This window comes from Pungitius pungitius, chromosome 4 (genome assembly GCF_949316345.1).
Source record: "Pungitius pungitius chromosome 4, fPunPun2.1, whole genome shotgun sequence".
NCBI lineage: Eukaryota > Metazoa > Chordata > Actinopteri > Perciformes > Gasterosteidae > Pungitius > Pungitius pungitius.
Genome location: NC_084903.1, coordinates 6,075,218 through 6,188,301, shown reverse-complemented (window position 1 = coordinate 6,188,301; position 113,084 = coordinate 6,075,218). Strand labels below are relative to the sequence as shown.

The 113,084-nt window shown below is 43.0% G+C and overlaps 7 protein-coding genes across 11 annotated transcripts; 3 read left to right on the top strand and 4 right to left on the bottom strand.

Annotated features, from left to right (window-relative positions):
- Nucleotides 1–2,325: 2,325 nt before the first annotated feature.
- LOC134127293 (uncharacterized) lies at nt 2,326–3,410 on the top strand (the record flags this gene model as incomplete). The annotated part of the gene is made up of 2 exons (XM_062561671.1): nt 2,326–2,439; nt 2,634–3,410. Coding segments are annotated over 2 exons (891 nt in total), but the record flags the coding sequence as incomplete, so codon positions are not given.
- A 3,235-nt stretch (nt 3,411–6,645) lies between these two features.
- On the bottom strand, nt 6,646–23,132 carry ano9b (anoctamin 9b). 2 transcript variants are annotated; one of them, XM_037456088.2, is made up of 24 exons: nt 22,772–23,132; nt 20,688–20,753; nt 19,367–19,489; nt 19,149–19,288; nt 16,926–16,975; nt 15,098–15,156; nt 14,577–14,656; nt 13,488–13,622; nt 13,283–13,376; nt 11,462–11,522; nt 11,306–11,388; nt 10,629–10,733; nt 10,286–10,450; nt 9,585–9,621; nt 9,289–9,400; nt 9,093–9,147; nt 8,906–9,003; nt 8,626–8,819; nt 8,378–8,530; nt 8,049–8,193; nt 7,840–7,962; nt 7,652–7,745; nt 7,454–7,566; nt 6,646–6,924 (listed from the first exon to the last, which is right to left on the bottom strand). In XM_037456088.2, the coding sequence occupies exons 1-24, from the start codon at nt 22,781–22,783 to the stop codon at nt 6,891–6,893; spliced, it is 2,331 nt and encodes a 776-aa protein (XP_037311985.2). In that variant the 5' UTR covers nt 22,784–23,132; the 3' UTR covers nt 6,646–6,890. The 2 variants fall into 2 exon arrangements, with proteins under 2 accessions (XP_037311985.2, XP_037311994.2); XM_037456097.2 differs by lacking the exons at nt 20,688–20,753; nt 22,772–23,132 and adding an exon at nt 20,098–20,656 and having other exon boundaries at nt 6,647–6,924.
- A 9,176-nt stretch (nt 23,133–32,308) lies between these two features.
- On the bottom strand, nt 32,309–36,550 carry tssc4 (tumor suppressing subtransferable candidate 4). The gene is made up of 3 exons (XM_037450633.2): nt 36,532–36,550; nt 36,339–36,448; nt 32,309–34,590 (listed from the first exon to the last, which is right to left on the bottom strand). The coding sequence occupies exons 1-3, from the start codon at nt 36,548–36,550 to the stop codon at nt 33,628–33,630; spliced, it is 1,092 nt and encodes a 363-aa protein (XP_037306530.2). The 3' UTR covers nt 32,309–33,627.
- A 1,590-nt stretch (nt 36,551–38,140) lies between these two features.
- Nucleotides 38,141–47,499, top strand: shcbp1 (SHC SH2-domain binding protein 1). The gene is made up of 13 exons (XM_037485733.2): nt 38,141–38,443; nt 39,605–39,805; nt 39,907–40,022; nt 40,537–40,745; nt 40,849–40,944; nt 41,020–41,250; nt 41,337–41,514; nt 41,809–41,929; nt 42,537–42,668; nt 42,755–42,873; nt 46,068–46,154; nt 46,334–46,472; nt 46,543–47,499. The coding sequence occupies exons 1-13, from the start codon at nt 38,314–38,316 to the stop codon at nt 46,815–46,817; spliced, it is 2,034 nt and encodes a 677-aa protein (XP_037341630.1). The 5' UTR covers nt 38,141–38,313; the 3' UTR covers nt 46,818–47,499.
- Nucleotides 47,500–47,641: 142 nt separating this feature from the next.
- Nucleotides 47,642–58,508, bottom strand: spg21 (SPG21 abhydrolase domain containing, maspardin). 4 transcript variants are annotated; one of them, XM_037485747.2, is made up of 9 exons: nt 58,316–58,507; nt 56,811–56,873; nt 53,360–53,521; nt 51,640–51,720; nt 50,980–51,125; nt 50,793–50,901; nt 49,948–50,055; nt 49,713–49,853; nt 47,642–49,308 (listed from the first exon to the last, which is right to left on the bottom strand). In XM_037485747.2, exons 1-9 carry the CDS (start codon nt 58,367–58,369, stop codon nt 49,183–49,185), a joined length of 990 nt encoding a protein of 329 aa, XP_037341644.1. In that variant the 5' UTR covers nt 58,370–58,507; the 3' UTR covers nt 47,642–49,182. The 4 variants fall into 4 exon arrangements, with proteins under 4 accessions (XP_037341644.1, XP_037341652.1, XP_037341663.1 ...); XM_037485755.2 differs by lacking the exon at nt 58,316–58,507 and adding an exon at nt 57,102–57,555; XM_037485766.2 differs by lacking the exon at nt 58,316–58,507 and adding an exon at nt 56,964–57,095.
- Nucleotides 58,509–60,957: 2,449 nt separating this feature from the next.
- Nucleotides 60,958–74,463, top strand: ubap1lb (ubiquitin associated protein 1-like b). Its single transcript, XM_062561678.1, has 6 exons — nt 60,958–61,745; nt 64,149–64,251; nt 66,458–67,033; nt 68,266–68,415; nt 73,235–73,336; nt 74,000–74,463. The coding sequence occupies exons 2-6, from the start codon at nt 64,150–64,152 to the stop codon at nt 74,132–74,134; spliced, it is 1,065 nt and encodes a 354-aa protein (XP_062417662.1). The 5' UTR covers nt 60,958–61,745; nt 64,149; the 3' UTR covers nt 74,135–74,463.
- A 112-nt stretch (nt 74,464–74,575) lies between these two features.
- kbtbd13a (kelch repeat and BTB domain containing 13a) lies at nt 74,576–76,176 on the bottom strand. The gene has a single exon (XM_037450620.2). The coding sequence runs from the start codon at nt 76,174–76,176 to the stop codon at nt 74,749–74,751; it is 1,428 nt and encodes a 475-aa protein (XP_037306517.1). The 3' UTR covers nt 74,576–74,748.
- Nucleotides 76,177–113,084: the final 36,908 nt, after the last annotated feature.

The following is a 113,084-nucleotide window of genomic DNA, read 5'->3' as shown; positions in this document are numbered from 1 at the left end:
ATTTATACATAAGGTTTCTTAGTACACCTTTAAAAGTGTTAACTCCCGCAGTGACAAACATATCACTGGCACTACACCTTCTAGGCCTCTTAAGCAATATTCACATGGCATCATTATAAGCTACTGGGAGTCTCTGTAGACTTGCCTTTTTATAATTGGACCACAAGTGTGCAGTATAGAGTGGTGTGCAATAAGCTCTATACAGAGACATCTTAACTCCATCTGTACACATACCGAATTTGCGCAAAAGAATGTTCGCTTGTGCTTACATGTTACGACATTGCCTATAAATATCATCATCATCAGTCATCCGTTCTGTAATAAAATGTCCAAGATATTTCAGCTTATCACAGGCAACTAGGTAATTATCAGACAATTTAAAATTAGGAAATTTTAAAACTCTGTCGTCTTTTGTTCTACAAATTAAAATAGCACTCTTACTGGCATTGTAATTTATATCACGTTCCACACCATAGACTGCACTGCTTGGGCTAAAAATCACAGGATCATCTGCATACGTAATATGATTCATTAAGGCATTACCAATCATGCACCCAGTATTACAGGCTTTCAACTGCTTGGAAAGATCATCAATATATAAATAAAAAAGGACTGGGAACAAAATCCCTCCTTGTCAGACACCATTGGTGACCCCAAATGGGGCTGAGACACTTTAGCCCCATTTCACTTGCATTGTCTGGTGGGCATACCAGTAGGCCAGAATTCTCACAAAGTGTTTGGGGGCACCTCTTTGACTCCATTTATAAAACAATTTTCCATGATTAACACGATCAAAAGCTTTTGAGGCATCAATAAAACACAACGAGAACGGATGAGTTTTGAGCTCTATATTTGTTTACAATTTCCTTTAAGGCATATACACACAGGTCAGTGCCATGTTTGGCTTTAAAGCCGAACTGGTTATCTGAGGAGTGAACAAACTCATTTAATCTGTCCATGAGGACACTAACAGAACAGACAGCATTGAGTCTGGTAACAAGCGATGGGATGCGATGTGAACAAGTGATGAGTCCAGTAAAACAGATGGCAAGAAGAGGAGCATTTTTAAGATGTTCAGCGGTAATTGCTTCAATAATTTGCTTCATTTGCACTGACACTCAATCCCTCCCCTCCGACTCACAAAGCTGGCAATCACCTTGACTACATCTTCACTAGGAACTGCACTACAACTAACCTCACTGTCACTCCGCTACATGTCTCTGATCACTACTTCGTCTCATACTCCCTTCCGCTCTCACCAACTAACGACCCTGCCCCATCAATCGACTCTATACCTGTCCGCCGTAACATTCGCTCATTCTCCCCCCCCCGGCCTCCTCCGTTATATCAGCTCTCCCCGCAACCGACTCTTTCGCACTTTTGCATCCGAACGTTGCCGCAGAGACTCTACTAACAACTCTGTCGTCCTCTCTCGACTCGCTGTGTCCGCTTAAGACTCGACGGGCTGGCAGATCCCCTCCAGCTCCGTGGCTGACTGAACCGGTGCGTGCTACGAGAGCCACTCTGCGAGCATCTGAAAGGAAATGGCAAAAATACAAACAACCTGATGACCTGCATGCGTTTCAGTCGCTTCTGTCATCTTTTTCTGCCTCCATCTCCGCTGCAAAAAGTGCTTTCTACCAATACAGAATTGAGTCCTCATTTTCCAACCTCAAAAAACTATTTTTCATCTTCACTAACCTCCCCGAACCCCCCAGTCCTCCTCCCCCCTCCACCCTTCTCCCAGGAGACTTTGTCACCTACTTTACCAGAAAAATAGATGACATACGCTCCTCCTTCTCCAACCCACCTCCTTCCAGTTATATCGCACAGACCTCGCCCCAATCACCCTCACTTCCCTGTTTCACACCCCTGTCCCCTAACAAAGTTCTTACCTTAATAACCTCTGCCAGTCCCACCACCTGCCCCCTTGACCCCATCCCATCCCATATCCTACAGTCGATCGCCCCCGATCTTCTTCCCTTCCTCACATGTCTCATTAACAATGCTCTGTTATCTGGCTGTTTCCCCAACACCTTGAAGGAAGCAAGAGTTAACCCACTCCTGAAGAAACCCACCCTCAACCCTTCGGAAGTAAACAACTACAGAACGGTATCCCTCCTTCCCTTCCTGTCCAAAACAATTGAACAAGCCATCTTCAACCAACTCTCCTCCTACCTCCATAGTAACAACCTCCTAGACCCCCACCAGTCAGGCTTCAAGGCGGGCCATTCCACAGAGACTGCTCTCCTTGCTGTCGCGGAACAACTCCACGCTGCTAGAGGCGCCTAACTCTCCTCCGTGCTCATCCTACTGGACCTTTCTGCAGCATTCGAAACAGTAAACCACCAGATCCTTATCGCCGCCCTTCAGGAACTTGGTGTCACAGGATCCGCGCTGTCTCTTCTCTCATCCTACCTTGACGGTCGCACCTACCGGGTAACTTGGGGAGGATCAGTGTCGAACCTTGTCCCCTTACAACTGGAGTTCCTTAGGGCTCCGTCCTGGGTCCCCTCCTCTTCACAATTTACACCAACTCCCTTGGCTCCGTCATTCGCTCGCACGTTTTTTCCTATCACAGCTATGCCAACGACACCCAACTAATTCTCTCCTTCCCCGACTCGGACACTCAGGTGGCGGCACGGATCTCTGCATGTCTGACTGACATTTCCCAGTGGATGTCCGCTCATCACCTGAAGATCAACCCCGACAAGACTGAACTACTTTTCTTCCCTGGAAAAACCTCGCCCACTCAGGACCTGATCGTTAACTTCGGCGACTCCGTGTTAACGCCCACTCAGAGTGTCAGGAACCTCAGCGTGACACTTGACTCCCAACTCTCCCTGACTGCCAACATCGCAGCGACGACACGATACTGTAGATACACGCTCTACAACATCAGGAGAATACGACCCCTTCTCACTCAGAAGGCGGCACAGGTACTGATTCAGGCGCTTGTCATCTCCCGCCTTGACTACTGTAACTCTCTGCTGGCAGGTCTCCCTGCTACCGCCATACGACCACTGCAGCTCATCCAGAATGCAGCAGCTCGACTGGTCTTCAACCTTCCAAAATACTCCCACACCACACCGCTTCTCCGTTCACTTCATTGGTTACCAGTGGCTGCCCGCATCCAGTTCAAAACATTGATACTGACGTACCATGCTGTGAATGGATCGGGACCAGTCTACATCCGGGACATGGTGAAACCCTACATCCCAACCCGCACACTTCGATCTGCATCTGCCAAGCGGCTTATTCCTCCCTCACTGAGAGAAAAGCACTCGACGAGATTGCGACTCTTTGCTGTCCTGGCTCCCAGATGGTGGAATGAGCTCTCCGATGACATCAGGACTGCAGAGAGCCTCTACATCTTCCGTCGAAAACTCAAGACACACCTTTTTAGACTCTACCTTAACTAAAACACTAGCAAACCGTAGCACTAACAAATGATAGCACTTAAATTGTACTTATAATGGCACTTTTCTATAACATGTTTTGTAACTGCTTATTTGATGAAAATGTACTTTCTTGTTACTTGTTTTCTGAGTTTGTATCTATGTGGAAATGCACTTATTGTACGTCGCTTTGGATAAAAGCGACAGCTAAAGGATATGTAATGTAATGTAATATGGTCTAGTCCACTTGCTTTTTCATCAGTCAGCTTGTTTATAGCTTGGTACACCTTTCGTGACATAATCGTCATTGACACGTTTGTCTCAATATTTTCCACCTGGTATAAGTCCCCACCAACCCAGTTAAATAAGGTTCCATAGTGCTGCTTCCATAGCTCAGCAATATTGTCTGCTCCTGAAATTCCGTCAACAGTGCACGGAGATGTTTTGCAGAACTCTCACTTCCTTCCAGAAATTAACAACATTATTGTTTCTTAACTTCTTGGCCAAGGAGTCAACCCTCATGGCTTGCTCATTTTTACAAATGAATCGAATGGCATACTTGTATCTTGCATTAGTGAGGGTCTTGTATTCTAGTACAGGCCCTTGTCTGGGTCGCCCTGTGGCAGACCAGGATTTAAAAGCTTCGCGGGCTTCAGCGCGGTACTCAGCTACATACGCGTTCCAGCCAGGTTTGATGTTATGAATCTTATTTTTATGCCTGTAGTGGGGCTTACTGCCTTCATACAAAGCACTGACTATATCATTATACATGGAGCAGAGATCTCTTCTATGCTCCACATCCTTACAGTTAACATCAGTACACATAGTTGCATCTCTAGGTAGATGAATATTACTTACAGATTTGTCTGAACATAATAGGCCAATAGGTCCTCCTTAGTGAGAGTTGACCAGTTTAGTTTTTCTTCATTGACACTTATCCCATTGCTAGTTAATTCCGGGAGATCTTCAACATTTATTGACATAGAAAAGGGTATATGATCAGTTGTTGCTGCCCCATAAAGAATGCCCATACATCCTAATGAGGAATGCACATCAGCTGTACTTATACAATGGTCCAGCCATGACGTTGTGTGCCAGGCCTCACTGCTGTATGTATAGCTGTCTGTAGGCAGAAGCACCGTCCTAGGACCTGGCCATCGTGCTAGAAGGTCTCTCCGGTGCTCCGTTCGAGCCCATCGCAGAGGTCGCAGTGAAGTACGTGGCTCTTAAGACCCTCTTCCTGCTTGCTATTTCCTCCCTCAAGAGAATTGGAGATATGCAAGCCCCCTCGGTGGCCCCCTCGTGCTTGGAGTTTGCACCCGGCATGGTGAAGGCGTTTTTACTTCCTTCCCCCGGCTATATTCCTAAAGCTCCGTCCACCACGGTCGGGCCTATTCTGCTGAAGGCGTTCTGTCCTTCTCCTTTCCTGGCGTCGGACCAAGCGAAGCTCAACCTCCTCTGCCCAGTTAGGGCCTTAGACTCCTACGTCCACAGGACTGCCCTGTGTAGACTTTCCGAACAGTTGTTTGTGTGTTTCGGACCACCCAATACTGGGGGCCCGGTGTCTAAGCAGAGGATGAGCAAGTGGGTGGTTGAGGCCATCACACTTGCGTATGAATCGGCCGGCCAGCCCACACCTTTGGCTCTCCGGGCCCATTCTACTAGGGGTATGGCGGCTTCTAAAGCCCTGAGGTCGGGAAGAGTATCGCTTCACGACGTTTGCATGGCGGCAGGCTGGTCCTCTCCCCACACGTTCGTGAGGTTTTACCACCTTGACCTTAACGCTACAGCTGAAGCGCAGGTTCTCTCGTCTGAATGTGCGTCTTAAACTTCACACCACGGTCACTTGCTCATATGGTGAGTGGGTATTGGGTTCTCACAGCGTCTTTACGCAGCTCGAGTTCCCTGAGAGGGAACGTCTCTCGGTTACGTATGTAACCTTCGTTCTTTGAAGGGAACGAGACGCTGCGTAAACATTCTGCCAAACTCCCGGCATGCCCGTGGCACTTGATTCGGCCCTTCAGAGATGAATGGTCCTGCCCTTCGGGTCCCTTTATAGCGCCCTGGTCCCGGCGTCGCCCGCCTATGATGTACCAGCTCGCCATTGGTTGAATTTCACAACCAATGCTTCATGACGCGGTCACGCAGAGGCGTTCCCACAGCGTCTTTACTCAGCATCTCATCCCCTTCAGGGAACGAAGGTTTCATACGTAACCGAGAGACGTTCTTGTTGGACATCAGACATCATATCATGTTGGTGCAGAGACTAGAACATTTTTGTTGGTTTTAAAGGAACCACACTCAGTTTAAGTTGTATTTATCGGATTGATTGAAATTTGTGTCTGAATGCCGAATCCTCGATGACTACCAATTTTGATCACAGAGCCACAAGGTTCTGTGCTTGGACCAATTTTATTTAACCTGTATATGCTCCCTTTTAGCGATGTTATCCTGAGGTTTCTTCCTTTTCCCCCCCCATCAAACTGTTTATTTTTAGTTACGTTTTTCCTGTGCCAATGTGAGGGTTTTACGACCAAGAATGTGTATAGACTGTAAAGCCCAAGTCAAATATTAAATATTATGTATAGGCTATACAACATAAAATTATTTAATTACATTTCTCCATAAAGAGAAAAGTGGTGAGGGACACCAGAGCCTTTAACCAAGGATTGAGAGACCAATATGTGCATGTTTACAGACTGTGACTATTCTTAAAAGAGGTCATGTGAAGCTCCCAAAAAAGATCTCTTCAAAGCAAAATGTATGAACTCCCATCTAAAAAAAAGACAAAGAATAAACCTGTAAGCTAATTATGATCCGAATCCTAATGCATGAATTCACTGAGCAACAATGATGTGAACAAAACTGAAACAAGTGGTTTAATAACCACTGATTATTAGAAGGTGACAACAATATAGTATCTGTCCTTTCCCTTAACACTTCAATTCAGTTAGTGCCTGCCATTCAGGTATGAAAACAGTGAATGTTAACAGGTGTGATTATACAAGTGTTTTACATGGATTTTAACAGTGTTCTATTGGTTCTTATAAATGTCCATTCATTTCATGTTCACTTCAGAGTTTTGAACACAAGTATCATGTTGTATTGATATCACCTGAAGGCAACATGACACGAACTAACAGGCGGCCTGTAGCCCCCCACCTCCAACAACTGGTCGGATTTGCAGCAGTAGACTGTGGTGCATTGTGAGATACACTGAGCTGAGTTGACATGTGACAGGAGACAACTCTGTGATCCATATCGTAGGAACAAAAATAACCTCTACAGAACATTAACAGACAACAATATTTTTTTTCTCAAATTTAATATATAAAAACATTACGTGATGTTTGTATAACAAGGAGCAAGTAATAAAGAAACATCAAATGACACATAAACCTCACACAACATTACAGTTTAGTAAAGTCCATTCCGTGTTCCAACAACAGCCTACAAGTCAGGACTCATAGATCTGAGGTCAGATGCATGTGGTCAGACTTCCGTTGATTTGCTCCGTTTAATTTTCCTGAAACAAGAACAGAAACAAGGTCATTTGAGTCATAATAACGAGTGTGGGGCCACACTGGTGTCCCTGTGAGGTTGTTATGAAAAGGACTGTGTGGGTTGTTAAGACGATGTACATAATTAAGGGAGTCTGTGTTCTCCAAACACATCAGGAACAAGCATTGCCTCTTTACAGTAAAGTGGGCTCACACTTTTATCATGCTAACGATTAACAGGTGACTTAAGATTCTTAGGTGGAAAACATTTTCCTATTACCACTAAAGACAAAGATGCAATACTACAAATGTTGACCTGGCAATGGTACAGGCTAAACGGTTAGCACATCACCAAACCGTCAATCCTGGAGGGAACACCAACGCCTGAACCACATTTTATCAATCAAATCAATAATTGCTGAGATACGTCTGTGTGGCCAAAATTGAAGAAGGATGAAGATTGAGATACTTTCTGATAGAAAGACATTAGCGGCCAAAGAGCTGCTTACCTGACTGGAAATCACAGAACGCATTGCCTTTGGGCTGCTTACTTACTCTAGCTCATGCTTCAGCCGGGCCATTTTGTCGAGCAGCCGGTCATTCTTCACCTGAAGTGGATTGTCGGGGACAAACCAGGCTGCTACAAACTTGCACACCACCACAACATGCTGCGGAACAACAAACAGACGCTAGTTCAATGCCATCTTCAGTTCATGTTGACATCATTGCCTAAGCAAAATGTGGAGGACCAACCTCAAACAAGATAACGAAGGCAAAGCGTACAGCCAAAACCAACCAGAACTGAGCAGTCAGAGTGTAGTCCTCATCACTCCTGTAGTCTCTGTAGCTATATGCACACAGAGTTTGTATTGGTAGTCAGATCTGTGACCTATTCTTGCATTGTGTTTGTACATAGCAGAGTATGACTGCGGTTTTCTCACCTGCACTGTGTGACGTTGAAGCCCTTGTCTGTGATCATCTGATTGGGTAGAAAGTCGTTTCTAACAGCCATGTGTGACACAACAGCCGTAGACAAAGTGTCGTTGATGTAGCCCTGCATGCAGCTGCAATAAGAACACATGGCACTGATGATGAGCCACAACACTGTGAGCTGATATCAGGAGATTCATCCAGCTGTAAGAGGACTGACTGTGTGAGACTGCTTCCATTAGCACAGGGGCCATAACGGTAACGGTAGACAAGGCGGGGAATGAAGTCTGATGAGACCCCGATGACCAGACCGTTAGCAATCACTGCTAACACGCCGATCACCTCCAGCACCTTCGTCCACACACCTATACGCAGGAGAGAATGCGGTTACACAGGAGGCCGTAGTGTCACAGACACAAGACGAGACAATAGTGTTACATGCGTACACAGGAGACATAAGTGTATTATGGAAATGATCCACAAGTCAAAGGTGGGCTGAAACTCTCCACAGGAACCTTTGACTCGTATGTCGACAGACACACAACTCACCGATGTCATTGGTCTTCCTTGGAACAATCCGCCGCTCCAAGTGGACCATCTTGATAGCGTCCAGGCGGATTTCAAAGATATTGTTGATGAGAGCCAGCAGGGGGGCGAGGGGGAACGCTGCCACAAATATGGTGGTGAAACTGAACTGGACCACTGGGTGGAGAAGCACAGGGATTTACTAGAAACAGTGTTAGAATTATCAATAAACAGTCAAAAGCTCCACTTTTGGGTGGAGGCTGTAAACCTACCCATCTCCAAGAACTCATTGAACAGACTGAAGAAGTCTGTGTTGTCCAGATGGTAATTTTCCACCCAGTCCTTAAGGTTGCAGATGTCACATGGTTCGGCACGTTGACCATCACGACAGGCCTTCCTGTAACATTGACCACACTTCCTATGCAGCTTCTTTGCAACGCTTTTGCCCAGACGGTTCTTAACCCACCTGGAACACAACATTCTCACGTGAATGCACAGTATGACATTACTTGGCCTTACAGGACATGTTGGGAAAAAAAGATTGACACTCACGGCACAGAGAACTCAAAGATGTTGTTGAGAGTCTGTTTGAGCAGCATGATAATGGCCATCTGGATGAAGAGGTCTGTCAAACAACCACTAGGATGGCACTATAACACACACAGAACATATCTAAGGCTCAGTGATGTGGTGGAGACATGATGTATGAATGACAATAAACTGAAGTCCACCTCCTCACCTCTTCCAGTCTCCATCCAGCAATACGTGCATAGTCCCCGGGACGGCCGTTTATCCTGAACAACACATGAGCTTCATCAGCAATATGCATGTCTACCTCGTGTTAGTCCACCCCTTCTAAAAAAGTGGAGCTATTTTATTTTCAGCTATTTCCTAAAACAACGCAGGCTACGTTTTGACAGTTATAGACAGCGTACCTGCCCAGGAAAAAGGCCACATAGAAGAGTGAGGAGAAGAGAGTGAAGAACTGGAAGGTGAACATCTTGACTGTGAAGCTCTTCTCTGTGGCTGCAGATGAGTTGGTCTTCTCTAAAAACACAGAAAGAGATATGAGACTAAATCGCTTAATTTAGTCTCAAATTCAATATTAAGAATGTATTTAGATATTTTAACCAGACTAAATTGCTTTACATTCATGGTGAAATGTATGCATTCCTACATATTTTATTGCCTTTGTACTGTGCATACTGAAGTTTCCACTTTGTTTCCTCACCTATAGCACACAGCTTTAGGGACACCCATCTGTTGACCTACAGGGAGCAGAGATGTGATGGTTATTACAATGTCAGCAGGTTGCCCTTTCTAGGCAGGATGTTCCTTTAACACTAATTCTGTCCAATAATTTCAAACATCCCACATGTTAGTTATTTACGTTACACAAAAATACCCAGATCTTTTAAGCCAATAGGAGACAACTTAAAACTTTGTGTAAAACTTATGTTGTAGTTCCACTAGGTGTACAACTTCGGGGGAAGGTCTTCCAGTAGTACTTTTCCGAGGTCCGGGGACCTTGTAAAGTAATATTATCAGATCAATAAAACATGTTTATAGTTGTCAAAAATAGTGTGGTGGCATTACTGGACTCACAGTTTATTTCATACCACACTGAGTATCATGGTACCTAGATAGAAGGTTGCATGTGTTGAGAAATCATTTTGGAAACATCAGTGATGGAAATGAATTCAAACACAAAAAAATCCATTTGGCTCCTTTCTAGTGAGTTGATTTATTTCTACATAGGGAGTATGTTCATATTTGAGTTTTGCTAGCTCCTGCTGTGCTCACATGCTCAGCAGTTTGGAAACACAAACCTGGTCTCTTGTATGTGGACTGAACGTAAAACACTGATTTCAGTCACCACAGACGTGGTCTTTGTTGAATACAGCGTGAGGATGAGGATACAGGTAAACATACTCTGGTCATGATCTGAATGGTGAGATAGTGCAGTACAGCTCCAAACATGACAGCCACAGTGTTGGCATGATCCCTCATAAACTCCCAGCTGCCTTCAGACATCAGGGGGGCAGCCACAACTCGAAACACCACCAGGGCTTGAGCGAGGAGAATGATCAGCATCAGCTAGAACACAAAAATAAAATTGGTCGATATTTACCAATTCGTTCAATTATTTAAATTTGGCATGAGCTATTTCAATAAGAAACCGTAAAACATCATTTCAAATGACCTCACATCCTGTGAGAAAAGAGAAACCATAATTGAAAATCTGAATTTTTGACATTGTTATGGTGTGTCCTACCATGAGGGTTACCAGAATGAGGACCACGGTGCTGCGCAGGTAGGAGTGTCTGAACTTTTTCGGCGTGCAGTTTGGATCATTGACTATTTCCATAATCAGTTCCTCCTGTCGACACATTGAAGGGATGTTACAATGACTTTGTGTCCTGGAAGCGTACTTCAGAAGGAGCTTTACAAGGAAAATGACTTTTGGGGAAAGCTCACATATAGATAAGAAATTGTAACAATCATGAATAGAAGAAAAATAAATCCTCAAGTATCATCCAGCTGACATGTCCCTCAACTGTTTACTGCCTGCAGTCAGTAAGCATCAGGTAAATATCAGAGACGTTCTTGTATTTTAGATTCTTCTTGAGAATCCCACCTGTGTAGACTCCTTTACCGTATTAAGTGGATATTGTATACAATCATTCAGTGTATACTCATTTGATATGGTGTATTCGATCATAATAATACGCAACTAGAATAATAATTTGAAGAAGTCTAACATGTGTTGCACATGTTGCATGTGTACAGACTGTAAAGCCCTCTGAGGCAAATTTGTAATTTGCGATTTTGGGCTATACAAAATCAAATGAATTGAATTAACAGTTTGGGATATTTGGAAACTGCATTGTAGGGATGCTCCTGGTTAGGTTCAACACTACAGAGGATCTCGACAAGATGGGTCAGAAGTACCTCGTGCTCACTCCAGTCATAGACCTTCCACTGAGAAACATGTCTGGATCTGGTTCTCTTCCACAGCTCCAAGAACAAAGTGGCTGTAGGACACAAATACAACCAGGTAAACATTATAATAAACCTATTAGTCATCACCATTCATCCGACACTCACCCCAGATTGCCATGAACATAGCAAAAGCCACAGTGCCCTCATTGTCAAACAGGTGGCTGACCTGCATGGATACAAACAAATATTATACATATGACAAACACAGATTAACATCTGGACCATCTTTGCATGCCTTAGATGGGGTGTGAACACCATAAACCATCATGGTTCATTTACAGTAAGGACATTCAGGATGACAAAGCACTACTTCATTGTGTGGATAAACATTGGCATAACCGTCCTCAATGGTCTAGTTACAAAAAAATGACTTACAGCTAATAAGAACCCCTGATTTAGTATCTCAGAAAATCACATTACATACCCTAATAAAAAAAAACAATATTTGAAACAGAAATGTTGTCTCTGATCTTCCTCTTGACAATACCCCATAGATCTCTATGATGCTAAAGTCAGGCCAGTTTGTGGGCCAATCTGGCACAGAGATATCGTGGTCCTTAAACCAGCTATTGGTAATTTTGGCCGTGTGGGCTGGTGCCAAGTCTTGCTGCCACGAAGCTTGTCAGTAGAGGGTAGATCGCCGCGCTGACTTTGGATAAAAACACTGTGGTCCAACATGGCTGACTGATCACTGACTGTTGAAACTTCAGAGTGGACCTCAAGCACCTTTCACTCTTCCTCCAGACTCTGGGATCTTGATTTCCAAATTAAATTTCCAAATTAAATGCAAAATGGACTTTCATGGGAAAAGAGGAGTTTGGATCACAACAGTCCAGTCCTTTTTGTACTTAGGCCGCACGGACTCCAGCCGCATTCCACTCCTTGGGAGTTTACCCCATATTCTTGAATGGGCTTTGCATTGTAATCCGCTCAAGGCTGCGGTTTTTCCTGTTGCTTGTGCACTTTTTTCTACCCCAATTTTTCCCATTTAATGCTTGGGTACAACAGTCTTCCCCATGATGGTGTAGCATACTGAACCATACCGAGAGACCAATTGAAGGCTCAGGAAACCTCACTTCTCAGCTGATTAGAGTGACACCATGAGTCTACACAACTTCATTCGAATTTCATGAAATACAGAATATCGGTTATTAGCTATAAGCCATAATCAGCAACATTTTAAGGAATAAACACTTCAAATCACCCTGTTTTTTTGTAAACAATTTTTTTTTTGCTATTCAGATACAGAAATGATTTTTTTGTTGTTGATGATATTATATTTCATTCAGATGCACCTGTATACAGATTGGTCTGAAACCCTTAGTTATTTACATAAATCTATCTTATTCCTGCACTGCGTTGTCTGTCGTCCATTGTCGTACTGTCTGCCGTCATGCACCAACCGCCAAGTCAAATTCCATCTATGTCTTAGATATTATGGCAATAAACGATTCTTGAAGCCTGTGTACAATACAAAGTTTACCAGGCAAGAAGAGAAAGAAAGTTTAATTTCTTTGCGTGTTATGTCAGAATGCAGTCATTTTGAGGGTTTACTGGTGCATCAAAGAACATTTTGGATATGAAATTAGCAGCTCTTTAATCTTTAAATCTGCTTTTCACAAACATGCCAACCCTATACATGCCAAACATGTGCAGTTGCTAAAAATCATGCAAATCAACAATGCAATGATTATCATTGTCATACCTAGTAGCTGCTAGGTAACATATGACAGTCCATGGAAGTCATGCAAAAGAACTAGAATACAAGGGATGAGAATCAGGCTAATGCAAAAGCAGGAAATCAGAGAGGGTTGTGCACACGTCTTTACCAGCAGTCACATGACATACATTTAGCTGGTAAGCCCTACCTGGCCCCATAGGGAAGAAATCAAATCAACAAAAGGAAGTGACATAGCATTAGTTCACCTTAGCGTAGGTGCAGGTGTCTGACAGCTGCCACACTGTACACCTCTTATCACAGCGAGGACACATAATGATGCTGGACTGACACACTTCCTTACTGGGGACACACAGATAGACAGAGAAAAATAAAGGCCAATTCCTAGCAGAAAGTCTCTCCAGTTCATCAATAAATTATGCTCATGAATATAATTACAAGTATCCAACTCACATGAGAGGGTTGGTGTTAAAGAAGGCGAGTCCATACAAAAACACAACAACACCCACAGCAGCAGCTGGAATCAGCAGCTTGGTGTACCAGCCCAGCCACAGGTAGTACAAGGCCACCTTCTCCCCAAAGTAGCCCCTACAGGGGACAAACACACAGGCAGGTAAAGACAGGGACGGGGGCCGACGAGGGTGGAGACAGGGACACAGACAGAGGTGGACACAGGTATGCGGGCAGACAGACAGTGGTGGAGACAGGGACACGGGCCGACGGGGGTGGAGACAGGGACACAGACAGACAGGTGGAGACAGGGATGCGGGCCGACAGGGGTGGAGACAGGGACGCGGACAGACAGGTGGAGACAGGGACGCGGAAAGACAGAGGTGGAGACAGGGACACAGACAGACAAGAGGTGGACACGGGTATACGGGCGGACTGACAGAGGTGGAGACAGGAATGCGGGCCGACGGGAGGGGAGACAGGGACACAGACAGACAGAGGTGGACACAGGTATGCGGGTGGACAGACAGAGGTGGAGACAGGGACGCGAGCCGACGGGGGTGGAGACAGGGGCACAGACAGACAGAGGTGGACACAGGTATACGGGCGGACTGACAGAGGTGGAGACAGGAATGCGGGCTGACGGGAGGGGAGACAGGGGCACAGACAGACAGAGGTGGACACAGGTATGCGGGCGGACAGACAGAGGTGGAGACAGGGACGCGAGCCGACGGGGGTGGAGACAGGGGCACAGACAGACAGAGGTGGACACAGGTATACGGGCGGACTGACAGAGGTGGAGACAGGAATGCGGGCTGACGGGAGGGGAGACAGGGACACAGACAGACAGAGGTGGACACAGGTATGCGGGCGGACAGACAGAGGTGGAGACAGGGACGCGAGCCGACGGGGGTGGAGACAGGGGCACAGACAGACAGAGGTGGACACAGGTATACGGGCGGACTGACAGAGATGGAGACAGGGACCCGGACAGACGGAGGTGGAGACAGGGACGCGGACAAACAGAGGTGTAGACAGGTATGCGGACAGACAGAGGTGGAAACAGGGACACAGACAGACAGCGGGACTGACTGGATGTCGGTGACTGGTTGTCCTTTACAGAGAGCCGACCAGCGCGCCCACTTTTTCTTTAGCTTCTTCCGGGTTTCTTTCTGATCAACATGGGAAAGATCAACAGACAGACTTATCAGGTTTATCTAATATACTAATACAATGTTTCACGTTAACATTCAACAATCTGGGTCTGTGTGGCAATATGATGCGATTGTCTAAATGGTCCTTTTCCTTAAAAGTTGACAATTGTCCCCAGCAGTGTTATGTCAGCTGTCTAATGAGATGATAATGGGTCCCTTGCTCATTCGAGACACATTCTCTTGTGACACTTATTAATCAAAGATCAATTATTAAAAGGGATCAACATAATGGCTCAATAAATAAATCAAGACCTTCTTTCAATTAAGGTGTAAAAAAAAAGGTTGATGTCAGATTTTGTTCAATCCTCTGTTGCTGCTGAATGTTTAGCATAACCATTTATTTCAAGAAGGTTTAGTTCAATATATGATCTCCTGTTGAACGGAGCACGGCTGACTCACCTCATGGAGGCAGAACATGGTTTCAAACACATCCTTCTTTAACAGTTCCTTTAGGTTCTCTGAAAAAAGCACAACATATCTGCATCACAACTAAATAACACATTCACACACCAAATTCACAGCTACAAAACCCCACTACATATATGATCCCGCAAAGTGACAAAAAACAGTCTCCAGAATATATGAGAGTAGAAAACTATTTACAGATGACGCCGACCGAGGTCTCGAGGCGCTGCTCAGGAAAAATATGGGAAGCTTCATTAGGAGGCGTGGCCTCTCTTACCACAGTTATGCTAATAACACCCAAAGTGATGTATTTCAATTTAATCAAATGTATTTCAGATAAAATGGATGTCATCTTGTTTGCAGAGCTCAAACAGAAAAACACAGAAATACTGATAATTGGCTGATAACTGTCCTAACTAAACACACTCAGAAAACATACGCCATCTCCAAGGTAAGGCCCTTCCTCTGAACAACACAGATGCAGGCTTCCATATCTTCCATGGTGTCTTGATGAATCTCTCCTTTCACTCTCCTTTCTGATCCTCAGAAAGACTACAACAAATCTACTGCAATTAATACAAATTTCTACTGGACGATTAATTACCTACCAAAAGGATGGCATCTGTTAAACCTGTTTAAAGTATTTACACTGGTTATCGTTTTTGTAAGTCTTTAAAGCAGTACGTGGCCCTTCACCAGGCTACCTCTCAGAAATGCTTAGAGTTATTTGCCAGGGAGAACCTTAAGACCAAACACTATAGTGCAGTGTTGTGCCTGAACGCGTTCATTGAACGATAGTTCATGAACTCGTTCATATTTTGGGCGAACGTGAACTAAACGTACTGTATTAATGCCCGATGAACGTTACTGTGAACTCGTTCATTCTGGTGTCTATGAACGGTGCCGTCTTTCAAGTTAACGTTGTTCAATGGGGTGCCAGATTTCTATAGAAAACACACCGTAAACGTGCCTTAATAAGTAGTATAATAATTTAAATGAGTTTTATGAAGTTACTGACAAGGTCGGTGAGGATGGGAGGAATCTGACATTTCTTTGGAAACATTTGCACCGTAATGATAACTCGTGTTTTTATTCCTTATTTAAAAAAGACCATTCAAGTAGCATGTGTTTGAGAATGTACTGTAGGGGTGAACGCTGCAGCTGCTGCTAGTGTGGAGTGAATGGACAGCAACAATTGGGAAATGCTGTCCCCTCAATGCTAATGTAAACCCTGGTTGGATAAGGATTCAAAATTGGATATGAAGATTAAATCTGATGCATAGCTTCAGTGTTAAAACTGATAAAATAATTGCTGTCTGTGGTTCTATATGGGCTGTGGAAATAATTTTGCAGCAACATATGGAAAAAAAGAACTGAACTAGTTGGAACTGTGAACTTAGTTCAAATATTTTGAAGTTTGAACTATGAACTGAACTAGTTCATTTTAAAATTTGTGAACTGAACTTTGAACTAGTTCATGTAGAAAGTGAACTTTCCCAAAACTGCTATAGTGTAAAAACCTTTTTACTTAGCTTCTCTGGGCATTTGATATTATTGATTGATATAAGACTCCTCTTCATAGACTTCACTTCAGCTTTTAATAAGAATGTTATTGCTCAGAGGAACTTTTTTTAATCAAACATTTGTATAGCGCATTGAATTACATTTTATTTGTACCAAATGTGCGACACAAATGAAGTGGGATTGATTTAAGCTAGAATAACAATACTTGGCTACATGGCTCATGTATGGCTGCATGGATGATATATTTCCATGTTTTCTGGAGAAGTTGTAACTGAATAGTATTAAGCTATTCTCTCACCTCCATTGTTTATGTAGGTATGATTAAGGATGAAATGGATGATTCGTATCCTAGAGAAGAAGAAAAGGGATTGAGTTAAACAAAAGTGAAGAAAAGGTATTAACAGAATAAGAATGCATAGATTTGTATAACATGATGTACTTTGATGCCAAGGAAGCTAGTATACACCTTACACATACTGTATAGTGGAGCCTGATTTGATTTGACCCCTTGCCAGTTTTGCCCACGGACAAAAAGATGAACGATCTACAAGTGTAATGCTAGTTTATTTTAACTGAGATACAGAATATAAAACAAAAATGCAAATCACATCATATAAAATGTATACATTGATTTGATCTCCTAACAAAACATGACTCAGTTCTTGGTGGAGAAAGCGTTATTGGAGCACAGCGGTCAGACCTTTCTTGTAGTTGGTCAGCAGGCTTGCACATCTCAGGAGGGAATTTGGTCCACCCCTCTTTGCAAATTTGTTTCAAATCGTTATGGTTTTGAGGCTTTTGCTGGGCAACTCAAAGCTTCAGCTCTATGGAAGTAAATCTGTGCCATCGGGGGTTGAAATAAAAAGGTGATTGAATTTCTAGCACTGAATATTTATGCATTGAAATTATGTACCTGAATGTTTTTTAACATTAAAACACCGCAAAAAAAATCAACCTAAAAAAAATAAAAATGTTGAAATATTCAGCCGCAACAGAAATGGAGGTTACAATATTCAACCCAAAAAATTTCAACCTTGAGCCGCAACAGAAATGGAAGTTACAATATTCAACCCAAAAAATGTCAAGCTTGACACACCAACATCTGGGACACTAAGGAAGAGCAATCGATTCTAGATTCAAGATCAGGAGCGTGCGTCAAGCTAAAGGAGCGAGCACTCAAAACACCATCAGTGTGGTTTGTGTCTGTAAGATTCCGTAATAGACAGCTGACATTTGTACATTAACAGACTGTATTGGACATGAACTAAGCGGAAGTTAAACGAGAGCGTACAGCCGCTCAGAATAAGCCTCTTTTATTTTTGAATTCATTTAATGATGCTGAGATCCTTCGACAAGCTGTTAGGAGTGATTGGCGGAGTTTTGAATCCAGGAACGCGCTTGAAGAGACCGCTGTATCGTAGTGGGGGGGTGGGAGGGGGGGCAGCGGCTTTAACGGAGCGTGCAGACGCATAAACCCCACAGGACATGCAGGAATAACCGCAGTAGCGCCGATTGCGGAAAGTGGTCGGTGCATTATGCCACAAAGCGGCTGCGTTACACACTCGGCCAATCAAGCTTATAGGATTTTAGCTGATTTGTATAGTTCTAATAAAGTTGAATATTTCAACATTTTTTTTTTTTAGGTTGAATTTTTTTGCGGTGTTTTAATGTTGAAAAACATTCAGGTACATCATTTCAATGCATAAATATTCAGTGCTAGAAATTCAATCACCTTTTTATTTCAACCCCCGATGGCACAGATTTACTTCCATAGAGCTCCCTCTGCAGATTTTCTATGGGATTAAGGTCTGCAGTCTGGCTAGGATAATCTATGGCCTTAATGTGCTTCTTGAGCCAGTACTTTCTTGCCTTAGCCGTATGTTTTGGGTCATTGTTGAGCTGGAAGACCCATCCAAATCCCATTTACAGTGTCTTGAGGGAGGAGGATCGTCCGCCAACGGTACATGGCCCTGTAAATCCTGCCCTCCATGCGGTCTAGAGATCATTAAGAAGATCCACCCGTATAGTTCTGCGCTGATTCATCCAACCGGGTGAGATCTTGCGTGGAGCCCCAGACCAAGGGTGATAGATGGTCATTTTCCATTTCTGAATAATAACCAACAGTTGTCTTCTTCTCACCCAGCTGCTACCCGCTTTTTAAGATCATTGATCAAATCTGAGCACTGACTTTCAATAGTTTGTCCAAAAACAATTACATCTAAAACACAACTGAAAAAAAAAACTTTAATCTTGTATTCCCTTCCTCTACCTTTAAAGATCATAACTATGCGGGCATGTGGATGAGAGAAAAAAACATGTAAAGGGGAGGAATAAATCAGTGGAGGAGTGGAACAAACAAGTAATGAACTCTGTCTAAGTAAGTCATACAACCCCACCCCAAAACACCAGAACGATCTATTTTAAGGCTATTGTTGCTTCTGACAATTTTCTTGGAACTCGCTGTAGAGGTTTCACCATCCTACATTTGATATATCGGCCCACATACACACGCACACGTTACCTGGTTGTTTGGGGGGGCTGGCCTCCTAAATCTCCACACCAGTTGCAGGAGTCTGAGACTTTCAGAAGGTACTGGTAGTCTTGCAACAGGTCATTGGAAGCCCGGAGGCCAAAAAACATTTTGTCATCATAAACGATCCTCTAAGAAACAAAAATTAAAAAGGTCATGTCAGGTCAGGGTGTTTTGTGGAAATGAAGGCCAGTAAAGGAAGCACTCACAGTGACGCTGATTTTTTTCTTCTCAAGCTGCTCGATGAAGGCTTTTTGTTTCAGAGCCTTCTGGTCTGTGCCTTCACTCACTATGTGGCCCACGAGTACGTAATCAAACGTCCTGCAGATTGGCTGGTAAACAACAACAGAACCAGAGATAGATTCACCTTAATGACATTTATGATATAGCCATCAGTTATCAAGCTCCTCTTTTGTAGAACCAGCTTCTACTTTTAGTCTGGGATGCAGACACAGTGAGCTCATTTAAGAAAAAGCTTAGGACTTTCTTCTTTGATAACTCTTATGGTTAGGGCTGACTTAGTCCAGATGAGTTGCTATAGGCATAGACTGCCGGGGGATTACAAACATAATGTATGGCATTCAAACTAAAAGGTTGATACGCTTCATCACAGGCTTTATCACAAGCATTACAGTTCAAATTCTCTCCACTGGGCTTTTAAATTATAAGATTGGTCGGGGACAGAAGACACAGGAGACACAATCGAATGCATGGCATACACAAAGACGTTGTGGCAGCTGGAAGTTGAGAGAGGCAAGACATTTGTATTTGTGTGAAGAAGCAGAAAGTTTTGAAAGTTATGGAATGTGGAAAACGTCATGGGGTCAAGAAAGAATGGTTTAGAGAATTTATGAGGAGTTAGGAAAATAAATCTGCGCGGTGAGGGAATCAGATTACAATTTCTCCAAAGATGGACAACAAAGAAGTGCATCTTAGATACCTTTGTCCGTGTTGTTCCAGTCCAAAGTCATGCAGACGACATGAAATAACCAGGTCCAAAGTATATATTAACAAGGTTACAATATAAATTAGCTATGCTAACGGCTACTTACACGATGCGTTTCTCGGTCATGATTGTTATTTCTCGTGAGTGGCCGAATGCAGGGCCACTATTTAACAGACGTCACCTGCTAAGTGGTTGAGTGCGAGATTTGTAAGGGCTTGAAATAGTATAAATGTGAATGGGAAGCACTTTGAACTGATGAGCACAACTCACCTAATTGTCTCTTGTATACTTGTCTTTCCCTGTTCTGCAGACAGACCTCGCATTTCTTTTGTTTACATTGCCTGACCCTAGCACGGAATGTAACCGTCCCTTAAACAAAAATACGAGATGCAAATGAGACCGCTGACACAAACAGGTTCACTGTTTTATCTTGGCTGGTGGCAGAGTGACCTTTTAGATAAACCGGTCTGTTCATGGCTGACTGTTTGATCCGTCCTTTGACATGAGCAGACATGGTCTCCGTTTGCATGTCTACAGTTATCTTGTTCATGTAGGCAAAGTGAGGAAAGCGACTGGATTCTTACCATTGAAGTAAGTAAAGGCTCAGTGCTGTGACAGTCCTCACGTACGTCACCCAGCTCCATTTTTTCCTGTGACACACAAGGAGATAACTAACATTAAAACCACACACACAGTACCATTTTACCGTTAGCAGTTACATTGAGACAGTGTTATTCCTGACGGAAGAAATGAGCCACTCACTACAGGTATTGCATTCATAACTGCTCAGGTGGGACTCGTTGGCTTATGATGGCCGTTAATGGCAGCAGACCGTAGCCTGCATTGGGCTGCAGGGATAAGATATTTCTCTACTCCACTTGGGCTTTTCTCATAGTAGCTTAACATTATAGCATTGATTACGTTTACGCATGCTTTACATAACATGTGGGTGATTTACTTCTGTAACAGTTCGAGCTATTTTAATGAGGTTCCGGTCCATCACTGCAAATGCAGGATTACCTGGGATCAGCCACTTGGAACAACAGCACTTGTGTTGGTTGGGGACGGTAATAGAAATAATGAAAACGTACAAAATTAAAAGGTAGGATTAGTTATGGGCTTTCGTTGCATTGTAGCTTCAAACAATTTTTCAGACCCCTTCAGTTGTTTTACATCAATGAGGTTAAATAACGTGAAAACAGCACAGGACAATTCAACAAACCAGTCTCCAAAATGATCTAGAACAAACTGAATATTAAGTTCTTGATCGACTGTTGTATCACACTGCATTAGTCTTAGCAGGTGGACTGGACATGCGAGCTGCGAATGGGAAGATATTTACAGTTTCTATCAGTAAGGGTGATACGTGGAATAACATCTTCAATTAATGTCCAATCAGTCCAAATGTAAAATGCTAAATCAGCTTGTTCATTTAGTGTCGACAGTCTAAAGGGATTCATCTACATACATTTATCCTTGGCTCAGATCAAGAGCAGCTGTGAGTCTATGTCTTCAGGACTAAGAGACAGGTCCCGACCTGCCCAACAGGCTCAGCTTATCACGTTGGGTTTCTCCTATTGTCTCCCACATTTCACCCTCTGCTTTGCTTTGTTAAACATCGCCCACCGGCCCCCCAATGATTTACAGTTCAGATAAGTTGAATGATGAATTCCATTCTGGGAGTGATACTGAATCCAGATACATGTAGTGAACTTTCAGCATGGGTGTGACCTTTACTGCTCCAAGAAAAAAACAGGTTTCACTTCTGGCCCAGTGAAGGAGGGAGGGAGGGAGGGAGAGGGGACACACACACACACACAGACTAAAATGAAACTGATAAATTAGATACTAAAACTTTGTCACAAGCTTTGTGAAGTTATGACCATTTTCGCATTATTCATTTTAGAATCAGATTAATTCATAATGAAGTAACCACGAGCTGCAGCTTTAATCTACTTTAATCAAATGCAGAAATATGTAACATTGCTTGTGTTCTCAGTGGAAATAGATTAAGTTTAAACTTGTTAGTTTCAGGAGATTATACTTCAGATGAAACTATGGTAATAAATGTAATAGCAGAGTACACTGCACTCGCTGTATACGCTCCTGGTGTGCTGTTAGAGGTCATGTTCAAACCTGATAGACTGAAGAAAATAACATTTTCAAAATGTTCTGAATGAAATACAACTAAATTAAATCAGCTTGATAGGAATAACTTAAAAAAACTTAAAAGTCAAGTGAATATAAAAAAGAAAACGAATAAATGTTTTGTGGACTTTGTTTGATATTGATTTTTACTTTTAGATATGTGTTATATACATTCTGTATATTGTAAATATTCAAAGGTCTCAATTTTCTTTTTGCGGTGATTTTGTTTTGTTAAGATTATTTTCTCCCCGGATACATAGCTACATGTAAACGACAGTTCTTGTGACACGGCCCCAGTCATCTGAATAAACACATTAGAACCCCAGCCTGCCCGCTGTCACCGCTCACCCGGCCTCGGAGTCCTTCTCTGTGTAAAGCTGCCGATGAAGCGCTCTTCTTGTGCGGAATAAACATTTCTCAGTGTGAATGTCATAACGCAGCAGCCAGTGGGCATCCCATCTCCAGGCTCACCTGGAATCAGTAACTACTACAGGGGGTCCTACAGAGAGTGCAAGCTCACCTTGAAGAACATGTCGCAGGCCGTTCCAGTGTTTACGTGAAGATCTCTCAAAGAAAAGTGACGCTACATCCATGCAGTAGACCGCCCTGCTCCTCCCGCTGCCCACTACCACCCAGTAGCTCCATCACCGGCCGCTCATGATCAAGAAGATGTATGTCGTCGAAAGTTCCGCTTCTCGCTTCACTTCCGCATATCTCCAGGTGCCTGCTTCACGTGTCAGTGTGCGCGTGGACAGGTAAAGGTAAAGGCGTGCCGTGTCACCTGCAGCCGCTCACTTCATCTTGTAATGCTGCGTTCACTTCCACGGGAAACATGGAAAATGGCACTTTGTTTTGTACTTCTGTAACACTTGTTTTAATTAGAGATTTGGATCTGCGTGTTTTTAATTACATTTGCATTAGTCATTTTAATTATTTGCATGTTCCAATCATCTATTTGTGTGGGTTGTGGATTGTATCGAGGTGTTCATTTTTCAAAGCGGGGTTTTACTTGTTTACTGTTTACCTGCCTCATTTGAATGGATGGCTGCGGTGCGTCTCATTGTCGGGATGGAGCGGGAGCCTCGCAGGAGGAATTCAAATCCCAATCTTTGAACGGTCTTTAAACCAGATCTAAGATGGCTAACACTCTGCTTTCAATTGATCCTATTTCACGTCGACCTCCTATTACTATCTCAAGTTACATAAAATATTACTGTGTACTTTCTGAGAAAATTAGGTAAAGCTAGCAATATTGCCATTATACTGTATTAGTCTTTAAATCAGATAGAAGCTGGGTAACACTCTTTTGACACTTAATCCTATTTCAAGTTGACCTCCTCTATTAACATGTAAAGATACATAAAATATTACTGTGTACTTTTTGGGATACTTGAAGGTAAAGTCAGTAATATTGCCATTATTTCGCCTTTTTTCGATCTTTGAACTGCCTTTAAATCAGATAAAAGCCGGGTAACACTTGATCCTATTTCAAGTTGACCTCCTCTATTAACATGTAAAGATACATAAAATATTACTGTGTACTTTTTGGGATACTTGAAGGTAAAGTCAGTAATATTGCCATTATTTGGCCTTTTTTCGATCTTTGAACTGCCTTTAAATCAGATAAAATCCGGGTAACACTTGATCCTATTTCACGTCGACCTCCTCTATCACCATGTACATTTACATAATATATTACTGTGTACTTTTTGAGAAAATTGAAGGCAAAGTCAGTAATATTGCCATTATAATCGTCTTTTTTCGATCTTTGAACTGCCTTTAAATCAGATAAAATCCGGGTAACACTTGATCCTATTTCACGTCGACCTCCTCTATCACCATGTACATTTACATAATATATTACTGTGTACTTTTTGAGAAAATTGAAGGCAAAGTCAGTAATATTGCCATTATAATCGTCTTTTTTCATATATTTTCTTCCCAATCTTAACCAATCAGAATGCAGGATTTCATTTAGCCGTACAATTAAAGTCCTACAATTTGTTTTGTGTCTTTTAGTCAAGGTATAGTCTGAAGAAGTGTGTCTTTAGTGGCGGAACATGTAAAGACTTGCTCAGGTGTCATCTGAAAGCTCATTTCACCATTTACAAGCCAGGAAAGCAAAGAGTCGTGATCTTGTCAATTGTGTTGCTCTCAATGAGGAAATAGGGAGTGTTGCTCACTCTTTAGCGGATTCCAACTTCGGATTCGACTCACAACTTTTTGGGGGTTTGATGAGTGCTCATCAAAAGTGGACCACAGGTGGTTCGCATTCTACAACCGGCTCCAATCCAGTTAACCCATAATCATTGACTTAACCAGATAAAACTGCGAGATGCTGAGGGCCAGCGTTCCTGTCGGAAACTTTGGAGGGTACCACATTAGTCTATCACCACTATACTTAGATCTGACGACCATTTGGCACATCAGGACTTCGGTCATGGCTTCGGCCTGCCCCGGCATAGTTCACCATCTTCTGGGGTCCTGTAGCACGAGCCAATGGTGGGCCCGATCCCAAAGGGCTGGGATCGCACCTCAGACGGTACGCGTCAGCCTTCACTTTTATTGAGCTACAGGGTTTGGTTGCACCCTCTGACTCGTGCGCTAAACTCCTTTGACTGGAGTTGGTTAATCAACGCCCTGGCGATGCAAAGAGGTTGGGTGGTGGTGCAGGGCCGCAGCGCCTTTTGACCTCTCAACGGTTTTACGCCCTGTTGAACTCTCTCTTCATGGTTCTTTTTAATTTTTCTTCATTGGCATGACGTTATTTTGGGGGTAAAACATATTTCATCCCATATTTGGGGAGCTTTTATCAACCATAAAATGTATGCGCCCACCCCCTAACTTGATTTTGGTTTGTTGCCTCAGGGCAACTTGTATATATAAAGTGAAAGATCAATGTGAAAAGCGAAGAGTTGCGATCTTGCCGAGTGCTTTTCTCTCAGTGAGGAAGGAACAAGCAGCTTGGCAGATGCAGATCAGAGTGTGCGAGTTGGGATGTAGGGTTTCACCATGTCCTGGATGTAAACTGGTCCCGATCCATTTACAGCATGGTACGTCAGTACCAATGTTTTGAACTGGATGCGGGCAGCCACTGGTAACCAATGAAGAGAACGAAGAAGTGGTGTGGTGTGGGAGTACCTCAGAAGGTTGAAGACCAGTCGAGCTGCTGCATTCTGGATGAGCTGCAGGGGTTGAATGGCGGTAGCAGGGAGACCTGCCTGGAGAGAGTTACAGTAGTCAAGGCGGGAGATGACAAGCGCCTGAATCAGTACCTGTGCCGCCTTCTGAGTGAGAAGGGGTCGTATTCTCCTGATGTTGTAGAGCGTGTATCTACAGGATCGTGTTGTTGCTGTGATGTTGGCAGTCAGGGAGAGTTGGGAGTCAAGTGTCACGCCGAGGTTCCTGGCATTCTGAGTGGGCGTTAACACAGAGTCGCCGAAGTTAACAGTCAGGTCCTGAGTGGGAGAGTTTTTTCCAGGGAAGAAAAGTAGTTTGGTCTTGTCGGGGTTGATCTTCAGGTGATGAGCGGACATCCACTGGGAGATGTCAGTCAGACATGCAGAGATCCGTGCCGCCCGCCGTGTCCGAGTCGGGGAAGGAGAGAATTAGTTGTGTGTCGTCGACATAGCTGTGATAGGAAAAACCGTGCGAGCGAATGACGGAGCCAAGCGAGTTGGTGTAAATTGAGAAGAGGGGACCCAGGACGGAGCCCTGAGGAACTCCAGTAGTAAGAGGACAAGGTTCCGACACCGATCCTCTCCAAGTTACCTGGTAGGTGCGACCATCAAGGTAGGATGAGAGAAGAGAGAGCGCGGAACCTGTGACACCAAGTTCCTGAAGGGCGGAGATAAGTATCTGGTGGTTTACTGTGTCGAATGCTGCAGAACGGTCCAGAAAGATGAGGACGAAGGAGAGAGAGGCGGCTCTAGCAGCATGGAGTTGCTCCGAGACAGCGAAGAGAGCAGTCTCTGTGGAATGGCTCGCCTTGAAGCCTAACTGGTGGGGGTGGACAGAGTTGAGGGAGGACAGAGTTGTTAGGAGAGTCTCTGTGGCAACGTTCGGATGCAAAAGTGCTAAAGAGTCGGTTGAGGGGAGAGCCGATAGAACGGAAGAGGCCAGGGAAGGGGGGAGAGTGAGCGAATGTTACGGCGGACGGGTATAGAGTCGATTGATTGGGTGGGGTCGTTAGTTGGGGAGAGCGGAAGAGAGTATGAGACAAAGTAGTGATCAGAGACATGCAGTGGAGTTACAATGAGGTTAGTTGTAGCACAGTTCCTAGTGAAGATGTAGTCAAGGTGATGTAATGGTAAAATATGTTATAACATAATCTTATGCCAAAAGATTGATTATTGTCTGTAATGAAGCAATGTGAGAAGAAAAGGGAGACCCAAAAGTTGCCTTTTGCAGCTATGTGAAGGAGGATAGTCAAACTGGCCTTCACCCGAATGCTCGAACAAAGGAACCCTGTTACTCCCATCTTTGCCTTGATTCTTTTCCTGCTTGATTTGTAACTTTTCATTTGTGTTATCTCACAGGTGGTTTAGAGTTTCAGGCTTCAGTAGCTCTCGTGTCTGCATACCACTAGAAATGACCTTCATGTGTGTGTATAAGAACTCAGCATTTTCACTGCTCGGAGACGCCATCTCCACAGAGCACCGTGATACGTGCCTGTGTAGTTGACCTCCTGCTTGCAAGCAATAAATGGACTTTCTGCAACTTTGATCATTCATCAAGACTCCGTTTTATTAGACAAATCATTCTCTTCTACCGAGCTTATTGAAATATTCCACAACAATTATTGCCAGCTTTGTGAGTAGGAGGGGAGGGATTGAGTGACAGTGCAAATGAAGAAAGTAGGAGTATGAGGTCAGATGACTTCTCTGTCGGGATGTTGAAGTCTCCTAGCAGGATGAGTTGAGGGCCATTTTCAGGGAAGTTTGACAGGACGATATCCAGTTCTTCCAGAAAGTGACCCAAAGAGCCTGACGGACGGTAGAGGACAACAATGTTTAATTGAACCGGGTGAGTAATGGTCACAGCATGGAGTTCAAAAGACAGTGGGGGGGACGAAGATATAGGGTATGGGGAAAAGATCCATTTGGGTGAAATGAGTAAACCTGTCCCACCACCCCTGCCAGTGTGTCTGGGTGTGTGGCTGAAGGAGAAGGCAGATGAGAGAGCAGCTGGGGTGGATGTGTTCTCCGGTGTGATCCATGTCTCAGTGAGGGCGAGGGACAGGACTGCTGGATAGCAAAGCCGGAGATGAAGTCTGCCTTGCGAGTAGCTGACTGGCAGTTCCAGAGTTCTCCTGTGAAAAGGTGTTGGACACGTGTGGAGCGGGTGGGGTAGGTAAGAGAGGAGAGATTATGACAAAGAATTGATCTAGTCCGGGGGCGGTAGTATCAGCGGGTAGAAATTCGAACAGGTACAGTGATAAAACACATAGTTACGAATGAATATGTAACTATGTTGCGGCTGTATTGGATGTCTGTGTTACAGGTCTCCATGTATGGACATACCCTGTGAAGGTGGGCGTGGCTTCCAGTTGAATCCCACGGACAAAAGGGACCAATGGGGCGTCGCGGGCCGGAACAAGCACCACCAAACAGCCTTTGATGTGGCAGCCGTTTTGAATTATGCACACATGTGAAACAACAGTCAATAAACTATAAGTTAAAACTCCACGAAAGACTCCTTAGTTGTTTTTGTTCTGCTTGTCTTGACTCCACGAAAGACTCCTTAGTTGTTTTTGTTCTGCTTGTCTTGACTCCACGAAAGACTCCTTAGTTGTCTTTGTTCTGCTTGTCTTGACTCCACGAAAGACTCCTTAGTTGTCTTTGTTCTGCTTGTCTTTGTGCGGAGGGTCTTCGCTAACGCTTCACCTAGTCTCCAGTTAATACTCCCTCGTTAGTGGAAGTCGGCTACGGCTGCGCTGACCACTCCCCCGTCGTTAGGAAACAACAGGTTGATTGCCCTCAGCCGAAACTCGTCCAAATGCAAAGCGACGAGCACTTTGCAGTAGCAGTCAAGTTTCACTTAAAAACAGCAGAAGCAACAACAAGTTTAGCAGACTAGCTTGGTTAAAGAAAATATACTCAATCCGATTTCAAGTCTCCTGGAAGTCTGAAGATCTGGTAGAAGAGATGCAAAAAGTATTGTGTTGCCTGAAGGTTACAGTCTGCCATAGAGGTTTACGGTACTTGTTCACTATCAGTCTCATGCTAGTATTTAGCCTATGATGGAGTTTACCACCCACTTAGGGTTTGTTGTCCAAACAACCCGACTTCAAGAAAGGTTGTTACGGCCTCCTGCCATCTATGGGCTCTGCCTCGATCTGATGTGCAGGCTGAGTGGTCCCACGTCGAACCGCATTTTGGCACTCGGCTCTTTCCTCTTCGCTTGTCCACTGGCAGCTACATCCAACCGAGGAGGAATAATGGCCTGATAGGGGCCCCTGGATCGTACATCCTGTGGTCTGCACTGAAGGGGACTAACTGCACTGACTTTCTCTTATTTCAAACTGTACAGTAAAGGTTTATAGAAATATACATGGGCATAGACGGAAGGGAAAGGACGAATAACATGTCATTCTTACTGATTTCACCTTTACTTTTCTCAAAAACTACACAGTATTTTATGTGAATGTACATGCTGATAGAGGAGGTCAACATGAAATAGGATCAAGTGTCAGAAGAGTGCTACCCGGCTTCTATCTGATTTAAAGAGAGTTCAAAGATTGAGAAAAGACGAATATAATTGCAATATTACTGACTTTGCCTTCAATCCTCTCAAAAAGTACACAGTAGTATTTTATGTATCTTTACATGTTAATAGAGGAGGTCAACTTGAAATAGGATCAAGTGTCAGAAGAGTGTTACCCGGCTTGTATCTGATTTAAAGACAGTTCAAAGATTGAGAAAAGACACTTCAAATGATGATCAGTGCCTTTTTGGCTGAACAGACCCATTTACCGTAATACCTAAAATAGAGGCGCATTTCATTTTGAAATGGACCGCAGTTTTATATTCAGGTAGACTGTTTTAACTTTTTTTGATCCAGATCGTAATGAATTGTCTTTTGCTTTCAAATGCATTGGTTTCTTTTGAAATTGTGGCATGGACACACTTCACATTGACACTTTGGTTACACTTCGGAAGTCCGTTTTATCATTAATGCCGCAGCTAATAACTAATGTGAAAGACAGTGTACAGCCCAAACCGTCACATCTAACCTACCACACAATAAACGTAAGAAAACAGTGATGAAATCTACCAGTGGACATTACTACAAAACTCTGAAGTATTTGTTTTCTTTGAATTGCTTTTATATTCTCTGCTGTCTAGTTCATAATGCAAAGGATAAAATATAATAACTGAAACATTGTGAACTCATAATACAATCACATGTTTTGAACCTGCTATAGAAATAGGTTAACTATGCACATCTATACATCTAGTTATCTAGTTAATATTTCAGGTCATGTCTTACACACATGCTGGATATTCCCTACATGTTTTATATAATTAACACAAACTAACAAATGGCATTGTTTCTGCGGAGGATTGTTTCCACAACTACGGCCACCCCCACCCCGTCCCTTCCACACTGCCACCGGTCACTTCACTTCACTGCTTACTATATATCTGTTCTGTTTATTCTGAATATGTTGTCACACGTCTTCTAGTATTACCTTTTGATCTGGTATTTATCAAGCACAGTGCCCTGCATACTTCCTTTGCACTTGTTGTTAGATTTTAAAACAGTACTGTGCAATGACAATGAAATTGAATCTGAAACTAAAGCTGAAGAAATACTGATCTTGATCTCTGAAGTTTTTCTCCTTTTTTCGAGAATATTGTACAGCCATAGCCATAGCCAAGCCAAGACCTTTCAGACCAGGAGGACAAGTAAAGGTATTATTATCTACAGCATTTTCATGCCCAAAGTATAATCTTCAATATTTGCATGTCAGTTTGACTCTCTTCTTTGCTATCTAGGACTTTATGACCACATGCACAGACAGCAAACTAAACTCCCTGTGTCCACCAGGGTCTGGGGACTTTGTCTAACTGGGAGTTATATGGCGGTGGCCAAACACATCTCCATCACTTCTTAATGTACTTCAAATTAGTCTCTAAGTCTTTGCTGTCAAAGTATTCATTTCATAAATTCAGGGAAAAGTTGGCAACTTTAGGGATTCCTGATGGTGACATTAGGAATTTAATAGATGCCTTGAAATTAGTTGATCTATTTGCGGCTTGCAACCCACTGGCACTCTAAAGATGGATAAAATCTAAAAATTAGTTCAGACATGTTGAACCGGTGCCTTAGGGCAAATGAATCTAGAAAGGATTGCTCTGTTTCAGTATATACCTGTAAAGAAACATGTCAGTGTGACTCAAGTCAGACATCAAGTTCATGCACACAAGCAGCAGCACTTGGACCAAGTGGGGTCAACTGAACAAAGTCTCAGCTACTTTTGTCCTTTGCTCCGGTCAGAGGTGAAAAGTAAAAAGAATCAACTGCCTTGAGTGTAGGAATGGAAAATAATTTCAAATAACAGAAGCCATATAATCAAAGAGAAAATGCAGTGTGAATAATACAATATTTTGTAAAATAGATAATCTCCCTTGACCAGTCTAATATGACCATCAATAATGGCTCTCATCTGCCTGCCTCTTCTCCAGGGGAGCTTTTCAAATCTCGTGTGATGTGTCCTTCATTTTACAGCCGTATGTGATTGGCTCCTATGTTGCCTCTAGGCATTTTATGACCTTCCCACCTGGATCCATCTGATGGATGGATCTGAAATCCCTCACTGACCTGACCAATCCCTATTCACTTAATATTACAGTACAGTCAATGATTACACCTTTGACCTATAGCTTCTCGATGTAAACAAGACATAGCATGCATAATATCACCATCTAATACACCAATCATAACACATCATAACATCTTAACAATTATGTTTAACTCATATGGTCCAAAATCAAACAATTGCAGGGCTTTCCTACATCCTTTGCTCATAATCAGCCTGACAGGAGAAGAAATTCCCCAAAAAACTTTATTGTGGAGAAAATATGGAAGGTATCCATCAAGGAAGGTTTAAGCGTCCTTCCCCAGGCTTTAACTACATTGTGGCTAGATTTAGTTTGTATAGTAATTAAACTACCTATATAAAATGTTTATTATAATATAACATACTAATATTATAACTTATATCTAATAAATTCTAAGACTAGTCATGATCACACATATCATTTCTACCTGTGCATGCTCTTCTGCTTTAATCCCTAGCAACTAAAAGACATTTTGGAGGATGTATGGGATGGTAGTAATATGGCAAGTAATCCGTTGTTCCAATCAGAAGATGCTTATGGTTTGATACTGTATCAGGAAGCATTTGAAGTTTCCAACCCACTTGGCTCAAGCAAAAAGAAGCATTAAGTTCTTGCAATGTACGTTAGTCTTGCCAATAAACCATCTCATAACAAGTCGAGTGTTGAACAAATTAAACTGGCTCTACCCCGGCCGACTCAGGGGAGCACTAATGCCTTGAGTCACGTCCTCTGAACACATTCTCCCCCCTCAGCTATGACTCTGCAGCTCCTCTAATCTGGGATTTTATGGAGCTCCGTGAAATATTCAAAGCTTGGGATATATTTGATTAACTAGCCTAAACCCACTTGATACTTACCTACAACTTGGTCTCCATGATTCTCTTTTTCTAACAAACTCTGAAGCCTTCACAGAACAGGTGTATTTATAGAGAATAAATTGCAAACAGGTGGACCCTATTCACTAACTATGTGACTTGTGAAGGCTCCAGATCTTTCTTATGTCTTTTATAGTAAAGGGGGTCAATAGATATGTCCTCAACACTTTTCAGATATTTCTTTGTAAATCATTTTGAAATCCATGTAAACTTCCATCTGACTTCCAGATAATGGATTTTTAGTCGGTCCATACATAAAATCGAAATAAATTTAGAGTGACAAAAATGTAGTCCAAAGGGATCTGTATATGCTAATACATATACTCTAACACTGTCTAATGTTAATAATTGGGTATTTATTTTTCAGGGAGGAAATGCATTCAATGTTAGCCCTGAACAACACACTTCCGAACAGGACTTCCAATGAAACTTTGGGATTTTAGGTGGAGATAGATACTTGTTTGTATCATCTTTGCAGAGAACGATGAGTTTTTTTTCTGGTGAGAAAAGCTGCATAATGTCTCATTAAATTAACATATTTTAAATATTACAAGCCTTACCGAAAGCCTAACTGCATTCTGGTCGCATGTACCATGATCATTTGAACATTCACTTGCAGCCTGAGTTTTGTTTTTTCCATTTACCAGAATGCAGGATCCCCCCTCCCTGCTTCATATATGTCTAAAATAGTCTTGCTGCTGCACTTTGCTCCAGTGCTGGATCTGTGCTGTAGCTAAAAACCTGACTCTGGTTATATGTTTAATATCAGCTATCCCTTTGGGATGATGGGGTGATGATACAAGCCAGGTTTCATTCAATTGTTGTAAGTTGTTATTTCAATACACTTTCTATGTGATACCTCCAAATGTGGACACAATGCGGGAATGGAATCCTGACTGCAGTTATGAAGGTTTAGCACAAAAAGGTAATCCAAAACAAAGGAATGTTCATCTTATACTTAATCGCTTGGCTTTCAGTAAATTATGTACATCTTAAAGCTGTTCTTTTGTCAGGTCCTTAGAAACATTTGGGATTTTCTTAACACAAAAAACAGCCTAAATTTATTTTGAAAGGATGCCAAATAAAAATCAAAATTTAATTGAGACAATTTGAAAATACACAACTGGCAACAAGGGAATATAAATCAAATTGAATGTGAAGTTTACTTCACTAATGTTTTTTTTCTGCTGACCTTTTTAATGTTTCCTGTATATTTCTTTCAATAAGGAGAATCACACAAGGGTATTTTTAACATTAAAAAAACCCCACAACAAGTGGACAGCTAACAAAACACTCCACCAGTGTGGAGGTAAAACCTCACTGGGTGGTAAGCTATTTATCCAGCATGCTGACATCAGAACAGATGAACAGTTTAATCTACATCCCAGTTGGATGTGGTAATGGGTGCAGCAGCACACATTTCCAACTACACTCTTGGGAGGAGTTGGGTGGGGCTCAGAGGTAAAGGACGCTTTTAACGTTCAACCACAGAGGTCAGGAAGTGTTGAGTTTTTTTCACAAGGTTCAGGTTCACTGAATGTGGACTGGATTAAAACAGTTAAATCAGCACATTTGAATAGACAACAGTCTTCCATTATATTGAAATCTGTCATTACTATTGTGAAACTGTGAAGCATCACAGAGATGTGGTGCACTCAGTTGTCGTCTCGCCCAGCGCTCTGTCTGTAGTTCACACGCTTCGTCTTCCTGAAGGGAACAAAGGCTGGTTTGGCCTCTTCCATCTTCTCCTCCTCGAATGTTTCTGTCTGCACCCGTTTATTCTCCACTGGTGGAGCAACAGCTCCCCTCAGGTCGTTTTCTTCCTCGACACTCTGGTCTGTAGGTCTTCTTCCAGCCATCTCTTTCTCTGTGCCCTCCTCATCCTCGACCTCCTCGACTAGATGACTGAGCCGTGTCTCCTTCTCTTTGCCGCTGACAGCCAAACGCTGATCAGAAGGTTGTTCCTTTGGCAGCTTGCCGGGTCTGGAGAAGAGCATCTTCTGCTGAACGTTAAAAGGAGGGTCACTCTGGCTCTCCTGCTGCTGCTTCCTCTGCTGCAGACTGGACAGAAATTGGTGAGCCGCCTTTCTGTTGTCCTGGTCGCTAGTCTCTTCCACATCTTCCAGATTGTAGTGGGTCCATCGGTCAGGGTGCACCAAGTAGTCCGGGACCCCTCTCTTCTTTGCTGGTGTGGGGCAGATGGACTGAGGCTGGCTTGTTTTCCTCAGGGACTTTGGAGGCAGAGGACGAGCAAACACTCCATCTGTGCTGTTATCTTGGCTCATAGAGGAGGAGGCCAGCCGGGCAACACTGTCCAGGCATTCAAAGATACTGTGGCTGCGGTTGGAGAAAGCTGAGCTCCCTCCTTTCAGATTGAAAGGAGTCTGAGCTATGTGTCCAGAAGTTGGAGCGAAAATCTCAACCTCCCCGCCATCATCATCATCATCGTCGTCGTCGTCCAGCTCTGGGTCGAAGGGAGCACTGCTGGGTATTTCTTCAGGGTCAGAGTCATCACTGGCTGACAGCTCATCCTCATCCTCCCTGTTTAGTGTCTCTCCGCTATTTTTCTGATCACACATTTTAACAACAGGGCTGAGCAGCTTGCTTAAATCAATGACCTGGTGAGAGAGAGGATCAAAACTGGATTTAGCATTCATCACACATAGGGTTGGGTATCGAGAATCGATTGGAATCGGAACTAGCTTTGCGATTTACCCGGTATCGTTCAAAAGTTTAAAATTCGATTCTTAGTTTCGATTCTCAGTCCGCCGGCGCCGACCGGAAATAGAAACCGCTGAACACCAACGAAGAAGCGTCCACCGGAAGTGTTGGCATAACAGGGCGATCGAACATGTATAGCGTGCGTCGGCGGTCCAAAGTGTGGTTACACTTCTCGAAACAAACCGAAAACTCTGCAAAAAACTCCCGGTTGTTGTGAATTTGTGACGCATCAGACCAGTGCGCGCGCGGGTGCCGGGTGGCCCGAGCGGAGCGGTCCTATCTGTTAAAATGAGCAGTGAGGCTGGCGCTGCAAAGAAAGAAAAAAAGATTGTGCTAGCACTCCCCGCGTCGACCGTCAGCAGCCCCCCGTCAGCGAAAGTGTCCCTGATTTGAGGTTGGGAGAGTTGCGCGCCCCCCCTCCCCCCCCCCTCCGTGTGCCCCGCGTTTGACGCGCTGTCTCTTCCTCTGATTCCAAGGGTTCGTCCATCAGTGGGAGCAAGGTAACGTTTAAGTACCTGCAGGATCATACACTCACGTGTAAATGTGTTTTTGTGAGGTTTCAAAAATAAAGCTCTCTGGAGGAAAGTGTACCCCTGTTAAAATATATTCTAATTTATAATGTTTATACAATATTCAAGTTCATAGTTTGATATTTATATTGTAGTTGAAAACAGCCCTTATAGAAATTCATAGTAAAGTTAATAAAAAGTTCATAGAATTAACATTGATGGAGAAGGTCAGACTTTTTCCTTCAGAAAGACCCTTGGTTAGCTAGCTCATTTAAAATATCTTAAACTTAAACTTTTTTGACCCTGCCTCTTAAAAGAATCGGAATCGAGAATCGCTGGGAACCGGAATCGAAACAAGGAATCGGAATCAGAATCGCTCAAATTCAAACGATACCCAACCCTAATCACACAGCAAAGGGGTTAGACCGAGTCGGAGTGTGCATGCACTGCCTAGGAAGTAGTTATTACAATACCCAGTTTGGAATCAAACCTGGAGCAACTCATACCTGTAAACATGGGAGCTTCTTATAGGCTACATTATTATTATTATTATTATGCAGTTGATACTGAAACAGGAAGCTATTGCCATCAGTGTTTCCCCTCCCCTACCCTATTAAACAAGGGGGCTGAAAAAGGTGTGTAGTAAAAAAAGCTTTTTTGTTTGTCACACACAGCTGTTCCACACTGTCACGTTTGTGAATATGTCCATGTGGCACTCGCAGCGGACTGACTACCCCCGGCCCCCCGCTCGGCCAAACCGTTTGCCCGAAAATCCCCCCCGCCCCCAAAGTTGTAACCCTATGGGACACACTGCCTATTAGATCTAGACACATTTAATGCTACGCTTCTAGTTTATTAAAGCACAAGCTGGCGCTATGTATGTTATTTAAATATAATTAAAAAGAAAATCTCTTATGAAATGAAAATTCTAAAATGTAAAGAAGTCTTCTCTCAAATGGCAGGCAATCCAAACGTGTGCAGTGTTGAGGACAAATTGACCGATATCCGAAGTCACCATTAACAACAATTTGATAAATATATATTTATGAACATGTATGTAATGATAATGGCCATTTAAGGGTGGGCGTCTCTCAAGTGGATCCATGCCAAACTCTGTAAGGAGAATGTGTGCATACCAGGTGTTGGCTTCTGTTGTTGTTGTTGTTGTTGTTGTGGGTCCGTTGGTCTGCAGACTCACACTGAGGAGGCCAAGTCCCAGCACACTGCTCCTCTGTTTGAGATAAATCTGAGATCAAATATATTCAACAAATGGTGAAGAGATCTGATAACATGTTTCAGCTGAAATAAACATCAGATACTTGTACTAACCTTGATGTAGATTATACATGAAACTGAATTCAACTCAATATGAAAATAAATCCCCACTGAGTGTACATGGATATCAGTGGGATGATTTTATTACTTAATCAAAGGTCAATCACGTAATACATGAATTGTGTTTTGCCGAATCGAGTGTCAGAAGAGTCACTTTTTTTCACATTGACATATTCTAATAGTGAGTCCTATGCAGTGAACTGCCGCAGACAGGAAGTGTGATGTTATGGACATGAGGATGAACAACGTTACTCTTATACATAATGTTACGGATCCTCAGACTTGATATTTTGAATATGGAATTCACCTTGATTGATCCTCACCATTTACTGGGACAATTTAATTTTATTCACGTACGCACGCACGCACGCACACCGTGGTATGGAACGTAACAATTATACGTGCAATGTCGCACTCAATATGTCTGTGTCAAATGAATGAAGCGTACAGCGCTGTGTGGTATTAGCATTAGCTGAACATCGACTCGTTAGCATGCTAATGCTAAGTGGTGCGCTTCTTTTGAAGAAGCTGCACGTCGTCTCAAGTTGATCCACATCTCGCTCCACGTTCCACTGACCTAAACTTCATACTAACACACAGCAGGGTTATCTGACCATCTTTACCTCATTATTGTTGTCACAAACAAGCCAGATTTTCGACAAGAGGCTTCGCGGGCGGAACCAGTTCTTCTTCTCGCGCTTCTGCAGAAGGTTTCAGCCACGCTTCTTACTGCCCCCAGCGGCGACACGCTGTGGCTGCAGCAGGAATTCTACAAAGTAAAGTGACTTTGGAATTAGCTTAACATATTCACAATTGCACATCGAAAGTATTTGGATAGTTATTCTCCCTTAATTGTATTCCTAAAGCTGGGAACAGAAACAAGCTAACTCGAGATAGTCAATTAGTTTGATGAGATCCAGTTATGTGTGAAATGGAATGCATTGTGATCTAATTAAACTATCACAGAGTTATGTAAATGTATTACTTCTGTTACTTGAAAAAATATAGACAAGAGGAAATAAAATGCTAACATGTCTACCAATGTACATTAAAGCTAGCAATATTTTAATTAAAGGACATGTTAGGGGACTTTAAATAATTATTAATATATTTCCCAAATATGTGTATGTGGAATGTAGCCCTATCCCTTCAAATATGAACTGACTAATTATTGTTGCTGTGTCAAGCCTCCTCTTACTTTATGACACCTTCACCTTTACCTCAGTAACATTATATGTGTTTCTTCCATCCAATATTGATACAAATTAGATATGTCTGTCAGTATAATCCAATACAATTTAGCAACACCACAAACTGCCGCTGCTCTTCTTCATTTTAGAGAATATCTAGACAAAAAATTAGCGACTGGACAGAAATTCTCATCTGATCCATTGAGATATTTTGGCAATTTTTTGAATGTCTGATGTTTCATTTGTATTGCGAGTGCACTGTACCAAGATGGCCGCCATGTGCGGAAGTTCGACTCCGTTGGCCGGCAACGAGGACGAGACATCTATGGTATTAAGAAACGCCCTGAGACAACACTGCGCATGTGGACTATAAAATGTCTCGTGAGCTCACAGGGCTTCCGGCAGGAGGCGGTCCCTCCGGTACTTGTACTGTTCTCGATTGGCTGCGGCCCATCAGACCGGGAATATTTTGAAAGTTTGGGCGTGTGCATCCCATGATTCACTTCTGTTTCATTGTGTTTATCTGTTGTTTGCTCATTCAAATCTACAAATTTACTTGGCAAAGACAGGTAGTTATTTTCTAATTATGGAGCGAGAAGCTGAGGTCGCAGTGTCGGACGTCGTGTTGGTTGGTTTTGAGTCGTACGTCAACGTTGAACTCGACATGGAACAGAACAACCCGAACGCTGAAGTGGGGCCCGATGCCTCCGATCAAGGTCGGTGTTGTGTTCTCCGTGTCTTTTCTTTGCTACTTCGGCGGTAACTCATGCCAGCGTCTTCCCTACGCCAACGTGGTTAGCTTGATCCGTCGTCCGGTTAGTGTATCGTATGAGAAGTGCAGGAATAAAGCCGTTTTAGCATGATGCTGTGTTCTGTCGCTGTGCAGTCAAACGGTCCCATCATTATTGTTCTACTGCTTATTGCTATATTATAATTAAATGAACAGACTTGCATTAATATAATAGTTTCATGACCCCCCCAGACAGGAGCCTCCCTGAGGTGCTCCTGCCATACAGGTGCTCCATGTAGACTTCTGTCTGCTCCTGGATTAAAAGTCACTGCAGCAGAAAAAACAAATGTTTATGTCCACCAAGATATCAGGCTAGGTATTTTACGTTTTGGATACTGTGATGTCACACTGTGGCGTAAGAGTTGTCCTTTTCTGGTGTTAAAGGGTGTCCGTATTGTAATCTTCTTAACATCTAAAGACTACTTTAGTTTTTCTATTACCGATTACACACTATGTCAACTGTAATTTGAATTTGAATTTTTGGTCATAAATATTGTGGTCCTTCATTTTCTCGATATTCCCAGACCTATTGTCTATTTTGCAAAGTTCTATAGACATTTTTTGCCCTTGTAAAAATAGACTTTTGTTGGTGGTTTTGTGTTTATGGGTCAATATCTACCTATTGCTGACCCGCTGCGCTAGAGGGTGCCAAAGCATAGGCCACACAGACCATCATCAAATAAAACTAGGGAGACATTCATGGCACTTTAACCCAACAGCACTGCTCTCTGTACTCATTTCTTCCTAATAGCTTTTTGTCCCGCCTAAACCCGGTAGCATGCTCATGTAGTTGGATAATCTTAAATTACAGTGGAATCTTGTTCTGATTCCACATTTTGTAATGTCCTGTATTCTACAACCCCCGCTCTCAGGCAGAGAGAGTGTGAGCTGAGCCTCTTTAGTACATCAACAGAATATTACTTACCATAACCTGAAGCCTTGTAACTTATCTGTATGTAAGAAGTGAGTGCAACCAATCCCACTTTATTGATATGCAAGGACATTTGGGGTCTATATGACGAGCTGCTGTTTAGATCCCTAAAGGCAGAGCAAAGAGCTCTCTTGTTGTTCTCATTTATCCCAACAGCTCAACTGGATGAAGACGAGAGTGCTGATGACGAGGAAGACGATGACAGTGGCACGGACCACTTTAACATTGAAAAGTCAGGGACTCGGCTGCAGAGATGTGAGCGCCAGGGAGGAGGGACTTCAAGTCTCCCCGACACCTTTCAGACCAGCCACCTGCTGTTCTATGAGAGATTTAAAGCGTACCAGGACTACATGCTTGGTAACTATGGACACACTCGCACATCTAGACTCCAAAATGCTAATGAACATTCTGAGCCATCCTATTCCTGATCTCTGTCCCCGGTGCACGTTTGTGTGTAGGAGACTGTAAGCCGTCCGAGGTAAAGGCCTTCACAGCAGACTACCTGGAGAAGGTGGTAGAACCATGCGATTGGTTGGCGCTGTGGTCTACGGATGTCTTTGATGTGTTGGTGGAGGTGAGACCAACTTTCAGACATAGTTCTGTTAGTATTGTAAATTTGCCTGTCTTTTTTTCTTACTATTTTCACCACTTGACGATGTCAACCTTGAGCGCTTTAACACTTCATGTCATCATTCACCCATTCACAAACTGATGACAGCTGCTCCCATACACGGTGCCACCTGCCCATCAGTAAATAACATTCACACACATAGCTACAGTTACAGGAGCAATGTTGGGTCTAAGTGTCCTCTGATTGGAGGACAACTGTGCTCTCCACTCACCCGTAGATGCCGACTTTGAGTCACAGCATACAATCAGGAATTGTATTGGCCTGGTTCTCACAGTGTAACAATACACTGATTATTATGTACACATTAGTGCTGGAAAACAATTACAATTTTTAGTTTCATTTGATGGCACCATTTGTTTTCTGTGTAATGAAAGGAAGGGTTCGGGGGAACTTGTTTGGAGGGGGAAGCTGGTCATGATTTCAAATGTTAGGTTTGAAAGGCTTCTTGTGATTTCAGGTATGTGATCTGGACCTGAAGGATCTGAAGGCGTGTGTGAAGCTGGTGCTGCCTTTGCAGTGTGAAACCAGAGGCTGTGAACTCACTGAGGAGGCCATGAAGTCTCTGCTGGAGGCCACTCAGCACAGACTCCCCCTGCAGGAGCTGCTCGTGGTCTACGAGCAGTCTGGGGACTTTGATCTGACCGCTCTCGCTCTCGAGCACCTCAGGTGGGACTCCCGAGCTGGTCCGGTTTCTGGACTTCTTCTGTTTGCGTGTGTACACATCTGTAACAGTCTGAAGTCCATTTCCTTCCTCTCCTTTTATCTGCAGGTTTTTCTACACGCATATCTGGAGGCACTGGGACGAGGAAGATGAAGACGACGACTTTGACTACTTTGTTCGCTGTGTGGAGCCTCGTCTCAGGCTGTGAGTTTACCTTGTGTTGGTGTAATGTGTTGTTTCATTCCCATGGATCTCGTTTGACATCCTTTCATCTTTCAGCTACTACGACATCTTGGAAGACAGAGTCCCATTAGGCCTGGTGGCAGAGTACCGGTCCTTACTGGAAAGCTGTTCCCACTGCTTCCAGAAGTTCTCTACTCTGCGCAGAGGCCTCAGCAGCGACTCTGACACAGAGCTGGACAACGTGTCCATGGTGGAGGGCCTAAAGCTCTACGATCAGCTGGAGACGTTCAGACGCAAGCTGCACATCATCGAGAACCCACTGCTGAGGTGAGAGATGTGTTAAAACTCTGCCACAGGCCCTACTCCATCGCACCTCAACAGCCTGGTCCTTACCTCCATCCCATCCTCTCCAGGTACGTGCTGGGATACAAAGGTAATGCCAGTCAGCAGTGTGTGCAGAGCCGTGGGCCTCGAGCGTCGGGGATGAAGGTGGTCCATGTGGTCACGGCGTCCTGCAGCAGCACCCAGCTCCAGTCTCTCCTCAGTGACCGCCTGCTTCCTCTGTGTCCTTCTGAGGACACTGACATTCAGGTCAGTACCCCCTCAACCACACACACAGTTATCTAAGTCTGCATGAATAAGCTGAAATGCATCATCTCAATGATAGTTTTGTTTAAATCTCATCGCACCAACCGGAACATGTCTTGGCCTAGAAGTACGTGTCTTTGGTAGCTGTTAGCTAGCTAGCGGTGCTCGGACATAACTTGGATTGTGACGGACACCCTGCTGTAAGTGGGGCCGTTGAAGTAGTCTGAGTCAGTGAGGGAGCTCGAGGGAAGCTCTAAACTCTACTGCATGTATAAGAGTATGTGTTGTTGTGTTTAGTTCTATAGAGATCCAGTGTCAGCGGTGGAAGCGTGCTATCAGGGTGACGTGGTCGTTGTGCTCCCAGGTATCTACAGCGTCAGCAGCTCCATCTTCCTACCAGATTCCATCAGTGTAGAAGGTAAGCAGCTCTAAATCATTCGGTATCTGCAGTGTAATGTTGGGTTATGATGATAGTAATGTGATTCATACTGATCATGATAATGATGTGATGGTGACATGTAATGTAATCACGATAGCACCAGTTGTCAACAGGGCCATGGCAGGAGGTAGGAATAGGGTCCAGACACAACCGACATGCACGGAAACCTGTGTGGCGAGAATGCACTAAAACTCTGGGGAAGAAGCTGAATTAGTGATGTGCATTAATAAGATGTGAATTCTTAGAGCTGGAGAGAGAGGAGCCCAATGTGTCCTAGGAAACCATCCAGCAGTCTAGGCTATAGCAGCTTATCTAAGGGCTGGTCCCAGCTAACCTGAGCCAGCCCTACCTATAAGCCCATCAAAGAGGACAGTCTTAAATGTGAGGCGGATAAAGCAAAATGGTTTCTAACTAAGGATTGATATAGTCAACCCTTGTGATGGGCAACATGCATCCAGCAATGTGTGCAGATGCTCAGTAAGGTGCACATTGCAGAGATGGCTTTTGGAACCTCTTGATTCTGTAAGGGAGCCATAAAACAAACACTTCATTTTGTTCATGTGTTCCTGTGTCGTCGGTGTGTAAGGCTTCGGGCTGCCTGATGAGGTGGTTATTGAGAAGAAGGACAAAGGCGACTCATTTGTGGAGTCCACAGGAGCCGATGTCAGACTGTCCAACATAAAGTTCATACAACACGATGCTATCGAGGGCATAATGTGTGAGTATCCATAAAGTCTCCCATTATTCCCATGTATCCAGACGGGGCCGTGTGACCCAGTCTCTCTCCTATTGGCTGTCTGTCAGGTGTCCGTCAAGGGACTCTCACCATGGAGAACTGTGTGCTGCAGTGTGAGACCACGGGAGTTATCGTCCGGACATCAGCGCGTCTCACCATGAACAGATGTGACTTGTACGGCTCCAAGGTGAGAGCGTATGGGTGCTAACCGCCTTTTAAGTGGGTTCAAATCTTTGCGGACAGACCTTCAGCTGATGCCCAGTGCATAGCTCCGCCTTCTCTACTCTCTCAAATCATGTCCCGATGTTGTTTTTAAAGAAAAGGGTTTATATGGTCATGAAAAACCTGGAAAAGTCATGGAATTTTAAAATGCTCATTTCCAGGCCTGGAAAAGTCATGAAAATTTGTTATATTTATATTTTCATGTGATTCATTTAAGATACATTTAAAATAAATGTGGTTTTAAAGAGAGAAGCTTAAAATATGAGCAGGCCGTTCTCGTACTCGCAGCAAATAGTTCACACCAGGGCCGGGTCTAGGCAGGGGCAAGAGGGGGCCTGGCCCCCTCAAATAAATGTTGTGCCCCCTCAAACTAGGTGCTGGAGCACAATGCTCCCTAGGGCTGGGCGATATAGACCAAAAGTCATATCCCGGTATATTTTTGCTGGATATCGATATACGGTATATATCCCGATATTTTCTCCACATTAAAAGGGAAGAAAACCTGAACACAAATGTTAAAGCCAAATATGACATGTCATCAGTCGTTTAATTGAAACCAGCTATTTCAGTAAGGAGTTGAAAAATCAAATAAATAAAAATGAATAAATAATAAATTAAAAAACAATAAACAAATGTTCAGCCGTTCAAATAATAATATTTAAACATAAATAGTGTATAACAGGAGTATTTTTTGAAAACAAAGCTCCATAAGGTGCACATATGAATAAAAAAATCCTGTTTTCATCTCCCAGTAATGATTGAAGTTAACTGTCACGCTCATGTAGGACGCTGGTCAATGCAAAATGGGTCACATTAGCGAGCCGGTCAGCAAGGCTCTGCCTGACTTCAGGATACATTTTTTGCAGTGCTTCTCTTGCAAAGTAGTTGCGACTGGGAAGCTCATATCTCGGGTCAATCGTTTTCAGCAGCATTTTGAATCCGACTTGTTCAGTTGCAACAGGGACCATATCTTTAGCAATGTGATAGGACACCGCTTTCGTTATAGTACACCACGTGTCACTTTTGTTTTCATAAGGCACACTGCGGGAAAATGAGGTTTGCAGTGAGTTTTGTTTCTGGGCTGGAGCTTGTTCGGGTTGCTTCTGGCGCGCGGCTTCTGCAGCGCGCAGTTTCACACACTCTTCGTATAGCGGTTTGAGCCGTTGTTTTAGGAGGGGGGGGGGGGGGGGCAGCGCACAATGAGCAGCGCCAGCCTCACTGCTCATTTTAACAGATACGTCACAACTTCACAACAACCAGGAGTTTTTCGCGCGTCATTGACTTAGCAGGCTGTGATTGGTAATCGGGACTGGAGCTGTCCCGGCCGGGACAAATCAAAGTTGCCCATAATTCGGGATGTCCCGGGTAATGCGGGACGATTGGCAACCCTACTGTAACCTGTTTATGGCACTCCCTACATATAACGTTGTTTTGTTGCTCATCGGATACTTTAAATCCGAACCATCTTCAAATTACTGAGCCACTGCTTTTTTTAACGAACCAATTCCTCCTCCGCACGCTTGCGCAGACGTTGTTTCTTCCTCCATGTTTGTTGAAGTGTGTGTCCCTGCCCCTCCCCCCTCTGCGCGTGATGCCCCTCCCCCTTCTGCGCGTCAAAGAGGATGGGCGGGGCGAGGGCGAGAAGCAGTGCAGAGCGCTCCGGGTCGGCAGCTTGCTTTCAGAGCGCAAATTGAAATATATCGATGTATGCGAAATTGTCTAATTCCATATCCCATTAAAAAATATATCGATATATTCGTTTATACCGATATATCGCCCAGCCCTAATGCTCCCTCAAGATTTGTGGCTGCCCCCTCATACATGCCTGTCTAGACCCGGCCCTGGTTCACACCGTGGTTTTGTGAACGCAACCTAAGTGAAAAGTTTGATGTTCATAAAAACAGGAGTCATCCACTGTGCAGGGACGTGTAGATTTAACCGTGGTTAGCTAACGGTACATATGGAAACCTGCATGTCAAGAGTTGGGACAGAGACCCGGGACGAGCAGGATGCAAGCAATGTGGAGGCAGGACGGTTAGATATGGGAGAGCGCCATAAACGAGCCGTGCTAAAGGAAGCAGACATCAGTGCGCTGCAGCTAGCGAAGCTACTACAGGAACCCCATCAGAGAGCGACTGCTAGCAAAGCTACTACAAGAACCCCATCAGAGAGCGACTGCTAGCAAAGCTACTACAAGAACCCCATCAGAGGGCGAGTGCTAGGCTACACGTCGAGCAGCACGTCTCTCTTCGGCCACCGCCTCCGTACGAGACATCGGCATTTTCCGACGTGCTGCCCGTCTGCTGGCGAGAGTTCGAAGTTGTAAACCTGGGGTGTGACGTTGTTCCTTCGGTGTTGTCATTGAGCTGCAGACACGTGACTTTATTTTCTTACGCGAATGACAGGAGACAGTTTGATTCTTTTCGCTTGGTCTTTATTTTACGCAGCAAAGCATCAACTTAATATACTATTAATACATTCTGTCACACGGTAGATTAACAATATGCTCTCGTGCCTCATGCAGCTCTTCCATGTGTCACCTGCTGCAATCATGACGTCATACATATTTTCTCACTTTTTTATGTATACAGAGATTTCACAAACATTTTGGTCATGGAAATTTAGTTTGAAGTCATGGAAATTAGTTGGTCAAAATGTGTATGAACCCTGAAAGAAGCTAAATCTATGACACACCTACTGCTCATGTAAACAATTGGACACATGTAGTTTTGATGTCACAGCAAGATTTAAATGGTTCTCTAAACAGAGCTTATTTAATGATACGGGGTCTCTGTATCAAGATGTCCAGACGAAAGCCTGGCCATGTGTTGTCCCACTAGTGGTCCAGTCACTGTCCTCAGCGGGTCTCACAGGAGCAGTAGCAGTTGCGGTCAGAGGAGAGAGACACACACACACACACACACACACACGTCTCTGCATCCAGACTGAGATTACATCAGAGCGCTCTAACAGGTCCACATCCCCTTCAGAAGAGATCTATCCCCAACTTATTGATGGACCAAAGAAAGATGGTAGTGCAGCTTTAAAGAACTGTGACTGCTTTCTGAACGGCCTCAAAGACTTTTATGCAGTGATCCATGATGTATACTTCTTTAGTGTGACCACATGTGCTCAGTCCTGTTGCTGTGCCGTGTGCAGGGGGCTGGTTTGGAGATTTACCCTGGCAGTGTCTGCAGTCTGGTTGGTAACGGCATCCATCACTGCAAGGACGGGATCCTCATCAAGGTGACAACATTCCGCCGGTCCTCCGTGTTCTTACCAAAATCCTGCAGATTTCAGTTTATCCCTACAGAGATTTTGGTACAACTAGTGGTGTTACATTTGTGTTAACATTTAGTCCCATCTAAGTGGCGCTGTCTGCGATTTTGGATTGAATGTGAAAATGTTTGCCCGTGTGCGTGCAGGACTTTGCTGATGAGCTCGATGTTATGCCTTCAATCACCATGGAGAACAATGTGATTCACAACAATGAAGGCTATGGGGTGATTCTGGTGAAATCCAACAACGGGGAACCACATGGAGTCCATCAGGACCAAGGGGAAGGTAGGTGGAGCTCTCAGCCAGAATAGAACCGCAGATGACCCTTATTGATCGGACCTTTTGCTCCCATAAGGCCCTTCTGGACCGAAGGGAGGTGTTGCGGACTCGACCGGCTCCAGTTCAGCAGACGTCCAGCCCGAGTCAGCGGAGAGCAGCGCCGGTGCAGACTGTGACATAGCCGCCACCTCCGGCAGGAGGTGGAGCTTTATTCGTCAGCTGAGCAGAAACAAGGAGACGTCCTGCAGCCGAGCCGTCCAGGACCTGATGGATCACCAGATCTTTGTCTCCATTCAGGGAAACCAGTTCAGACGCAACGGCATGGGTGACCTCGGCACCTTTTTCTACTGAAAGAGTTCCCTGTTGCGCTGGCATGTCTTTTTTTTTAAATGCGCTTCCACCCTTTATTGGATGGTTTTTAGATTTCGTTTGTCATGAAATAAATATTTCCATTTCACAGCAGAGATGGTAACGATACAGGACTCCAGCTTCTACCAGTTTCAGCTTGTAGAAATGCTTTTATTTTATGTATTTTGGGCTCCTGATGCTAAATGTCTTCATTTTAATTTTTGTTTTCACTTGTCACTTTGCATAACATTTTGATGTTTCCACTTCAGATGTAATAAATGTATCCTTTTAGGTAGTTTGTTTAATAACAGCTCACAGTTGATGTTTCCTTTGTTCATGAGATTTTCACGTGGTGCCTCGGTGCAATATTTTGGTCCAGGGAAGTCATTAGGTTGAAGCTGAGTTGAGAAAATAAGGTCTCTTGTAGCTTGACTGATGATGCAAGTCTTTACTTGAGGGATCATTTGTTTCAAGCTGGTGTGGTCTGCACTCATGTATTTATGGTTTTGGATTTTACTTTTAGTTTTTTTTAATGTCCTCCAGGAGCCCAAATATTCCAAAGTGAGGATGAAACCGCAGCAAAACCACGTTATTTTCCTGATTTGATGAATAATGCCGACTACACACAACTTTGTTTGAAAGGCATAGAACTTAAGGATGGAGTTAAGAGCATTCACATTTCCAGTCTTAACTCCTTATTCTATGATCATGGAATAATTTCTCTGCTGAGGGGTACTTTGGATACTTCTTACAAGATGTATGTCATTTTAAAAGAGGGTTTCACGATGAAATGCAAGTTCTAATCCTTTTTCATACAAAAAAAGAAAAAACTATATAGGTTATGTAGATCTCTGGAGAGGCTTTAGTTTCTTTACTGTGAATCAGGGTGCAAAAGTGAGTGCATGATAACAGTACACAGGGGGAAGGAAAGTGCAATCAAACTGAAGAATTGAAGTAGTAATGACATGTGTGAGCTGTTGCCATGCCTTTGCTAATTGACCTACAATAAATATCTGAACTGCTTTGTATTAAAGCCTGCTGCTCTGTAGTCTTGTGGTTCCACAGCTGATACTTTTGTATTTCTTTCCAGACGGCAGCAGGCTAAACTGACAGCTTGTGATGGGTTTTATCTTTTAAGGCGCCTCTTATCACAAACACCACTGATACTTGGACACCAATACCGTATGGCTTTAACAGCTGTAGAGCCTTCCTATCCTATTAAACAGCCCATTCCAGTTAACGAGAACTTTGATTGGAGAATATTGACATCTTAAGTTTCCTTAAGAAATTCTTTCTTTACCGGGATACGGATATGTGAAGACATGTTCTCTGTGACGCGGATTCCCAGGAAACTAAAACCTCAAGTCCTCTGATAAACCAGCAGTCATTGGTTTGGCAGACAATCCTCTCTGAGCATTGCTTTGTACGATTGAGGGTCAGCTTTGCGTTCTGGACTATGAGGTCATCATAGAACTTCACAACTGAGCGCTGCATGTCTATGAAGTCGAGTGCAGGTATCAGATTGCTGGGATGGATTGAAGCGGAGAGTGGAGACGCCATCTGCGGAGGATCTGTTGGTTCTGTATGTTGAGATGGACTCATGCGTCCACTTGCTGTTGAGATCTAGAGACTTACACACTGGATTCTTCTAATGTGTCGCTGGGATAAAAGAAATGAAAGGGACATTTGTTTCCACATGACATCTGCAGATTTTAACATTCATCTGCAAGAAACAAACTAAAAAATGTAGAGGAAATATTTTATAAAGAATGTACATTATCTTTTATAGAAAGGCACAGCATATCATTGTCTTTTATTCTTCATCTGTTCAGAAGCAAGTTTATCTACAGGATTATTTGGAGGTATGGATGAGCCCATGTGAATAGTTCATATGTGTAGACACTTGGACAGATCTGATTTCAGGCTTTGTCAGTGTGACAGATGGCCAGATCCATGACACAGTCATCATGTAAACCTAGCGCAGAGCCCCATTTCATAAGCTCACGCTGAGACGCTAGTGGAAATAATTAACTGGATTCAAAAACAAGTTCATCAGGTTGAATGAAACCAGTGTTCACCTTCAATCAACAGGAAACCAGTTCACTGCTGGCTGTGTCACAACATATATTACACATATAGACAGCTCAGACTATGAGTGCAACAATTACCATATACATTTCACATAAGGCAAAGTGTCGCGAGTTCCTAAAGCAAGGCGGCCGATTGCCATTCATCTCCAGGTTGTTATCAAAAAATATTGCTTCATCTGTCAAATAAAAATATTCTCGCTGATTGACTGTTGAGCTCCATTGAAAATCTGGAGGTCCTGTGAAATGAAAGGTAAGAGACAGTGGGAAAGGTAGAGGTCTCATTGGTCGTTGTCAGAATCCTGTGCACCACTCAGCTGGCTCTCCTTCACCTCCAGCTCCTCAGCGCTCACCATGGCAGGACTGATGGCGGCGTATCGGGTCCCGTGAAACTGACGCAAATGGATCTGTGTGTGAAAATAAAACAATTGCTAGACTGGACACATGCCATCCCACACCAGAGCATTTGCTGGAGAACGAGAGGAAAACATAGCAACATAGTGCTGGCCAATATATCAACATTATATTGATATTGTGATATGGAGTAGAAGTAGAAGTTTTAAATGCTGCGCTAAAGTGACTTCATTTATGAACTTTGCCAACTAAGTAATATTTTGTGAAAGCACCGATGAGCAACCTTAAAATACTGTCTCAATATCAATATAGCTATATTCGTACAAAATATTGTGATATTTGATTTTCTCCATAATGGCTTGCCCTACAGCAAGATGCGCTACTTTTGACCGTGAAGTGGCAGAAAGAGCACGTGAGCCATCGGGTTGCTATCAGCAGTACGGGGGACATAGCTTACCTGGATGTACAGGTTGACCTCAGCACTCCTGCACAGGTAGGGGAAGTTTCCTCCCGTCTTCAGGTGAGCTCGCCTGGCGTTGGGATACAGTTTATACATCTCCTCTTTGGCCTCCAGCGACAGAGCGCTCTGATCAAACACCTTTGCAGTCACAGAGGAAATACCCGTGTCAGATCACTGCAGTAGGAACACACGTGAGAGGAGTCCTGACGCATGGAGACGCTTCTACACTTACATCTATAATGGTTACAGCAACATCTTTTATTTTGTGCGGCTCCACGTAGGAGTTCTGACAGTTGAGTGTTAGCCTCGATGCTAACTCTCTTTGGTTCAGACTCTCCAACTACAAGACACACAACACATGATGAGCAGAGGTTTACATTTAAACACAAAGACATCACTTTTCTGCACTTCAGGGAAGTCAAACACTCATTTTTTTATTTCCAAGGAGAGGATGGATATCCTTCTCATGTCTGCAGTTTATGACTGCTTCTCCATTGTTGGAAATATGTATTTTTTTCCACTTGGGTGAGTCCCAAGAACATTAAGGGAGGCTGGAGGACAGATCCACAGCAGCTCCTGCTCAGCCTCACGCTGCACACTGAGCCACAGTCATCCATATCCATTCTGGCATTTCATGCTCCAGGATAAAGAGTTTGGATTATCATTGGACAGAGAGGATATGCAGTAGATTCTAAAGAAGATGCTTCATGACACTGACATGCAAAAACCGTAAATGCACATCTGATAGCATAGCATTTAGCATAACGGATGCTAATATTTAGCTTCACGTCCAAATCAATAGAGCCGTGACCACACTCGGTAACACACTCACAGGTATATGAACTGCAGTGGGTGTATTGCTTTCTTTTATAACAGAAAATGAGACACGGCAATACGGTTTATATCAACACACCATAACCACTAGCTTCCTTGGCTGGACTGCAGCACTAGACCTTTATTGTTGATGCTTTGGGGTTGAAAACTGTATTATTATGTCCTTAAAAATGTCAATATTTATTTATTCATATTTCGCCTAGCCCTACCATCTATCCCGTCAGCACACACATGTCCACCTACCCTGTCCACCATGAAGTCGATTGCATCTGCCATTTTAGGATCCACAGGCCCTTTAGCAAAGTTCCCCAGAACAATCTTCTTCAACATGAAAGCTGGCATCAACCAGAAACTGAGGAGGAAAGGAAACATTGATGATGAATAAGAACTTGGGTAGGAAAGTGTGTGTGATGCAAGCGTTTAAAAGCACCTGTTGGCCGTCCACGTCTGGTTAAAGATGGAGGTATCACTGAACGAATTACACAGTATCAGGGAGTGCACCCGGGGAGACTTGTGTGTGCACTCTGCAAACTTCTGAGCCAAGAATCCACCCAACGATGCTCCAAACAGATGGACCTGAGGGTTGTGACAGAGAATTAATGAACGGAGTGATCTGTATAACCATCACAATGGATACAGTCCATGGGAACGCTGCTCAGTGCAGAGATGTGGCTGACCATTTTCTAATAGTTGTGCTGGAACAACAGATGTTTCAACCAGACAGTTCATTCTTTAATATTATGGTTGAAAATCATAACCCACAACATGAACCATAATACTAGGGACTTTAAGGTTGCAGAAGGCCATTCTATGATTTACAATGAGAACAGCTTTGTTTGATGTATTCTGTGCTCTGACTCCAAGTCGCTGTTGCAGGAGGGGGGGGGGGGGGGGGGGCTGAGTATTGCAGCCTTGATCTCATGTGGACACTTTATTCATATTTGAAGTAATTTGTGACATTTCAAACCTTGGCTCAAAGTCCCTTGATAAAACAATTATGCTGCTTCCTCCAATTAGGTGCTTGTTGGATGAATTGTGATTCACTATTAGGAAACTATAAGGGAAATACACATTAAAAACACTGACTTACTTTATCCAACTGCAGGTGATCAAGAAGCTTTCTGAAGCCGTCACAGAACTCCATGAGATCCCAGTACACCGGGTACTGCAGCTGGAACCCACACACAAACACATTTACATCAGGACCAGGCGCCGGACAGGGCTTTCTCAGCTGGTGCAGCCCCCCCACCTCCCCCCTGGAACGCCCGCCCCATCCAAATCCGCCAGGCCCCCACTCTATCATCATTCAAACCAGCCCTCAAAACCCAGCTCTTCAAACTTACTTTCAAATGCTAACCCCCACATGACTAATTTTTCACTTTTTTTATTTTTGAGTGTTTCTATCTTTCTTATTTGTATGTTTCTTTTATTAAGATTTACATTGTAAAGTGTAAATGGGTACCCAGAAAAGCACTATAAAAACTATATTATTTATTAACTATATTACTATTACATAACTGCGCACTCATCTGGGATCCGTCTGAGGCTGGTCATTAAGAGTCAATGTATCCATTAGTCTAATGACCATCTGTTAGAACTCAGCTAAATATTCTCTGGTAATATTATAAAATAAAATGAATTCATAATAATAATAATAAAAAACAATAATACATCTTATGTAATTTTTCATTCAAAACATCTTAAAATGCCACAAGGCTGTTTAAAGTATTAAATAATGTTTAGTAAAAACAAACTATATTAAAAAAATAGCTGACAGTGATGACGAAAGTCTTAAAAGAGCCAGGATAGTGAGTGTAGGAGGGGTTTTATATGCTTATGTTTCCAGACTCTTATCAGGATCTTAGCAGCAAGGCATTGAATGTTTTGCAGTTTCTGCACAGCGAATAGTGAATTATAGTAGTCCTGTCTTTAGGAGACAACAGCGTGGACAAGCTTCTCTGTATCTGAACTGATAAAAGGGGGTTTCTCCCGCATTAGTGACTGTAGAGGAGAGGGGTGTGACTTGACTGTCAAAGGTGAGATGGGTTATGGAGGATGACTGAACCTTGTGTGGAGTGCCAACAACGTTTGGTTTTGCAACTGTGTAACTGGCAAAAGTTGTTGCTCATCCATGCCTTTATCTCCCCGAGACAGGCGGTGAGACAGGACATGGCTGCAGAGGGGGTTTTGATGTGGAACAGTGGAAGGACATTCCATGTTTGCTGATGACACGCCCGAGTGGGAGCATTTAAATGATGAAGAGGATGGGGCCGAGGACAGACACTTGCGGAACACCACGGGAGACAGGAAGCAGTCTGGGTTGGAGAGCTGGACATCAGAGAGTGAATGTTGTTGACCTTGGATCTGAAAAAGTCAATGAAGCTGTTGCATTGCTCCTCTGCAGGCTCAGTTGAAGAGGAAGGTGGTGGCTTCAGTAGATGGATTATGGTGGAAAAAAGCTGTCTACATTTGCCCGGATTTATATTGATTAGGTTGGATAATAACTGTGAGTGAGCATCTTGAAGAGAGTTGGAGTAGGCCCTCTGATGCTCAGTTTATGGACAGTGAGAAACCCAGTTTATGGACAGTGAGCCCAGAGTGTCTGCAGCGTCTTCCAGGACATGCCCAGCTATAGGTGTTTACTTATACAGGGAATTAAACAGTGCTTTTGAAGAAACACTACAGAAATGTGTCATTGTTTCAAACATTGTATAAACAGAACGATGCAGTATTAAAAAATAGTGAGATGAGAAGAGAAAACAATGAGCAGTTCATCAATAACAGATTGAACTATTGGTTGCCAAGCTCACCGAGATCACCCTGTAGCCCCATCCCGTCAGAGCCAGCACCTGCTGGAAGAACACCTCTGCTGTCCCGCTGACTGGTGGGAACAGGACGATGGGACACCTGATGCTCTTTGGGCCGGCATCATACAGGGACCACACTTTGCTGTCATCATCATCCACTATGATCTGGTGGAACAAATACATCCATGGGCCTTAGGTCCTCCTTCAAACAGGCTCAAGACAAGACGTATTAGTAATGCAAGGTTTTGCCTTGGAAACTAAAAGACGGACACAATGGACTGAATAGAAGGAGTTCTTTATTCTATGGCATAGACAGGGATGTCATAATATCACATTTTTATGATTATTGAGATAGAAGTATTAAAACCATGATATTTTAATAGACTTAATTAATTATATTTATCATCAACATTGTAATCATTAACTAAGCATTTTCTTTACCTGGTAATGAATAATTTGAACAATTACCATTTGTATTGAAGGGTAGCTAAGTGGGAGTTGAGTCTTGTGGCCTGCTCCGCACTTGATCACAGGTTCATGTTGGATATCTATACTGATATGGACAGTTTCATGTCTTAGGAACTAAAGGACGACACATCTTTTGATGGAAAATCAGAGATGCATTATTTTACACCTCAAAAATCAAAGGGAAAAATGATCTGGCAGGCCAATCTATTTTGCCAAAATCAAATTTCTGCAACTCAAGATGTTTGTCAATATCTGGTGTGGCCCCCACTTGCTTTTATGCATCCTTGACGTCGTCGCGGCATCTGATGGACCAAAACATTATGTCCCAGAGGTGTTTTATCGAGTTTAGGTCATGTGATCGTGAGGGCGATTCAATTGTATCAATCCCTCCATCCTCCAGATACTGCCTGCATACTCATGCCACACGAAGCCGGCATTGTCGTGCATCAGGAGGAACACAGGACCTACTGCACCAGGGTCTGACCATGGGGTCAAGGATTTCATACTGATATGTAATGGCAGGCAGACTGACGTTCTCCTGCCTGAAGAGGTCTGTGCGTCCCTCCATGGATATGCTGCCACAGACCGTCACTGACCCACCACCAAACCGGTCACGATGTTACAGGCTGCATGGCGTTTCCCTTGCCTTCTCCAGACCCTTTCACGTCTATCACAGATGTTCTGGGTGAATATGCTCTCATCTGTGAACAGAAGCACAGCGTGCCAGTGGCAGAAATGCCAATCCTGGTGCCAGTGGAGCTCCACGGTGCTGGGCAGTGAGCACAGGGCACACTACAGGACGCCCTGAGGCCACCCTCATGAAGTTTGCTTCTGATTATTTGGGCAGAGACATTCACACTAGTGGCCTGCTGGATGTCATTCTGTAGGGCTTGGTTAGTCCTCAACCGGTTCCTCCTTGCACAAAGCAGCAGATCTTGGTCCTGCTGATGGGTTGAGGACCTTCTACGGCCCTGTCCAGCTCCCCTAGAGTAACTGGCCGTCTCCTGGAATCTCCCCCATGCAACAGCGTGGATGTTCCACTCGGAAGGAGTTGGACAATCTGTGAATCTTTTTTTTCTTCTTTTGGGGTTATCTCATTGTTGCCCCTCTAGAGCACCTGTTAATTCCATCAACAAAAATCAGCTGAAAGTGATTAACAGCCCTCTCTGCTACTTACCTGACCAGGTCATTATCAGAGAAGTGCAATTGAATTCATGCCATACACTGATGAAAGATTGCTCCTTTAATGTTTTCGAGCAGTGTTTTAAACTCTCCAGATTATAAATAATCCTTCATTCTGTGCTTTCTTTAGGAAAGAGAAGTAGTCGTGTTACTGTAGACTGAGCCGTAATGTTACACTTCTGATGTCCTTGTTTTCCCCTTTCGACCAATAAATACCAGACCATATCTATCAGATTTACTAAATCCCAGCTTTATTGACAAGCCTTTCAGTTTATCTCATCTCTTACTATTGCTTTGTTCACAGTTTTGTCCGTCTGTCCTTATCTCTGCTTTATATTGTATATTAGTTTTGGTCTGTGTTTGATATTGCAACCCCCTTTCCCCTTAACTATTTTAAAGGGCTTTACATCTGTAAATATGTTTTCAAAGAGCTCTACATAAATAAAGCTTCATGAAATTATACCAGAAACACTCTTGCTACTGCAGAGGAGCAGCTTAGCCATCAGCTGACCCATTGTGTTTAAACCTGGTTCATTTCTTATTTACACTCGAGCGGAGCAGCTCTGTATGGAGGATTTTCACATTGCTTAGAAGGCTAAGCGGAATTCTACAGATTAAGAAAAGACATACATCAACTCTAACAGCTGCATCCTGAGATTGAGCGTGTGTGCTAGCATCCAAACATATGCTTCTTTTTGAAACAGAGGCCTTCTACAAACCTCCCTACGCTGGGAGAGCCTGCACTTTATTGTGGGGATCAACAGGAATCACCATCATTCCTCCCACTACGACACTAAATCCCATCAAGCATCAGTCACAAACTTTATATCAATGCTCGACACAAACCGATTTTATGAACGCCAATTTTAAAAACAATTCCGATTGGGAAGGTTTGAAGGTCTATTAATATCAATGTTATTATCAGCCTGATAATGTAGTCATGCACAGCCTTGTTACCAAAAAGGAATTGAAGTGAACATAAGTCCTACCTGGTCCTCATGTTAAATGCATCCTCTTCTGTTTCTCTTGGTAACCATAGTAACCCCTCATGTCAGCTGTCACAGTAAACCTTATGCTGCCCTGAGTTAAGCAGTGGTCTAACAGGCTACCCTGTTAACTAATAACTCATTTAATATAAATTGACTAATTATAAAGTGCTTTTGCCAATTTGTACATTCCAACTCATTTTGATCATCTGTTCTAAAGAATTGAATGCTTAATTACATGGCTTTGCTTTTATTTGCGTTATTGTCCCGGGGACCTATACACAAGGTATAGCAAAAGTTGTAAGCATTTCCCAGTGGCGTAGTGGTAGTGCTTTACCATCTTTTCCATCTCTGTGTGTTTATTGTTACACCTCCCAGGGCAGACTATGCTGACTGTGGTGTAGAGCTACTACTATTCTCCTTTGACAGTTTCCAACACGATATGAGTTTGATTCCTGATTATCCATCTATTTTCTTATATTATTACAGAGCTATTCTGTGTGACACATGTTTACTCAAAACAGGCCATAAAAGACGTTTGTGTTTTGTTACAAACTTTATTTCAAAGGAAGAGCAACTTGCTCACTTCCTGTTTCAACACATCATCAAGCAACGTTTGGAAAGCGATGGTTTTGAAAATGAATTTGAAAAGTTTAAACACGGCGGCGTTCACGAGGACAGCTACGTGTTCTCCATCTGTTTTCCACAGCTGTCGTAACTACGACAACAGACGCTTTCGGCTGAAAGTCGCCAGCTAACACGGTCGCCATATAAATCGTAACACCAAGCAGCTGGATTAGAAATCCGGAGGTACTTACTTTTTTCAGGGGCACTGTGCTTCTGAACCAGTTGTAGTCAGGAGACACTTTAATCTCCTCCATCTGAGGACACATTCAAAGAAACACGTTAATGACATACTTGTCTAACGTGAATCCAATGCAGAATAGAGACAATGTGTAACATTAGCCTACCAGCTAACGCTCAGTGTGAGCATCTGATCAACATAGAATCAATATGAGCGCGCGGCCGTTTACACGCTTTCCGGTGGGCATTCAATGACCGAATATAATGTAATTTGCTGTGTCCTTAAGACTTCTAGGCACTGTTACCGTGTTCGCTGTGGATGTTGTCACCGTCTCCGAGGAAATTTATCCATATCTAGATACCATTTCGAGCCTGGTCATATGACTTCAGCTCAGTACACTTCCGCAAAGCGTGTGTCACCGCCCATCGGTAACGCACTGTGAGAGCTCAATGGCCTACGACGTAATCATTCCGAGTTACGTGTTTAACATAGTAAATGCCGCATCAAGGCTCGCTAAATTCAAATTTACATGTACGTATTTCTATTGGAGGTCCTACAGTTAAAGCCTACATAGAATCCCAGTGAGAGATGGCAGTAACAGAGTCAATGAAAGTAGCCTTGTCTCAATCCAGCAGCTGTAGCCCTAGCAGAGTACATTTGTACGCGTCATGGCAGTTGTGTCCTCCGAATGATACGTCTGGAGTCCCAAAAAGACCAAGCTATGGGAGTCCGATGGAGGTCTCCGAAGGCAAAAATAGCAATGACGAATCTGCACCAGTAGAAGGCCCCAACGAGGCAAACCGGGCCAAGTCTTCCGGAAGTGATACAAAGAAGGAGAAGAAGAAACAGAGATGGGACTGGGTGGGATAGTTTAACGTCAGCGTTTTAACCGCTCCCGAGCTACTACTGTACAGAACATGGATAACATTTACCAGCACACGTCTTCGGAAACACACCAGCCTCTCGGCTTTAATGGCGGCTACCCGGAGACGTCGTACGCCGCCAGCAGACCGAGCAGCGCGGCTCACGAATCGGCACAGCCGGACCACGCTGCTCCACATTGGACATCTCCTCAGGGATATGTCGGTCACCCCTACGGATTCAGATGCGATTTTCCCACTCCGTCTCACGGAGGAGGGGGTTTCGGAGGACCGCTTCCGTATGGATTCGATCCCTCCGTCCCCCCGCCGCCTTTCGGCTGTCCTCCACCTGCACACTTTCCTAACGCGGTGACCGGAGGGGCGATCCACCCATTCAACAGCATAGGAGCCTCCACCTTTGACACATTTAGTCAGCAGTACCGACCCTGTCCCCAGACTACACGGTATGACTTGGACCCCAGTCTCAACCAACAACACGAATACACGGACTTCCCTGAGCGGGGCGCGCTTCTCGGCAATGCGCGGTTCCCTTCGCAGGCTAAGAATCGAGACAGGAGCCTGGGAACAACCACGCAACCCGAGGATGAAACCGCTGTACAAAGGAGGCAAGACCTGCAGTGGATCGGACGCTTCTTACAAGGCAGAGACAAGGCTCGCCGGGCCCCTCGGACCCAGCCCAGCGGAGCTCCATGGCCGGGAGCGGCTCTGTACCGGGCCGCCCAGCTCGTCTCCCGGCTGGCGGAGGCCTGCGAAGCGCTGAAGAACACCGTGGAGGATGAGTGCGTGTGGGCGGACTCCTATTCAACGGCGCTGGCAGTGAAGAAGGAGCTGCAGGATGAACTCGAGCTCCTCCGTGTTGGGGACCGTCTCCATGGCTGGAAAGCGAAGCTGTCCCGCGTCGCTAAGAGGAGGGCTCGGTTGCTGAGAGCCCGGAAGCTGCTCCAGCTGGAGGAGAGCCTCCGTGAGGAGCAAATCGCCGACAAAGAGGCGGCCATAGACAAGTGGAGGATGCAGCGCGTGCAACAAGTGGAGGAGAGGAAGAAGGTAACTCCACTATATTAATAGTTCAAATATATGACAGTAGAAGCATTTAGCTAAGCCCATTTCTCAAGGTATTGTTGGTTGCACATCAATGAATCCCTTAAAACTCTGTTAATATTACATCTGTTTGTGTGCCAGGAGCGGGAGCTGAAACTTGCTGCAGATTCTGTCCTCTGCGAGGTGAGGAAGAAGCAAGCAGACGTGAAGAGGATGCAGGACATCCTGAGGTCTCTGGAGAAACTGCGCAGACTGAGGAAAGAGGCCGCATTGAGGAAAGGTTAGTCATTCCGACAGGCTCTTTATTGCTAGTTATTTTACAAACCCTGTGAGGTTTGATGGGCGCAGCTACAGGCTGTAGGGAAACACACATTCAAAGCTATAATGTTACTACTGCCTTAATACCCATCATGATCACTCTCTCATTCTGAAGACTTACTCGGAAAGTATTTTCCTGCGATCATGCACGTAACACAGTGGCTTCTTACTCTCCGGCACAGGGGAAGTGGCTACTTGGTTGCCTGTTTTTTTGCGTGCACTGCAACTGGTCCATTGTCGCTAACAGGACCATGAAGCCTTCAGTTTGTATTTTTGTGTGCTGCAGGTATCGTCACTGAGCAGGAATGTGACGAGGGGTTCAGCAGCAGACTGGAGCACCTGAGGTGTGTGATGAAGAAGAGGACAGTGGTTTATTCAGCGGAGGAGAAAGCTCTGATGGTGATGCTGGAAGGAGAGCAGGAGGAGGAGAGGAGGAGAGAGCAAGAGAAACGACTGAAAAAGGAGAGGGAGAGATTCCTGCAGAGGAAACGCAGAGTGAGCGCCATGTTGTTTGGAGGTAACCAGTCCCAGTGCTCTACACCAGCCCTCCAACATCAGCACGATTGGATCACACACATGAGTAGTAATACCAATGTTTGTTTCTCAGAGGATCTGCCTGCTGATTCCATTCTGCAGCCCTTCACAGAATATTACACCCAGTCTGAGCGCTCACTGCACGCTTTACTCCAAATCAGGTTTGTTGATCACATTCACATAATCGGGACCATAAAACACAGTAATAGAAGCCTGAAGGGCCACAGGAAATAAGGACATGTTTTTGAGAAGTGTAGGATGAATTATGAAAAGAAAAATCAAAGGAACAATCTTTTCTCAGATATGGCATGAATTTATTGCACTTCTCTGTTACTAATCAATCAGGTAAATACCTGAATATTTTTTAATTCAGCTTTATTGGTGTTGATGGAATAAAAACAACCCCCAAAACAGGACTGGTTTTGCATGTGCAGGCCATTTCAAGTTTCTCTCTCTTGATCTCTTTGACTGGTTTTCTACCCGTGTTGGAATGTTTCGGTACATCAGACACTGCAAGGTTGCTCCTCAGACTTTACAGGAACTCACTGATGCCCTTAGACAGATCTGGGACGACATTTCACAAGACACCATCTGCTCTCATTAGGAGCATGCATACAAGCACGTGGGGGCCAAACAAGATGATAAGAAACATTTAGAGTTGAAGAAATTACATTTTGGCAAAATGACAGCTTGTTAGCTCAATGGTTTTGACTTTCAAACATGTTTTTGGCCTCAAGACTTCATATGCTCACTATGACAATTTCACACACATGCCTACTGGGATAAAGTGATGACATGTTGGACAGACCGTGAACTGCAACAGTCATGCAGCTGTGGAGACGACGGTTACTGAATCACAGTAATATAGATGAGGATATCTATCAGCTTCTGTGAATGTTCACCAAGAGCACTTCAAAGCTAAAGTGAGAAACTCAGAAGGGTTTGGATTATATTCTTTCTGCCTCATATTGATGGCTCTTTTCTGATAATAACCAGCTGCAAAGACAGTTGATGAGTCATCAACACTCCCTTCAGGCCTCCCTCGAAAACATGTTATTATAACTAACAAGTCTTCCAGAAACCTTTATTGAGACCCCTTGGGGGAATTATTCTCTGCATTTAACACACACTGCAGTAATGGATGCAAACAAGACGTTAAGTTTAGCAGCTTGAATAGAACTCTGTCCCACATGTTGTCATTGGCACACTTCAGGACGACTTGGTAACTTGTGAAGACTGTGGTGTGCTTTCTTTCAGGAGAGAATGGGATGTGTTTGTGGTTCCAGCGGATAATCCTGATGGTTCTCCAGTTCCTCAGAGCTGGATCCTACCAGACGAACCGTCAGACCAGGCCTGGGCCTCCGCTGTGCACTCCGCTGACACAGAGTGAGACGAGTGTTCTGTCAACCAGTGGCATCCACTGCAGGGCTCTGTGCAAGGACACAATGTTTAGAAGTAGAAAATCACCGGGCACAGGTGGACAATAGAGTGAACGCAAGTAATATAAGACATAAGAGAAAAGCATCAAATGAAAGGCATGAATGTCAGTCATGTGAAGACAGGTTTCTAAACAGTGATATATGTTCTCCACCAGTTTATTACCTTTCTGTTCTGCTTCATATATTGTTACAAAAACAGACAAATGAAAGGCGTTGGTTCTTTTTTATATGTAGTTTTACCGTCCTGACCTTGATAATGACTGCCAAATGTAATACCCATTAATTAATATTGTCTTAATCTTAGTCTTGTATTTCAGTGTTTTCTTTCTATTGTTGATCAGTGTGAGCAAAGCAACATTATGTTAACCCTCTCCGTCCCATGGGAAGGACCTATGGCCAAGAATCATCACTGGTCATTAATGTTCACAACATATGGACAGGAAAACGTGTATTTTTCACTAAGGTGGTGTTTATTATGCAATAAAACCTTAAATTGGTTCTGACATCTGCCAATGCTAAAAAGAAAGCTGTGGAAGTGATTGCCTCCTGCAGCCTGTTTACTGGATCCTTCTTTAATCGGCTTTGTGTACTGACGTCAGGCTTTTACTCTTTGTTGACGTCTTCTGTGCTCCCTCTGTGGGGACATCAGCTGGTTGATTACTGTAAGTCACTAGATTACACTTCTGTTCACGCACCTCTGAGAGGAGACTGACTTACAGCGGCGCCAAGACTACAAAGGTAAAATAACATTTGTTTTACTAGAACACTCAAATTTTGGTTTAAAATCTAAAATAAGGTTAATGTAGAGCAAAGATAACAAAATACCTATTTGTACCATCAATGTTTTTCATTGGTGGGGAATCTTTTTGATTAATTGGCAGACAACAGTTGATACACCCATAATATAGATTTTGTATATAAAATGTTTCACAATGAACAAATAGGTTGGTATCATGTTTTTTATAATCTGAGGAAATAAAAGTGCAGTGAATAATATGAGGTAAAAGATAAATGCATTAAACATCAAATGTTGGGCTTTTTAAGATGTCATTTAAAATATCTTATTGATCCTGCAGCCTTTAAAATTCACTCTTGTTATAGTACTAAATCATTCGACTTCTCATTTTACTGCATGTTTGAAGTATTAAAATAAGGAATTCCATTTAACATGAGCATGTTGGGGACAACGCAACAAGCTCACTGTCTCTTAACTTGTCCCGTGGGGTCTTGGTTTTACCGGAGCAAATATCTGCTTAGGCTTCACAGTACAGCGGGGGAGAGAGGGATACAGGTGAGGGTTAACTCACGGGCATGACGGATGCTGTCTGATCCTTTCCCTGCACATGATGCACACTCCGATGTGTAACACAATCAGCCAATTTAGAAAGAAGTGTACGTGTGAACAGACAGGTGTCCTGTGGAGGCATCTGACCGTGTGAGCCGCTGAGTGAGAAGAATTATTTCTTCATCATCTGGAACCTTTGACCTCTTGGGCCTAATCATTCAATTTAGGCTGGAAGTGTGATAAACAAACCAGAATTAATGAACCAGACCTCTCTAGTCTAACCCTGACCATAACTGTCATTATTTATTGCTTAATAAACAACACGTGTTCCCTCTTTTATGATATGAATATAACAAGAGAGAGGGACTCAATGGTTTGCTGACGGCGGGTCGCACCGGACGGGCAGCTGGACACCGGCGGCAGGCCGCGAGTTTTTACATATGTTACCTAGATAAATGACATGAATAGTTAAATATAATTAAATCAATGTTTTAAATACACGTATTTTGCTACACACTGGTGGAGATGCAAACATGTTTACTCTGCATCTCCTTAAACTGTCTGCTCTTCGATTAAACTATATGAGCACTATTATTACTTATAACACAATGCGTGGACAATAAATGTCAGAGCCAAGAGCAGCGAGTGTGCGTGTAGTTATATACTGCGGCTAACAGATCCCGTAGGACCAGGATTGTTTATTTTTATCCATTTATTCACTTTTCTCAAAATGTTTCTCAAAACGGCCGTGTGTTGACGAGTGTTTTTGTTTTATGGTTTTTACGGTAAAAGGGAGGATCAAAAGGTACATGGACCACCAAGGCATATCTGTCCTATGGTTTTACAAGCACTAAGGTAGGCCAAGAAGAGAGATTCAAGTGTGTTATTTGCTTAAAATACTGGTGGCAGACAGCAGGAGGCCACTAAACTTAAAATGTAACCAAAAAGGTGGATATCTCAGTGAGGTGATGTGTGTGCGCCATACCAAGTAACCACTCGAATAAATTAACAAAACATTTTATTATAATCTGAATCACAAACTATTTAAAAACAGTCAAGCTCAAGATAAAAACAAGGTCTAAAATGACTGAATCTAAAAGTGGTCTCAGAGATCCTGCTTCACCATAAAAAGACAGTAAAAGAGATGCATCTCGATTTAAAAGGACAAATAAAAAGGACACCAGATTGGGCCAGCACAGAAAGGGCTCAATTGGGTAATTAAGACCCGAGGACAGTTTCCTTACCAAGAGAATTAAAAGCCCAATAGATGACGGGTTTCTAAAAGAATCTCACTAGTCGGCACTTAGTCAAGGTCCTCCTGTGTCCTTCTACACAGTGCTGCTCAAAAATACACTTAAAATCCACCACCCTGTTCATGTAAACATCAAATTAAAAAAATGATAATGCTGTTAAAGGTGAGGAAATATGTTGTTCTATGTGAGCACTGTAACTGACTGGCGACCAGTCCAAGGGGTCCTGGCCGCGATCCTCTAAGTGTAAGCAGTATAGACAATGACTGACTGAATGTCAGCCTCCTTCGGAAATCCTGCACCATTGTGAAGGGAAGACGAGCTACGGGAAGTTAAGAAGTGCAAAATGGGAAGACGTAATTTCCGCAGGGAGCGGTAAAAGAAATAACGCTAAAAAAAAGTAACTCCATAAAACCAAATTCACATTAACAGGATTGTTAAACAATTATTTCTGTTGAAATGTTTGATGAACCAACAACCTTACTCTGCAATTTTGAGCACCGAAGCAGATTCATGACGCAGAAAGAAGTGTGATTGTGATAATATGTATATTAAATGTCCAAGAGACACCTCAGTTAATGTGTGTGTGTGTGCATGTGTGTGTAGGATGGACGGCGTCCCTCTGAAGATGCCAGATGGTGCCTTACATGAAGTCAAAAAAGTGGAAGTTATTTTGCCTGATTATCTCACCAGACTGCAGGACACAGAGGTGAGTGTGTCTTATTGTGGTCTGAATGTGTTATGTGACATACTGTGTCCTTCGGCTCTCTTTTACGAACACACACCGCTTGTGTGTGTTTTCCCTCTATTTCCAAAAAAGGGATAATATCAAAATCATTTATTTGTTCACTGATAATCCAAATAAATAAGTTGTATCTAACATGCTACAGCTCTTTTATATTTGAGGCCCAATCCTAAATCCCCCTAAACCCTAAACCTTAACCCCTCAGGGACTTAACTCAGGTCACCGCAAAGTGGTTGAGTGTGAGAGTCTGTGAGGGCTTGAAATGATGAAAATATGAAAGGAACAGCCCTTTGCTGCCACATGTAATATCACCATGACGACAAAAAATGACAAAGTATTTAACAGGGTATTTATTTTGTACTTTTAACTCTCTGATTTCACAAAAAGTGTAAAGCTGTCGAGGTCTTTAAAGTTGACTTTTGTCGTGCTGTTCCTGTATCTCACAAGCTATTTGCCTGCATCTTCCTCTTAGCTTCTAAGGCAGTTTGGTTACAATAGCTTTCATATTGGCCGAACAGTTTATTTCTTCCATGTGGCTAATGTCCATCATGGCATTGTAGCATCCAGTAAGAAAAAGTGATTAGGGGTTTAAGGATTTCCCGTCCTCGGGCCCCAATTTAAGGCATTGTCTATGTAGGCCACTGAAAGTTTATGTTCATTTCCAAACTGTTCTTTGAGAAGCTGCTTGGCCTTATTATATCCTGAGATCCATCTGGAGACAGCCTCCAATTTGCTTTCAGGACTGACCACTAGTAAACAGCTCTATATTTTAGAGGCGATCCTTGTTGTTCTCCATGTTTGAAAACCGTTATGAACAGATGTTGATCAAGCAGATCTCCTTAAAAGGTGAGAATGTCCAATGGTGGTGATCCTTTATGCTGCTTCATCATTAGCTCTGAGATGTTAGCTTCCTGCTCCATATCTGTAATGTCTCCACAACATTGCTACTGATGTTGGTGTTCCTGTGCTGCTGCTGCCCTGTAGTTGCTGTACCATAATTGCTTGGCTGTGGGTTATGGAGATGGACTGGACCAATCTTCACATGACTGTGACACTCATGCCTTTCTTTTGATGCTTTTCTCTTATGTATTTTATTCCTTGCGTTGACTCTATTGTCCAACTGTGTCCGCTGTCACAATCTTCCAACACTAGCTTAGCCTTTCCAAGTCTTGTCTTGTTTTATCGAATAGCTTCGCTTGCTCATCACTATCATCAAACACATCCGTCTATCTTTCGGTTATATCAATGGCCTCGTGTTCTTTAGGTACGAACCAACACTGCTGGTCTTCCATAAATTACTCCTCAGTAAGGAACTGTTTCAGAGCATTGTTTATCTCTAAAATCTACCAAAGAACACTCAGCTCTCAGTTTTTGTGCAATTTTGCTAACATCTACGGTGGCCGGGAAGTGCAAAGCAACATTACAAAGAATGAAACACTTTTACAAAGCTCGAGACAAATTAACATTTTGGAAAACAAATTAACATTTTATAAAACAAATTAACATTTTATAAAACAAATTAACATTTTAGAAAACACATTTACATTTTAGAAAACACATTTACATTTTAGAAAACAAATTAACATTACGCTAAACACTTTTACCAATCCCGAAACAAATTTACAAATGATGTAAATTCTTTTTCTTCACGGAAAGGGAATGTACCACATATCGCAAGTGACATGGAAGAGTTGAGCGTGGTGTTTTTGAATTGTCGTTGGTTGTGGAGTTTATGGCGTCAAAGACATTCATGGTGACCGTCCGAACATGGACTGCGGCCGAGGGATGATTTTCCCTTGTTGTGGCAAACACATGAACAGCTTAACGCGGTTTTGCTTTACGTGTGGTCGGTGTTTGGAGTTTTTAAAGTACGCGGACCAGACGAAAACACCAGACATACAGCATCATTGCATTCAATATTTTAACGAGGGCCACTCGTATGCTGTAATCGTGAACATGATGTCAAGTCTACACGGTGTAAACATCAGCTTGACTCTTAAAGTAAACTGAACGAAGGCGGATTGTACCGCAGAAAGGATTATTCCTCGCCAAATGCCGTTGTTACGTGCCTACTGGTTTTTTAACCTACTGGTTTGGCTACGTGTGCGTGTTTGTTTTTCCCCGACAGTGGCAGTTTCTGTCACTAACGTTTAGTTTATCCTTTTGACAGTATGAGTTCAGTCTGGAAAACTGGGTGCTGACCGGACTGCAGAGTGGCTTCACCGGCCAGCACCAGCCTCCACCCCCCTCCTCCTCGTCCGGACTGCCGCCATCTTGTCCTCCGTACTGGATGATGTTCAGCAGCCCACAGCAGAGCCGCTTAGCCAGCCGCCACTGCTCCGACTTCTGGGAGCCCAATCCTCGACAGCGCTCCCACAGCCTCAACCCTGCGGTCCTGCGCACTGAAGCGCCCATCTCTGAGGATGATGCCTCAGAGAAAGACAAGATATATTTTTCAGTGAAAGTCTGCTCTGGTGGGGAAACTGGTGCTTCATGTCAAAGGAAAGCACAGAGAGCCTTTGTCCCAGACCTCCTGAACCCTCCTGCCTGCCTCAGCAGCCTGCCTCACCAGCGCAGGAAGAACCTGCGACAGTGCTCCCTGTCAGTGCTGGAAACATCCCAACACCACGTTCTCAACACAGACAGCCCAACTCCAAACTGGACCCCCACCAGCCGAGCCCTCAACACCAGAGCCAATACAGTCGATAGGCTCCCCATCATCAACAACCACAACGCAACACACAGGGTAAGAATTACACATTGTAATGTTGAGGGAACCAAAGGAACTCCAGTTTTATTCATAGTAATATTTTTAAATAGCCAGGATGCCAGAGTTCCAGGATGTGTTGCTGTGTTGGGCGGGTTGAATGATCTTTCAGCAGTGATATGCAGATCATTGATTTTGTTTGACTTCTTGGCTTCGCTAGTGGTTTCACAAAGTGTATATATTTCAAATCACCTTACTAAGAGTTGATCAGCAGGGAAAAGCTAAGGACTTAAAGACAGTATGACTGTCTCATTCAGGTCAGTCAGGTCCCACTGCTCTCACACAGATTGTGTTTCATTGCATGACGTGAAATGAAAAGGTATTACATTATGATCATAAGAGATTTAACCAGATGACAAAGCACTGTACGTTTTAAGTGTTTGTACTTTGAGTATTTTTATTTCACAGCATTCTCAACTTCAACTACATTGCATGTATCTGACAGCTGGAGTTATTGGTTATTAAATGTAAATTGGGCGTTTTTATAGCTTTTTATGGTTCCAACTTCTTATTTCCTGCTTTTCTTTTAAGTTTTTAGTAACAAAGAGAGCTTATAGTGAGGGTTAGAAAAAGCTAATGGAATCCGCAGAATAGTCAGCGCTTCACTCTGGTCTGTATCCTGGCTCAGGTGTTACTTTCCCCTGATCCCTACTATAAATCTTCACACATAATCCAGGGACAGCACTCACTGTGGCATCACACACACCCTGTCTGGTCAACACAGCAGCATCTGTGTAGGCGACGTAACTTGTTTGTGTCGCCGAGGGGCTGAGTAGAGGAGAAAATCCGCGGACGCGCTGTGATTGAGTGACACCCGGATGCCGTAACTGTTCTGTGTAGTTTTTTATTTTACTGTTCATATGATCAGGTGTTTACAATGCTATCTTGCGGTCAACAAAATATAGATCTCCTTCTCTCACCCCCTCTCTTTCCCTTTCCAAACCAAATATTGAATACGCCCCTTTATCCCCGTTGAACACCAAAAAACACCACGTGACTCAATCAAACAAAGAAAAAAGTGACGCCAAATACCTGGCCCCTACAATCTGTTTCAAGTTGGCTGTAAATCAGTCTTTGTCAACCTACAGGAGAAATCAATCTCAACCATTTTATCAGTTCACACTTCCAAAATACATTCAGGGATCTGCTCTTTAAAGTCTACACTCTAAAAATAGAATCACACACTCGCTCACTGGACTCTTGTTTCCTAGAAGTCCTCTGCTTTGGACTCGTCAGCAGAGCTCCTGTCAGCTCTGAGCCCAGAAGAGAGAGAGTTGCTGGGGGCAATCACTGACCAGGGTTACCCCTTCCGCACCGCCATCATCGCTCTGCAGAAGACTGGGCGGCAGACCCCAGATCAGGTCAGTCAGTATCTTACACTTTAGGACCACTGACTTTCTTTACTGTTGGCACCCCAGTCACGCAGAGTAGGGCGGCCCATGCCTGAGCCATAGTAGGATTCTCAATGAAGCATTCTGGCCACACTTCCGTCCAATACATCAGAATCATACACACTGGATCTTAGACAACAATAACATTTTCAAACACAAATGTAATATTAAAGCTGCGAGCAGCGTTGGACGGGTCCTCGCTACTCCTTGCATGTCAGGGCACTGGCCGGACGGTTACAAATGCAGCCGAGGAACCCTGCGGCCGTCGGACGAAGCGTTCGCAAGTCAGTGGTCGTTAACTGTGTGGAGCAACGCCGTGAATGCCACTTTGCAAACTTCTTTGACATTATCATGGTCTTAGGCCATTTATGTCAACATATAACCAGGAGCTTCTGATGTACCATTAAAAATTAACGCTTCTCAGAATATCATAGATGAGTCAATTTCCTCTCAAAATACCATACATGACCCAACATCCGTCGAAATCTTTTAAAAGGTGTTTATTTTTAATTGCGTCCTACACACAGAGTTTAATATTTCTTCCGGCAAAATGCAACTTTTAAAGGCCAAGGTCTCAAGAGCACACTGCGTGGATTTGAAAAGAATCGGGTTTAATCCCTGGGAGGACTTCGGTCTTAAGACTGTAAGACATGTTGACATGTAAGAAATTATGAAAATTAGGGTAGGTTCAGGGGTTCAATGTTTACACATCCTGTAATTTTGGTTAGAAATGATCATATGGATGTTTAAAGGGTGAGAAGTTCATGCTATATGAGAAATATGGAGCAGATTAGATAAAGTATGGTTGAGTTAAAACAACTTCAACGTTCGTGGCGAATGGTGGTTTTTTGAAAATGCTCCCTACACACATACTGTAGTTTGGTAATTCTTCTGGCAAAAATGCAGTTTTTAGAGTCTAAGGTCTCTGGATCACACTGGGCGATTTTGAAAATAATTGGGTTTAATCCCTGGGAGGAGTTTGGTCTTTTACAACTGTAAGAAATCATGAAAATAGGCCAAAAAGGCAGATTTTCAACCATTAATTAAAGCTGCGAGCAGCGTTGGACGGGTCCTCGCCACTCCTTGCACATCGGGGCACTGGCCAGACGGTTACAAATACGGCCGAGGACGAAGCGTTCGCAAGTCAGTGGTCGTTAATTGCGTGGAGCAACGCCAGGAATGCTGCTTTGCAAACTTTATCTTTGACATTATCATGGTCTTAAGCCTTTTATGTCAACATATAACCAGGAGCTTCTGATGTACCATTACAAATTAAAGCCTCTCAGAATACCATGGATGAGTCAATTTCCTTCAATGTCTCAATTACCAGACTACATTTAGTCATTTTCAGGGTAGATTTAGAAGGAAACAATCAATACTTTGATGACCATTCCACTTCAGACAGGCTTGGTGATTACCAGGACACTCTGATGTACCAGTCCAAAATAAAAGCCTCTCAAAATATCATACATGAGCCAATTTCCTTGAAAATCTATCACCAGACTACATTTTGTCATTGTCAAATTAAATTTGAAAGGAAACAATCAATACTTTCATGACCATTCCACTTCAGGTTGATAGTTCACATCCCCAAGATGACACTTATGGATAACCAGGACATTCTGATGTTCCATCCCAAAATAAAACCCTCTCAAAATACCATACATGACCCAACTTCCTTTGAAATCTTTTAAAATATGTTGTTTTTTAAATTGCGCCCTACGCACATAGTTTAATATTTCTTTCAGCAAAATCCAACTTCTATTGTTCAAAAGTTATGAAAAAATGAGGGTATGTTCAGGGCTTCAATGTTTACACATGCTATAATTTTGGTGAGGGCAGGCCAAGTCATTTGGAAGTAAAAAATCTGCCAGTTTAAGCCACCCCCCTTGCGAAGCTAATTAGCCCATATCTCATCAAAACAATGAGCTATCAGCACTGATATATCAACGGCACATTGACCCAATAATGATCCACTGAAGGTTTCGTGACAATCAAACTCAGCGTTTAGGAGAAATTGTCAAAAATGTGTTGTTCACTAAATTCAAAATGGCGGAAAATCTAGTTAGGTGCATTTGCATACCATTATTGACTTTTTTGTAAAGCATGTCGAAGAGCACTTGTGTGCCAAATTTCAAGATGATCGGACATCGGGGGTGGAAACTGGCCTAGTGTGGTCTTTTTTAAATTTCTAGAGGCCGCTATAGAGACATTTCTTTATACCCAAACAAATTTTTTAACAGTCCGGATATCCATGCCAAATTTAACAACTTATAAAGGCCCCAAAAAGGCCTGCGGTTTGTGAGAAGAAGAAGAATTCCTTGAAATACAATAGGTTCCTCTACGACTAGTTGTAGCAAGGACCCTAATTATAACATATACTGCCTGATTTAGTAGTCCTTCATAAATTAGAAAATGACTGTAAAATTACACGATATTCAGTACAGTAATATACTGTACTGTTATTCTTCTATACAGTTGAATACTGTAAAATATAGCAACGGTTGTCGTTTTGGAAGGACATTTTTTGTATTTATTCCTTTTTTGTTAACTCTAACTTCGCCCAATACTTGCATCATATAATCACATTGCATCAAGTGTCTACTTCTTATTTAGCACATTGAATGTAAAGACTTTATCTTATTTTATTCTCACATCATTCTGCACCGATTCACCACATCAAATTCCTGTATGTGTAACATATATGGCAATAAATGGCTTCTGATTCTGATCTCATCAAGACAGGTAAAGAAATCTGTAGACATCATCAATCCGTGATTACATTCAGGGTGGAAAAGTTTGCCGATTTCCATGACTCTGAACGAAGCACCAAAGTGGACCAAGCAAGATAGCATTCGACTCTGCAGCGGATCTGCTCTCATTCAGACTCGGTTTTGGTGCTCAAGCACCATCTGCTCCTCCACCTCACACCACGTGCTGCTCCACCTCGTTGTCAAATAGCACAGCGGACCCTCTAATCCATCCTGCCCTTGTGGCTCACTGAACAAGGTAACGTAGATATTATCACTGTCAGCATTACCGATTTCAGTCATTTTGTTGTGTTGATTTTGGGGAGATGGTGGCGCATGGAGTAGTGTGATGCGCTGGGAGCTGCAAGATTAAGTTGGCGGTTCGAATCCCGGCTACCCATGTGCCATGTCGAAGCGTCCCTGAGCAAGACACCTAACCCCTAATTGCTCCCCAGGCCAAATCTAATGCATGGGCATGGTAACGTGACTTTTTGTTAAACTGGATGTGGCCAGAATGCATGCAATTTTCAGCTAACTTAAGCTAATGTTTCTCTCTCGAGTGACAACTTTAATATCTGTAATGTTATCTTTGTGTTGAACCGCGTTGTATCCATTTGACGTTGCTGCTACGTTAGCTTCGGCTACAGCATTTGCTAATGTTATTTTCATTAAATTTTGTGAATTCTATGGTCCCACATTAGATATGATCATTTATTCATGTTGTGAAATGTAAGTAGTCTTATGTAAAAGTACTGGACTCTTTAACAGAGGGTCAAATGTTATTTTACATAAATAAAATATTTACACGTTAGATGAGAAGAATAATCTCTCATGAGTAGACACATGGGTCATTATAATGAAAAGTGAAAACAAGTATTTCTTTTAATTTTATTTCATACGTTTTTTTTTACTAGGTTACAACGTCTAATGGGCCTTCTCTTTTATTACATTTTAGTGCTTCCTTGGACTGAACCGGTTTGTGAGAAGAATAATAATTCCTTGTGGTCTTTTGGCAACAGTGATACAAGGACCATGAAGCTGGTCCAGAAGAAGTCAGCAACTGTGAATCCCCATGTGGCCACACTGATAAAAAGACTGAGTGGAACTTTATGTCTCTTTATGACTTTAAAGAGAACACCAGGATGCAGTGTGCTACCTGTCGTTCCTCCCTACGTAACACTTATAAAAATTGTGTTCAGTTATTTAAGTATTTCAATGTTTTTTGTTGTTTAATATGTTTGCATTTGTTAAATCCAATTTTATGTTTTGTTATTTGTATTTTTCAAAAATGTGATTGCTGTTAAGTGTATTTGACACTGCTTTAACTTTAATAAAAGTATATTATTGAAAGACTATCTCTTGTTTGAGTCCTTTTCATGACAGTAGGAATGGTAAAATAACGGTATAATGATGTTTCTATACCACACTGTAATGTTGTTTTTTACCAACTGGAAGTGGGAATGAAACCAAAACACTGAGTAATAAGCCACTTTAAGCCTCTGTAAAAATAGACCATAGCCTGCTCATGTGTTTCCACAGACTACGTCACAATCCACAGTACAGGGGGATCTGAGAAGTGACGCACCAGCGAATGATTAACATAAGCTAGTAGCTTAAAAATTACAAAACCAAACAAAGTGGGTTGGATAATCCTTAAATTACAAAAGGTTATTAAATTATGATCATAAGAGATTTAACCAGATAACCGACTAGATAACTTTTTTTCAAAGAACTGTACGTTGGAAGTGTTTGTACTTTGAGTATTTTCATCTTTCATCTTTCAGCATTTTCAACTATGCTGCACATATCTGCTTTTTATAGTTCCTCCTTTCCTGCTTTTATTTTAAGAAATGTTTAAAAAATTTGTAGCTATGGACTATTCGTGAGAAAAAAGAGATTTCACATCGGAATATTTCTTCACTAAACGTAGATGGTGGTCAAACATTAGTCGATGCTATCACTGCATTATTAGCCTAAATACGTTTAAAGTTTATTGGGTTTTACCGACAAGATGTTGAAATATTTATGTGTCTTCTCAGATCTTGAGTTATCTGGTGGCATGTGACCGTCTATGCCAGCTGGGTTATGATGTGGCTTTGGTAGAAGAAGCTCTGGAGATGTTTCAGAACTGTGAAACAAAGGTAAGAGGTGCAGAACGCTACACTGTTACATGAACATTTCATTAGAGACAACACGACTTTCAACTTTCCCTTTGAAACTGTTGGGGATTAATTTATTCATAGTTTTAACTATTTTCCAATTATTTTCTAACTCACTGACTTTATCTGACTCGAGATGAGGACACACACAGACCACACACACTGGAGATCTAGGTTCTTTGATTCACAGAGATTTATTGGAGCAACAACATTGTGACAATAAACCAAGCTCTGTACGGAAGGACACCCTGGTGTGTTGATGCAGGACTAACAGGCTCATTCTGGTCGGCTGACCCTATCTCTCTGGCCTTCCCGTTCTGTCTCCTAGCGTCTACATACACACACTGAGACCGTTGTCCTATAGCTGTGTCTATACAGTGTCTCTACACTATCTTGTCCTAAACCTTTTGCCATCCCCAGTGTCACAATGACTCTCCTGTCTCTATATCTATGCAACCTTGCCTATATATCTGTCTATGCGCCTTCTGTTAGCGTCTCCCTTCTCTCTGTTAAATTGTAACTCATCTACTTACTACCTACTACAACTTACCCAATTTCTCTAAAACTGATTATAACATAAAATACATTGAACAATAAGATAACATTTTCCCCTCTATAAACCTTTCTTCATTCTTTCTCTTATAGGCCGAGGAGTTCCTCCATCTGCTGGGTCAGTTCAATGAGATGGGCTTCCAGCAGAGCGCCATCAAAGAGGTGCTGCTGGTCCATGAAAACCACCGAGAGCGAGCCCTAGAGGAGCTGATGATGCGTGTGGCCTGATGGAAGATCAAACTCACGCGCGCACACACCCTTACCTTTTAATTCATGTTTTTCTGGTTGCTATTATTTTCTTAGGCAGAGAGAGAAGAACTATTACTGTTCTCTTTCAATCATTTTAGCTGAAGATGGATGTGGCCTTCACCCAGGAAAAGTCAATTGTTGATTTATAGTATGTAAATAGTATATTACTAATAGTACTATATATGTAGTATATAGTTTTTATAATATGTATGATGATGAAGGTGGTGATGATAAAAAACATGATTATGAAGATGTTTATTGAACTCTTCTGCCGTCTTCTCTCTTCCTAAAATGATTCCATCTGGGGAACTGCTCTTGAACTTTTTTCGATGAAAACACGATCAGTGTCCATCACGGACTGTTCGCAAAAACAGAAACTCAATGTCATCAATTCATTGTTGTGTGATCTCCAAATACTGTAATATTCCCACCAAGATGTCAAGCAGATGTATAGTTTAGCAGGATGTATAAAGATTTACAAAGGAAAAGTTACTTATCCCTTTTTTCCCCTCTTCCATATACACCAGGTGGTTAGTTTCAAACATGTGGGATGTGTTTCTTTTGAACCAAGTTCAAAGTAGTCCTACAGGCTCTCAGAGGCTATTTTGGTCCTGATCAGAGTTCCCCATGGGGGAGATGCAGACTTTATTGAGTCTCATCAGAAATGTATATATAGATCCAATCCTGCCAAAACCCTTCATCTCCCGCTTCACTCTCCATTTGTAATCCTCTACAGTATACTCTGTGGTCACCTCCCGGCTGAGTGTGAACACAGAATCTCCTCTGGCTACAGCAGTCAACAGAGAGCCTTTGCTATTCCCATACTGGCCAGACATGGCCGTCCACTGGCCGGAGCTCAGGTTGTAGCAGTCCATCACACACAGTAAGAAGTCATCACACGGTCCATTGCGCATCACATACAGATTATCTTTATGTGGCACCATATAGAGACCATAACTGTGCTCACGGATGAGCGTGGTGATCAGCAGCCACTGATCCCGTTCAGAGGCGTACTCAAGTATATCTGTGGCCCCCTTTCCTTTCCAGAGGCAGATAAATATTCTGTTCACGGCTATAGCAGACGCCACCAAGGCTGCAGGGCAGGGGAGGGGGGCGACAAACCGCCAGCTTCCATTCGACACCCTGTACCTCTCCACAGACGACATGGCCTTCATTTTGAACTCACCACCTATAGCGTAGAGACAGCCCTCATGACCTATCAGAGTGAAGTTGTAGCGTGGTTGCTGGCAACCACAGATGGTGGACCATGTGTTTGCTGCAGGATTGTAACAGAAACCATTCTCCAATACCGTCTTGGTTATATCATGCACTCCTCCGATGATATAGAGTTTGTTGTCCAGGACTGCCACACCGGCCATTGTGGTGCTCGTGCTCACAGGTAGATGAGTCAGGACCTTCCACTCGCTGTTGTCTTCGTCCAGGTAACAGACAGTCCTCTGGAGATCCTTTAGCTGCTCAGTGGACGGAGAGTGGCTGCACACTGCCACGTAGCTACTTGGGAGAAAGGACTCTATGTACTCTACCATCTTCTTGGGTAAGGTCTGAACTTCTTCCTTCAGTTCAGTGTACATATCTCTGATGAATAAGGCTGAACTGTAGGAGAGCTCTCCCACACCGTAGGTGGCAGCCGTGTGGTAAATGAGCAGACAGTTTTCAGAATTTACGATATTGATCAAGTGCTCGGTAAGAGCGGGCACCTGCAGGAAAGCTGTACACTCAATGGCTTCCACAATCTGATCGCTGCTCAGCATGGGATGCTTCCCGCCCAGGACCTGCAGCATGACCTGAAAGCCCAGTACCCCCACACACTGCAGCTGAATCTCTTCCTGTTGGCACTCTCTCATTCCTGACTGGAATAATGCTCTGAAGTACTCACATTTCTCAGACAGAATGGTTTTATCCACAGTAAAAGAGCAGCCGTTAATGCTGACCCTCAGGCTTTCCAGGGGCTGACACAGTCCTGGCTGCTGGCTGAAGCTCGGGCAGCTGTTAGACTCCATCGCTTCCCCGATTTTGGAGCTTCATGACATTTCAGTTAAAACGCAAACTGACAATAAGATAGCTTTGATCCAGGTCATATTACAACATCAGTGGTGTTTCACTACCTACTAGTGCCAGTGTGAATGAGCACCTCCTACCCAGAGCTGATGCTAGCTGATTTTCTCACAGCTCTAAGAACAGACTATACATAGCAGGAGGACGTGTGACAAAGTTCAAATACATTATGATGACATGCAGCCAGAGGAGAAAGAGGAGCCGGATAATGATAGGGTGACTCTCAATGTGCTGAAGATTCATATTGCTCTTTGTCTGTGGCTGACAGTTCTGCAACAGCTGAGAATTTGTCCTTGAGCAGCAGGATCAGTCCAAATGTAACAATAGGTCCTTCCCCTTTGGTTTCAGAGTAGGAAATGAAGGGCTACAAGGAGACAGCCACACATAGTCCTGCTCCCTTAAAATAATTCATAATAAATAAATAATAAAACATAAATGATGTTAGTATATTTCAATTTTAAAGTCACAAGTGAAATACAAATGTATTATTCTCTTAATAATAAGCCACTACTAATGGCGCGTTTCCACCGAGCAGTACGGTAGGGTACGGGTCGGGTCTGTTAACCATGATTTGGCGAGCGTTTCCATCGCCAACAGCACCCTTACCTGATAGGCGTGGTGTATTCCAGAAAGTAGTGGTAACGTCACTTGATGGGCGTGGTATTGGACGGAAAGTAGATTGACGTCATTCGATCACGCGAAAACTGAAAGCTAACCGCAAACAACAATGAAGGACATACAGCCGATCCTGTTCTTGCTTCTCGATATGTGGCTGTTAAAGTAAATGCTGCGCGGCGACATTGTTGCGACGGTGTTGTAGTTTAAAAACGGCGCTTCGTGTGTTGTCTTTCCTCTTGCTGCACGCGCAAATGACGACACTCTTTCAACGTTCTGCAGTGAGTCTAGCTCCACCCTTTAGTACCAAACAACTGTGCCAGGTACCCCAACGGAAGGGTACCCAAAAAGTGGTACGGTACTGTGCGGATTTTTGGTACTTTTCTCAGTGGAGACACAAATAAAAGGGTACAGACCCGACCCGTACCGTACCGCTCGGTGGAAACGCACCATAATATAACAACAATAGGAGCAATTATTATTATCATCATTATTATTAAAACAACTGTAATCACAATATACAATGTGTATATTGTCTTTGAAAATAGATTCACAAATTACAGTGAGTTTGAGACTCGGACTCGAGTGCGATTTGAGTCGCACACACGGTGACTTCAGACCCGACTTGAGACTCGTCCTCGAAAGACTTCAGACTCGACTCGGACTCGACCTTTGGGACTCGTGAGCATCTCTGATATCAAGCAATCCCAACTATTATCTTCTGATATTGAGGGACTTGAGGGATGAAGAAAGTGGAGCAATGAAGCCCAGATGATGCCATCAGGGTAAGTAAATACTACAAACACTCCTCCAGATGAATGTGTTGCTATGTTAAGACAAATAACCATCACATTGTTAGTCTACATCACATGGTTGTAGGGCTGGTCAAGACAATGTCATGCATTATGACAGGCGTTTGGGAGGGAGTGTCACTGAACAGGCATGGAAAATCACCAATAAGTGTCATAATATCATTCCTCTGGTCTAGGGAGATGAGACAAGTAGTGGGGCAATTGGGACAATACCTCAGTATTAGTTAGTCTGGCCCCCATTGATGCAGCATCGCGCATCACCAACCCGTCTTCATTACCATCGACAGGAGAGCTCACCATGGAAACAGCTGCAACAGGTGACACCGTCGTTGACCCCTGGGCCTTGGATGACCCTTGGTGAACTTCGTGGAGTTGGTAGCGTTTCATCATGTTCACATTGTACACTCTATTTCTTCGCCTGTGGTCCGGGGTTTGAATCACATACACTCACCTAAAGGATTATTAGGTACACCTGTTCAATTTCTCATTAATGCAATTATCTAATCAACCAATCACATGGCAGATGCTTCAATGCATTTAGGGGTGTGGTCCTGGTCAAGACAATCTCTTGAACTCCAAACTTAATGTCAGAATGGGAAAGAAAGGTGATTTAAGCAATTTTCAGCGTGGCATGGTCGTTGGTGCCAGACGGGCCAGTCTGAGTATTTCACAATCTGCTCAGTTACTGGGATTTTCACACACAACCATTTCTAGGGTTTACAAAGAATGGTGTTAAAAGGGAAAAACATCCAGTGTGCGGCAGTCCTGTGGGCGAAAATGCCTTGTTGATGCTAGAGGTCAGAGGAGCATGGGCCGACTGATTCAAGCTGATAGAAGAGCAACTGAAATAACTGACTGAAATAACCACTCGCTACAACCGAGGTAAAGCATTTATGAAGCCACAACATGCAAAACCTTGAGGCGGATGGGCTACAACAGCAGAAGACCCCACCGGGTACCACTCATCTCCACTACAAATAGGAAAAAGAGGCTACAATTTGCAAGAGCTCACCAAAGTTGGACAGTTGAAGACTGGAAAAATGTTGCCTGGTCTGATGAATCTTGATTTCTGTTGAGACATTCAGATGGTAGAGTCAGAATTTGGCGTAAACAGAATAAGAACATGGATCCATCACGCCTTGTTACCACTGTGCAGGCTGCTGCTGGTGGTGTAATGCTGGGATGTTTTCTTGGCACACTTTAATTCAATTCATTTTATTTTGTGTAGCCCAAAATCGCAAATTACAAATTTGCCTCAGAGGGCTTTACAGTCTGTACACATGCAACATCCTCTGTCCCGAAACCCTCACATCGGCACAGGAAAAACTCCCCAAAATATGAAAAAACCCTTCAATGGGGAAAAAAGGGAAGAAACCTTAGGGAGAACGTCAGAGGAGGGATCCCTCTCCCGGGATGGACAGACTGCAATGGATGTCATGTGTACAGAATCAACAATGTAAAAGATGTACAATACACTCAATTCCTCTAACTGAAATGATACAAGTAATTGCAAGTAGCAGAACAGGTGTACGGCAGGACCACTGCAGGGACAACCTCCATCAGATAGAACCACCATCCACAGAGGCTTCTGTGGGGAGGGAGAGCAGAAAGATGTTGTTTTTTGATGACAGTAATATGAATCATATTTAAAGTAATGATGATAGCAGCAGCAGGTGTCAGCAGAGCCATGAGCCAGGAGTCAGAACCGGGGTCCGCACGAAACTATGATCCACGGAGACCTGCTAGGCGAGAAAGCACAAAAAACTTCCGGAAAGAAGCTTAATTAGTGATGTACATTAATAAAACATGGATGATTGTGGGAGGAGAGAGTGAGAGTGTGAGAGTGAAAGAGGGGCTCGGTGTGTCCTAAGAAGTCCCCCGGCAGTCTAAGCCTAGAGCAGCTTAACTAAGGGCTGGTCCAGGCTAACCTGAGCCAGCCCTAACTATAAGCAATATCAAAGAGGAACGTTTTAAGTTTTATCTTAAATGAACTGACCGAGTCTGCCCCTCGGACTGAAAGTGGAAGCTGGTTCCACAAAATAGGAGCTTGATAACTGAAGGCTCTGGCCCCCATCCTACTTTTAAAAACTCTAGAAACCACAAGTAGCCCAGCATCTACGGAGCGTAGATGCCTTGTAGGGCAATACGGTGTAACAAGCTCTTTAAGATAAGACGGTGCCTCACCAGCAAGTGCCTTGTAGGTGAGGAGAAGTACCTTAAATTCTATTCTTGATTTAACAGGAAGCCAGTGCAGAGAAGTTAATACAGGAGTTATATGATCCCATTTCTTAGTTCTTGTTAATACACGTGCTGCAGCATTCTGAATCAGTTGGAGAGGTTTAAGCGATTTACAAGAGCAGCCTGATAACAAAGAATTACAGTAATCCAGTCTAGAAGTAACAAATGCATGAACTAGTTTTTCTGAATCACTTTGAGACAGGAAGTTCCTGATTTTCGATATATTCCGTAGATGAAAAAAGGCAGTCCTTGAAGTCTTCTTTATATGAGAGTTGAAGGACATATCCTGGTCGAAGAGAACTCCAAGATTTCTGACGGTGCTGTTGGATACCAGAGCAATTCCATCCATAGAGACTGTATCACGTGACAGCTGACTTTGAAGGCGCTCTGGGCCTATCATGATAACTTCCGTTTTTTCCGAGTTTAACATCAGGAAGTTGCAGGTCATCCAAGATTTTCTGTTTGAAGGAAAATTCAAGCATGAATTGGGTCAGACATATCAAATCAATACATAGTGGATAATGGTACGCCTCAAGGAAGTGTGTGTAGTGGCTAAACCATTTCCTTTTGGCCTTTCCTATGGCCCCTATTTCTTCGTCCAGTTTTTTTCGCCACACCGGGAGATCGGGTCCAGGTGTCCAACTCGCAGCCTTGCCCCCTGAACAGAAACCAGGAGTATGTTGTTGTTGTTAGCTTGCTTGTCATTTATTGGAAACACAAAAAACAAAAGAAAGGAAAGACAAGGATGCTTTGGTGCCAGTCACCATCAGTCCGCTGCACCCGTTTCTCCCCCTACTACGTGCCATTTACAGAAATTTATAGGCGTGCCCGCCTCACCTGTAGGGGCACACTTTTCCAGGGAGTGTTGTCTGGGATCCACAACAGCCTGGTTTGGCCCAGGGCTTTGGTGGAGCAATTGTGGGGGGAAATTATAAAAGATATATAGATATAAAAGATTCTGACTGACCAGGGGACTTAATTTCTGCCAGAATGAGGGAACTTTTTGGTTTACTGGGCATTAAATATTTTTGCTGCACTGGATTTTCTTTGACGTAGGGCTGCAACTATTTTAATCGATTTAAAAAAAAAAAAACAGCATTAAAAAGATTTAATTTCCAACCCTTTATTCTAAAAAAGAACTGCAAATTCATATTGAAAATTACTTCAAAAAGTACAAGTTGCTCCTTAAACATAATAATTTATACAAAACGAAAAATCCAAATCAGAAACTGTAACAAGATTGTTTTAACTCGTTTTCTATGCTACACTCACAGACGAAACACACCCCCATGTTCACTTGACCAACATTAGTTCATCTAAATACAGCTAAAAAATAACCCAAGTGCTATGAGATGAATTTAAAATGGTATTTAGACTGGCACTAGACTACCTTATATGACAGCATTAAAAAGTACAACACATAAATATATTGTCAACAATAACCGAAATGGGACGAAGCGTGTCTCTATTCTTGATAACTGCTTTACTGTTGTTGTTATTAGCAAGCTAAAGCTAGCTTGATCAGCTGGATATTGAGTCAACAACACGAGGATCCTTACATTCCTCACATCAAAACGGGACAATGTGTTGCTCCCGTCCCGTTACATTGACTTTACATATCTTGCCATTGACACCCTTTTTTGTTTATTGTTGGAATGCATTGATGCCCAAGCCCCATATACAATGTCTGAGCAGAATACAAATCTGCCGCCATACTTCTAAAAAAATAAATACAAGGTACATGTTTTGTAAACTGCTAGTTGAGCAGTTTTAAAACACATAGAGGCATGATACACTCATGCGTTCGGTAGAGTCTTGTGTCTCTCTCACAATCACATTATTTTTTGGATCACCTGACTAGTTTTGCTCCAGGGGGCATTTGTTTGAGATGTGGATTCTGAGTAACTCACTGTCTGTGACCCACAGCTGATCCATATTAGCTGATTAGTGCAGCCTGACATGACCTCCTTCTCTCCACCTTCTCTCATCATTTCAAAACAACCCTCCATGGAGGGAATTCTTACTGTTATGTTTGATGAGGCCTATCAATAATAGCTTCTTAGTTTGAACAACAAATATTCTGTCTCTCAACCCCCCCCCTCACCCAATACCATCATTTCAAAATAAAAGCTGCTATGGTTATCTGTAATTTAACCATGAAGCTTAGGATAAAGCTGTTTTGTTGAAAACTTATTGCTCTTTCAAATATTACTACAACCCAGGGCTGGACTGGTAATCGGGCATACCGGGCAAATGCCCGGTGGGCCGACGCACTTGGGGGCCGGTCGATAGGCCTATAAAAACATTATTTAAAAAAAAAAAATGTTTTTGCTTTCGACCGGCCCATAAAGCAGGGACAGCGGCCCATTGGTTCATTTTCCATGCTGACACTGGGCTGGCCCAATCATCTCTTAGCAGGCTCCACCCCTCCCTCTCTGTGTGTCAGTCAGATGCATTCAGTGACTCCGAGCTAGAAAGAAATGTGTGGATTAAGATGGAGAAACAAAAACGTAAGAGCAAGGGGGGTGCGGAGAAAATGCGGGCAAAAAAAAAATCTAGATGTTGATGCCTCAACATGTTCAAAAATAACCGACGTGTTTAGTGCTGTAGCTTCAGTTTCCAAAACTACTACAGAACCTGACGACATGTTGCAGAAACAGCAGGTGAACATAGCACATGGAGGAGGAGAGGTGACTAGCCATAGCGATAGCGGTGCTTGCGGCTCGCAGTAGGGTTGCCAACTCTCCCAACCCCAAATCAGGGACACTTTCGCGGGCTGGGGGGGACGTTAGCGGTCGGCGGCCGGGCTTGCACATTCTCACATGCTCCGCTCTGGCCACCCGGCACCCGCGCGCACACTGCTCTGATGCGCCACAACTTCACAACAACCGGGAGTTTTTCGCGCGTCATTGACTTAGCAGGCTGTGATTGGCAAATCCAAATTGCCCATAATTCGGGATGTCCCGGGTAATACGGGACGGTTGGCAAACCTAGCTCGCAGGCAGCAGAGGAGAAGGTGCAGCAGGTGTCAGTCTGACAGTGAATTCCAGGAGGGGCAGAGTGAGCAGGAGAGTGTCATTGAAACGGTAAGCAAGCAGGTAGCTCCATGAACAGGGAGGGGGTGTTAATCAGGGCGGGTGCGTGAGGATAGTGTGTGTGGACCTGGCTGGGCCACAACGAAGGTGATGACGATTTAACAGTTACCTCAATTAATGAATATTATAATAAGGCAACAAACATTATCGTTGTCGGTTGTTGCTATTACAAAGTCTGAGTGTCAGGTTGTCATTTGTCAAATTGTCACTTTAAAAGTGACTGCAATGGCCACTCAGCTAAAGTAAAATAACACAGCATAAGCTATTTTACACTGTTTTTGTAGCTAGCAGAGTTGAGAGTTCACTTAGTCAATTGCAACTTGGGATATTCTAATGTAAACATTTAAAACTCATAATGTCGACGGCCCTTCTTCTCTAGAAAAAAAATGAAATTATGCCATTTGATTATTAGGGCCTGAGCCGACTGAAAGTCGGGCGAAAGCCCTATTGAAATTGCAAGAATTATTATTATTATTAGGGCCTGAGCCGACTGAAAGTCGGGCGAAAGCCCTATTGAAATTGCAAGAATTATTAGGGCCTGAGCCGACTGAAAGTCGGGCGAAAGCCCTATTGAAATTGCAAGAATTATTATTATTATTATTATTATTATTATTTCGCCACTTCGAACGCACTTTCGGGGACTTCATCATGTTCAAAAACTCTTGAATTTTTGCACGCGCATCAGAAGTGCGCAAAATTGACGTATGATTCGGGTCCCGCAATTAGAGGAGAGAAAAAAGAACTCTCTAGCGCCCCCCAAAGTGGCCGCAATGTTAATTTTTTTTTTTACTTTTACCGATCGACTTGGAACCTTTTCACACAGGTTCTCTTGGATGTGCTGTACACAAAAAAAATTATGGTATGCAAATGCGCCTACCGTTTTATGGCCGCCATTTTGAATTTTGTGAAAAACACGTTTTTGCGAACTCCTCCCAGACGCTTGGTCCGATTCTTACGAAATCTTCGGCAAAATGATCGTTGGCTCGATGCGATCAAAAGTTATTGAAAGAATGTTGATATCTCATTTTTCAATAAAGTTATGGACCAATGAAGTTTGTAGGTTTGTGTCCTGAAAGTTCAAAGGCCTATAACTTTTTTTTTTTCTAACCGTCATTTTCACCAAATTTTGAGGACATGTTCACAATGAGTCCTAGAACATCCCCAAATTTTCCCAGAATATTTGAACATTAGGGGGCGCTGTGGTGATTCTGTGTATTTTTGGCCATTTCCTTCAATTTTTGCATTTACAAACGAACGAACTCCTCCGAGAGTTTAAATCCGATCCATTTCAAAATTTGGCAACTGGTTCCTGACAGCCTTGGGGTCAAAAGTTATTAAAATCAAGAGTTTTCATAAAACCACCTGGGCGTGAGCTTGCGTGCAGTTTGGACAATTTTGGACGATTTTTTTCCAAAATGTAAAATGGTATAACTCCAAGGAACATTGATATTTCTGGCTATAAATGTATATTCATGATGCTTGTGTAGGCCTTTAAGTAATGCCATGCAGTGATTTTCGAAAAAGTATAGCGCCACCTATTGGCTTAGGTCAATGCAAAGTTTGTACATTTACATGTCCATTTCCCAGCCCTTTAATCTGATCAACTTCAAATCTGGGAATATAAGACGTAAGACTGTGACGATGGCTCACAGTGAGAATTGGGAGTTTTGGACCAACTTTGTGGCTGTGACGTCGCCATATTCGCATGAAAGTTCAAGCACATCTTCTGAGCCTCGGCACACTCCAAAACTCTTGAAAACCTCTGTGAGTATCCTACGTGATGACCTTTACAGACCTGATGTGCAGTTTTGGATCAAAAGTGAAAAATTGCCTCCATTGCGCCCCCTGGAAGATTTTGACGAAGCCCCGCCCGCACCCTGTTTGACCGACAAGTCCGCTGATTTTTTACCAAATGTATTAAAGGGAGACTTAAAAAAGTCTCTGAGGAATTTTCTCTAAAACAAACAGGAAGGCAGTTATAATTTTTTTAGTGTGAATATTACCTGAATTTTTGGCGGAGAGTGACCAATCCTATTTGAGTGAGTTTTCGAATTCTCAAAGCCATCAGAGGGTTTAGCTCTCCTGGTAAGAGACCGCCCCCCGATCCTATGGTCGTGAGATCGAGTCCCGACGAAATCATACTTTTTTTTTTGTTACTTCTTTTTTTAAACGCGTGTCCGGCTGATCTAACGGACAAAATGATTCAGGTAACTCTCCTTGCTGAGGTTTTTAAATAACTGTACACTTAGAGCAGCTGTGTCACACTCGTTTCAGCCACATACGGCTGCTGGGCACAGCTGCCGTATGTGTGGAGCTGGAGGGGGAGACGTGAGTGACCTGGCGTTTGCCAGCTCTAACGTAATGTATTTCTGTTCAAAGTAACCGCTATTCATGTTTTGCACTTTGTACATCGCCCTTTCTTAATTAATTAGACTCCTGATGTGACTTCAATTGTGTTTATTGAACAATGCTGCAAAATATAGTCCCCAAAGATCGCACTCTCCGCCATTTTGTATTGCGTAATCACAGTGAGCTGGTGGCTCCGTTGGGAAGCAACATACGGGTGGAGATGCAAACACGTTTTGTGATATTACGGGTTACTGTTAAGCAGTGGCGGCTGGTGATGGAAAAAGTAGGGGGGGCTGAGGGAGATTTCTGCCGTTTATTTATTACATTAACACCAAAGTAACGACTTAAAAACAAATAGCATCTAATGTAATTATTATGAATTTAGAATGTCCTTGTAGATTTCAAATATTGTTCTTTCAAAGACAAGGTCATACCAAGTCATACACATCATATTAGGAAACCAAGTCATACAAGGTGAACTTATAATTGCTGTAATTTGCGTCAATATTCAATATACACAAAGAGGCAAATAGTCGCTGTTATTACATGGAGTAACCACTAGATGAAGAAGACTGTGCATTACCAATTGTAATGGTGAGCAAGTCAATAAAAATTATTTACATTGTCTCCAGTGTTCACATAAATCGTACAGCAAACCACCTCTAAGACAGACACACAAAAAAAACATAAAACTCCTCCAGAGACACAACAGCATCTCCTCTGCTCCTCCAGGGACACAACAGCATCTCCTCTGCACCTCCAGGGACACAACAGCATCTCCTCTGCTCCTCCAGAGACACAACAGCATCTCCTCTGCTCCTCCAGGGACACAACAGCATCTCTGGAGGAGCAGAGGAGATGCTGAGTGCCTGGAGGAGCAGAGGAGATGCTGAGTGCTTGGAGGAGCAGATAAGATGCTGAGTGCTTGGAGGAGCAGATGAGATGGTGAGTGCTTGGAGTAGCAGATGAGATGAAATGTTTCATGTCCTGAACACCGTTTTCACACCAGACTCGATCGGTCGCTGCGGTTTTAAAAAGCAAACAAGGGAAGCAAAACAGCGAGTTAGTTACTCCACAGCCGGTTAGCCACGGCTTCCTAGTGTACCATGTCCGCGAAAAGCCTCTAGTGTACGACGCTTCCTTGTCTTTCACCTGCTGTCTGATGTTAATTTGTGGCTGGTCCGGTCCCATTTCTTTTATTTTTTGTTTTTCAGCCAGTGGTCTTCTTTCAAACGGAGTTTGAAGAAGAGATTGCACGGTCAATATGGTGTGGAAATGTCTCATGTAGTTGGTCAATTGGAACTATATTAGGCAGTAATAACAGCTATGGTTTTTATCTTAAAACAAAAAAGGATAACTCTGTTGGACAACTACTCAATTGTCTTGACGACATATAGGCCTGGATGGCTTGGAACTTTTTTAATTTTAATGACTTGGGTCAATGCAAAGTTTCTACACGGCTTAACTGATTCAAACTGAACTTACCGATATATTAAGCCCTGGAGGAAGAGTGTATCTTAGTCAATGTATTATTAATTATTTCATTCAGCAAAGCTCTCTTCAGGAAGACAGCCACTTCGTCATCCAGCGGGTTTGGTTAAAAAGTTAACATATCTTGATGGAGCAAAAGAGGTGGGGTTAGCTGTCGTCCTTCTACCTCGACTAAACCAAGGTGTGAATTAACCTTGATTGAGACTGCGTCTATAAGATATACAGGACAAGAAAAATGCACTGGATGTAAACTGTACGTGTGTTGAATCAATTATACGGACGCAAACTGGAGAACGAGACGAGCGTTTGCTGTGATTCTTGCGCTTCAGACTCTACCTTTATTTTACAGGAATGCATCTTTTTGTTATCGTGGTCATCGTGCCCGAGACCCGTAATGATTACTCTGCAGGTCTTTTGCAGCGGGGCAACAGCCCGGCGTCGGTGGATTCCGTTCGCGAGGCCGCAGATTCGGGTTTGAATGGCAGCCCCGAGAATGATTTGTTTAGTCTCTTTAGTCTTTTTTGACCCGCGAGCCCGGCCGACCGCCGCCCCACCCCGACGTGCGAGAATAGGCGAAGGCCCGTTCATCGCTGCTTGCAGCTTTAATTAGGGCCTGAGCCGACTGAAAGTCGGGCGAAAGCCCTATTGAAATTGCAAGAATTCTTCTTATTAGGGCCTGAGCCGACTGAAAGTCGGGCGAAAGCCCTATTGAAATTGCAAGAATTCTTCTTATTAGGGCCTGAGCCGACTGAAAGTCGGGCGAAAGCCCTATTGAAATTGCAAGAATTCTTCTTATTAGGGCCTGAGCCGACTGAAAGTCGGGCGAAAGCCCTATTGAAATTGCAAGAATTCTTCTTATTATTATTATTATTATTTCACCACTTCAATCGCACTTTTGGGGCCTTTGCCATGTTCAAAAACTCTTGAATTTTTGCGTGCGCTTCAGAAGTGCGAAAAATTTATATATTCTTGGGGTCGCGCAATTTGGCCATGAAAAAAAGTGCTCTCTAGCGCCCCCTAAAGTGCTGCCTCTGGTGACATTTTTGTCCACTTTTACGGATTGACTTGAAATTTTGCACACAGGTGCTCTTGGATGGGCTCTACAAAAAAGTCAATCATGGTATGCAAATGCGCCTACCGTTTTATGGCCGCCATTTTGAATTTTGTGAAAAACACGTTTTTGCAAACTCCTCCCAGACGCTTGGTCCGATTTTGACGAAATCTTCACCAAAATGATCATTGGCTCAATGCCATCAAAAGTTATCAAAAGCTTGTTGATATCTCATTTAGTTTTTAATTGATGGACCAATCAAGTTGTCGGGGGTGTGGCCTAAAAAGGAAAGACCAATAACTTTAAAGGTAAAAGGCCTGTCGCCACCAAATCTTTAGGACATGTTCACATTGGGTCCTAGAACTTCCCCTGAGAATTTAAAAAAAATCGAACATTAGGGGGCGCTATGGTGATTTACTGTATTTTGGCCTTTTTTTCGCAATTTCCACCGTATTTTGGTTTTACAAACGAACGAACTCCTCCGAGAGTTTAACTCCGATCGATTTCAAAATCGGGCAAGTTGATCCTGACCCCCTTGGGGTCAAAAGTTATTAAAATCAAGAGTTTTCATAAAACTACCTGGCCGTGAGCTTGCGTGCAGTTTGGACGATTTTTGACGATTTTTCTCAAAAATGTAAAATGGTATAACTCCAAGGAACATTGATATTTCTGGCTAGAAATTTTAATTCATGATGCTTGTGTAGGCCTATAAGTATTGCCATGAAAAGATTTTCGAAAAAGTATAGCGCCACCTATTGGCCTAGGTCAATGCAAAATTTCTACAGTCAGATGTCCATTTCCTAGCCCTTTAATCTGATCCACTTCAAAACTGGGAATATAAGCCTTAAGACTGTGATGATAAGCCACCGTGAATATTGTGAGTTTTGGACAAACTTTGTTGCTGTGACGACACCATCCTCGCATGAAAGTTCGAGCACATCTTCTGAGCCTTGGCAAACTCCAAAACTCTTGGAAAGCTCACTGAGTGTCCTAGGTGATGACCTTTACAGACCTGATGTAGAGTTTTGGATCAAAAGTTAAAAATTCCCTTCATTGCGCCCCCTGGAAGTTTTCGACAAAGCGGCGCCGGCACCATGTTTGACCTAGAATTGTGGTGATTTTTTTAACAATTGTATTAAAGGGAGACTTCAAATAAAGTCTCTGGGGACCATGTTTTAAAACAAACAGGAAGTCAGTTATCATTTCTTTAGTGTGAACTTTCCCTGTAATTTTGCAAGAGAGTCACCAATCCTATTTGAGGGACGTTTCGAATTACTACATTGTATCAGAGCAGATAGCTCATCTGCAGAGCACTCGGCCCCTGGCGCTGGAGATCTGGGTTCGATTCCCAGCACGGCAGATATTTTTTTTTCACCTCTATTTCGGTTTTGCACTTTGTAAGTCGCCACAACTTATTTAATAAGACTCCTGATGTTACGTAAAATGTGTTTAATGAATCCAGGATGTAATATTTGTTCAGTTTGCAGGGGCAGTGATTTCATTTGTCATATTTAGTTTTTTTACATGAGAATATGGTTGGGTACATGCTGAGTTAATGTGAACAGCTGACGGGGGGCGCTTGTGGTAGCGGGGCAGCTAACAGACACTTTAATATAATTACATATATGGTTTAAATACTCGTTTTCTGCCACATACTGGTGGAGATGCCAACACGTTTACTCTGCGATCTCCATAAACTGTCTCTGCTCTTCTCACTGAAGCAAAAGTCTCTGACGACTATGCTGTAAAACAAAAAGGAAGTCAGCTATAATTTTTTTAGTGTGAACATTCCCTGTAATTTTGCAAGAGAGTCACCAATCCTATTTGAGGGACGTTTCAAATTAAAAAATTGTATCAGAGACGATAGCTCATCTGCATAGCACTTGGCCCCCAGTGCTGGAGATGTGGGTTCGATTCCCAGCACAGCAGATCTTTTTTTTTCACCTCTATTTCGGTTTTGCACTTTGTAAGTCGCCACAACTTATTTAATAAGACTCCTGATGTGACTTGTCAACTTTTTGCAGCTCGGCAATAGCCTTGTCTTGCTGGATTCCGTTCATGAGACCACAGACTGAGGTTTGAATACTAGCCCCGAGAGTGATTTGTTTAGTCTCTTTAGTCTTTTTTGACCCGCGAGTCCGGCCGACCGCCGCCCCACCCCAACGTGCGAGAATAGGCGAAGGCCCGTTCCTCGCTGCTTGCAGCTTTAATTAGGGCCTGAGCCGACTGAAAGTCGGGCGAAAGCCCTATTGAAATTGCAAGAATTCTTCTTATTATTCTTATTATTTCACCACTTCAATCGCACTTTTGGGGCCTTTGCCATGTTCAAAAACTCTTGAATTTTTGCATGCGCTTCAGAAGTGCGAAAAATTTATATATTCTTGGGGTCGCGCAATTTGGGGATGAAAAAAAGTGCTCTCTAGCGCCCCCTAAAGTGCTGCCTCTGGGGACATTTTTGTCCACTTTTACGGATTGACTTGAAATTTTGCACACAGGTGCTCTTGGATGGGCTCTTCAAAAAAGTCAATCATGGTATGCAAATGCGCCTACCGTTTTATGTCCGCCATTTTGAATTTTGTGAAAAACACGTTTTTGCGAACTCCTCCCAGACGCTTGGTCCGATTTTCACGAAATCTTCAGCAAAATGATCATTGGCTCAATGCCATCAAAAGTTATTAAAAGCTTGTTGATATCTCATTGCGTTTTTAATTGATGGACCAATCAAGTTGTAGGGGGTGTGGCCTGAAAAGGAAAGACCAATAACTTTAAAAGTAAAAGGCCTGTTGCCACCAAATCTTTAGGACATGTTCACATTGGGTCCTAGAACTTCCCCTGAGAATTTTAAAAAAATCGAACATTAGGGGGCGCTATGGTGATTTACTGTATTTTGGCCTTTTTTTCGCAATTTCCACCGTATTTTGGTTTTACAAACGAACGAACTCCTCCGAGAGTTTAAATCCGATCGATTTCAAAATCGGGCAAGTTGATCCTGACCCCCTTGGGGTCAAAAGTTATTAAAATCAAGAGTTTTCATAAAACTACCTGGGCGTGAGCTTGCGTGCAGTTTGGACGATTTTTGACGATTTTCCTCAAATATGTAAAATGGTATAACTCCGAGGAACATTGATATTTCTGGCTAGAAATTTTAATTCATGATGCTTGTGTAGGCCTATAAGTATTGCCTTGAAAGGATTTTCGAAAAAGTATAGCGCCACCTATTGGCCTAGGTCAATGCAAAATTTCTACAGTCAGATGTCCATTTCCTAGCCCTTTAATCTGATTCACTTCAAATCTGGGAATATAAGCCTTAAGACTGTGATGGTATGTCACTGTGAATATTGTGAGTTTTGGACAAACTTTGTTGCCGTGATGACACCATCCTCGCATGAAAGTTCGAGCACATCTTCTGAGCCTTGGCAAACTCCAAAACTCTTTGAAAGCTCACTGAGTGTCCTAGGTGATGACCTTTACAGACCCGATGTAGAGTTTTGGATCAAAAGTTAAAAATTCCCTCCATTGCGCCCCCTGGAAGTTTTCGACGAAGCGGCGCCGGCACCATGTTTGACCTACAATTGTGGTGATTTTTTTAACAATTGTATTAAAGGGAGACTTCAAATAAAGTCTCTGACGACTATGCTCTAAAACAAACAGGAAGTCAGTTATAACCATATTAGTGTGAATATTCCCTGTAGTATTGCAAGAGAGTCACCAATCCTATTTGAAGGACGTTTCAAACCACTAAATTGTATCAGAGCAGATAGCTCATCTGCAGAGCGCTCGGCCCCCAGCGCTGGAGATGTGGGTTCGATTCCCAGCACGGCAGATCTTTTTATTTTCACCTCTATTTCGGTTTTGCACTTTGTACATCGCCACAACTTATTTAATAAGACTCCTGATGTGACTTAAAATGTATTTAATGAATCCAGGATGTAATATTTGTTCAGTATGCAGGAGCAGTGATTTAATTTGTCATGTTTAGTTTTTTTACATGAGAATATGGTTCGGTACATGCTGAGTTAATGCGAACAGCTGACGTGGGGCGCTTGTGGTAGCGGGGCAGCTAACAGACACTTTAATATAATTACATCTATGGTTTAAATACTCGTATTCTGCCACATACTGGTGGAGATGCAAACACATTTACTCTGCGATCTCCATAAACTGTCTCTGCTCTGCTCACTGAAGCAAATGTCTCTGACGACTATGCTCTAAAACAAACAGGAAGTCAGTTATAACTCTATTAGTGTGAATATTCCCTGTAGTTTTGCAAGACAGTCACCAATCCTATATGAGGGACGTTTCGAATTACAATATTGTATCAGAGCAGATAGCTCATCTGCAGAGCACTTGGCCCCCAGTGCTGGAGATGTGGGTTCGATTCCCAGCACGGCAGATCTTTTTATTTTCACCTCTATTTCGGTTTTGCACTTTGTACATCGCCACAACTTATTTAATAAGACTCCTGATGTGACTTAAAATGTATTTAATGAATCCAGGATGTAATATTTGTTCAGTATGCAGGAGCAGTGATTTAATTTGTCATGTTTAGTTTTTTTACATGAGAATATGGTTCGGTACATGCTGAGTTAATGCGAACAGCTGACGTGGGGCGCTTGTGGTAGCGGGGCAGCTAACAGACACTTTAATATAATTACATCTATGGTTTAAATACTCGTATTCTGCCACATACTGGTGGAGATGCAAACACGTTTACTCTGCGATCTCCATAAACTGTCTCTGCTCTGCTCACTGAAGCAAAAGTCTCTGACGACTATGCTCTAAAACAAACAGGAAGTCAGCTATAATTTTTTTTAGTGTGAACATTCCCTGTAATTTTGCAAGAGAGTCACCAATCCTATTTGAGGAACGTTTCGAATTACTACATTGTATCAGAGCAGATAGCACATCTGTAGAGCACTCGGCCCCCGGCGCTGGAGATGCGGGTTCGATTCCAGGTGCGATCTTTTTTTTCACCTCTTTTTCGGTTTTGCACTTTGTACATCGCCTCAACCTATTTATTAAGACTCCTGATGTGACTTGTCAACTTTTTGCAGGCCTTTTGCAGCTCGGCAGTAGCCTTGTCTTGGTGGATTCCGTTCATGAGACCACAGAGTCAGGTTTGAATGCCAGCCCCGAGAGTGATTTATTTTGTCTCCTTAGTCTCTTTTTGACCCGCGAGTCCGGCCGACCGCTGCCACCCCGACGTGCAAGGAGAGGCGAAGGCCCGTTCATCGCTGCTTGCAGCTTTAATTAGGGCCTGAGCCGACTGAAAGTCGGGCGAAAGCCCTATTGAAATTGCAAGAATTCTTCTTATTATTAGGGCCTGAGCCGACTGAAAGTCGGGCGAAAGCCCTATTGAAATTGCAAGAATTCTTCTTATTAGGGCCTGAGCCGACTGCAAGTCGGGCGAAAGCCCTATTGAAATTGCAAGAATTCTTCTTCTTCTTTTTATTATTTCGCCACTTCGAACGCACTTTCGGGGACTTCATCATGTTCAAAAACTCTTGAATTTTTGCACGCGCATCAGAAGTGCGCAAAATTGACGTATGATTGGGGTCCCGCAATTAGAGGAGAAAAAAAAGATCTCTCTAGCGCCCCCCAAAGTGGCCGCAATGTTAATTTTTTTTTTTACTTTTACCGATCGACTTGGAACCTTTTCACACAGGTTCTCTTGGATGTGCTGTACACAAAAAAAATTATGGTATGCAAATGCGCCTACCGTTTTATGGCCGCCATTTTGAATTTTGTGAAAAACACGTTTTTGCGAACTCCTCCCAGACGCTTGGTCCGATTCTTACGAAATCTTCGGCAAAATGATCGTTGGCTCGATGCGATCAAAAGTTATTGAAAGAATGTTGATATCTCATTTTTCAATAAAGTTATGGACCAATGAAGTTTGTAGGTTTGTGTCCTGAAAATTCAAAGGCCTATAACTTTTTTTTTTTCTAACCGTCATTTTCACCAAATTTTGAGGACATGTTCACATTGAGTCCTAGAACATCCCCAAATTTTCCCAGAATATTTGAACATTAGGGGGCGCTGTGGTGATTCTGTGTATTTTTGGCCATTTCCTTCAATTTTTGCATTTACAAACGAACGAACTCCTCCGAGAGTTTAAATCCGATCCATTTCAAAATCTGGCAACTGGTTCCTGACACCCTTGGGGTCAAAAGTTATTAAAATCAAGAGTTTTCATAAAACTACCTGGGCGTGAGCGTGCGTGCAGTTTGGACAATTTTGGAAGATTTTTTTCCAGAACGGAAAATGGTATAACTCCAAGGAACATTGATATTTCTGGCTATAAATGTATATTCATGATGCTTGTGTAGGCCTTTAAGTAATGCCATGCAGTGATTTTCGAAAAAGTATAGCGCCACCTATTGGCTTAGGTCAATGCAAAGTTTGTACATTTACATGTCCATTTCCTAGCCCTTTAATCTGATCAACTTCAAATCTGGGAATATAAGACGTAAGACTGTGACGATGGCTCACAGTGAGAATTGGGAGTTTTGGACCAACTTTGTTGCTGTGACGACGCTATCTCCGCATGAAAGTTCAAGCACATCTTCTGAGCCTCGGCACACTCCAAAACTCTTGAAAACCTCTGTGAGTATTCTACGTGATGACCTTTACAGACCTGATGTGCAGTTTTGGATCAAAAGTGAAAAATTGCCTCCATTGCGCCCCCTGGAAGATTTTGACGAAGCCCCGCCCGCACCCTGTTTGACCGACAAGTCCGCTGATTTTTTACCAAATGTATTAAAGGGAGACTTAAAAAAGTCTCTGAGGAATTTTCTCTAAAACAAACAGGAAGGCAGTTATAATTTTTTTAGTGTGAATATTCCCTGTATTTTTGGCGGAGAGTGACCAATCCTATTTCAGTGACTTTTCGAATTCTCAAACCCATCAGAGGGTTTAGCTCTCCTGGTAAGAAACCGCCCCCCGATCCTATGGTCGTGAGATCGAGTCCCGACGAAATTTTTTTTGTTACTTCTTTTTTTAAACGCGTGTCCGGCTGATCTAACGGACAAAATGATTCAGGTAACTCTCCTTGCTGAGGTTTTTAAATAACTGTACACTTAGAGCAGCTGTGTCACACTCGTTTCAGCCACATACGGCTGCTGGGCACAGCTGCCGTATGTGTGGAGCTGGGGGAGACGTGAGTGACCTGGCGTTTGCCAGCTCTAACGTAATGTATTTCTGTTCAAAGTAACCGCTATTCATGTTTTGCACTTTGTACATCGCCCTTACTTAATTAATTAGACTCCTGATGTGACTTCAATTGTGTTTATTGAACAATGCTGCAAAATATAGTCCCCAAAAATCGCACTCTCCGCCATTTTGTATTGCGTAATCACAGTGAGCTGGTGGCTCCGTTGGGAAGCAACATACGGGTGGAGATGCAAACACGTTTTGTGATATTACGGGTTACTGTTAAGGTAAATAACTCCATCACCCAGCGTTCCCTAGTCTGTGTTGAAGGACATGCGCAGAGCAGCGCGCGGCAGACCCCGGGGGTAGCATTACAGCGGACTGTGCTAGTTTAGCAAAGTATAGCTCGTGGAGTGCTAGGCGGGGTCTCCTCGCTAGCTAGTGAAGTGTTTAGCTAACTTTAGAAACGTTATTAGCTCGTCACCAACGCCGAAGGCTTCACCGCGAACGCAAACGGCAGCCAGCCGCCTTGCCTCTACAGCCAGTGATGTGCCCGGAGCTCAACGGCTTTCTCCCCCCTCTCTCTCCCACGCCACTAACAGACGTTTGTGAGTATTGGCCACAAGTGCCACAAGTGACGCCACCTTGTCCACCCACAGCAACGGGGCCAGCAAGTGTGACTCCTTTTTTTTTAACAGAACGGGCAGAACCGTGAGCTGCGAGTGGACATAATACTGAGGACGCAGTGTGAACAACATTGGACATTATTGTATACAAGGATCTCTTCGTTATGGGTAGTCTTGAATGATGTTAATTCATGTTTTCCTGCATTCAGTTAAGAGCAACAGTGTTAAGCTTGGCCTGTCGTTTGCCGCATCCATGGCTCTATGTTGCTAATGACTGTCACACACATTGGAATGCATGGATGTTGTTAGGGGGATTTATCTGTTGTGTTCTGGTTAATGAGTTAGAATAACTCTCAATTGAGCAGGACCGGTGTGCCCCTGTTAAAGCTTTAACTTAATGTATTTCTGTTCAAAGTAAGCTCTATTCAGGTTATGGACTTTAATAACACTCCTCATGTAACTTTACATGTCTTTAATGAATACAGGATGTAATATTTGTTCAGTATGCAGGGGCAGTATCTTTCATTTGTCATGTTGTACATATTTTGTTTTTTTACATGAGAATATGCTTCGGTACATGCTGAGTTAATGAATATACATTCTAAAGTGCAATGTTCATATGTGAATAAGAGTTGTATACGTTTTATGATAGTCAATATGGTGTGGAAATGTTTCATGTAGTTGGTCAATTGGAACTATATTAGGCAGTAATAACAGCTATGGTTTTTATCTTAAAACAAAAAAGGATAACTCTGTTGGACAACTACTCAATTGTCTTGACGACATATAGGCCTGGATGGCTTGGAACTTTTTTAATTTTAATGACTTGGGTCAATGCAAAGTTTCTACATGGCTTAACTGATTCAAACTGAACTTACCAATATATTAAGCCCTGGAGGAAGAGCGTATCTTAGTCAATGTATTATTAATTATTTCATTCAGCAAAGCTCTCTTCAGGAAGACAGCCACTTCGTCATCCAGCGGGTTTGGTTAAAAAGTTAACATATCTTGATGGAGCAAAAGAGGTGGGGTTAGCTGTCGTCCTTGTACCTCGACTAAACCAAGGTGTGAATTAACCTTGATTGAGACTGCGTCTATAAGATATACAGGACAAGAAAAATGCACTGGATGTAAACTGTACGTGTGTTGAATCAATTATACGGACGCAAACTGGAGAACGAGACGAGCGTTTGCTGTGATTCTTGCGCTTCAGACTCTACCTTTATTTTACAGGAATGCATCTTTTTGTTATCGTGGTCATCGTGCCCGAGACCCCTAACGATTACTCCGCAGGTCTTTTGCAGCGGGGCAACAGCCCGGCGTCGGTGGATTCCGTTCGCGAGGCCGCAGATTCAGGTTTGAATGGCAGCCCCGAGAGTGATTTGTTTAGTCTCTTTAGTCTTTTTTGACCCGCGAGCCCGGCCGACCGCCGCCCCACCCCGACGTGCGAGAATAGGCGAAGGCCCGTTCATCGCTGCTTGCAGCTTTAATTATTAGGGCCTGAGCCGACTGCAAGTCGGGCGAAAGCCCTATTGAAATTGCAAGAATTTTTCTTTTTCTTTTTCTTATTATTTCGCCACTTCGAACGCACTTTTGGGGACTTCATCATGTTCAAAAACTCTTGAATTTTTGCACGCGCATCAGAAGTGCGCAAAATTGACGTATGATTCGGGTCCCGCAATTAGAGGAGAGAAAAAAGAACTCTCTAGCGCCCCCCAAAGTGGCCGCAATGTTAATTTTTTTTTTTACTTTTACCGATCGACTTGGAACCTTTTCACACAGGTTCTCTTGGATGTGCTGTACACAAAAAAAAATATGGTATGCAAATGCGCCTACCGTTTTATGGCCGCCATTTTGAATTTTGTGAAAAACACGTTTTTGCGAACTCCTCCCAGACGCTTGGTCCGATTCTTACGAAATCTTCGGCAGAATGATCGTTGGCTCGATGCGATCAAAAGTTATTGAAAGAATGTTGATATCTCATTTTTCAATAAAGTTATGGACCAATGAAGTTTGTAGGTTTGTGTCCTGAAAGTTCAAAGTCCTATAACTTTTTTTTTTCCAACCCCCATTTTCACCAAATTTTGAGGACATGTTCACAATGAGTCCTAGAACATCCCCAAATTTTCCCAGAATATTTGAACATTAGGGGGCGCTGTGGTGATTCTGTGTATTTTTGGCCATTTCCTTCAATTTTTGCATTTACAAACGAACGAACTCCTCCGAGAGTTTAAATCCGATCCATTTAAAAATCTGGCAACTGGTTCCTGACAGCCTTGGGGTCAAAAGTTATTAAAATCAAGAGTTTTCATAAAACCACCTGGGCGTGAGCTTGCGTGCAGTTTGGACAATTTTGGACGATTTTTTTCCAAAATGTAAAATGGTATAACTCCAAGGAACATTGATATTTCTGGCTATAAATGTATATTCATGATGCTTGTGTAAGCCTTTAAGTAATGCCATGCAGTGATTTTCGAAAAAGTATAGCGCCACCTATTGGCTTAGGTCAATGCAAAGTTTGTACATTTACATGTCCATTTCCCAGCCCTTTAATCTGATCAACTTCAAATCTGGGAATATAAGACGTAAGACTGTGACGATGGCTCACAGTGAGAATTGGGAGTTTTGGACCAACTTTGTGGCTGTGACGTCGCCATATTCGCATGAAAGTTCAAGCACATCTTCTGAGCCTCGGCACACTCCAAAACTCTTGAAAACCTCTGTGAGTATCCTACGTGATGACCTTTACAGACCTGATGTGCAGTTTTGGATCAAAAGTGAAAAATTGCCTCCATTGCGCCCCCTGGAAGATTTTGACGAAGCCCCGCCCGCACCCTGTTTGACCGACAAGTCCGCTGATTTTTTACCAAATGTATTAAAGGGAGACTTAAAAAAGTCTCTGAGGAATTTTCTCTAAAACAAACAGGAAGGCAGTTATAATTTTTTTAGTGTGAATATTACCTGAATTTTTGGCGGAGAGTGACCAATCCTATTTGAGTGAGTTTTCGAATTCTCAAAGCCATCAGAGGGTTTAGCTCTCCTGGTAAGAGACCGCCCCCCGATCCTATGGTCGTGAGATCGAGTCCCGACGAAATCATACTTTTTTTTTTGTTACTTCTTTTTTTAAACGCGTGTCCGGCTGATCTAACGGACAAAATGATTCAGGTAACTCTCCTTGCTGAGGTTAAATAACTGTACACGTTAGAGCAGCTGTGTCACACTCGTTTCAGCCACATACGGCTGGCACAGCTGCCGTATGTGGAGCTGCTGGGAGACGTCAGTGAGCTGGCGTTTGCAGTCGGGTGGCGGACTGGTCTTTATTCAGTTCTTGCACTTTGTACATCGCCCCAACATAATTAATTAGACTCCTGATGTGACTTAAATTGTGTTTATTGAACAATGCTTCAAAATATTGTCTCCACAGATCGACCTCCCTGCCCTGACGCAATGTGTGTGAATCTTCTTTTTTTAGGTCACTTTTCGATTTCGTAATCACGGCTCGACACGTAGCTCCGTTGGTTAGACACAGGACTTTCAATATTTTGATCCGGGTTCGCTTCCCGTTAGAGCCATAGTGTTTTTTTTCTTCTTCTTTTTAACTGCGTGTTCAGCTGAACTAACGAACAAAGGGATTTAGTTTACTTTCCTTGGTGAGGTGAATGTAATTCGTGTCGTTTGTATCATATCTTCATGAACTTGTTTATTTGTTGTGTGGTTTGTGCACAGACATATTTGTTTCGTTTTTTGGGTAGGAACTAATTTTACGTGGTTAGTTTCGGGGGGGACATGTTTTACGCGGACACATGTCACAGATCCACCATGTGTGTGAAGTCCTAATTTACGGTAAAACTCAGCAACGGGATCATCATTTTAAGGTAGCTTTCACAGTAGTAATAGTTCCTGAAGTAAAGTGTTCTCATTCCCTCTTGGATGTGTGCAGCCATTTAGGTACGTTTTGTTTAAGGGCTTGTTATATCTGTTCGACGGCACGGAGAGCTAACTGGGGTAGCGAGAGAAGCTAGCGGCTGCCGGATGGAGCAGCCAGTCAGCCAGCTTGCTAACTACACACCTATGCTTAAATCCAAACGGACTAAACCAAGTGGAAACGCTTTGGTAGGTGAGTGATGACTTTTTCCTTGTGCGTTCTTCAGTCTTACCCACTTAAATAGCGGGGATACTGTAAACATGCTAACAGCTGCTTAAGGGACGTCCCGTCACAAACATCTCTTTTTTTCCGCGTCTCCGGCTGATCTAACGAACAAAGTGGTTCAGATTACTCTATTTGCTGAGGTTATTGACTTAAATAACTACACTTTAGAGCAGATTTGTCACACTAATTTGAGTTTACTGCCGGCTGTGGCTGCTGTGCACTATTTAGCACAGCCCAGGGCAGCCTATGCTATGCTTGAAGAACATCAACTAGCATACGTATTTTGTTCCTGTAAAGCTAACTACGGTAGCTTCACGGGAATAAAAGACCCCTCTTCACGCTATTAGCGCCACTTTGTTTACGTTTCCGTGTGCCCTAAATAACTTGGCCCGATTGAATCACTTTATTTACACACTACTACTCGCAGCAGCTAACTAACTACTTTGTTGTTTAAAAGCGTCAGCTAAATGACACGTAATGTAATGTGCGTCTTCAATGCTTTTCAATATGTTATATATTCATTTCCTTCACAATGAGCATGAATCTAACATTAAATGATATGATTAATATGCCCCTCATTCCAATGAAATAATATACACACGTCAAGCTCATTATGGAGTTGAAACAACAAATTACTAAACTGTAAACAGTTAATATAAGAGAAAAAAATATTGTAATCAAGATAAATGTTTTTCAAAATGTGTGATTAACTAGTTAATTGTCTATAATCTGTTGACAGCCCTAATCGTATTCTGATAATACACCAAATACTACTGTAACTCTCTGCTGGCAGGTCTCCCTGCTGCCGCCATTCGACCACTGCAGCTCATCCAGAATGCAGCAGCTCGACTGGTCTTCAACCTTCTGAAATACTCCCACACCACACCGCTTCTCCCTTCACTTCATTGGTTACCAGTGGCTGCCCGCATCCAGTTCAAAGCATTGGTACTGACGGACCACGCTGTGAATGGATCGGGACCAGTCTACATCCGGGACATGGTGAAACCCTGCATCCCAACCCACGCACTCCGATCTGCATCTGGCAAGCTGCTTGTTCCTCCCTCACTGAGAGAAAAGCACTCGACGAGATGGCGACTCTTTGCTGTCCTGCTCCCAGATGGTGGAATGAGCTCTCTGATGACATCAGGACCGCAGAGAGCCTCTCCATCTTCCGTCGAAAACTCAAGACACACCTTTTTAGACTCTACCTTGACCAAAACACTAGCAAACCGTAGCACTAACAAATGGTAGCACTTAAATTGTACTTATAATGCCACTTATCTTTAACATGTTTTGGGCGGTGATTTATTCAGTCATGTTTAGTCATATTTTGTTTTTTTTACTTGTCAATATGGTTTGGTACATGCCGAGTTAATCAATACACATTCTAAAGTGCAACGTCCATATGTGAATAAGAGTTGTATACGTTTATCATAGTCAATATGGTATGGAAATATCCCTTATGTAGTTGGTCAATAGGAACTATAGTAGGCAGAAATAACAGCTAAGGTAATTACAGGTGGATATTTCTGGGAATTAACCTTGATTGAGACTGCATCTATGATATCTAAGATATACAGGACAAGAAAAATGCACTGGATGTGTATATGTGTTGAATCAATTATACAGACGCAAACTGGAGAACGAGACAAGTGTTGCTGTGATACTTATTGTGGTCATCGTGCCCGAGACCCGTAACAATTACTCCGCAGGTCTTTTGCAGCGGGGCAACAGCCCGGCGTCGGTGGATTCCGTTCGCGAGGCCGCAGATTCAGGTTTGAATGGCAGCCCCGAGAGTGATTCGTTTAGTCTCTTTAGTCTTTTTTGACCCGCGAGCCCGGCCGACCGCCGCCCCACCCCGACGCGCGAGAATAGGCGAAGGCCCGTTCATCGCTGCTTGCAGCTTTAATTCTTATTATTTCACCACTTCAATCGCACTTTTGGGGCCTTTGCCATGTTCAAAAACTCTTGAATTTTTGCGTGCGCTTCAGAAGTGCGAAAAATTTATATATTCTTGGGGTCGCGCAATTTGGCGATGAAAAAAAGTGCTCTCTAGCGCCCCCTAAAGTGCTGCCTCTGGGGACATTTTTGTCCACTTTTACGGATTGACTTGAAATTTTGCACACAGGTGCTCTTGGATGTGCTCTACAAAAAAGTCAATCATGGTATGCAAATGCGCCTACCGTTTTATGGCCGCCATTTTGAATTTTGTGAAAAACACGTTTTTGCGAACTCCTCCCAGACGCTTGGTCCGATTTTGACGAAATCTTCACCAAAATGATCATTGGCTCAATGCCATCAAAAGTTATTAAAAGCTTGTTGATATCTCATTGAGTTTTTAATTGATGGACCAATCAATTTGTCGGGGGTGTGGCCTAAAAAGGAAAGACCAATAACTTAAAAAGTAAAAGGCCTGTCGCCACCAAATCTTTAGGACATGTTCACATTGGGTCCTAGAACTTCCCCTGAGAATTAAAAAAAAATCGAACATTAGGGGGCGCTGTGGTGATTTACTGTATTTTGGCCTTTTTTTCGCAATTTCCACCGTATTTTGGTTTTACAAACGAACGAACTCCTCCGAGAGTTTAAATCCGATCGATTTCAAAATCGGGCAAGTTGATCCTGACCCCCTTGGGGTCAAAAGTTATTAAAATCAAGAGTTTTCATAAAACTACCTGGCCGTGAGCTTGCGTGCAGTTTGGACGATTTTTGACGATTTTTCTCAAAAATGTAAAATGGTATAACTCCAAGGAACATTGATATTTCTGGCTATAAATGTATATTCATGATGCTTGTGTAGGCCTTTAAGTAATGCCATGCAGTGATTTTCGAAAAAGTATAGCGCCACCTATTGGCTTAGGTCAATGCAAAGTTTCTACATTTACATGTCCATTTCCTAGCCCTTTAATCTGATCAACTTCAAATCTGGGAATATAAGACGTAAGACTGTGACGATGGCTCACAGTGAGAATTGGGAGTTTTGGACCAACTTTGTTGCTGTGGCGACGACATATTCGCATGAAAGTTCAAGCACATCTTCTGAGCCTCGGCACACTCCAAAACTCTTGAAAACCTCTGTGAGTATCCTACGTGATGACCTTTACAGACCTGATGTGCAGTTTTGGATCAAAAGTGAAAAATTGCCTCCATTGCGCCCCCTGGAAGATTTTGACGAAGCCCCGCCCGCACCCTGTTTGACCGACAAGTCCGCTGATTTTTTACCAAATGTATTAAAGGGAGACTTAAAAAAGTCTCTGAGGAATTTTCTCTAAAACAAACAGGAAGGCAGTTATAATTTTTTTAGTGTGAATATTACCTGTATTTTTGGCGGAGAGTGACCAATCCTATTTAAGTGAGTTTTCGAATTCTCAAATCCATCTGAAAGAATAGCTCAGTGAGTAAGGTGTTGGCCCCCCGATGCTATGGTCGTGGGATCGACTCCCGACGAAATCATACTTTTTTTTTTTTTCTTCTTTTTTTAAACGTGTGTCCGGCTGATCTAACGGACAAAATGATTCAGTTTACTCTCCTTGCTGAGGTTATTAAATAACTGTACACGTTAGAGCAGCTGTGTCACACTCGTTTCAGCCACATACGGCTGCTGGGCACAGCTGCCGTATGTGTGGAGCTGGAGGGAGGAGCTGGCGTTGCAGCCCGGTACGGTCTGGACGGTGCAGCCGTTCGCCAGCGTGTCGCGAGTTTGACACATCTAACCTAGAAAAATAACACGGACAGTTCAATATATTTACATCTGAATTTAAATACACGTATTCTGCCACATACGGGTGGAGATGCAAACACGTTTTGGGATTTTACTAGATGTTACGGGGAACTGTTACGTTAAAGAACTCAATTACCCAGCAGTCTTTGTTGACGGACATGCGCAGAGTAGAGGGCGGCTCGTAGTGTCGCGTGAGTTAATGCTGTTATCGCGAGAGGTCGCCATTGAAGCCCCGGCGTTGAACAGCTGCAGCTCGTATCAAGTCCGTATTTTATATTTTAAACTGCTAGCTACACACCTATGCTTAAATCCAAACGGACTAAACCAAGTGGAAACGCTTTGGTAGGTGAGTGATGACTTTTTCCTTGTGCGTTCTTCAGTCTTACCCACTTAAATAGCGGGGATACTGTAAACATGCTAACACTAATTCGGTGCTATTAGCTGCTTAAGGGACGTCCCGTCACAAACATCTCTTTTTTTCCGCGTCTCCGGCTGATCTAACGAACAAAGTGGTTCAGATTACTCTATTTGCTGAGGTTATTGACTTAAATAACTACACTTTAGAGCAGATTTGTCACACTAATTTGAGTTTACTGCCGGCTGTGGCTGCTGTGCACTATTTAGCACAGCCCAGGGCAGCCTATGCTATGCTTGAAGAACATCAACTAGCATACGTATTTTGTTCCTGTAAAGCTAACTACGGTAGCTTCACGGGAATAAAAGACCCCTCTTCACGCTATTAGCGCCACTTTGTTTACGTTTCCGTGTGCCCTAAACAACTTGGCCCGATTGAATCACTTTATTTACACACTACTACTCGCAGCAGCTAACTAACTACTTTGTTGTTTAAAAGCGTCAGCTAAATGACACGTAATGTAATGTGCGTCTTCAATGCTTTTCAATGTTATATATTTATTTCCTTCACAATGAGCATGAATCTAACATTAAATGATATGATTCATATGCCCCTCATTCCAATGAAATAATATACACACGTCAAGCTCATTATGGAGTTGAAACAACAAATTACTAAACTGTAAACAGTTAATATAAGAGAAAAAAATATTGTAATCAAGATAAATGTTTTTCAAAATGTGTGATTAACTAGTTAATTGTCTATAATCTGTTGACAGCCCTAATCGTATTCTGATAATACACCAAATACTACTGTAACTCTCTGCTGGCAGGTCTCCCTGCTGCCGCCATTTGACCACTGCAGCTCATCCAGAATGCAGCAGCTCGACTGGTCTTCAACCTTCCAAAATACTCCCACACCACTTCTCCGCTCTCTTCTTTGGATACGAGTGGCTGCCCGCATGCAGTTCAAAGCATTGGTACTGACGGACCACGCTGTGAATGGATCGGGAGCAGTCTACATCCGGGACATGGTGAAACCCTACATCCCAACCCGCACACTCCGATCTGCATCTGGCAAGCTGCTTGTTCCTCCCTCACTGAGAGAAAAGCACTCGACGAGATGGCGACTCTTTGCTGTCCTGCTCCCAGATGGTGGAATGAGCTCTCTGATGACATCAGGACCGCAGAGAGCCTCTACATCTTCCGTCGAAAACTCAAGACACACCTTTTTAGACTCTACCTTGACTAAAACACTAGCAAACCGTAGCACTAACAAATGGTAGCACTTAAATTGTACTTATAATGCCACTTATCTTTAACATGTTTTGGGCGGTGATTTATTCAGTCATGTTTAGTCATATTTTGTTTTTTTTACTTGTCAATATGGTTTGGTACATGCCGAGTTAATCAATACACATTCTAAAGTGCAACGTCCATATGTGAATAAGAGTTGTATACGTTTATCATAGTCAACATGGTGTGGAAATATCCCTTATGTAGTTGGTCAATAGGAACTATAGTAGGCAGAAATAACAGCTAAGGTAATTACAGGTGGATATTTCTGGGAATTAACCTTGATTGAGACTGCATCTATGATATCTAAGATATACAGGACAAGAAAAATGCACTGGATGTGTATATGTGTTGAATCAATTATACAGACGCAAACTGGAGAACGAGACAAGTGTTGCTGTGATACTTATTGTGGTCATCGTGCCCGAGACCCGTAACAATTACTCCGCAGGTCTTTTGCAGCGGGGCAACAGCCCGGCGTCGGTGGATTCCGTTCGCGAGGCCGCAGATTCAGGTTTGAATGGAAGCCCCGAGAGTGATTTGTTTAGTCTCTTTAGTCTTTTTTGACCCGCGAGCCCGGCCGACCGCCGCCCCACCCCGACGTGCGAGAATAGGCGAAGGCCCGTTCATCGCTGCTTGCAGCTTTAATTATTATTATTCTTATTATTTCACCACTTCAATCGCACTTTTGGGGCCTTTGCCATGTTCAAAAACTCTTGAATTTTTGCGTGCGCTTCAGAAGTGCGAAAAATTTATATATTCTTGGGGTCGCGCAATTTGGCGATGAAAAAAAGTGCTCTCTAGCGCCCCCTAAAGTGCTGCCTCTGGGGACATTTTTGTCCACTTTTACGGATTGACTTGAAATTTTGCACACAGGTGCTCTTGGATGTGCTCTACAAAAAAGTCAATCATGGTATGCAAATGCGCCTACCGTTTTATGGCCGCCATTTTGAATTTTGTGAAAAACACGTTTTTGCGAACTCCTCCCAGACGCTTGGTCCGATTTTGACGAAATCTTCACCAAAATGATCATTGGCTCAATGCCATCAAAAGTTATTAAAAGCTTGTTGATATCTCATTGAGTTTTTAATTGATGGACCAATCAATTTGTCGGGGGTGTGGCCTAAAAAGGAAAGACCAATAACTTAAAAAGTAAAAGGCCTGTCGCCACCAAATCTTTAGGACATGTTCACATTGGGTCCTAGAACTTCCCCTGAGAATTAAAAAAAAATCGAACATTAGGGGGCGCTGTGGTGATTTACTGTATTTTGGCCTTTTTTTCGCAATTTCCACCGTATTTTGGTTTTACAAACGAACGAACTCCTCCGAGAGTTTAAATCCGATCGATTTCAAAATCGGGCAAGTTGATCCTGACCCCCTTGGGGTCAAAAGTTATTAAAATCAAGGGTTTTCATAAAACTACCTGGCCGTGAGCTTGCGTGCAGTTTGGACGATTTTTGACGATTTTTCTCAAAAATGTAAAATGGTATAACTCCAAGGAACATTGATATTTCTGGCTATAAATGTATATTCATGATGCTTGTGTAGGCCTTTAAGTAATGCCATGCAGTGATTTTCGAAAAAGTATAGCGCCACCTATTGGCTTAGGTCAATGCAAAGTTTCTACATTTACATGTCCATTTCCTAGCCCTTTAATCTGATCAACTTCAAATCTGGGAATATAAGACGTAAGACTGTGACGATGGCTCACAGTGAGAATTGGGAGTTTTGGACCAACTTTGTTGCTGTGGCGACGACATATTCGCATGAAAGTTCAAGCACATCTTCTGAGCCTCGGCACACTCCAAAACTCTTGAAAACCTCTGTGAGTATCCTACGTGATGACCTTTACAGACCTGATGTGCAGTTTTGGATCAAAAGTGAAAAATTGCCTCCATTGCGCCCCCTGGAAGATTTTGACGAAGCCCCGCCCGCACCCTGTTTGACCGACAAGTCCGCTGATTTTTTACCAAATGTATTAAAGGGAGACTTAAAAAAGTCTCTGAGGAATTTTCTCTAAAACAAACAGGAAGGCAGTTATAATTTTTTTAGTGTGAATATTACCTGTATTTTTGGCGGAGAGTGACCAATCCTATTTAAGTGAGTTTTCGAATTCTCAAAACCATCTGAAAGAATAGCTCAGTGAGTAAGGTGTTGGCCCCCCGATGCTATGGTCGTGGGATCGACTCCCGACGAAATCATACTTTTTTTTTTTTTCTTCTTTTTTTAAACGTGTGTCCGGCTGATCTAACGGACAAAATGATTCAGTTTACTCTCCTTGCTGAGGTTATTAAATAACTGTACACGTTAGAGCAGCTGTGTCACACTCGTTTCAGCCACATACGGCTGCTGGGCACAGCTGCCGTATGTGTGGAGCTGGAGGGAGGAGCTGGCGTTGCAGCCCGGTACGGTCTGGACGGTGCAGCCGTTCGCCAGCGTGTCGCGAGTTTGACACATCTAACCTAGAAAAATAACACGGACAGTTCAATATATTTACATCTGAATTTAAATACACGTATTCTGCCACATACGGGTGGAGATGCAAACACGTTTTGGGATTTTACTAGATGTTACGGGGAACTGTTACGTTAAAGAACTCAATTACCCAGCAGTCTTTGTTGACGGACATGCGCAGAGTAGAGGGCGGCTCGTAGTGTCGCGTGAGTTAATGCTGTTATCGCGAGAGGTCGCCATTGAAGCCCCGGCGTTGAACAGCTGCAGCTCGTATCAAGTCCGTATTTTATATTTTAAACTGCTAGCTACACACCTATGCTTAAATCCAAACGGACTAAACCAAGTGGAAACGCTTTGGTAGGTGAGTGATGACTTTTTCCTTGTGCGTTCTTCAGTCTTACCCACTTAAATAGCGGGGATACTGTAAACATGCTAACACTAATTCGGTGCTATTAGCTGCTTAAGGGACGTCCCGTCACAAACATCTCTTTTTTTCCGCGTCTCCGGCTGATCTAACGAACAAAGTGGTTCAGATTACTCTATTTGCTGAGGTTATTGACTTAAATAACTACACTTTAGAGCAGATTTGTCACACTAATTTGAGTTTACTGCCGGCTGTGGCTGCTGTGCACTATTTAGCACAGCCCAGGGCAGCCTATGCTATGCTTGAAGAACATCAACTAGCATACGTATTTTGTTCCTGTAAAGCTAACTACGGTAGCTTCACGGGAATAAAAGACCCCTCTTCACGCTATTAGCGCCACTTTGTTTACGTTTCCGTGTGCCCTAAACAACTTGGCCCGATTGAATCACTTTATTTACACACTACTACTCGCAGCAGCTAACTAACTACTTTGTTGTTTAAAAGCGTCAGCTAAATGACACGTAATGTAATGTGCGTCTTCAATGCTTTTCAATGTTATATATTTATTTCCTTCACAATGAGCATGAATCTAACATTAAATGATATGATTCATATGCCCCTCATTCCAATGAAATAATATACACACGTCAAGCTCATTATGGAGTTGAAACAACAAATTACTAAACTGTAAACAGTTAATATAAGAGAAAAAAATATTGTAATCAAGATAAATGTTTTTCAAAATGTGTGATTAACTAGTTAATTGTCTATAATCTGTTGACAGCCCTAATCGTATTCTGATAATACACCAAATACTACTGTAACTCTCTGCTGGCAGGTCTCCCTGCTGCCGCCATTTGACCACTGCAGCTCATCCAGAATGCAGCAGCTCGACTGGTCTTCAACCTTCCAAAATACTCCCACACCACTTCTCCGCTCTCTTCTTTGGATACGAGTGGCTGCCCGCATGCAGTTCAAAGCATTGGTACTGACGGACCACGCTGTGAATGGATCGGGAGCAGTCTACATCCGGGACATGGTGAAACCCTACATCCCAACCCGCACACTCCGATCTGCATCTGGCAAGCTGCTTGTTCCTCCCTCACTGAGAGAAAAGCACTCGACGAGATGGCGACTCTTTGCTGTCCTGCTCCCAGATGGTGGAATGAGCTCTCTGATGACATCAGGACCGCAGAGAGCCTCTACATCTTCCGTCGAAAACTCAAGACACACCTTTTTAGACTCTACCTTGACTAAAACACTAGCAAACCGTAGCACTAACAAATGGTAGCACTTAAATTGTACTTATAATGCCACTTATCTTTAACATGTTTTGGGCGGTGATTTATTCAGTCATGTTTAGTCATATTTTGTTTTTTTTACTTGTCAATATGGTTTGGTACATGCCGAGTTAATCAATACACATTCTAAAGTGCAACGTCCATATGTGAATAAGAGTTGTATACGTTTATCATAGTCAACATGGTGTGGAAATATCCCTTATGTAGTTGGTCAATAGGAACTATAGTAGGCAGAAATAACAGCTAAGGTAATTACAGGTGGATATTTCTGGGAATTAACCTTGATTGAGACTGCATCTATGATATCTAAGATATACAGGACAAGAAAAATGCACTGGATGTGTATATGTGTTGAATCAATTATACAGACGCAAACTGGAGAACGAGACAAGTGTTGCTGTGATACTTATTGTGGTCATCGTGCCCGAGACCCGTAACAATTACTCCGCAGGTCTTTTGCAGCGGGGCAACAGCCCGGCGTCGGTGGATTCCGTTCGCGAGGCCGCAGATTCAGGTTTGAATGGAAGCCCCGAGAGTGATTTGTTTAGTCTCTTTAGTCTTTTTTGACCCGCGAGCCCGGCCGACCGCCGCCCCACCCCGACGTGCGAGAATAGGCGAAGGCCCGTTCATCGCTGCTTGCAGCTTTAATTATTATTATTCTTATTATTTCACCACTTCAATCGCACTTTTGGGGCCTTTGCCATGTTCAAAAACTCTTGAATTTTTGCGTGCGCTTCAGAAGTGCGAAAAATTTATATATTCTTGGGGTCGCGCAATTTGGCGATGAAAAAAAGTGCTCTCTAGCGCCCCCTAAAGTGCTGCCTCTGGGGACATTTTTGTCCACTTTTACGGATTGACTTGAAATTTTGCACACAGGTGCTCTTGGATGTGCTCTACAAAAAAGTCAATCATGGTATGCAAATGCGCCTACCGTTTTATGTCCGCCATTTTGAATTTTGTGAAAAACACGTTTTTGCGAACTCCTCCCAGACGCTTGGTCCGATTTTGACGAAATCTTCACCAAAATGATCATTGGCTCAATGCCATCAAAAGTTATCAAAAGCTTGTTGATATCTCATTTAGTTTTTAATTGATGGACCAATCAAGTTGTAGGGGGTGTGGCCTGTAAAGGAAAGACCAATAACTTAAAAAGTAAAAGGCCTGTCGCCACCAAATCTTTAGGACATGTTCACATTGGGTTGTAGAACTTCCCCTGAGAATTAAAATAAAATCGAACATTAGGGGGCGCTATGGTGATTTACTGTATTTTGGCCTTTTTTTCGCAATTTCCACCGTATTTTGGTTTTACAAACGAACGAACTCCTCCGAGAGTTTAAATCCGATCGATTTCAAAATCGGGCCAGTTGATCCTGACCCCCTTGGGGTCAAAAGTTATTAAAATCAAGAGTTTTCATAAAACTACCTGGGCGTGAGCTTGCGTGCAGTTTGGACGATTTTTGACGATTTTCCTCAAATATGTAAAATGGTATAACTCCGAGGAACATTGATATTTCTGGCTAGAAATTTTAATTCATGATGCTTGTGTAGGCCTATAAGTATTGCCTTGAAAGGATTTTCGAAAAAGTATAGCGCCACCTATTGGCCTAGGTCAATGCAAAATTTCTACAGTCAGATGTCCATTTCCTAGCCCTTTAATCTGATTCACTTCAAATCTGGGAATATAAGCCTTAAGACTGTGATGGTATGTCACTGTGAATATTGTGAGTTTTGGACAAACTTTGTTGCCGTGATGACACCATCCTCGCATGAAAGTTCGAGCACATCTTCTGAGCCTTGGCAAACTCCAAAACTCTTTGAAAGCTCACTGAGTGTCCTAGGTGATGACCTTTACAGACCCGATGTAGAGTTTTGGATCAAAAGTTAAAAATTCCCTCCATTGCGCCCCCTGGAAGTTTTCGACGAAGCGGCGCCGGCACCATGTTTGACCTACAATTGTGGTGATTTTTTTAACAATTGTATTAAAGGGAGACTTCAAATAAAGTCTCTGACGACTATGCTCTAAAACAAACAGGAAGTCAGTTATAACCATATTAGTGTGAATATTCCCTGTAGTATTGCAAGAGAGTCACCAATCCTATTTGAAGGACGTTTCAAACCACTAAATTGTATCAGAGCAGATAGCTCATCTGCAGAGCGCTCGGCCCCCAGCGCTGGAGATGTGGGTTCGATTCCCAGCACGGCAGATCTTTTTATTTTCACCTCTATTTCGGTTTTGCACTTTGTACATCGCCACAACTTATTTAATAAGACTCCTGATGTGACTTAAAATGTATTTAATGAATCCAGGATGTAATATTTGTTCAGTATGCAGGAGCAGTGATTTAATTTGTCATGTTTAGTTTTTTTACATGAGAATATGGTTCGGTACATGCTGAGTTAATGCGAACAGCTGACGTGGGGCGCTTGTGGTAGCGGGGCAGCTAACAGACACTTTAATATAATTACATCTATGGTTTAAATACTCGTATTCTGCCACATACTGGTGGAGATGCAAACACATTTACTCTGCGATCTCCATAAACTGTCTCTGCTCTGCTCACTGAAGCAAATGTCTCTGACGACTATGCTCTAAAACAAACAGGAAGTCAGTTATAACTCTATTAGTGTGAATATTCCCTGTAGTTTTGCAAGACAGTCACCAATCCTATATGAGGGACGTTTCGAATTACAATATTGTATCAGAGCAGATAGCTCATCTGCAGAGCACTTGGCCCCCAGCGCTGGAGATGTGGGTTCGATTCCCAGCACGGCAGATCTTTTTATTTTCACCTCTATTTCGGTTTTGCACTTTGTACATCGCCACAACTTATTTAATAAGACTCCTGATGTGACTTAAAATGTATTTAATGAATCCAGGATGTAATATTTGTTCAGTATGCAGGAGCAGTGATTTAATTTGTCATGTTTAGTTTTTTTACATGAGAATATGGTTCGGTACATGCTGAGTTAATGCGAACAGCTGACGTGGGGCGCTTGTGGTAGCGGGGCAGCTAACAGACACTTTAATATAATTACATCTATGGTTTAAATACTCGTATTCTGCCACATACTGGTGGAGATGCAAACACGTTTACTCTGCGATCTCCATAAACTGTCTCTGCTCTGCTCACTGAAGCAAAAGTCTCTGACGACTATGCTCTAAAACAAACAGGAAGTCAGCTATAATTTTTTTTAGTGTGAACATTCCCTGTAATTTTGCAAGAGAGTCACCAATCCTATTTGAGGAACGTTTCGAATTACTACATTGTATCAGAGCAGATAGCACATCTGTAGAGCACTCGGCCCCCGGCGCTGGAGATGCGGGTTCGATTCCAGGTGCGATCTTTTTTTTCACCTCTTTTTCGGTTTTGCACTTTGTACATCGCCTCAACCTATTTATTAAGACTCCTGATGTGACTTGTCAACTTTTTGCAGGCCTTTTGCAGCTCGGCAGTAGCCTTGTCTTGGTGGATTCCGTTCATGAGACCACAGAGTCAGGTTTGAATGCCAGCCCCGAGAGTGATTTATTTTGTCTCCTTAGTCTCTTTTTGACCCGCGAGTCCGGCCGACCGCTGCCACCCCGACGTGCAAGGAGAGGCGAAGGCCCGTTCATCGCTGCTTGCAGCTTTAATTAGGGCCTGAGCCGACTGAAAGTCGGGCGAAAGCCCTATTGAAATTGCAAGAATTCTTCTTATTATTAGGGCCTGAGCCGACTGAAAGTCGGGCGAAAGCCCTATTGAAATTGCAAGAATTCTTCTTATTAGGGCCTGAGCCGACTGAAAGT

Excerpts from the sequence above, each read along its gene's own strand:
- spg21 (XM_037485747.2), bottom strand. The coding sequence starts at position 58,369 with ATGGAGCTCCGCTGGGCTGGGTCCGAGGGGCCCGGCGAGCCTTGTCTC. Across the intron at positions 49,854-49,947 it reads TTGCTGTAACCATTATAGAT|GTGTTTGATCAGAGCGCTCT; the intron begins GTAAGTGTAGAA and ends GTGACTGCAAAG. Across the intron at positions 49,309-49,712 it reads AGGTCAACCTGTACATCCAG|ATCCATTTGCGTCAGTTTCA; the intron begins GTAAGCTATGTC and ends TTTCACACACAG.
- ubap1lb (XM_062561678.1), top strand. The coding sequence starts at position 64,150 with ATGGACGGCGTCCCTCTGAAGATGCCAGATGGTGCCTTACATGAAGTC. Across the intron at positions 64,252-66,457 it reads CCAGACTGCAGGACACAGAG|TATGAGTTCAGTCTGGAAAA; the intron begins GTGAGTGTGTCT and ends TCCTTTTGACAG. Across the intron at positions 67,034-68,265 it reads ACCACAACGCAACACACAGG|AAGTCCTCTGCTTTGGACTC; the intron begins GTAAGAATTACA and ends CTTGTTTCCTAG.
- tssc4 (XM_037450633.2), bottom strand. Across the intron at positions 34,591-36,338 it reads ACAACAGAAGCCAACACCTG|GTCATTGATTTAAGCAAGCT; the intron begins GTATGCACACAT and ends CTCTCTCACCAG.
- ano9b (XM_037456088.2), bottom strand. Across the intron at positions 8,531-8,625 it reads CAATGAGTTCTTGGAGATGG|TGGTCCAGTTCAGTTTCACC; the intron begins GTAGGTTTACAG and ends TTCTCCACCCAG. Across the intron at positions 7,963-8,048 it reads AATGGAAGCAGTCTCACACA|CTGCATGCAGGGCTACATCA; the intron begins GTCAGTCCTCTT and ends TTCTTATTGCAG.
- shcbp1 (XM_037485733.2), top strand. The coding sequence starts at position 38,314 with ATGGAGCGAGAAGCTGAGGTCGCAGTGTCGGACGTCGTGTTGGTTGGT. Across the intron at positions 41,930-42,536 it reads AGATTCCATCAGTGTAGAAG|GCTTCGGGCTGCCTGATGAG; the intron begins GTAAGCAGCTCT and ends TCGGTGTGTAAG. Across the intron at positions 46,155-46,333 it reads AGGACGGGATCCTCATCAAG|GACTTTGCTGATGAGCTCGA; the intron begins GTGACAACATTC and ends GTGTGCGTGCAG.
- kbtbd13a (XM_037450620.2), bottom strand. The coding sequence starts at position 76,176 with ATGGAGTCTAACAGCTGCCCGAGCTTCAGCCAGCAGCCAGGACTGTGT.